Source organism: Struthio camelus, chromosome 3, assembly GCF_040807025.1.
Source record: "Struthio camelus isolate bStrCam1 chromosome 3, bStrCam1.hap1, whole genome shotgun sequence".
NCBI lineage: Eukaryota > Metazoa > Chordata > Aves > Struthioniformes > Struthionidae > Struthio > Struthio camelus.
The window spans coordinates 7,035,670-7,177,012 of NC_090944.1; the positions used below are offsets into that span (position 1 = coordinate 7,035,670).

The following is a 141,343-nucleotide window of genomic DNA, read 5'->3' on the forward strand; positions in this document are numbered from 1 at the left end:
GGGCCTGGGCATACAAGTCTCAAACTCCCATCTCTCCATCATATGTCTAGCAAGCCAAGAATCTTCCACAAGACTTGAACTGGAGGAATGCGTGGGATCAAAACTGTCATGTCACCTGGGGGAGTGAACCAGACACCGTCCGTAGGGCCTACGAAATAGATGGCTCAGCGTTACAGTGGGGACAACAAACAATTGTACTCGGGACCTGAGAGGACCACTCCCTGAGAGAGACCTGCCCAATCAAAGCTATTTCCAAGCAGGTGGTCATGAAGGGAGCACTGCCCTTCAGGAAAAAGCCTTTGCGCAGCTGCGCTATTACCAGAACGGAGCAGCTTCACGACCGCATCGCACAGCTCATCAGCCTCCCCATTGACACAAAGGAACAGGAGCCAATGCATGACAACCAAAGTTGCATTCATGACAGACTGCATGAAATACGAAAACAGGTGGACTCAGCAGCCAGGAACTCCACATATGTCTTCACTCATGGATACAGAATACATTCAGCAGTGTCTCTAGGCAAAGTGGCAGCAGAAAGGTTGGCAAAGATGCAGAAGGCTTTCACAAGAGCAAACGACCCCACTTTCTACCTGCAGGGCCAGAGAGAAGACTTCTTCACAAGTTTCCACATGTCCTGCCAAGCAGTGCCCTCTCTCACAGCAGTTGCTGATTTTTTTATGTGACGAGCTTTCAGGAGCTCTTTGACAGGCAGTGTCTGTGAAGACTGCTCTTGATATAGCCTGGGAAAGGAGCTCTAACTCTCCAGCTTTCAATGGCCATCGATCTCAACTAGAAACGGCTATTCTCCTCTCTCTCTTGTCGTGGTGCTTAGGGGATCTAGGCCTTGTGTTGGGTGTCCTGAGAGTATCGGGGCCTTTTTCTGGGGGTGCTGGGTCTTGTTTTAGGGGTGCTGGTCTTGTCGTTGGGGTGCTGAGGGGATCTGGGCTGTGGTTTTGGGGTGCTGGGCATTGCTTTTGGGGGTGCTGGGCATTGTGTTGGAGGTGCGGGGCTTTTTTTGGGGGTGCGGAGGGGATCTGGGCCTGGTTTTAGGAGCGCTGAGGGTATCTGGGGCTTTTATTGGAAATGCTGGTCTTGTCATGGGGACGTTGAGGGGATTTGGGCCTTGTATTGGGAGTGCTGGGCTTCGTGTTGGGGGTTCTGATGGGATCTGTGTCTTTTTTTGGGGGTGGTGAGGGGATCTGGGCCTTGTGTTAGTAGAGCTGAGGGGATCTTGGCCTTGTTTTGTGAGTGGTGGGTCTTGTTTTGCACGTGCTGAGGCGATCTGGGCATTGTTTTGGGGGTGCTGGGCCTTGCTGTGGGGGTGCTGAGGGGATATGTTGGGGGTGCGGGGCTTGTGTTGTGGGTGCTGAGGAGATCTGGGCATTTTGTAGGGGGGCTGGGCTTATGGTGGTGCTGAGGGGATCTGGGCCTTATGTTGGGGGTGCTGGGCTTGTTTTGGGAGTGCTGAGGGGATCTGGGCCTTGTATTGGGGAGAGCTGGGCTTGTCGTGGGTGTGCTGAGAGCTAGGTGTTGTTTTAGGGGTGCTGGGGCTTGTTTTGGGAGTCCTGAGGGGATCTGGGCCTTGTATTGGTGGTGCGCGGCTTGTCATGGGGGTGCTGAACGGGATCTGGGCCTTATGTTTGGGAGTGCTGGGCCTTGTTTTTCGAGTTCTGGGCTTTGTTTTAGGGTGCTGAGGGGATCTGGGCCTTGTGTTGGGCGTTCCTGAGGGGATCTGGGCGTTGTATTGGGGGTCAGGGCGCATACAAGGTGTGAAAAGCAGCAGAGCGGCTGCAACGCTAGTCAGGCTCTCTCCTGGTGCTGGAGACAGTGGGGTGGGGGGACAAGCGGCAGGTCCTCGTCCCAGGAGCTGCCCAAGACGTGGGCACTCGTCGTGGCGCCAAGGGGAGAAGCCATCTGGCAAGCAGCGCCCAGGAGGCCGTACCGGGGCGGTCCGGCTGGATTTCCTGCCACAGACAGCTCTCGCCACGCCAGCCAGAAACGCAGCAGCCTCCACCGCAGCCTTCTCCATCGCCAATTGTTATTGGAGCGGCTCTTGGAGGGGCAAGGGGGAAAGGATTCCCCACATTTTCACTTTTTTTTTGGGGGGGGGGTGGCACATTTCCTTTCTGATTTGCAACTATTTCTTTTTTTTTTCTCCCTGTCTTTTGGCAGATGGAGGGTGGTGGTTGCCCATATTTGAGCAGCTTGTGTGCAGGTTTTTAAAATGTATTTCCTGAGGAAGTTTTTTACAGCCTTGAAACTCTCCAGGTTTTTTTCCAGCAGTTTTTTTTTTTGTCTTTTTCTTCTTCCTCCCCCACAAGCAATCACCCATAGGGGTCATTTATTTACTTACACACTGTGGGTTTTATTTATTTACCCATGGGAAGGAGGCTGGGTTGGGGTTTGGCTGTTCTTTGTTTTTCAGCAGCTCCCCCTTTCCCCTCACCCCCCCCCCCGGCATTTCCTTGGGGCGTTCCTGATTAATTTTCACTCGGGGGTTATGGAGTCAGGCGCAGGGGCAGGGGGTGGGATGCCCTCTCCCCCCGAGCAGCTGGTTGTGGCTCCATTACTCCTTTTCTCCGGAGCCCGTTTTCTCTGGGCATTTCCTCACTCCCTGCTGGCCCGGGGAAGCTTCTAGAAGGTGCCGGAGCAACAGCTGCGGTAGGAGCCTCCTGATTGGCGGGTGTGGGAGTGTTAGCTGTGTCCTGATTGGCGGGTTGTGGATGGCAGCGTGGGGCGGGGAGTGAAGCCTTGTCTGTCCCTGCTGAGGGGATCTGGGGGTTGTGGGGGGTGCGGGGGGGATCTGGGGGTTGGGGGCGCTGGGGGTGTTTTGGGGGCAGAGAGGCGGGAGGCAGGGCAAGGGGAGGCCTTGGCTGCAGAGGTCTGCCCCTGCGGCAGGTGCTGGAATGGGGAGGGCACTAGTGTGTGCCTGTGGCCTGGGCAGGTGCCGCAGGAGCGGGGGGAGGCGCAGGCCGGGGCAGAGCAGGATGCAGCCCAGAGGCAGAGAGGTGGGCATGGCCGTGCTGAGCTGCCGAGGCCAAGAGAGGATTGTGGTGGTGGTGGGGGGGTGCTGAGAAGAGGGCAACAGCAACATCTGCACTGCACAGGCAGAGCCGGCTCCGTTGTGCTGACAACCAGGCGGTGCTGGTGAGCGATGAAGGCCATGAGCTGCTGGACTGCCTCCCAAAAGTTGCACACAAAGAGTGGCCGGCGCACGTGAGACATCGCCAGCGCATCGTGCAGAAGCCTCCAGAGGCCCAGAGCGCAAACTGGGCATGAGGTGCAAGCTGCCTCGGCCCTCAGATGCCCAACGGGACAGGGCCTGCGAGATTGCTGGTGGGGCGCTGCTGGCGCATCGGAGGCTCGAAGGCATCATCTTGGGCTGCTGCAGAAGGGCAGGTGAGAGGCAAGTGGGGGACGGAGCAGGCGCAGAGGCGGCAAGAGGCGGAGAGCAAGGGCTGGCCTGAGAAGAAGCAAGGGGCTGCTGCTCATGCAAAAGAGCCAGCAGCACACTTGTGCTGCACTAGTGCGAGAGCTCTGCCGAGGACAATGAGGCAGAGAGAGAGGAAGGAGGAGGCTGGAGGTGAGCAACCACATGCAAGAGTGAGTGCGGCACTGTGCAGCTGGTCGCAGCAAGAAATCGCCGCTGCTGCCGGCGCCCACGTGCCTCTGGCGCAGGCAAGGCTTGGCAGAGGAGCTGCCCTCGCTCACTCTGTGTGTGCCTCTTCTTGCAGCAGCCTCTGTGGTGCACAAGGAAGCGGAGGAGGAGTATGGAGCAAGGCAGGAGGCAGGGTAGGCAGAGGCCTTGGCTGCAGGGCATCAGGCTGTGCGAGAGACCGTGATGCGGGGGGCTCCCTGAATGTGTGCCTGTGGGCCTTGCAGCTGCGGCGTGGCCCTGGGGAGACTGAGGGCAGGATGGAGCCCAGAGGCAGAGAGGTGCTCATGGCGTGGCTGAGGTGCAGAGGCCAAGGAGGGGATGGGTGTTGGGAGTGCTGAAGAGCAGGCAATGGCTTAGGGAGGGCCAGGGTAAATGGAAAGGCTGCCGCAGAGCTGCCTGAAAGGCTGCCTGGTGCTGAGACACAGCCCAGGCGCCCGGTGCAGGTGTGTCTGCAGGGCCCCTCTGTGCGGCAAGGCTGAGTGCCTTTGGGGCCTGCCTGGTGCAGGGGTGCCTGCTCAGGGGCAAAAGGGAGCCCTGAGGGAGGGTTGTCACCTGCTTTCTGCCTCCCAGGTGGAGCAAAGAAACATTGGGCAGCATGCGAGTGGCCCCATGCTGCCTATGGAAGATGCCCAGGTAGTGCTGGCTCTTGCCTGGCCAACAGCAGCCCCTGGCAGTGGCTCTGGTGGCTCTCAGCTAGGCAGGAGTGCTGAGGCAGAGGTGTGGTGGCATGCCACTCAGAGGGGAAGGCAGAGCTGTGACTGTGTCGCTGCGTGTGCTGCCAAGGGGCTGTGGGCAAGAGGAGCGGCCACAAGCCTTGTGCCTTGTTGTGACCCAGGTGAGCTGCAGCTCCAAGCATCTGCGGAGGCCTCCAGAGGTGGAGACAGGAACAATCGGGAAGCTGCATGAGCCGTGGCATACGCAGTGGTGGAGGGCGTGCGGGCTGCCTGCCGGGTGGTGAGTAGCCCCATGCAAGAGGCTGCAGCTGAGGCTTTCAAGGAGCCAGCGACACAGTCTCTGCACTCCCAACACAACGCCCAGATCCCCTCAGGACGCCAATAAACCCAGCACCCCGAACACAACGCCCAGAACCCCTCAGCACCCCCAAAACACCGCCCAGATCTCCCCGGAAAAAGGCCCAGATCCCCTCTACAAACACCAGGTCATACCCAGCACCCCAAATACAAGGCCCAGATCCCCCCACGACCCCCACAAAAAGCCCAGCACCCCCAACACAACGCCCAGATCCGCTCGGAAACCCCAAAACAAAGCCGAACACCCCCACAACAACGCCCAGATCCCCTCAGCACCCCAGTAAGCACACCACCCCCAACACAACGCCCACATTTTCCAAGACAAGGCCCAGATCCCCTCTACAAACCCCAGGTCATACCCAGCACCCCAAATACAAGGCCCAGATCCCCCCAGCACCCCCACGACAAGCCCAGCACCCCCAACACAACGCCCAGATCGGCTCGGAAACCCCAAAACAAAGCCCAACACCCCCACAACAATGCCCAGATCCCCTCAGCACCCCAGTAAGCCCAGCACCCCCAACACACTGCCCAGATTTTCCAAGACAAGGCCCAGATCCCCTCTACAACCCCCAGGTCAAGCCCAGCATCTCCAATACAAGCCCCAGATCCACTCAGTACTCCCACAAGCCCAACACAACAAACACACAGCCCAGATCCACACAGCAACCCCACAACAAGCCCAGCACCCGCAATACAAGGCCCTGACCACTCAGTACACCCAGGACAAGCCCAAGACCTCCAAAACAATGCCCAGATCCCCTCAGCACCCCCACTAAAAAAAGACTCAGCACCCGAAATACAAGCCCAGATCCCCTCTCCACCCCCATGACAGCTCCAGATCGCTGCTGCAAGCAGAACACAAGGCCCACCACCCCCAACACGATGCCCAGATCTCCTCTGCGCCACGGAAAAAAGGCCCAGCACGTCGAAAACAAGGCCAGATCCCCTCAGCACCCCCACTACAAGCCTAGCACCTCGAAAACAACGTCCCGATCCCCTCAGCAACCCCACCACAAGCCCTGCACCCCCAACGCAATGCCCAGATCCCCTCAGCACCCCTACTACAAGCCCAGCACCCCCAACACAATGCCCCGATCCCCTCAGCAACCCCAAAACAAGGCCCAGATCCCCTCAGCACCCCCAAAACAAGGCCCAGCAGCTCCAACACAACGCCCAGCTCCCCTCTGCACTTCTACAAAAAGCCCAGCAGCCTGCATGACAAGCCCAGCACCTCGAAAACAAACCCCAGATCCCCTCAGCAGCCCCACCACAACGCCCACATCCCATGAGCAACCCCCAACACACAGCCCAGATCCCCTCAGCACCCCCACCACAAGTCCAGCACCCCAAACACAATGCCCAGATCCCGTTCAGTACCCTCATGACAAGAATAGCACCCCCAACACAACAGTCAGCTCCACTGAGCAGCCCGAAAACAAGCCTAGCACCCCCAACACAACACCCAGATCCCCCAAAACAAGGCCCAGCACCTCCAACACAATGCCCAGCTCCCCTCTGCACCCCCCAAAAAAAGCCCAGCCCCCGCAACACAAGCCCATCACCTCGAAAACAAGCTCAGATCCCCTCAACACTCCCACAAGCTCAACACAACAAACACACAGCCCAGATCCCCTCTGCACCCCCAACGCAATGCCCAGATCCCCTCAGCACCACTATGACAAGTCCAGCACCCCCAACACAAGGCCCAGATCCCCTAAGCACCCCCACAACAAAGCCCTGCACCCCAAACACAACGCCCAGATCCCCTCAGCACCCCCACCACAAGCCCAGCACCCCCAACACAATGCCCCGATCCCGTTCAGTACCCTCATGAAAGACCAGCACCCCCAACACAACACTCAGCTCCAGTGAGCAGCCCGAAAACAAGCCTAGCACCCCCAACACAACACCCAGATCCCCCGACACAAGGCCCAGCACCTCCAACACAATGCCCAGCTCCCCTCTGCACCCCCAAAACAAGGCTAGCACCCTGCATGACAAGCCCAGCACCTCCAAAACAAGCCCCAGATCCCCTCAGCACCCCCACCACAAGCCCAGCACTCCCAACACAAGCCCCAGACCCCCTCGGCACTCCCCCAAGCCCAACACAACAAACACACCACCCAGATCCCCTCCGCACCCCCAAAACAAGGCCCTGATCCCATCTGCACTCCCAAAACAAGGCCCAGCACTCCCACAACAAGCCCAGCACCCCCAGTGCAAGACCTAGCTCTCCTCAGCACCCCCACCACAAGCCCAGCACCCCCAACACAACGCCCAAATCCCCTCAGCACCCCCACCACAAGGCCCTGATCCCCTCTGCACTCCCAAAACACATCCAGCACCTCAAAAACAAACCCCTGATCCACTCAGTACCCCCAATACAAGGCCCCGATCTCCTGAGCACCCCCACCACAACGCCCAGATCCCCTCAGCACAAGACAAGAATAGCACCCCCAACACAACACTCAGCTCCACTGAGCAGCCCGAAAACAAGCCCAGCACCCCCAACACAACGCCCAGATCTCCTCTACACCACGGAAAAAAAGGCCCAGCACCTCGAAAACATGGCCAGATCCCCTCAGCACCCCCACTAGAAGCCCCGCACCTCCAAAACAATGCCCCAGATCACCTCAGCAGCCCCACCACAACGCCCAGATCCCCTCTGCACCCCCAACGCAATGCCCAGATCCCCTCAGCACCACTATGACAAGTCCAGCACCCCCAACACAAGGCCCAGATCCCCTAAGCACCCCCACAACAAAGCCCAGCACCCCAAACACAACGCCCAGATCCCCTCAGCACCCCCACCACAAGCCCAGCACCCCCAACACAACGCCCAGATCCCGTTCAGTACCCTCATGACAAGACTAGCACCCCCAACACAACACCCAGCTCCACTGAGCAGCCCGAAAACAAGCCTAGCACCCCCAACACAACACCCAGATCCCCCGACACAAGGCCCAGCAGCTCCAACACAACGCCCAGCTCCCCTCTGCACCCCCACAAAAATCCCAGCCCCCGCAACACAAGCCCAACACCTCCAAAACAAGCCCAGATCCCCTCAACACTCCCACAAGCTCAACACAACAAACACACAGCCCAGATCCCCTCTGCACACCCATAACAGGCCCAACACCTCCAATACAAGCCCCAGATCCCCTCCGCACTCGCACAACACGCCCAGCACCCCTAACACAAGGCCCCGATCCCGTTCAGTACCCTCATGAAAGACCAGCACCCCCAACACAACACTCAGCTCCAGTGAGCAGCCCGAAAACAAGCCTAGCACCCCCAACACAACACCCAGATCCCCCAAAACTAGGCCCAGCACCTCCAACACAATGCCCAGCTTCCCTCTGCACCCCCAAAACAAGGCTAGCACCCTGCATGACCTAGCTCTCCTCAGCACCCCCACCACAAGCCCAGCACCCCCAACACAATGCCCAGATCCCCTCAGCACCCCCACCACAAGGCCCTGATCCCCTCTGCACTCCCAAAACACATCCAGCACCTCAAAAACAAGCCCCTAATCCCCTCAGTACCCCCAATACAAGGCCCCGATCTCCTCAGCACCCCCAACACAATGCCCAGATTTCCTCTGCACCACGGAAAAAAGGCCCAGCACCTCGAAAACATGGCCAGATCCCCTCAGCACCCCCACTACAAGCCCCGCACCTCCAAAACAATGCCCCGATCACCTCAGCACCCCCACCACAAGCCCTGCACCCCCAACGCAATGCCCAGACCCGCTCAGCACCCCTACCACAAGTCCAGCACCCCCAACACAATGCCCCGATCCCCTCAGCAACCCCAAACCAGGGCCCAGATCCCCTCAGCAAACCCATTACAAGACCAGCTCCCCCGACACAAGGCCCACATCCCCTCAGCACCCCCAAAACTAGGCCCAGCACCTCCAACACAATGCCCAGCTCCCCTCTGCACCCCCACAAAAATCCCAGCCCCCGCAACACAAGCCCAACACCTCCAAAACAAGCCCAGATCCTCTCAACACTCCCACAAGCTCAACACAACAAACACACAGCCCAGATCCCCTCTGCACACCCATAACAGGCCCAACACCTCCAATACAAGCCCCAGATCCCCTCCGCACTCGCACAACACGCCCAGCACTCCCAACACAAAGCCCCGATCCCGTTCAGTACCCTCATGACAAGACCAGCACCCCCAACACAACACTCAGCTCCAGTGAGCAGCCCGAAAACAAGCCTAGCACCCCCAACACAACACCCAGATCCCCCAAAACAAGGCCCAGCACCTCCAACACAATGCCCAGCTCCCCTCTGCACCCCCAAAACAAGGCTAGCACCCTGCATGACAAGCCCAGCACCTCGAAAACAAGCCCATGATCCCCTAAGCACTCCCACAAGCCCAACACAACAAACACACGGCCCAGATCTCCTCTGCACCCCCAACAAAAAGGCCCAGCACTCCCAAGACAAAGCCCAGATCCCCTCAGCAACCCCAAAACAAGGCCCACATCCCCTCAGCAAACCCCTTACAAGACCAGCTCCCCCGACACAAGGCCCACATCCCCTCAGCACCCCCAAAACAAGGCCCAGCACTCCCAAGACAAGGCCCAGACCCCTCAGTACCCCTATGACAAGCCCAACACCTCCGACACCATGCCCTGATCCCCTCAGCACCCCCACAACAAGCCCCAGATCCCCTCAGCACTCCCACAAGCTCAACACAACAAACACAACGCCCAGATCCCCTGAGCACCCCCGACACACAGCCCAGATCCCCTAGGCACTCCCACACGCCCAACACAAGAAAAACACGGTCTAAATCACCTCAGCACCCCCACCACAAGCCCTGCACCCCCAACGCAATGCGCAGATCCCCTCAGCACCCCTACCACAAGTCCAGCACCCCCAACACAATGCCCCGATCCCGTCAGCAACCCCAAAACAGGGCCCAGATCCCCTCAGCAAACCCATTACAAGACCAGCTCCCCCGACACAAGGCCCACATCCCCTCAGCACCCCCAAAACTAGGCCCAGCACCTCCAACACAATGCCCAGCTCCCCTCTGCACCCCCACAAAAATCCCAGCCCCCGCAACACAAGCCCAACACCTCCAAAACAAGCCCAGATCCTCTCAACACTCCCACAAGCTCAACACAACAAACACACAGCCCAGATCCCCTCTGCACACCCATAACAGGCCCAACACCTCCAATACAAGCCCCAGATCCCCTCCGCACTCGCACAACACGCCCAGCACTCCCAACACAAAGCCCCGATCCCGTTCAGTACCCTCATGACAAGACCAGCACCCCCAACACAACACTCAGCTCCAATGAGCAGCCCGAAAACAAGCCTAGCACCCCCAACACAACACCCAGATCCCCAAAAACAAGGCCCAGCACCTCCAACACAATGCCCAGCTCCCCTCTGCACCCCCAAAACAAGGCTAGCACCCTGCATGACAAGCCCAGCACCTCGAAAACAAGCCCATGATCCCCTAAGCACTCCCACAAGCCCAACACAACAAACACACGGCCCAGATCTCCTCTGCACCCCCAACACAAGGCCCAGCACTCCCAAGACAAGGCCCAGACCCCTCAGTACCCCTACGACAAGCCCAGCATCTCCACCACAATGCCCAGATCCCGTCAGCACGTCCACGACAAGCCCAGCGCACCCAACACAAGCCCCAGATCCCCTCCGCACTCGCACAACACGCCCAGCACCCCAAACACAAGGCCTAGATCCCCTCAGCACCCTGCATCACAAGCCCAGCACGCCAAAAACAAGCCCCAGTTCCCCTCAGCACTCCCACACGCCCCACACAACAAACACACGGCCCAGATCCCCTCCGCACCCCCAAAACAAGGCCCTGATCCCATCTGCACTCCCAAAACAAGGCCCAGCACTCCCACAACAAGCCCAGCACCCCCAGTGCAAGACCTAGCTCTCCTCAGCACCCCCACCACAAGCCCAGCACCCCCAACACAACGCCCAGATCTCCTCTACACCACGGAAAAAAAGGCCCAGCACCTCGAAAACATGGCCAGATCCCCTCAGCACCCCCACTAGAAGCCCCGCACCTCCAAAACAATGCCCCAGATCACCTCAGCAGCCCCACCACAACGCCCAGATCCCCTCTGCACCCCCAACGCAATGCCCAGATCCCCTCAGCACCACTATGACAAGTCCAGCACCCCCAACACAAGGCCCAGATCCCCTAAGCACCCCCACAACAAAGCCCAGCACCCCAAACACAACGCCCAGATCCCCTCAGCACCCCCACCACAAGCCCAGCACCCCCAACACAACGCCCAGATCCCGTTCAGTACCCTCATGACAAGACTAGCACCCCCAACACAACACCCAGCTCCACTGAGCAGCCCGAAAACAAGCCTAGCACCCCCAACACAACACCCAGATCCCCCGACACAAGGCCCAGCAGCTCCAACACAACGCCCAGCTCCCCTCTGCACCCCCACAAAAATCCCAGCCCCCGCAACACAAGCCCAACACCTCCAAAACAAGCCCAGATCCCCTCAACACTCCCACAAGCTCAACACAACAAACACACAGCCCAGATCCCCTCTGCACACCCATAACAGGCCCAACACCTCCAATACAAGCCCCAGATCCCCTCCGCACTCGCACAACACGCCCAGCACCCCTAACACAAGGCCCCGATCCCGTTCAGTACCCTCATGAAAGACCAGCACCCCCAACACAACACTCAGCTCCAGTGAGCAGCCCGAAAACAAGCCTAGCACCCCCAACACAACACCCAGATCCCCCAAAACTAGGCCCAGCACCTCCAACACAATGCCCAGCTTCCCTCTGCACCCCCAAAACAAGGCTAGCACCCTGCATGACCTAGCTCTCCTCAGCACCCCCACCACAAGCCCAGCACCCCCAACACAATGCCCAGATCCCCTCAGCAACCCCACCACAAGGCCCTGATCCCCTCTGCACTCCCAAAACACATCCAGCACCTCAAAAACAAGCCCCTAATCCCCTCAGTACCCCCAATACAAGGCCCCGATCTCCTCAGCACCCCCAACACAATGCCCAGATTTCCTCTGCACCACGGAAAAAAGGCCCAGCACCTCGAAAACATGGCCAGATCCCCTCAGCACCCCCACTACAAGCCCCGCACCTCCAAAACAATGCCCCGATCACCTCAGCACCCCCACCACAAGCCCTGCACCCCCAACGCAATGCCCAGACCCGCTCAGCACCCCTACCACAAGTCCAGCACCCCCAACACAATGCCCCGATCCCCTCAGCAACCCCAAAACAGGGCCCAGATCCCCTCAGCAAACCCATTACAAGACCAGCTCCCCCGACACAAGGCCCACATCCCCTCAGCACCCCCAAAACTAGGCCCAGCACCTCCAACACAATGCCCAGCTCCCCTCTGCACCCCCACAAAAATCCCAGCCCCCGCAACACAAGCCCAACACCTCCAAAACAAGCCCAGATCCTCTCAACACTCCCACAAGCTCAACACAACAAACACACAGCCCAGATCCCCTCTGCACACCCATAACAGGCCCAACACCTCCAATACAAGCCCCAGATCCCCTCCGCACTCGCACAACACGCCCAGCACTCCCAACACAAAGCCCCGATCCCGTTCAGTACCCTCATGACAAGACCAGCACCCCCAACACAACACTCAGCTCCAGTGAGCAGCCCGAAAACAAGCCTAGCACCCCCAACACAACACCCAGATCCCCCAAAACAAGGCCCAGCACCTCCAACACAATGCCCAGCTCCCCTCTGCACCCCCAAAACAAGGCTAGCACCCTGCATGACAAGCCCAGCACCTCGAAAACAAGCCCATGATCCCCTAAGCACTCCCACAAGCCCAACACAACAAACACACGGCCCAGATCTCCTCTGCACCCCCAACAAAAAGGCCCAGCACTCCCAAGACAAAGCCCAGATCCCCTCAGCAACCCCAAAACAAGGCCCACATCCCCTCAGCAAACCCCTTACAAGACCAGCTCCCCCGACACAAGGCCCACATCCCCTCAGCACCCCCAAAACAAGGCCCAGCACTCCCAAGACAAGGCCCAGACCCCTCAGTACCCCTATGACAAGCCCAACACCTCCGACACCATGCCCTGATCCCCTCAGCACCCCCACAACAAGCCCCAGATCCCCTCAGCACTCCCACAAGCTCAACACAACAAACACAACGCCCAGATCCCCTGAGCACCCCCGACACACAGCCCAGATCCCCTAGGCACTCCCACACGCCCAACACAAGAAAAACACGGTCTAAATCACCTCAGCACCCCCACCACAAGCCCTGCACCCCCAACGCAATGCGCAGATCCCCTCAGCACCCCTACCACAAGTCCAGCACCCCCAACACAATGCCCCGATCCCGTCAGCAACCCCAAAACAGGGCCCAGATCCCCTCAGCAAACCCATTACAAGACCAGCTCCCCCGACACAAGGCCCACATCCCCTCAGCACCCCCAAAACTAGGCCCAGCACCTCCAACACAATGCCCAGCTCCCCTCTGCACCCCCACAAAAATCCCAGCCCCCGCAACACAAGCCCAACACCTCCAAAACAAGCCCAGATCCTCTCAACACTCCCACAAGCTCAACACAACAAACACACAGCCCAGATCCCCTCTGCACACCCATAACAGGCCCAACACCTCCAATACAAGCCCCAGATCCCCTCCGCACTCGCACAACACGCCCAGCACTCCCAACACAAAGCCCCGATCCCGTTCAGTACCCTCATGACAAGACCAGCACCCCCAACACAACACTCAGCTCCAGTGAGCAGCCCGAAAACAAGCCTAGCACCCCCAACACAACACCCAGATCCCCAAAAACAAGGCCCAGCACCTCCAACACAATGCCCAGCTCCCCTCTGCACCCCCAAAACAAGGCTAGCACCCTGCATGACAAGCCCAGCACCTCGAAAACAAGCCCATGATCCCCTAAGCACTCCCACAAGCCCAACACAACAAACACACGGCCCAGATCTCCTCTGCACCCCCAACACAAGGCCCAGCACTCCCAAGACAAGGCCCAGACCCCTCAGTACCCCTACGACAAGCCCAGCATCTCCACCACAATGCCCAGATCCCGTCAGCACGTCCACGACAAGCCCAGCGCACCCAACACAAGCCCCAGATCCCCTCCGCACTCGCACAACACGCCCAGCACCCCAAACACAAGGCCTAGATCCCCTCAGCACCCTGCATCACAAGCCCAGCACGCCAAAAACAAGCCCCAGTTCCCCTCAGCACTCCCACACGCCCCACACAACAAACACACGGCCCAGATCCCCTCCGCACCCCCAAAACAAGGCCCTGATCCCATCTGCACTCCCAAAACAAGGCCCAGCACTCCCACAACAAGCCCAGCACCCCCAGTGCAAGACCTAGCTCTCCTCAGCACCCCCACCACAAGCCCAGCACCCCCAACACAACGCCCAGATCTCCTCTACACCACGGAAAAAAAGGCCCAGCACCTCGAAAACATGGCCAGATCCCCTCAGCACCCCCACTAGAAGCCCCGCACCTCCAAAACAATGCCCCAGATCACCTCAGCAGCCCCACCACAACGCCCAGATCCCCTCTGCACCCCCAACGCAATGCCCAGATCCCCTCAGCACCACTATGACAAGTCCAGCACCCCCAACACAAGGCCCAGATCCCCTAAGCACCCCCACAACAAAGCCCAGCACCCCAAACACAACGCCCAGATCCCCTCAGCACCCCCACCACAAGCCCAGCACCCCCAACACAACGCCCAGATCCCGTTCAGTACCCTCATGACAAGACTAGCACCCCCAACACAACACCCAGCTCCACTGAGCAGCCCGAAAACAAGCCTAGCACCCCCAACACAACACCCAGATCCCCCGACACAAGGCCCAGCAGCTCCAACACAACGCCCAGCTCCCCTCTGCACCCCCACAAAAATCCCAGCCCCCGCAACACAAGCCCAACACCTCCAAAACAAGCCCAGATCCCCTCAACACTCCCACAAGCTCAACACAACAAACACACAGCCCAGATCCCCTCTGCACACCCATAACAGGCCCAACACCTCCAATACAAGCCCCAGATCCCCTCCGCACTCGCACAACACGCCCAGCACCCCTAACACAAGGCCCCGATCCCGTTCAGTACCCTCATGAAAGACCAGCACCCCCAACACAACACTCAGCTCCAGTGAGCAGCCCGAAAACAAGCCTAGCACCCCCAACACAACACCCAGATCCCCCAAAACTAGGCCCAGCACCTCCAACACAATGCCCAGCTTCCCTCTGCACCCCCAAAACAAGGCTAGCACCCTGCATGACCTAGCTCTCCTCAGCACCCCCACCACAAGCCCAGCACCCCCAACACAATGCCCAGATCCCCTCAGCAACCCCACCACAAGGCCCTGATCCCCTCTGCACTCCCAAAACACATCCAGCACCTCAAAAACAAGCCCCTAATCCCCTCAGTACCCCCAATACAAGGCCCCGATCTCCTCAGCACCCCCAACACAATGCCCAGATTTCCTCTGCACCACGGAAAAAAGGCCCAGCACCTCGAAAACATGGCCAGATCCCCTCAGCACCCCCACTACAAGCCCCGCACCTCCAAAACAATGCCCCGATCACCTCAGCACCCCCACAACAAGCCCTGCACCCCCAACGCAATGCGCAGATCCCCTCAGCACCCCTACCACAAGTCCAGCACCCCCAACACAATGCCCCGATCCCCTCAGCAACCCCAAAACAGGGCCCAGATCCCCTCAGCAAACCCATTACAAGACCAGCTCCCCCGACACAAGGCCCACATCCCCTCAGCACCCCCAAAACTAGGCCCAGCACCTCCAACACAATGCCCAGCTCCCCTCTGCACCCCCACAAAAATCCCAGCCCCCGCAACACAAGCCCAACACCTCCAAAACAAGCCCAGATCCTCTCAACACTCCCACAAGCTCAACACAACAAACACACAGCCCAGATCCCCTCTGCACACCCATAACAGGCCCAACACCTCCAATACAAGCCCCAGATCCCCTCCGCACTCGCACAACACGCCCAGCACTCCCAACACAAAGCCCCGATCCCGTTCAGTACCCTCATGACAAGACCAGCACCCCCAACACAACACTCAGCTCCAGTGAGCAGCCCGAAAACAAGCCTAGCACCCCCAACACAACACCCAGATCCCCAAAAACAAGGCCCAGCACCTCCAACACAATGCCCAGCTCCCCTCTGCACCCCCAAAACAAGGCTAGCACCCTGCATGACAAGCCCAGCACCTCGAAAACAAGCCCATGATCCCCTAAGCACTCCCACAAGCCCAACACAACAAACACACGGCCCAGATCTCCTCTGCACCCCCAACAAAAAGGCCCAGCACTCCCAAGACAAAGCCCAGATCCCCTCAGCAACCCCAAAACAAGGCCCACATCCCCTCAGCAAACCCCTTACAAGACCAGCTCCCCCGACACAAGGCCCACATCCCCTCAGCACCCCCAAAACAAGGCCCAGCACTCCCAAGACAAGGCCCAGACCCCTCAGTACCCCTATGACAAGCCCAACACCTCCGACACCATGCCCTGATCCCCTCAGCACCCCCACAACAAGCCCCAGATCCCCTCAGCACTCCCACAAGCTCAACACAACAAACACAACGCCCAGATCCCCTGAGCACCCCCGACACACAGCCCAGATCCCCTAGGCACTCCCACACGCCCAACACAAGAAAAACACGGTCTAAATCACCTCAGCACCCCCACCACAAGCCCTGCACCCCCAACGCAATGCGCAGATCCCCTCAGCACCCCTACCACAAGTCCAGCACCCCCAACACAATGCCCCGATCCCGTCAGCAACCCCAAAACAGGGCCCAGATCCCCTCAGCAAACCCATTACAAGACCAGCTCCCCCGACACAAGGCCCACATCCCCTCAGCACCCCCAAAACAAGGCCCAGCAGCTCCAACACAATGCCCAGCTCCCCTCTGCACCCCCACAAAAATCCCAGCCCCCGCAACACAAGCCCAACACCTCCAAAACAAGCCCAGATCCCCTCAACACTCCCACAAGCTCAACACAACAAACACACAGCCCAGATCCCCTCTGCACACCCATAACAGGCCCAACACCTCCAATACAAGCCCCAGATCCCCTCCGCACTCGCACAACACGCCCAGCACTCCCAACACAAAGCCCCGATCCCGTTCAGTACCCTCATGACAAGACCAGCACCCCCAACACAACACTCAGCTCCAGTGAGCAGCCCGAAAACAAGCCTAGCACCCCCAACACAACACCCAGATCCCCAAAAACAAGGCCCAGCACCTCCAACACAATGCCCAGCTCCCCTCTGCACCCCCAAAACAAGGCTAGCACCCTGCATGACAAGCCCAGCACCTCGAAAACAAGCCCATGATCCCCTAAGCACTCCCACAAGCCCAACACAACAAACACACGGCCCAGATCTCCTCTGCACCCCCAACACAAGGCCCAGCACTCCCAAGACAAGGCCCAGACCCCTCAGTACCCCTACGACAAGCCCAGCATCTCCACCACAATGCCCAGATCCCGTCAGCACGTCCACGACAAGCCCAGCGCACCCAACACAAGCCCCAGATCCCCTCCGCACTCGCACAACACGCCCAGCACCCCAAACACAAGGCCTAGATCCCCTCAGCACCCTGCATCACAAGCCCAGCACGCCAAAAACAAGCCCCAGATCCCCTCAGCACTCCCACACGCCCCACACAACAAACACACGGCCCAGATCCCCTCCGCACCCCCAAAACAAGGCCCTGATCCCATCTGCACTCCCAAAACAAGGCCCAGCACTCCCACAACAAGCCCAGCACCCCCAGTGCAAGACCTAGCTCTCCTCAGCACCCCCACCACAAGCCCAGCACCCCCAACACAACGCCCAGATCTCCTCTACACCACGGAAAAAAAGGCCCAGCACCTCGAAAACATGGCCAGATCCCCTCAGCACCCCCACTAGAAGCCCCGCACCTCCAAAACAATGCCCCAGATCACCTCAGCAGCCCCACCACAACGCCCAGATCCCCTCTGCACCCCCAACGCAATGCCCAGATCCCCTCAGCACCACTATGACAAGTCCAGCACCCCCAACACAAGGCCCAGATCCCCTAAGCACCCCCACAACAAAGCCCAGCACCCCAAACACAACGCCCAGATCCCCTCAGCACCCCCACCACAAGCCCAGCACCCCCAACACAACGCCCAGATCCCGTTCAGTACCCTCATGACAAGACTAGCACCCCCAACACAACACCCAGCTCCACTGAGCAGCCCGAAAACAAGCCTAGCACCCCCAACACAACACCCAGATCCCCCAAAACAAGGCCCAGCACCTCCAACACAACGCCCAGCACACCTCTGCACCCCCCAAAAAAGGCCAGCTCCCCCACCACAATCCCAACACCCCCAAAACAAGCCCATGATCCCCTAAGCACTCCCACAAGCTCAACTCAACAAACACATGGCCCAGACCCCCTCAGCACCCCCAACACAAGGCCCAGCACTCCCAAGACAAGGCCCAGACCCCTCAGTACCCCTATGACAGGCCCAACACCTCCAACACCATGCCCAGATCCCCTCAGCACCCACAGAACAAAGCCCAGCACCTCGAAAACAAAGCCCAGATCTCCTCAGCACCCGCACGACAAGCCCAGCACTCCCAACACAAGGCCCAGCAACCCCAACACAAAGCCCAGACCCCTCAGCATCCCCACCAGAAGCCCGGCATCTCCAATACAAGCTCCAGATCCCCTCAGCACTCCCACAAGCCCAACACAACAAACACACCACCCAGATCCCCTCCGCACACCCCAAAACAAGGCCCTGATCCCCTCTGCATTCCCAAAACAAGCCCCAGCACCCCTAAAACAACACCTAGCTTTCCTCAGCACCCCCACGACACGCCCAGCTCTCCCCAACACAAGGCCCAGATCCCCTCAGCACCCTGCATGACAGGACCAGCACCCCCAACACAACGCCCAGATCCCCTCAGCACCCCCACAACAAGACCCAGATCCCCTAGGCACTCCCACACGCCCAACACAACAAAAACATGGCCTGAATCACCTCAGCATCCCCACCACAAGCCCAGCACTCCAAAAACAACGCCCAGCACCCCCAACACAACGCCCCGATCCCCTCAGCAACCCCAAAACAAGGCCCACATCCCCTCAGCAAACCCATTACAAGACCAGCTCCCCCGACACAAGGCCCACATCCCATCAGCAGCCCGACCACAAGCCCAGCACCCGTAACACAACACCCAGATCCCCTCTGCACACCCACCACTAGCCCAGCACTCCCACAACAAGCCCAGCACCCCCAGTGCAAGACCTAGCTCTCCTCAGCACCCCCACCACAATGCCCAGATCCCCTCAGCACCCCCACCACAAGGCCCTGATCCCCTCTGCACTCCCAAAACACATCCAGCACCTTGAAAACAAGCCCCTGATCCCCTCAGTACCCCCAATACAAGGCCCCGATCTCCTGAGCACCCCCACCACAACGCCCAGATCCCCTCTGCACCCCGACCACAAGCCCAGCACCCCCACCACAATGCCCAGATCTCCTCTGCACCACGGAAAAAAGGCCCAGCACCTCGAAAACATGGCCAGATCCCCTCAGCACCCCCACCACAAGCCCAGCACTCCCACCACAACGCCCAGATCCCCTCAGCACCCCCACCACAAGCCCAGCACTCCAAACAGAAGGCCCAGATCCCCTCAGCAACCCCACCACAAGCCCAGCATCTCCAATACAAGCTCGAGATCCCCTCAGCACTCCCACAAGCCCAAAACAACAAACACAGAGCCCAGATCTACTCAGCACCCCCAAAAGAGTGCCCTGATCCCCTCTGCACTCCCAAAACAAGGCCCAGCACCCCTAAAACAGCACCTAGCTTTCCTCAGCACACCCACGACAAGCTCAGCACCCCCAACACAATGTCCCGATCCCCTCAGCACCCCCACAACAAGCCCCAGATCCTCTCCGCACTCCCACAAGCTCAACACAACAAAAACACAGCCCAGATCCCCTCAGCACCCCCAACACAAGGCCCAGCACTCCCAAGACAAGGACCAGATCCCCTCAGTACCCCTATGACAAGCCCAACACCTCTAACACAATGCCCAGCTCCCCTCTGCACCCCACAAAAAGCCCAGCACCCCCAACACAAGCCCATGATCCCCTCAGCACTCCCACAAGCTCAACACAACAAACACACAGCCCAAATCCACTCAGCACCCCCAACAGAAGGGCCAGATCCCCTCTGCACTCCCAAAACAAGGCCCAGCACCCCCAACACAAGGCCCCGATCCCCTCAGCAGCCCCATAACAAACCGAACACCTCCAATACAATCCCCAGATCCCCTCCGCACTCGCACAACACGCCCAGCACCCCCAACACAAGCCCAGATCCCCTCAGCACCAGTATGACAAGTCCAGCACCCCCACCACAAGGCCCAGATCCCCTCAGCACCCCTAACGCAATGGCCAGATCCCCTCTGTAACCCCACCACAAGCGCAGCATCTCCAAAACAAGTACCTGATAAACCTCTGCACCACCAAAAAAAGGCCCAGCACCTTGAAAACAAGCCCCACATCCCTTCAGCACCTCCACTACAAGCCCAGCACGCCCAACACAATGCCCAGACCCCCTCAGCACCCCGACCACAAGCCCAGCATCTCGAAAACAAGCCCCAGATCTCCTCTGCACCACGGAAAAAAGGCCCAGCACCCCTAAAACCAGCCCCAGATCCCCTCAGCACCACTATGACAAGCCCAGCACCCCCAACACAAGGCCCAGATCCCCTCTGCACCCCCAAAACAAAGCCCAGCACCTCGAAAATAAAGCCCAGACCCCCTAAGCACAGCCACAACAAGCCCAGCACCCCCAACACTATGCCGAGATCCCGTTCAGTACCCTCATGATAAGACCAGCACCCCCAACACAACACCCAGATCCCCCGACACAAGGCCCAGCACCTCCAACACAACGCCCAGCTCCCCTCTGCACCCCCAAAACAAGGCCAGCACCTGCAACACAAGCCCAGCACCTCGAAAACAAGCCCAGATACCCTCAGCACCCCCAACACAAGGCTCAGCACCCCCAACGCAACAGCCCAGATCTCCTCTGCACCCCCAACACAAGGCCCAGCACTCCCAACACAAGGCCCAACAACCCCAACACAAAGCTCAGACCCCTCAGCACCCCCACCAGAAGCCCAGCATCTCCAATACAAGCTCGAGATGCCCTCAGCACTCCCACAAGCCCAACACAACAAACACACCGCCCAGATCTACTTACTACCCCCAAAAGAGGGCCCTGATCCCCTCTGCACTCCCAAAACAAGGCCCAGCACCCCTAAAACAACACCTAGCTTTCCTCAGCACCCCGACCACAAGCCCTGCTCTCCCCAACACAAGGCCCTGATCCCCTCAGCACCCTGCATGACAAGCCCAGCAGTCCCAACACAATGTCCAGATCCCCTCAGCAGACCCACAAGCCCAGCGCCCCCAACACAAGGCCCAGATCCCCCAAAACAAGCCCAGCAGCCCCATAAGAAAGGTCCAGATCCCCTCTGCACCCCCACGACAAGCCTAGCACTCGCAACAAAAGGCTCAGCACCTCCTGCACAACGCCCAGATCCCCTAAGCACCACCATGACAACCCCAGCACCCGCAACACAAGGCTCAGCTCCACTGAGCAGCCCGAAAACAAACCTAGCACCCCCAACACAACAAGCAGATCCACTCAGCACTCCCAACACAAAGTTCAGTGACCCTCAGCACCCCCACAACAAGCCCAGAACCCCCAACACAAGGCCCAGATCCCCTGAGCAAACCTATGACAAGACCAGCTCCCCCAAAGGGCACGGAGGAGCTGCCCTCCCTCACTCTCTGTGTGGCTCTTGTTGCCGCAGCCTCCTTGCTTCCCCCCGGCAGACGGGGAGCTTTGGGCAGAGAGGAGGGAGGCAGGGTTAAGGGGAGGCCTTGGCTGCAGAGGTCTGCCCCTGTGGCAGGTGCTGGAATGGGGAGGGCACTAGTGTGTGCCTGTGGCCTGTGCAGATGCCCCAGGAGCAGGGGGAGGTACAGGCCGGGGCAGAGCAGGATGCAGCCCAGAGGCAGAGAGGTGGGCATGGCCAGCTCTGTTTTGGTGAAAACGCACCTGTTCTTGTCATGGTGCAGTGATGAGCTGCAGAGCACAGCAAACAGAGGCAGCAAACAGACGCAGCAGTTTGCGCAGCAGCGTCTGGGCTCTGCCTGGGCCTTTTGTGGGCCTTGTTGGAAGTTGGGGAGGCTTTCTGGGGACCCCCGAGGAACTAGACAGTGCTTGCTGCTAGCAGGAAGGGAGAGCTAGGCAAGGACTACTGCAGGGGGCCTTGACTTAACTTCTCCTGGGAAGTCCTAGCTAGGTGGGGCTGCTGCTAACGAGCTCTCTGGGCTGGCCTGGTCAGAGGGAGTTGGGGCTTTTGTTTCAGGTGGCTCCTGATTGGGTGGGTCAAGCACCCTTGTGAGTCACTGCTGGGCAGAGGCCTATATAAGAGCCAGGCCTAGAGCCCCAGCTCCCAGAGTGGGGCTGGCAGAGGCAGCAGTTTGGGCAGCAGGCAAAGAAGGTGCCTCTCCCTTTTCTGCAGTGGTGTGTCCTTCCTTGGGGCATGGTCATGACATGCTGCAGAGCACATTCCCCAGTGGCTGTTGGAGGTGCTGCCTCAGCTGTGTGTGAGGCTTCAACCCAGACAGACCCTCAGACAGCAGATGCAGCTCTGCAGGTGTCAGGCTGCAGGCAGTGCCTGGGGCCTTTCTGTGAGGCCTGGGCTGACAGTCAGCTCTCCTGTGCAAGGTGTGCTGTGGTTGACCCTTTGTATTGCCAGATAAAGGAGCTGGGGGAGGAAGTGAGCAGGAAGTTAGCAGTCCCTCTTCTAACCTCAACCATTCTGTGATTCTGTGAAACCTCCTGTTGTCCCCTGTGTCACAGAGAACACCACTAAAAGTACAGGATACAATGAGTTCTTTCAGAAGAAAGAACGTCTTCTCCCAGAGCTGGGAAAGGAGTTTTTTCAGCCATGAAGCTTGGCAAGACGCGTCCACCAAAGGATGATCATTGGAAGCAAGGTAGGTGCTGGGAGGAGGTTGTTCCCTGATCCAGTACTGCTGTTCCAGGAAAGCCCCTGCTCCCATCCACTTAACGGATGAGACCCCCCCCCGGCTGCGCCCTGTAAGTGGCACACATCAACGCTGTTGGTAACTCAGGGATTAGACAGGGAGCATTTGGTGGACAGGGTGAAGGCTGGAGAGAGGGTCTGCATGGGGGAATCTGGGAAGCAGGGATAGATGGAGAGCGCCTTACACTGAAGGCTTTGCCAGATCTCACCCGCTTTGTGAGATCATGGTGAAACCTGGAAGTCAGGTGGGCAGTTTCTGGCTTATTTTAAGGATTACTTGCAAGTGTAAGAGCAAAAAGCGTGATTTAGCCCTTTCACTGCTTCTCTGTGATGCATGGAGACCCGCATGAATAGCGTTGCAGCAGCACAGTGAGAGGTAGGGCTCTGTTGCCTCAAGGTTGTCTGTTCCAAGGTCTCGATACCTGCTACAGTGCTGAAATGGGACACCTTTCTGGAAAGGCAGAAGGTGGTTAGCGATCGGAAATTTGTTGTTGTTTCCATTCGGCTCAAACTATGATGTTTCAGTGACAAAGAAATTGGGGAATGCCTTTTTGTGGAGGAAGACCAAATGTTGCTTTAGATATTCTTCATGGGCAAATCTTTGTTGTTGTTCAGCCAGCTTTTAAGAGAAGAAAGGAGGGATTTGGCCTGAGACACTATAGAGGTAGAGGCCTTGGCAGACTGTAGAGGCATAATACTGAAACCTTGGTGATCTTCCTGCTCTCCCCAGTGAAAGGGTGTTCTTCTTGTGGTGAAGACTTCACCTAAGGTGATGAGTAAAGCAGCTGGGATGCAAAGGCATGAAAAGGCTGTACTTCCAGATTGTGGAGTACATTCACATGTAGATTTACCAGTGGTGGGGGAACAGTTGCAACAACTGTTCATGTGGTCGTTGCCTCACAGCTGTGTGTATCCTTCCTCCCCCTTTGCCCTCCACAGGGCGTAGTCCTCCCAGCATCCCTCCTGAGTGGTGGTCTGCTGCTTTCTGCCATCCCAGGCAGATTGCCAGTTCTGCTCGGGTCAAACAAACCCACTGAATCACTGCAAGCAGAGCTGGGAAGGTGCTGGTCTGTCCCTCCACCCACACGTGGCAGGATGGAATCTGCTTAGGTCCCTCAGTGGAAATGAGGACACTCTTTTCACACACAACTTGCTGTAGTGCCTCTCTCCACCTAGGAAAGCTTTTCCTAACATCCAGCCTAGATCCCCCTCACTTCAGCTGAAGCCCAAGGTTATTTCTGTATTATCTCACAGAACCGGGCCAGACTATGGTGAAGCAACTGATCCAAGTCTTGGATTAGCCACGAGGTAGGAAACCTGTTTCCCAAAAGCGATGTCTGTGCTCTATGCGTGGTTTTGGTAGTATTTCCCCCTGTGCCAACGAAACAAACCAGTGACCCTAAAGCAGCTCCCCACCTCCCTTCATCCTCAGCAGTGCATCACCTTATGGCAGTTAGAGCTGCAGCACATGTTCACATGCTCTTTTACCTCGTGAAGTCTGCATTGCTCATTTGTCGGATTTCAGTTTTCCAAAGCTTATTGCCTTCATGAAACTGTGCTGGCACACAGCACAGGTGGAATAATGTGTCACGCTACGCAAACCTCTTTTAAAATCCATTTTAAACCAGGCTGTCTGTGACCTGACCAGGTGACCACTGTTCTTTGTATTACCAGGAGAGGTTGATAGGATGTGTTGGTTACCTTTCTCGGAGTCTTTAATTATCCACCGAGTGGAAACAACAAGAGACGTTCTTTTGTCTGTGTGCCTTTATGCAGAGGAACCTGCTGTTTTGGAAGCAGAAGACCTGGGCCGAAAAGCCATGAGACTAGGAGGTGGACTGGACCCAGACACAGTCTCCTTGGCTTCCGTCACGGCTGTAACCACCAGTGTCTCCAACAAGAGGTGAAGGCCAGATGTGAGCTTGTGCAAGCCAGGAGGTGATGGCAAACTCTCAGACGTGCCTGCTCCCCAGAGCCATGTGTCCCCTGAGCTGAGCTATGCTGGAAATCACGTTGCCCCATGCAACCGTTTTCAGAAACGCTTGAACAAAGAATGTTCAGTGGCATTTCACAGCCCCTGGAGTTTATATTCCTCTCATGCCAAGAGAGCTGGCACTGCGAGGAGTAACGCTGGGAAATGCTCTGTCACAGTCTGCAGTGAGTTCCTCTGTTGTTTGACGGAGGTCTTTTTTCCTGCCCTTTGGAAGGTCCAAGCCTGATATCAAAATGGAGCCGAGTGCTGGGAGGCCGATGGATTATCAGGTAGGTGACAACGCTGTGCCCCCAACTTCAGCTCGGGGGGTTCAGAGCCCAGGGAGAGACCATTTCACAGGGAGTGTTTAAGGGGAGGAAGAGGCGAGTTGAGAACTTTTCTTTCACGCTTTCTTGGACCACAACTATCAGCAGAGTAGTTACTTGAGGAGCTGAATCTCTTAGTTGAAGCCTTTGTCCCCGATGGCCTGTGGGACAGCTCTGGGACCAGGAGGAAGGACTGACAGTCACTTGAGCAGGCCTAGGCTTGCTGGAGTCCCACCGAGGCTGTGCCTCCTCCCCACGCAGCAGGTTATGGACCTTGGCATGGCGTTGTTGGGAGTGAGTCCAGCGCAGGTTTCAATGTACTGCGCTCACAAAAGCAACTGACAATTTGTTTGTTAAGTCTGAAGGCTGGCTCACGTGTGAATGACTGTTTCAGGTATTGTTCCTGTGGGAGGATGACTTTCAAAAAGCTGCTGTTTAAATGCTAGAGTGATAAGCTATATCTCAAGTAGTTAACTGGATTTGCTGTCCATTGTGACAAGCCCAGAAAGCCCAGCTTAATCAGGGTTTGAAGCAGGCAATCTCCAACACAGTTCTCTTAATTTCCAAAGGCTTTCAGTACCTGTTTTAGCATTCCCAATTGACGAGGCCTGGCTGGCAGTACTCGTTGGATTTCCTCTGGTAGGTTGGTGCTTGGTTGCTGTTATCTTGTTCCTCTTCTCGTTTTCACCGAGTCATGCTGATTCGGCAGCCGTTTACTTTTCTGTCCTTGCGTGTTAGCGCAGTAGCACGTTCCTAGGGATGTCTGGGAACAATGCAAATAATGATTTGTTGTTAAAGGTTTATTGTAGACCATATACGGCGTCCACTTCTAAATCCCACGAGAGACCAGTTGACATCAGAAGATGCAGTAGAGCAGTATGTGGAAGAGGTTTAATTATACGCATAAAACACCTAAAACAAGTTGCGAGGACAACGAGGACTGAGTGTCCCTGGTTCGGGAATAGTATAATCAGAATGTAAGGAGGAGGAAGGTGCAAGACGAATTATGTGCAAGACAGAGCAAGAGGTTCAGTTAATTGGCCAGTGCAAACAGGAGTATCACAAGGCTGGTTTTCATTGGGAATGGTGAGGGAACAGAGCGGTGACCTTAGCTGCTTACCTCCTCAGAAGGAGTCTGAGAGTATTCGCACCTACCTTGCTGCCCTTGAAATGAGGAAGGGACTTGAGCTGGGTTTGTTAAGCTGGTGCAGCTTTGGGTGAGGGGTAGGAGGTTGCATTTGCAGCTCAGCTCCTCTGCAGTAAGTCAGTTTGTGCAGCAATCAATGCCAGGCAGTCTTGTCCTCTTCTTTAGAGAGCTCAGCTGTCTTTTATCAGCTTCCTTTTATGAGCGGTTTACCCCTTGTATTTTTTAGCAGAAGCAAGTTAAGCCAGTTAGGGCATCAGTAGCAGAGTGTCTGCTCCCGCAGCTTAGCTAAATCCGTTCAACTTTGTGCCTTACGTGCTCTTGGAGCAGAAGAGCCATCTGAACGGACAGGGCTGCTCTGATGCTCCTACCTGCCATGCCATGCCTCAGCTCTCTCAGGCTTGTAGGAGCAGCCCTGTCCCTTTTGTGTGATGAAGAGAGACTACCCAGCTGCCACCCCGGCACTGAAAGCACCTTGGAGAGGAGAGCCAGGTGGAGACACGGTTTAGGGCAGCCGAGGTGGAGGTCCATGAATCTCTCTCCCCAGGTCAGCATCACAGTCATTGAGGCACGGCAGCTGGTTGGGCTCAACATGGACCCCGTGGCCTGTGTGGAGGTTGGAGATGAAAAGAAATGCACGTCCATGAAGGACTTGACTAATTGCCCTTACTACAATGAGGTGAGCTGGATTTTTCCTGAGGTGCTGCTCCAGGCTCGTTGCTCCTCAAGGCCTAGACTGCAGTTTGACAGCAAATGACATTTATTTGACTTTGTTTTTTTTTTCTTTTTCTTCTGTTAGTAAGTAAGATGGAGTAAGATGAAATCGCAAACCATGCAGAAGGAGGGATGAAACCTTGGCCCTCTGGTATTTTACAAAATGGTGACAAAGAACCAAAGCAAGACAAAACCCCTTACTTGATCAGTTTCAAATTAAATGATCCTGTGCCCACTTTCTCAGTTTTTCCAAGAAGTTAATGCTTTATTTTAGTTTCTGAGATCACTGATGCTGTCAGTTGTTGGGCTGACGTGGGTCCCTCTGCAGCTGTGACGTGAACTGCAGGCTGTTCCTCTGCCCAGACACGTCTCTGTTGGTGGGATATGGACCATAATATTGTCCTTCAATTCAGAAGGAGCCCATGCCTGCTTCCCTGCTTTCACGCATGCTCCTTCTCTTTCAGTGCTTTGTCTTTGATTTCCATGTTCCCCCAGATGTCGTGTTCGATAAGATCATCAAGCTGTCCGTAAGTGAGCATGGTTGTGTTGCCCTTTTCAGTGGGCTTTGGTGGAAACCAACCCATTTTACTTACTTGTTGGGATGGATTTAGACCCTTGATGCGAGACCTGTGGCAGGAGCGGAGGTGCTCAGTCCCTCTCTCTGAGCCCTCATGTCCTACGAGCCTCACCTCCTTTGCAGACCCCCCCCAATCCCTCTGTCAGTGTCCTTATTGCTGCAGCCACACACCCCTCCACTCGTGTTCCCTCTGTTGCTCTGTGGCTGACCTCTGGTATTGCCTAGCTAGGCAAAACTAAGCCTGTCTCAGGATGTCTCTTTAGGCTTGGGGAGAAGCAAGAGCTTCCTGAGGCTGCCAGTGGATTCCCTGAAGCATGAGGGTGGGTACAGCTCTTGAGGAAATTCAGAGTTGTAAATAATGAGAGCAAAACAGAGGCTCCAGCTCTCCCCAGAGCCGCAAAGGAAGACTAGGAAGGAGATTCATAGATTCACAGATCAAAGCAGGCTGGCTAGGAGCATCCACATCTATCCCATGCATAGTCTGGCTGTGTAATTTCTCCCAGGAAGGGAATTAAAGCATAGATTTCAAGCATCTTTGAGACACTTCCTTGAGCAGAATGTCTCAGTGTTTGGTGCCATAGTAGCTGGAACACTGCATCTTGTTTCAAAGATGGTTTTTTTTTTACTTTTTTCCTATTGAATCCAAGTGTACACTTGCTTGCAAGACTGCTAAACAAGAGCTGCCAACCACACTGTGCTTCACACAGCACAGTGAGTGATTATATCTCCTGCCCAAACTAAGCAAGATGCATCAAATCCTTTAATGTTTGACACTGAACCGTTCTAGAAACAGCCCTACCCCTCCCAGCATGGCTGGGCAGAAAAAAAGCTCTGACTTGTTGTTCTCCCTCGCTTTTCAGGTGATCCACTCAAAAAATCTCTTGCGCAGTGGGACTTTGGTAGGCTCCTTCAAGGTGGATGTTGGAACTGTTTACACCCAGCCTGGTATGTCACCACAATTTGCAAGGGGTCATATAGATGCCTACCTTCACCATCAAACAAATGTCTTGGCAAGGTAGCCAGGCAGTCACTAGTTTCCTTTGGCAACACTTAGTCAACTTAATTTTAGTATCCCGGGTGCAAGCATGTCATCTAGGCTCCTTCTGCAGTCAGAAAAGAGCCCTCAGCCTCTCCAGAAGATGGTATATCCCATTCTAGGATAAGGCATAATGCACGCAGGTAGAATTGTCCTCAGATGTGCCATTCTCTCTCCACTGACCTCCTAAGAAGCTTAGATTAGCTTGCTTAGGCAAGATGTTGACCTTTCCGAGAGCTGAAGGTCTAGCCCTGTGTGGCTGGCCTTTAGACCAAGACAGGAAGATGCCCAGTGTGCAAAGAAAGAGAGGTTAATTAGAGCTTCTGTGAGAATGTCATGTTGCTCACTGATGCTACAGCCTGCCTTGACTTAGCACAGAGGGGCCCAATGAGTGCTACTAAAATCCACTGTGCTATCGTGGGCTTTGTTTAGAGGACCTCTGTTTCAGGGAAGCCTGTTTTATAGAACCATAAAAGAAATGTGGAAGCTTTCAGCATCCTGCACTCGCTGTGCGCAGCGAAAGCAGGCATGGTTGGGATTAGTATAAAGGAGGTCCAGAAGGGTCCCTGGAGAGGTCATTCAGTCCATACCCTTGCTCTTGGGAAGGATCAGCCCTACTCCGTGACAGGCTCCCCGCTGAGCTTCTGCCTGAAAAGTCACTGAATCAGTGAATCGTCTTGAACGTGTCTGGCAGACTGATGAAGCAAACCCATCTGCAGGAGAGGAGACTAAGAAATGCCTGCTCTGTACAGAAGAGCATGGCTCCTTGGAGGGCCCAGGGCTTGCAGCATGCCAGCGTAAGGAAGACCTGAAACTTCCCTTTAGAGAAGAGACATCCAGAATCACTGGGATTTTATCTTAGCTTATGCATCAGGCCTTTTTGTAGCACTCTGCCCCTCTGAAGAGTCCTGAGAGCTAAGTTTCCATTTCAGGGGTGCTCAGCAAACGATGCTGGAAGGGATCTGAAGAGAGCGTCTCTTCTGATCTACTCCACAGAAGGATGAGATCTTTCTCGCCCATCTAAGAGGCACCAGGCCTTAAAAATGTCCAGTGATGGAAACTCCACACCTCTGCAAGCAGTTTATCCCATTGCTTCTCTGTCTCCAACATTGGGCAGATCCTCCCAATGGATTTTCAGGGGGTTCTGTCTGGAATTCCTCACACCTGGAGAGGTCTCTTTATGCATGCATGCAGGCTTCTGCAGTCAAGTGGACAGACATGCCCAGTGCTCGCAGTAATTCCTGTAATTGTGATAAATGTCTGTCTTGTTCCATGGCTTTCAGAGCACCAGTTCTATCGCAAACGGGCCATCCTTTCTGACCCTGAGGGTCGGTCTCACTGCTGGACTTAAAGGTTATCTGGAGGGTGCCGTTGCTGTGGTAGGGAAAGGGGACAACATCAAGACACCACACAAAGCCAATGAGACAGATGAGGATGATATTGAGGGGTAAGGATTCGTGGAGCCAGTTTCCTGTATCCTTCCTTGGGAATGAGCTATGAGCTTTTCGTGTCACTTTATTTTGGATTATTCAGTAAGGACAGCACCCCTTCCCAATTAGGCTGACAGCCCCTCTAGTAGTCGTGCACTGCAATCAGAAGTGCCAACTAGATTGTTTCTCGGAAAGAGGAGAGTTGCTAGATTACTGATGCAAATCCTGGTCACATCACTACAGACCAGTCCTTTATATCAGTTCAGACCCTCTGCTGCTGGTTGTTCACTTGTGCATACCAGCACCAGCCTGATGTGAACCAACATGATGTCCGTACTTTTTAGCTGTTGCTCCAGTTGGCCGTTGAATGGGAGCCACAGAAGTGAGGTTGAAGGGAAGATGGGAAATGATGGCTGAGGTCTCCCTACCCGCTGTAAGGACAGAGAGGGCACCAAGGGGCTTAAAGCAGCATGTGAACTCTTTTGGACTATTGTTCCATGCTGTAGTCATGCTCTTATCCCACTTTATTGTGGACAAAGTTCCTTTAGAACTGTTGTTCACGGCGTCCTCTGTAGCTCTCGGGGAAGAGAGAAGAGGCAAGACCTGCCACGAGAAGCCATTTCATGGAGCTCAAGTTTCCTTCCAGTATAACCACCCCAGTTCTCCTTATACCCTGGCAGGGTATGAGGGCCTTTTCCAAAGGTAAAGGCCCTTCTAACATCCCATTCATCTGGGCTGCTGCAGATGTCTAAACTAGGTAGAGATTAGTCTTCCCCTCGGCTCCACTGCTGATAATGACTATATCCCTTTAGAAAGATGCAGGTTGTCTCTGAGGCACCTCAATGTGTTGCCATAAGGTTTCCCTTATGAAACCGCCCTTCCCCGTCCTGAATCGGGAGGGTGGGCAGGAACAGGACTATGATAAAATATAGGGCTGCAGAAATGGCTACCTTTCCACCTCCTCACAGCCTGTGCTCCACAAGTGGGGCAGCTTCTCCCTCTTCTGCAAGTCTCTCCTGACAAACCTGCCAGGCCCAGGAGCTGTTTTGAGTCCTGTTTTCTGATGCTGCAGGAACCTCCTCCTTCCAGATGGGGTCCCTCCGGAGCGGCAATGGGCTCGTTTCTACCTAAAGATCTATTGAGCTGAGGGGCTGCCCCGTATGAACACCAGCCTCATGGCCAATGTGAAGAAGGCTCTCATTGGGGAGAGCAAGGACTTGGTGGACCCCGATGTGGAGGTGTTCTTTGCAGGGCAGAAGGTGGGTGAGCTGCTTGCTATACCGTTGTGACATGATAACGTGAGCAGGGCTAGCCATTGTGCAGGTTTGGGACTACGTGGCCAAGGATGATCTCAGCTGTCCTGGCATGTAGATGTTGAACTGTGTGACAAAGCTGCTTGTTTGTCCTGTGCCACGTTCCCTTCTCTTGCCCAGACTACGAGGGGGTTGCAGCAGTCTGCAGTCTCCAGCAGTCTCTATTTGGGAGAAGAAAGTCCCGAGCAGAACACATGTTGCTATCATGGTCATTAGCAGGGGAGGAGTTGAGGTCTGAAAGAAGGTGGGTGGCTTGTGGGCTCAGACCCTTGTGAAACATGTGCTTTCTCCTCCCACTTGGCAGGGGAAGACATCTGTGCGGAAGAGCAGCTACGAGCCCCTCTGGAATGAGCAAATAGTCTTCACAGGAATGTTCCCCCCATTGTGCAAGAGGATAAAGATCCAGGTCCGAGACTCTGACAAAGTCCATGATGTGGCCATTGGGACCCATTTCATTGATTGGCGGGAGGTCTCTAACGAAGGAGACAAAGGTAAAGCTAATATGAGGGGAGGACTGAGACACCCTCTTCATGGTAGAGAGAGAGGCTTCCCTTTGGCAGAGAGTTAGCAAAATAGCCCAGGCTCCTTCCCCAGCCCTGGAGACAGCTGCTCCTTGGTGGCCAGTAGGAGAGACCTTTATTCCCTGCAGTGGTTTTCTGAGATCACTGGGCACCCATTCCCTGAAAACCAAGTCCCATAACATGCCTCCAGTCAGAAACTTGAAAGAAAAGACACCCAAGAACAACTGGCCCTTCCAGAAAATTCATGGCCGTGAATGGATGAATATGTGACAGGCTCTCATGTTCACACAGACACACATGCACACACGAATGCACACACATGCACAAATGCACTAGTGCACATGTGGACAGGACCAATGTAAAAGCAGAGAGGGCTCTACGAAGGTGGCTAATGAGGGTTTCTCCTCTCTGTTGCCTCATGCTGGGTGGCTTGCCCAACGGAGTAGTTGTGTGTGTCTTTGGCGTGGTGAGCTGCACAATCCCCCTCACTGCTGTCACCACAAAATCATCTCCATGTATTGTTGCAAGTGTGTATTTTCCATGTGCACGCGCACACACACACACATACGCATGCTCAATCCTGTAGTACAATACCCAGAGCAGGGAAGTGATGCCATTCCATGAGCCAGCTTGAGCCCTGAGACAAAGCCATGCCCTCCTTCTTGCACATCCCCTTCACTACGTGTGTGTCTGGTCTCCTGCAGGCTTCCTGCCCACCTTTGGCCGTGCCTGGGTGAACATGTATGGCTCCACTCGGAACTACACCCTGATGGATGAGCACCAAGATCTGAATGAGGGTCTGGGTGAAGGCGTCTCTTTCCGGGCCAGGCTTTTGATAAGCCTTGCTGTGGAGATCTTGGAGATGAGTTGCTGATGTGAGTCTTCCCTGACCCTTTGGTTGCCAGTGACAAGTGCTGGGTGTTAGTGATAGTTTGCTCAGTCCCCTTGGTAGTTATGTCTGGTCTCATAGACTGAGGATTTTATTTGGTGTTGCACTAAAAGCACTGGATCCCCCAGCATGACAACAAATCTTGCAAAGATTTTTCAGGTTTTATGGTCATTCAAAAGGAACATGCAGTGAGCCTAGACACCGAGTTCAGCCAGACACCTATCTCTTAGAAGGCTTGAGCAGAGGGAGAGAAAACCCTCATAGTCTCCATGAAAACCTAGACAGTGGCACGTCCCCTTCATAGAGCCCGTGTAGGTGTTCAAGGTGCTGAATGTGGCCTTCTGGGACCCCCTGCCCTGTGGCTTGTTCTCCTAAGGGTCCATCCAGCTGACCTTAACCTTGTATCCTACTTGCCTGTTTTTTTTCCTGCAGAACTGTCCTGGGAAAATGGAGGAGTTCTTCCTCTTTGGAGCCTTCCTGGAAGCTACCGTGATGGACAGGAAGATTGGTGACAAACCCATCAACTCTGAGGTCACAATAGGTTGGTGGTTTTCTGAGGAGGTTGGTTTTGAAACATGCCCGGCAGAGACTGCAGGAGCCAAGGCCAAAAGCAGGCTGTTTACCCCCTCTTTCCATGCTAACATTTGACAGAGCATCCGAGGCTCTCAGTTTAGGAAGAAGGTGATGGCTACTTCATTGGCACAAGCCATGCGTGTCCCCAGATGAGCTCTTTGCTGCGTGATCTCCTGTCAGCAGTGGATCTGCTCCATCTCTCAGTTGAGAGCACCTGGCTTTGCGTTTCCAGAGGTTAACCACCAAAGGAAGGATGTATGTTTCTAGTGGCTTGGAAGGGGGCATGAGTAGAGGACAGATTTCTGTTGTTAGTTTGTAATCCCTGGTCAGGGTTTCAGAAAGCTGAACTCCACTGTCCCCCATGGTTCCTGCAGAGGAAGTTGCTCCCCAGCCTGAATTAAAGGCAGGTGACTGAGCCCGTTTAACCCCAGTGTGAGTTATAGCCCTGTGACTTCTTTCCTGAGGTAACAATCTGGTTCCCGTAGATGGCATGGCCAAGCCTACCTTGCGGAGGAAGAAAGATGGAGGGGATGGGGACGAAGCAGAGTCTGAGCTGCTGCAGAACTCAAGTGAGGAAGACGGTGATGAGGATGGAGAGCTGGTCTCCCTTTGCTCATCTCAACCCATGAAACCCCTGGTCACAGACAGGTAAGTGTGCCCTCCTGGCCACCAGAGGGCGGCCTTGCTGAACATGGCAAGGGGAAAGTGAGGGAAGGGACATTGCAGTGTTGTAGTGAGGTAGGAGAGGTCTGTCTCCTGCCAGCAGCTGGGAAACAGAGAGGCAGTGTGCTCCCTTGCCTTGCAGGAGAGGGAATTAGCATCTGGTTTCTGAACGGTCTGTAGGCTGATGGGAGCAGCAGACCTAAAAGCTCGTGGGGAGAGATGTGACTTAGTTCCTTGCCCGAAGGTGTTGGCCTGTGTGCCAGGTATCTGAGCCTAGGACCCTTTGATGCCACAGCAAATGTGTGAATGCACAAACGCACTTCTGCCCATCAGGGAGGAAAGAGGGAGGGAGGTGCCTGGGCTTTGTGTCTTTGATTTCTCTAGCTGCCTGACATGTGAAAGCATCCTGGAGACCGTTTAGAGATTGGCAAAAAGTCTACCTTGAAATAAGGTATAGATTTCAGTAATTAAGGTAATTTGTGCTGGGGCAAGGTGCATTTGGAATCGCTTGGGATCTGAAAAGCTAGCCGAGGTCACAAACACAGAGAGGAGAGGATGCAGAAACTACTGGAGGAAGTTCATGAGGATGGGTTAGCAGGAGTTTGGGGTAAAAGTCTTAATCCTTTCAGTGTCTAGATTTGTAGCTTCTCTCTCTCTTTTGGTCAGTCTGTCTATTCCCATTCCCTCTAACTATTGGCATGCCTCGTTCTCGTGTGTCAGTGTCAGAGAATCAGGATATGGGGAAAGTAGATCCTATTCCTGGGACTGCCAAAACTGGTGAGTTTCACTGGGCAGATGAGTTCTGTTCTCTCTGCTTCAGGTTCTCCCTCTGTAGAATTGAGGCAATTCTTTGCGATGTGCAGGTAGAAATTACCCTAACAGACAGGTGATCCAGACAGCTGCAAATGTGAGTCTACTCGATGCTTTCGACCTGTGACGTGCCACTAGTGGGGCGTCCGGGATTCTTTTGTATTCTGGGGTTAGTTGCACTGAACTGGAGAGATGGTTCTTTGTCAGATGTAAGAATGTATTAGATCTAAGCGGTTCTGCACGTATGACGGACACTGGACAACACTAAACCATGACCAGCAGACAATCTACAAGTATAACAAGGCTAAGAAGTATAGTAAGGAATCCAAAACCCCCACGTATCAGAGCTCTATGGTTAAGCCACGGAAGCCCAGTACAATGACTGCTCTCGGATGCACGGTATAATGACCGCTCTCGCCCTTTCCTTGTCCTTATGGGCCAGCCCTGCGGTATAGTTTTCCCCGGCTTGTTCTCACCACGCTCGAGCTGCGCCAAGAGGATTCAGGTTCTCTCTGGCAGTTGGCATCAGGGGCGTCCCCGCTGATGGGTGGGTTGTGGGGTCCGCAGGCCAGCTGACGGTGAGTCCGAGTCCACACAGAGGTATGTGGCTTGCTGTCTTTTATCCTTCCCGGGCTTAGTTCATTGATCAGTGCCAGACCATAGCTGGACAATGGAACGGATGGTCTTAGGTGATAACAGTAGGGATGCCAACAGGATGGTCAACAGGATGCTTATCAGTACATTCAGCAGCTATCAGTGTGCATGTTTAACAGTTGCACGTTTAACAGCTATCAGTGTGCACAGTCAGCAGCTATCAGTGCGCAATTCCAAGGTATCCAGATGCTTACAATGTGAGTCTGCGGTGTCCCTTCTCCTTTGCTGACTAGGTTTGCTCTGCACTCATGCTGTGCACTCATGAGGCTACGGCACCCCCACAGTGTGGTGGCTCTGGCCGTGGTGCGCCCGGGGTTCCTAAACTCTTGGGGAGCACCCTAGAGCAAACCCCTCTTCTAGGGGCTGCACCATCCTGAGTCCCACGCTTGCCTGTGTGGCGCCTATCACTACCGCAAGCACCTGGAGCTTCAGAAGGCTTTTCCTACTGCCTTATCAGAGCACAGGGAGTTTCCCCATCAACTGTGGGACTCTGCTGACATCATCTGGCTAAAAATAACCCAGATAGCTTCACAAGATGAAGTGAAGCTGTTTTGTAACCTAAGGGTGATTCCAGTTGCAGCAGGATCTGCAGTGGCTTTATCCAGGGTGAATCCTGGCTCACAGCGGATGCTCAGGCTGCCTTGGGCAAACCAGAAGCATGAACCTGTTCTGCAGGGCATGCCTGCGATCCTGGCTCTCCCCCCCCGCCTTTTCTGTGCCATGACTATTGTCTCTCCATGCCACGTCCATCCCACAGACGAATGGAAATCTGGCAGCTCTGCAAACAGCAGAGACCTCTGTCTGTTGTGAAGGCCAGGGGGGTCTATAAGAAATGCTCGCTGGCTTTCAGAATAGGGTGTTAGTGCTTTGGTTTCACTTGTGCTCGCTCATGGTGTCTGCCTGCACGCGCTGTCACACTGGAGCACCTGGCCAATGCAGGCAGCCCCAACCCTCCCTGGGCAGAGGCAGGGGTTAACCCAGGCAGGGCATGCCTGGGGGCAGTTTGGGTGGGCCTTGGCTGGGAGGGGAAAGTTTCCCCCAGGCATGGCTGGCCTAGCTGTGGACTTGGGTGGGGACCGGTCTGGTGCTAGGAATCACAGAATGGTTGTGGTTGGAAGGGACCTCTGGGGATCATCTAGTCCAACCCCCACCTCCGCTCAACCAGGGTCACCTACAACATTTTTCCCAGGACTGTGTCCAGATGCTTTTGAATATCTCCAAGGAAGGAGACTCTGCAGTCTGTCTGGGCAACCTGGTCCCGTGCTCTGTCACCCTCACAGTCAACAAGTTTTTCTTCCTATTCATATGGAAGTTCCTGTGCTCCAGTTTGTGCCCGTTGCCTCTCGTCCTGTCGCTGGGCACCACGCAGAAGAGTCTGGCCTCCTCCTCTCGACGCCCTCCCTTCAGATACTTGTCCACATTGATGAGATTCCCCCTCAATTTTTTCTTCTGCAGGCTGAAGAGTCCCAGCTCCCTCAGCCTTTCCTCCTAGGGGAGATGCTCCAGTCCCTTCATCATCGTAGTGGCCCTTTGCTGGACTCACTCCAGGAGCTCCATGTCTCTCTTGTATTGGGGAGCCCAGACGTGGACACAGTACTCCAGATGCGGAAGGGTGCTAGGAGAGATGGAGTCTCTGTCCTTGAACGTGCAATTCATATATGCTACTCCCAGCGCCTTTCCTCTTGGCCTGACTTCATGTATATCCATTTCCCCATCCCAGCACTCTGACATGCTGGGGGAGGTGGGGGGCAATGGCCATTCCTGTCTGGGAGTGGCCCTACCACAGAACATCCTTCTGCTTCCTGTTGCAGGAACTGCTTCCACGTGCCATACTTTGAGAAGAAGGCCTGCAGGTACATCAAGAGCTGGTGGCCAGACCAGCGCCGGAGACTGTATAATGCCACCATCATGGACAAGATTGCAGACAAGGTGGCCAGTATGTGCTGGGGATGGAGCTGGCTCAGGGGATGGGGTAGGCCATTCCTGGCACATCCCGGCTCCCTGCATGTCTCTGCAGCTTGTTACAAAGCAGGGCCAGACCGTTGCAGAGAGCCTTTATCAAACTCATGCCAGGAAAGAGGAAGCTCCGCAATACTAAACACTCCACAGAATGAATGGCCAAACCCTGGGGGTTGAATGAATTTTGGTGTGGGTCAGACCCAGAGTGTCCCCCGGAAGGCTGAAGGAAGGTGGGAGACTTTACCTGCCTGGACTCCTGGAGTGAGCCACTCTTGTGGCAGAGCCTCCTTTGTAGCCTGAACTGATTGCTGAGGAGCCTTTGTGATGCCTGCAGGTGGAGAGAGGTGAAATTCACATCAACTGAAGCCAACCTCCCCCAGCCAAACATGTGCCAGAGCTGAGCTCTGTGGCAGGAAAGCCTGGGGAAGAAGCAGGTGTGTGCTATTGGCAGTGCCAGGGCTGCTCTTCATGGAGTGGCTGTGGTGCTAAACCTCAGCCTGCTGTGGGGCTCTGCTCCACTGCCCCCTTCACTGCTTCCCCCCCATTGCCATTCCAGGAGGAAGGCCTCAGTGATGTGCAGGAAATGATCAAGACGGAGAAGCCACAGCTGGAGCGCTGGCTCTGAGGGGTCCTGGAGGAGCTGAGCAGTGGGTGCTTGTGAGTAAAAGACTAGCAAAAGCTGCCCACCACAGACCTGTGCTCTCAGCTGGGATATGGGCAAGATCATGGGACTGAGAGCATGAGCTCCCCTTGCGTTATGCTCCGAGATGATAGGCAATCATTTTCTTGGCTTAGCACACCACCATATTGATTGCCTTCTGCCTTGGAGCATGGGCGAGGTGGTACTCACCTCTGAATTCCAAAGACCCCCAGCCAGTGATGAAAGCCACACAGACTCAGTCTTGTGGCCTCCACAGACTAGTGCCTGAGTGGTACCTTCTCCTCATGCACGTCACTGAGTGCTGGGTGTAAATAGGCCACTTGGCTGCGATTGCAGCGCACACTGAAAGAACAAGGGTGCTTCTGTGTAGGCAAGTGCCCTACTGCTAGCAGAGATCCAGCCTGGCAAGGCTGCTTGCAGAGAGCCAGCAGGCTCTCGCAGGATTCATGCTGACGAGCTTTTCCATCAGGCGCTTTGTGACCTTAGCTGACAAGGACCGGCACCACTCTTCCCGCACGAGGCTGGATCGAGAAAGACTCGAGTCCTGCATGAGGGAGCTGGTAAGTGTGATTCAGCTGGGGAGGAAGATTTGGGAATGGGGCTGGTCCCCATCAATGCGGTGGGGATCCTTGGTCCTTAGGGGTCTTGACTTCCAGTCTCTGTGGATTGGTGGTTTGAGGTTTATTGCTAAAGAGGGGGACCCAAGAGCACTTCCTGTCTTGCACAGGTCCCACATGACCCTTGGGTCCACACCACTACGTCCCCTCCATCACGCTCTGCTTTTCATTGGGAAGAAATCCCGGAGTGCAGAAAAGGAGTCGCTTTATTGTCAAAGAGTTCAGGAGAGGGGAAAGCAGGAATGTGGGGGACTCTGCCGAGTATAGATGCTGCAGGGCTAGCTCTAGCCTGGGTATTTGGAGCTGGTAGGCCAACGTATTGGAAAGGAGCTGTACAAAGACCAAGTGGTTTATCCAGCTGACGCAATGAAGCTTCCTTAGCCAGCTGCATACAACAGAGTGATGAATGTGACCTGTGGAAGCCTCTATGTCCCCTCTTCTGAACTGCCAGATGCTGATTTGTAGTGGAGTCAGGGAAAGGGGAGAGGCTATGCTTAAGACAAGGCTTGAAGCCACTGTAAAATGCCATAAGCACAACTGACACCTCTCTGTCCCATGGCAGGTCCTGCTGGGGCAGAAACCTCTGTGCTGTGGGACCCTTCCTATATCCTGCTGAGGTTAACAAAGGGGTGCCAGAAGTACCATTATCTGGATGCACATGGCAGGACTAAGGCATTTGTGTCCTCACCACGCCTTCCTAAACGCAGGGAGACCTGTCTTCTGCTTTTGCCTTCTCTGTGCTCCATTGTGCTCTCATTCACGATGTGTCCTGGGCTCCCTTTTAATCACAGGAAAACATGGGTCAGCAAGCCACGACTCTGCGCTCGCAGGTGAAGAACACCACCATGAAAGACAAGGTGAAGCTGGTGCAAAACTTCCTCCAGAAACTCTGGTTGTTAGCTGATGAGGTGAGTTGGCCCTCCACAGGGAGAGTGCCTGTTAGCTGGGTCAGCTTATGGACACAGCTCCTTGGATGGCTGCAGCAGCCAGGATGGATGGAGGCCTCTGCAAATCCTGTGTGCAGGAGAGTTCCCTGGTGAGACAGGTCTTCTGCAAGGAGCCAGTCCAAAAAGAAAAGACCTTTGTTGGGCTCTGCTCCTTTTCTAAAGGACCTGTATGTTCCTCCTGTGTCAAGACAGGTGCTTAGACCTCTCTTCAGACCACCCAATAGAAGTGCTCAGCCAAGGCAACGTGACCACTTCCCTCCACTGACTACAACCGTTATATCTCGTGTGCTAATTAACCAGTCTGTGGTGGGAACTGAGCCCTGGCTGTCCATCCTGGTGCACCGTGAGCCCAAGCCAAAATGCCCAGCCCTAACCCATCCGCAGGTGAGGCCAGGCTTAGCCCTGGACAGGGCATCCCTGGAGCTGGTTGGAGGGACCCCTTGAGGTGGGGGAGTTTCCCAGCCTGGCCCAGGGCCTGAGGCAGGGCCCTGGCCTGAAATAGGTCACCAGTATACTTTTCACCATCTGGCAACTTTGCATAGTCTGTCTATAACCTGCCCCATGCCTCCCAGGTTTGCCTATACGCTCCTGGATTGGGAAGGATGAGCATTAATATAAGTTGAAGAGCCCTTCCCAGACAGTAACAGAACTGGGTCCTCTTGCAGTTGAGCTAGAGGATGGTTTTGCCTGCCTTGAGCCGTGACAAGGCCGTGCAATTCCCCAGGGGAGCAGCCCCCAGAAGGTGGCAAATGTCCACCCAATATTCAAGTGAGCAGCCTGCAGCCATCTCTGATTTTTGCTAAGTAGAGGAAATTGTTAAGTAGGTAGCTCTTTGGAGAGCTTTCAGATGAAGCCATCTAATTATTATCACTGCGGTGTACTCTTGCTTCACTCCACCTCATGGGTGACAGTTAATAGCCGAATATGTTAGAGCTGCTCACAAAATTTCCAAAAAGATTCTGTTTCTGCAAAATCTTTTGTTCCTTCCTGCAGAAAATTGCAGTTCCTCTGAAATTCGTGCAGTTTCTACCTGGGTCTGTATGGCTGCAGCCATTTGGGGTTATTGGTCCACGTGGAAGTTGTAGTTTTGGCACTTGCTGTTCTCATTTCCCAATATGGGCGAGGCTCCTAGGCTTGGTGAAATAGCCCATTACAAAATAACTTATTTCCTCTGCTCTAAGGCATGATAGGAGATGTCCAGACAGGGAGCTGCTTCCATTGTAGGGAATGGAAGTGCAGGGCACCTGCCCTACAGTCCTCGTGGGCACTGAACTAAGAGAAAGGGAAAATCTTCAGCCTTCCAATCTGGAGTTAATATCTTTTTTTTTTAATTTTATCAGAACAAATGTAAATCCCAGTTTCTTTCCTGCTAGGCTTCACCTTGCCGGTGTGTCAGGGGTCAGAAAGGGCTAAGATGCTGACAGGGCTCTTTGTTGGTGTTCACAGCCCCAGCACACCATTGCTGACCTCTTCATCTGGATGATGAGCAACAACAAACGCATTGCTTACAGCCGTCTCCCTTGCAAGGATATTCTCTGCTGCATTGTGGATGAGGAGAAGTGAGGGGATGAGGAGAAGTGAGTGCCTGTGTCTGTAGGAAGATGCCCCGAAGTTGAGCAACACAGAAGATGCAGTAGAGCAGTATGTGGAAGAGGTTTAATTATACGCGTAAAAAGCCTAAAGCAAGTTGCGAGGACAACGAGGACTGAGTGTCCCTGGTTCGGGAATAGTATAATCAGAATGTAAGGAGAAGGAGGAAGGTGCAAGATGAATTATGTGCAAGACAGAGCAAGAGGTTCAGTTAATTGGCCAGTGCAAACAGGAGTATCACAAGGCTGGTTTTCATTGGGAATGGTGAGGGAACAGAGCGGTGACCTTAGCTGCTTACCTCCTCAGAAGGAGTCTGAGAGTATTTGCACCTACCTTGCTGCACTTTAAACGAGGAAGGGACTTGAGCTGGGTTTGTTAAGCTGGTGTAGCTTTGGGTGAGGGGTAGGAGGTTGCATTTGCAGCTCAGCTCCTCTGCAGTAAGTCAGTTTGTGCAGCAATCAATGCCAGGCAGTCTTGTCCTCTTCTTTAGAGAGCTCAGCTGTCTTTTATCAGCTTCCTTTTATGAGCGGTTTACCCCTTGTATTTTTTAGCAGAAGCAAGTTAAGCCAGTTAGGGCATCAGTAGCAGAGTATCTGCTCCCGCAGCTTAGCTAAATCCGTTCAACTTTGTGCCTTACGTGCTCTTGGAGCAGAAGAGCCATCTGAACGGACAGGGCTGCTCTGATGCTCCTACCTCCCATGCCATGCCTCAGCGCTCTCAGGCTTGTAGGAGCAGCCCTGTCCCTTTTGTGTGATGAAGAGAGACTACCCAGCTGCCACCCCGGCACTGAAAGCACCTTGGAGAGGAGAGCCAGGTGGAGACACAGTTTAGGGCAGCCGAGGTGGAGGTCCATGAATCTCTCTCCCCAGGTCAGCATCACAGTCATTGAGGCACGGCAGCTGGTTGGGCTCAACATGGACCCCGTGGCCTGTGTGGAGGTTGGAGATGAAAAGAAATGCACGTCCATGAAGGACTCGACTAACTGCCCTTACTACAATGAGGTGAGCTGGATTTTTCCTGAGGTGCTGCTCCAGGCTCGTTGCTCCTCAAGGCCTACACTGCAGTTTGACAGCAAATGACATTTATTTGACTTTGGTTTTTTTCTTTTTCTTCTGTTACCTTTTGCTGGAGTAAGATGAAATCAGAAACCATGCAGAAGGAGGGATGAAACCTTGGCCCTCTGGTATTTTACAAAATGGTGACAAAAAAACAAAGCAAAACAAAACCCCTCACTTGATCAGTTTCAAATTAAATGAGCCTGTGCCCACTTTCTCAGTTTTTCCAAGAAGTTAATGCTTTATTTTAGTTTCTCAGATCACTGATGCTGTCAGTTGTTGGGCTGACGTGGGTCCCTCTGCAGCTGTGACGTGAACTGCAGGCTGTTCCTCTGCCCAGACACGTCTCTGTTGGTGGGATATGGACCATAATGTTGTCCTTCAATTCAGAAGGAGCCCATGCCTGCTTCCCTGCTTTCACGCATGCTCCTTCTCTTTCAGTGCTTTGTCTTTGATTTCCATGTTCCCCCAGATGTCGTGTTCGATAAGATCATCAAGCTGTCCATAAGTGAGCATGGTTGTGTTGCCCTTTTCAGTGGGCTTTGGTGGAAACCAACCCATTTTACTTACTTGTTGGGATGGATTTAGACCCTTGATGCGAGACCTGTGGCAGGAGCGGAGGTGCTCAGTCCCTCTCTCTGAGCCCTCATGTCCTACGAGCCTCACCTCCTTTGCAGACCCCCCCAATCCCTCTGTCAGTGTCCTTATTGCTGCAGCCACACACCCCTCCACTCGTGTTCCCTCTGTTGCTCTGTGGCTGACCTCTGGTATTGCCTAGCTAGGCAAAACTAAGCCTGTCTCAGGATGTCTCTTTAGGCTTGGGGAGAAGCAAGAGCTTCCTGAGGCTGCCAGTGGATTCCCTGAAGCATGAGGGTGGGTACAGCTCTTGAGGAAATTCAGAGTTGTAAATAATGAGAGCAAAACAGAGGCTCCAGCTCTCCCCAGAGCCGCAAAGGAAGACTAGGAAGGAGATTCATAGATTCACAGATCAAAGCAGGCTGGCTAGGAGCATCCACATCTATCCCATGCATAGTCTGGCTGTGTAATTTCTCCCAGGAAGGGAATTAAAGCATAGATTTCAAGCATCTTTGGGACACTTCCTTGAGGAGAATGTCTCAGTGTTTGGTGCCATAGTGGCTGGAACACTGCATCTTGTTTCAAAGATGGGGTTTTTTTTACTTTTTTTTCTATTGAATCCAAGTGTACACTTGCTTGCAAGACTGCTAAACAAGAGCTGCCAACCACACTGTGCTTCACAAAGTGATTATATCTCCTACCCGGACTAAGCAAGATGCATCAAATCCTTTAGAAGGGTTCAGTGTCAAACATTAGAAACAGCCCTACCCCTCCCAGCATGGCTGGGCACAGAAAAAGCTCTGACTTGTTGTTCTCCCTCGCTTTTCAGGTGATCCACTCAAAAAATCTCTTGCGCAGTGGGACTTTGGTAGGCTCCTTCAAGGTGGATGTTGGAACTGTTTACACCCAGCCTGGTATGTCACCACAATTTGCAAGGGGTCATATAGATGCCTACCTTCACCATCAAACAAATGTCTTTGCAAGGTAGCCAGGCAGTCACTAGTTTCCTTTGGCAACACTTAGTCAACTTAATTTTAGTATCCTGGGTGCAAGCATGTCATCTAGGCTCCTTCTGCAGTCCGAAAAGAGCCCTCAGCCTCTCCAGAAGATGGTATATCCCATTCTAGGATAAGGCATAATGCACGCAGGTAGAATTGTCCTCAGATGTGCCATTCTCTCTCCACTGACCTCCTAAGAAGCTTAGATTAGCTTGCTTAGGCAAGATGTTGACCTTTCCGAGAGCTGAAGGTCTAGCCCTGTGTGGCTGGCCTTTAGACCAAGACAGGAAGATGCCCAGTGTGCAAAGAAAGAGAGGTTAATTAGAGCTTCTGTGAGAATGTCATGTTGCTCACTGATGCTACAGCCTGCCTTGACTTAGCACAGAGGGGCCCAATGAGTGCTACTAAAATCCACTGTGCTATCGTGGGCTTTGTTTAGAGGACCTCTGTTTCAGGGAAGCCTGTTTTATAGAACCATAAAAGAAATGTGGAAGCTTTCAGCATCCTGCACTCGCTGTGCGCAGCGAAAGCAGGCATGGTTGGGATTAGTATAAAGGAGGTCCAGAAGGGTCCCTGGAGAGGTCATTCAGTCCATACCCTTGCTCTTGGGAAGGATCAGCCCTACTCCGTGACAGGCTCCCCACTGAGCTTCTGCCTGAAAAGTCACTGAATCAGTGAATCGTCTTGAACGTGTCTGGCAGACTGATGAAGCAAACCCATCTGCAGGAGAGGAGACTAAGAAATGCCTGCTCTGTACAGAAGAGCATGGCTCCTTGGAGGGCCCAGGGCTTGCAGCATGCCAGCGTAAGGAAGACCTGAAACTTCCCTTTAGAGAAGAGACATCCAGAATCACTGGGATTTTATCTTAGCTTATGCATCAGGCCTTTTTGTAGCACTCTGCCCCTCTGAAGAGTCCTGAGAGCTAAGTTTCCATTTCAGGGGGGCTCAGCAAACGATGCTGGAAGGGATCTGAAGAGAGCGTCTCTTCTGATCTACTCCACAGAAGGATGAGATCTTTCTCGCCCATCTAAGAGGCACCAGGCCTTAAAAATGTCCAGTGATGGAAACTCCACACCTCTACAGGCAGTTTATCCCATTGCTTCTCTGTCTCCAACATTGGGCAGATCCTCCCAATGGATTTTCAGGGGGTTCTGTCTGGAATTCCTCACACCTGGAGAGGTCTCTTTATGCATGCATGCAGGCTTCTGCAGTCAAGTGGACAGACATGCCCAGTGCTCGCAGTAATTCCTGTAATTGTGATAAATGTCTGTCTTGTTCCATGGCTTTCAGAGCACCAGTTCTATCGCAAACGGGCCATCCTTTCTGACCCTGAGGGTCGGTCTCACTGCTGGACTTAAAGGTTATCTGGAGGGTGCCGTTGCCGTGGTAGGGAAAGGGGACAACATCAAGACACCACATAAAGCCAATGAGACAGATGAGGATGATATTGAGGATTCGTGGAGCCAGTTTCCTGTATCCTTCCTTGGGAATGAGCTATGAGCTTTTCGTGTCACTTTATTTTGGATTATTCAGTAAGGACAGCATCCCTTCCCAATTAGGCTGACAGCCCCTCTAGTAGTCGTGCACTGCAATCAGAAGTGCCAACTAGATTGTTTCTCGGAAAGAGGAGAGTTGCTAGATTACTGATGCAAATCCTGGTCACATCACTACAGACCAGTCCTTTATATCAGTTCAGACCCTCTGCTGCTGGTTGTTCACTTGTGCATACCAGCACCAGCCTGATGTGAACCAACATGATGTCCGTACTTTTTAGCTGTTGCTCCAGTTGGCTGTTGAATGGGAGCCACAGAAGTGAGGTTGAAGGGAAGATGGGAAATGATGGCTGAGGTCTCCCTACCCACTGTAAGGACAGAGAGGAGCAGTTTGTGTGTTTGCCAGGTGATGTGAGTGGGCAGAGCTCTTCAACTCCCCAGAGCATCTGAAAGGCCATGCAAGAAGAGTCAAGCGAGTTTAAAACGTAGTTGTAGCCCTGAGTGTTTCAAGTCAATTAAATATCTCCAAGTGCGATCACAGACTTGCAAGTCCATCTCTCAGCCTCTGCCCAAGTAGTCAGCAACTAAGCTTATCACGCTAGTATGAAAATGCTAGTACAGCCTTCTTGACTTGCTGGGCACCAAGGGGCTTAAAGCAGCATGTGAACTCTTTTGGACTGTTGTTCCATGCTGCAGTCATGCTATTATCCCACTTTATTGTGGACAAAGTTCCTTTAGAACTGTTGTTCACGGCGTCCTCTGTAGCTCTCGGGGAAGAGAGAAGAGGCAAGACCTGCCACGAGAAGCCATTTCATGGAGCTCAAGTTTCCTTCCAGTATAACCACCCCAGTTCTCCTTATACCCTGGCAGGGTATGAGGGCCTTTTCCAAAGGTAAAGGCCCTTCTAACATCCCATTCATCTGGGCTGCTGCAGATGTCTAAACTAGGTAGAGATTAGTCTTCCCCTCGGCTCCACTGCTGATAATGACTATATCCCTTTAGAAAGATGCAGGTTGTCTCTGAGGCACCTCAATGTGTTGCCATAAGGTTTCCCTTATGAAACCGCCCTTCCCCGTCCTGAATCGGGAGGGTGGGCAGGAACAGGACTATGATAAAATATAGGGCTGCAGAAATGGCTACCTTTCCACCTCCTCACAGCCTGTGCTCCACAAGTGGGGCAGCTTCTCCCTCTTCTGCAAGTCTCTCCTGACAAACCTGCCAGGCCCAGGAGCTGTTTTGAGTCCTGTTTTCTGATGCTGCAGGAACCTCCTCCTTCCAGATGGGGTCCCTCCGGAGCGGCAATGGGCTCGTTTCTACCTAAAGATCTATTGAGCTGAGGGGCTGCCCCGTATGAACACCAGCCTCATGGCCAATGTGAAGAAGGCTCTCATTGGGGAGAGCAAGGACTTGGTGGACCCCGATGTGGAGGTGTTCTTTGCAGGGCAGAAGGTGGGTGAGCTGCTTGCTATACCTTTGTGACATGATAACGTGAGCAGGGCTAGCCATTATGCAGGTTTGGGACTACGTGGCCAAGGATGATCTCAGCTGTCCTGGCATGTAGATGTTGAACTGTGTGACAAAGCTGCTTGTTTGTCCTGTGCCACGTTCCCTTCTCTTGCCCAGACTACGAGGGGGTTGCAGCAGTCTGCAGTCTCCAGCAGTCTCTATTTGGGAGAAGAAAGTCCCGAGCAGAACACATGTTGCTATCATGGTCATTAGCAGGGGAGGAGTTGAGGTCTGAAAGAAGGTGGGTGGCTTGTGGGCTCAGACCCTTGTGAAACATGTGCTTTCTCCTCCCACTTGGCAGGGGAAGACATCTGTGCGGAAGAGCAGCTACGAGCCCCTCTGGAATGAGCAAATAGTCTTCACAGGAATGTTCCCCCCATTGTGCAAGAGGATAAAGATCCAGGTCCGAGACTCTGACAAAGTCCATGATGTGGCCATTGGGACCCATTTCATTGATTGGCGGGAGGTCTCTAACGAAGGAGACAAAGGCAAAGCTAATATGAGGGGAGGACTGAGACACCTTCCTCATGGTAGAGAGAGAGAGGCTTCCCTTTGGCAGAGAGTTAGCAAAATAGCCCAGGCTCCTTCCCCAGCCCTGGAGACAGCTGCTCCTTGGTGGCCAGTAGGAGAGACCTTTATTCCCTGCAGTGGTTTTCTGAGATCACTGGGCACCCATTCCCTGAAAACCAAGTCCCATAACATGCCTCCAGTCAGAAACTTGAAAGAAAAGACACCCAAGAACAACTGGCCCTTCCAGAAAATTCATGGCCGTGAATGGATGAATATGTGACAGGCTCTCATGTTCACACAGACACACATGCACACACGAATGCACACACATGCACAAATGCACTAGCGCACATGTGGACAGGACCAATGTAAAAGCAGAGAGGGCTCTACGAAGGTGGCTAATGAGGGTTTCTCCTCTCTGTTGCCTCATGCTGGGTGGCTTGCCCAACGGAGTAGTTGTGTGTGTCTTTGGCGTGGTGAGCTGCACAATCCCCCTCACTGCTGTCACCACAAAATCATCTCCATGTATTGTTGCAAGTGTGTATTTTCCATGTGCACGCGCACACACACACACATACGCATGCTCAATCCTGTAGTACAATACCCAGAGCAGGGAAGTGATGCCATTCCATGAGCCAGCTTGAGCCCTGAGACAAAGCCATGCCCTCCTTCTTGCACATCCCCTTCACTACGTGTGTGTCTGGTCTCCTGCAGGCTTCCTGCCCACCTTTGGCCGTGCCTGGGTGAACATGTACGGCTCCACTCGGAACTACACCCTGATGGATGAGCACCAAGATCTGAATGAGGGTCTGGGTGAAGGCATCTCTTTCCGGGCCAGGCTTTTGATAAGCCTTGCTGTGGAGATCTTGGAGATGAGTTGCTGATGTGAGTCTTCCCTGACCCTTCGGTTGCCAGTGACAAGTGCTGGGTGTTAGTGATAGTTTGCTCAGTCCCCTTGGTAGTTATGTGTGGTCTCATAGACTGAGGATTTTATTTGGTGTTGCACTACAAGCACTGGATCCCCCAGCATGACAACAAATCTTGCAAAGATTTTTCAGGTTTTATGGTCATTCAAAAAGAACGTGCAGTGAGCCTAGACACCGAGTTCAGCCAGACACCTATCTCTTAGAAGGCTTGAGCAGAGGGAGAGAAAACCCTCATAGTCTCCATGAAAACCTAGACAGTGGCACGTCCCCTTCATAGAGCCCGTGTAGGTGTTCAAGGTGCTGAATGTGGCCTTCTGGGACCCCCTGCCCTGTGGCTTGTTCTCCTAAGGGTCCATCCAGCTGACCTTAACCTTGTATCCTACTTGCCTGTTTTTTTTCCTGCAGAACTGTCCTGGGAAAATGGAGGAATTCTTCCTCTTTGGAGCCTTCCTGGAAGCTACCGTGATGGACAGGAAGATTGGTGACAAACCCATCAACTCTGAGGTCACAATAGGTTGGTGGTTTTCTGAGGAGGTTGGTTTTGAAACATGCCTGGCAGAGACTGCAGGAGCCAAGGCCAAAAGCAGGCTGTTTACCCCCTCTTTCCATGCTAACGTTTGACAGAGCATCCGAGGCTCTCAGTTTAGGAAGAAGGTGATGGCTACTTCATTGGCACAAGCCATGCGTGTCCCCAGATGAGCTCTTTGCTGCGTGATCTCCTGTCAGCAGTGGATCTGCTCCATCTCTCAGTTGAGAGCACCTGGCTTTGCGTTTCCAGAGGTTAACCACCAAAGGAAGGATGTATGTTTCTAGTGGCTTGGAAGGGGGCATGAGTAGAGGACAGATTTCTGTTGTTAGTTTGTAATCCCTGGTCAGGGTTTCAGAAAGCTGAACTCCACTGTCCCCCATGGTTCCTGCAGAGGAAGTTGCTCCCCAGCCTGAATTAAAGGCAGGTGACTGAGGCCGTTTAACCCCAGTGTGAGTTATAGCCCTGTGACTTCTTTCCTGAGGTAACTACGGGAACCAGATTGATGGCATGGCCAAGCCTACCTTGCGGAGGAAGAAAGATGGAGAGGATGGGGACGAAGCAGAGTCTGAGCTGCTGCAGAACTCAAGTGAGGAAGACGGTGATGAGGATGGAGAGCTGGTCTCCCTTTGCTCATCTCAACCCATGAAACCCCTGGTCACAGACAGGTAAGTGTGCCCTCCTGGCCACCAGAGGGCTGCCTTGCTGGGCATGGCAAGGGGAAAGTGAGGGAAGGGACATTGCACTGTCCTAGTGAGGTAGGAGGGGTCTGTCTCCTGCCAGCAGCTGGGAAACAGAGAGGCAGTGTGCTCCCTTGCCTTGCAGGAGAGGGAATTAGCATCTGGTTTCTGAACGGTCTGTAGGCTGATGGGAGCAGCAGACCTAAAAGCTCGTGGGGAGAGATGTGACTTAGTTCCTTGCCCGAAGGTGTTGGCATGTGTGCCAGGTATCTGAGCTCCCCCGAGAGTCAGCAGAGATGGAGTCAGTGCAGTCCCTGGAACCTGGAGAGTCATTCAGCCAGCCAGCCCTCGGAGCAGCAGCAGCCGCTAGCTCTCTGTGCCCTGTGAAGGGAGCTTAGCTAAGTGCTTGTAGAGACCCCATCTTGGGTATTGCAGCTAAGAAGAGCTGAACACCCACCGCCATTGCCTACAGTGCTGAGCACTCTTGTCGATTGCCTGTTGTCTCATAAAGGTTGAGTTGACCTCTCAGCCTACCCTACAGAGGGCCTCTCTCATCTACGCAGCCAGTTGTGTGTGCAGCGCTCCTAGCTATCCACACCTTTAACGCTCTACCTCTGTGGCAAGTTAGGGGAAAGTTAACCAGTGGATTCAAAAATCATTGGTTGGCATTAAAAAAAGCAGATGGACTGCTGCACATGCAAGTTTCAGACATTCAGAAAACCAGCCTAAAAGAAAGGTCCCTGCCTAGGACCCTTTGATGCCACAGCAAATGTGTGAATGCACAAACGCACTTCTGCCCATCAGGGAGGAAAGAGGGAGGGAGGTGCCTGGGCTTTGCGTCTTTGATTTCTCTAGCTGCCTGACATGTGAAAGCATCCTGGAGACCGTTTAGAGATTGGCAAAAAGTCTACCTTGAAATAAGGCATAGATTTCAGTAATTAAGGTAATTTGTGCTGGGGCAAGGTGCATTTGGAATCGCTTGGGATCTGAAAAGCTAGCCGAGGTCACAAACACAGAGGGGCGGATGCAGGAACTGCTGGAGGAAGTTCATGAGGATAGGTTAGCAGGAGTTTGGGGTAAAAGTCTTAAAATCCTTTCAGTGTCTAGATTTGTAGCTTCTCTCTCTCTTTTGGTCAGTCTGTCTATTCCCATTCCCTCTAACTATTGGCATGCCTCGTTCTCGTGTGTCAGTGTCAGAGAATCAGGATATGGGGAAAGTAGATCCTATTCCTGGGACTGCCAAAACTGGTGAGTTTCACTGGGCAGACGAGTTCTGTTCTCTCTGCTTCAGGTTCTCCCTCTGTAGAATTGAGGCAATTCTTTGCGATGTGCAGGTAGAAATTACCCTAACAGACAGATGATCCAGACAGCTGCAAATGTGAGTCTACTCGATGCTTTCTACCTGTGACGTGCCACTAGTGGGGCGTCCGGGATTCTTTTATATTCTGGGATTAGTTGCATTGAACTGGAGAGATGGTTCTTTGTCAGATGTAAGAATGTATTAGATCTAAGCGGTTCTGCACGTATGACGGACACTGGACAACACTAAACCATGACCAGCAGACAATCTACAAGTATAACAAGGCTAAGAAGTATAGTAAGGAATCCAAAACCCCCACGTATCAGAGCTCTATGGTTAAGCCACGGAAGCCCAGTACAATGACTGCTCTCGGATGCACGGTATAATGACCGCTCTCGCCCTTTCCTTGTCCTTATGGGCCACCCCTGCAATATAGTTTTCCCCAGCTTGTTCTCACCACGCTCGAGCTGCGCCAAGAGGATTCAGGTTCTCTCTGGCAGTTGGCATCAGGGGCGTCCCCGCTGATGGGTGGGTTGTGGGGTCCGCAGGCCAGCTGACGGTGAGTCCGAGTCCACACAGAGGTATGTGGCTTGCTGTCTTTTATCCTTCCCGGGCTTAGTTCATTGATCAGTGCCAGACCATAGCTGGACAATGGAACGGATGGTCTTAGGTGATAACAGTAGGGATGCCAACAGGATGGTCAACAGGATGCTTATCAGTACATTCAGCAGCTATCAGTGTGCATGTTTAACAGTTGCACGTTTAGCAGCTATCAGTGCGCACAGTCAGCAGCTATCAGTGCGCACAGTCAGCAGCTATCAGTGCGCAATTCCAAGGTATCCAGATGCTTAGAGTGTGAGTCTGCGGTGTCCCTTCTCCTTTGCTGACTAGGTTTGCTCTGCACTCATGCTGTGCACTCATGAGGCTACGGCACCCCCACAGTGTGGTGGCTCTGGCCGTGGTGCACCCGGGGTTCCTAAACTCTTGGGGATCACCCTAGAGCAAACCCCTCTTCTAGGGGCTGCACCATCCTGAGTCCCACACTTGCCTGTGTGGCGCCTATCACTACCGCAAGCACCTGGAGCTTCAGAAGGCTTTTCAGAAAGCCCAGAAGCAAATGGGATCAGGACCCGGGTCTTGGTGTGTCTAGGCTGCACGCCATCCCTGGCCAAGATTTGAATACAAAGGACTTGTACTCAGGAAGGCTAATCGGATTTAACCTGAGGAGATGTATTGGAAGTGGATTATTGTAACTATTATACCAGCAGATAGATGTTGCTAATCAAAATTAACTGACTGACTTAATTCAACTGGGAAATGGAAGAGACTAACCTGAATCAAGGCTGTTTGCATTCTAGATAGAACTGTCTGCCTGGGGTTGCTGCACTTGTTAAGCAGCCCATTGGGAAGGTGAATGCAGAAGGGAGATGGAAAGCACAGATGTTTTACAGAGCGTATTCCCCTGGGCTTTGCTTTTCCTACTGCCTTATCAGAGCACAGGGAGTTTCCCCATCAACTGTGGGACTCTGCTGACATCATCTGGCTAAAAATAACCCAGATAGCTTCACAAGATGAAGTGAAGCTGTTTTGTAACCTAAGGGTGATTCCAGTTGCAGCAGGATCTGCAGTGGCTTTATCCAGGGTGAATCCTGGCTCACAGCGGATGCTCAGGCTGCCTTGGGCAAACCAGAAGCATGAACCTGTTCTGCAGGGCATGCCTGTGATCCTGGCTCTTCCCCCCCCTTTCTGTGCCATGACTATTGTCTCTCCATGCCACGTCCATCCCACAGACGAATGGAAATCTGGCAGCTCTGCAAACAGCAGAGACCTCTGCCTGTTGTGAAGGCCAGGGGGGTCTATAAGAAATGCTCGCTGGCTTTCAGAATAGGGTGTTAGTGCTTTGGTTTCACTTGTGCTCGCTCATGGTGTCTGCCTGCATGCGCTGTCACACTGGAGCACCTGGCCAATGCATGCAGCCCCAACCCTCCCTGGGCAGAGGCAGGGGTTAACCCAGGCAGGGCATGCCTGGGGGCAGTTTGGGTGGGCCTTGGCTGGGAGGGGAAAGTTTCTCCCAGGCATGGCTGGCCCAGCTGTGGGCTTGGGTGGGGACCGGTCTGGTGCTAGGAATCACAGAATGGTTGTGGTTGGAAGGGACCTCTGGGGATCATCTAGTCCAACCCCCACCTCCGCTCAACCAGGGTCACCTACAACATTTTTCCCAGGACTGTGTCCAGATGCTTTTGAATATCTCCAAGGAAGGAGACTCTGCAGTCTGTCTGGGCAACCTGGTTCCGTGCTCTGTCACCCTCACAGTCAACAAGTTTTTCTTCCTATTCATATGGAAGTTCCTGTGCTTCAGTTTGTGCCCGTTGCCTCTCGCCCTGTCGCTGGGCACCACGCAGAAGAGTCTGGCCTCCTCCTCTTGACGCCCTCCCTTCAGATACTTGTCCACATTGATGAGATTCCCCCTCAATTTTTTCTTCTGCAGGCTGAAGAGTCCCAGCTCCCTCAGCCTTTCCTCCTAGGGGAGATGCTCCAGTCCCTTCATCATCGTAGTGGCCCTTTGCTGGACTCACTCCAGGAGCTCCATGTCTCTCTTGTATTGGGGAGCCCAGATGTGGACACAGTACTCCAGATGCGGAAGGGTGCTAGGAGAGATGGAGTCTCTGTCCTTGAACGTGCAATTCATATATGCTACTCCCAGCGCCTTTCCTCTTGGCCTGACTTCATGTATATCCATTTCCCCATCCCAGCACTCTGACATGCTGGGGGAGGTGGGGGGCAATGGCCATTCCTGTCTGGGAGTGGTCCTACCACAGAACATCCTTCTGCTTCCTGTTGCAGGAACTGCTTCCACCTGCCATACTTTGAGAAGAAGGCCTGCAGGTACATCAAGAGCTGGTGGCCAGACCAGCGCCGGAGACTGTATAATGCCACCATCATGGACAAGATTGCAGACAAGGTGGCCAGTAGGTGCTGGGGATGGAGCTGGCTCAGGGGATGGGGTAGGCCATTCCTGGCACATCCAGGCTCCCTGCATGTCTCTGCAGCTTGTTACAAAGCAGGGCCAGACCGTTGCAGAGAGCCTTTATCAAACTCATGCCAGGAAAGAGGAAGCTCCGCAATACTAAACACTCCACAGAATGAATGGCCAAACCCTGGGGGTTGAATGAATTTTGGTGTGGGTCAGACCCAGAGTGTCCCCCGGAAGGCTGAAGGAAGGTGGGAGACTTTACCTGCCTGGACTCCTGGAGTGAGCCCCTTTTGTGGCAGAGCCTCCTTTGTAGCCTGAACTGATTGCTGAGGAGCCTTTGTGATGCCTGCAGGTGGAGAGAGGTGAAATTCACATCAACTGAAGCCAGCCTCCCCCAGCCAAACATGTGCCAGAGCTGAGCTCTGAGGCAGGAAAGCCTGGGGAAGAAGCAGGTGTGTGCTATTGGCAGTGCCAGGGCTGCTCTTCATGGAGTGGCTGTGGTGCTAAACCTCAGCCTGCTGTGGGGCTCTGCTCCACTGCCCCCTTCACTGCTTCCCCCCCATTGCCATTCCAGGAGGAAGGCCTCAGTGATGTGCAGGAAACGATCAAGAGTGAGAAGCCACAGCTGGAGCGCTGGCTCTGAGGGGTCCTGGAGGATCTGAGCAGTGGGTGCTTGTGAGTAAAAGACTAGCAAAAGCTGCCCACCACAGACCTGTGCTCTCAGCCGGGATATGGGCAAGATCATGGGACTGAGAGCATGAGCTCCCCTTGCGTTATGCTCCGAGATGATAGGCAATCATTTTCTTGGCTTAGCACACCACCATATTGATTGCCTTCTGCCTTGGAGCATGGGCGAGGTGGTACTCGCCTCTGAATTCCAAAGACCCCCAGCCAGTGATGAAAGCCACACAGACTCAGTCTTGTGGCCTCCACAGGCTAGTGCCTGAGCGGCACCTTCTCCTCATGCACGTCATTGAGTGCTGGGTGTAAATAGGCCACTTGGCTGCGATTGCAGCGCACACTGAAAGAACAAGGGCGCTTCCGTGTAGGCAAGTGCCCTACTGCTAGCAGAGATCCAGCCTGGCAAGGCTGCTTGCAGAGAGCCAGCAGGCTCTCGCAGGATTCATGCTGACGAGCTTTTCCATCAGGCGCTTTGTGACCTTAGCTGACAAGGACCGGCACCACTCTTCCCGCACGAGGCTGGATCGAGAAAGACTCGAGTCCTGCATGAGGGAGCTGGTAAGTGTGATTCAGCTGGGGAGGAAGATTCGGGAATGGGGATGGACCCCATCAATGCGGTGGGGAACCTTGGTCCTTAGGGGTCTTGACTTCCAGTCTCTGCGGATTGGTGGTTTGAGGTTTATTGCTAAAGAGGGGGACCCAAGAGCACTTCCTGTCTTGCACAGGTCCCACATGACCCTTGGGTCCACACCACTACGTCCCCTCCATCACGCTCTGCTTTTCATTGGGAAGAAATCTTGGAGTGCAGAAAAGGAGTCGCTTTATTGTCAAAGAGTTCAGGAGAGGGGAAAGCAGGAATGTAGGGGACTCTGCCGAGTATAGATGCTGCAGGGCTAGCTCTAGCCTGGGTATTTGGAGCTGGTAGGCCAACGTATTGGAAAGGAGCTGTGCAAAGACCAAGTGGTTTATCCAGCTGACGCAATGAAGCTTCATTAGCCAGCTGCATACAACAGAGTGATGAATGTGACATGTGAAAGCCTCTATGTCCCCTCTTCTGAACTGCCAGATGCTGATTTGTAGTGGAGTCAGGGAAAGGGGAGAGACTATGCTTAAGACAAGGCTTGAAGCCACTGCAAAATGCCATAAGCACAACTGACACCTCTCTGTCCCATGGCAGGCCCTGCTGGGGCAGAAACCTCTGTGCTGTGGGACCCTTCCTATATCCTGCTGAGGTTAACAAAGGGGCGCCAGAAGTACCATTATCTGGATGCACATGGCAGGACTAAGGCATTTGTGTCCTCACCACGCCTTCCTGAACGCAGGGAGACCTGTCTGCTGCTTTTGCCTTCTCTGTGCTCCATTGTGCTCTCATTCACAATGTGTCCTGGGCTCCCTTTTAATCACAGGAAAACATGGGTCAGCAAGCCATGACTCTGCGCTCGCAGGTGAAGAACACCACCATGAAAGACAAGGTGAAGCTGGTGCAAAACTTCCTCCAGAAACTCTGGTTGTTAGCTGATGAGGTGAGTTGCCCTCCACAGGGAGAGTGCCTGTTAGCTGGGTCAGCTTATGGGCAAATCCTGCGTGCAGGAGAGTTCCCTGGTGAGACAGGTCTTCTGCAAGGAGCCAGTCCAAGAAGACAAGACCTTTGTTAGACTCTGCTCCTTTTCTAAAGGACCTGTATGCTCCTCCTGTGTCAAGACAGGTGCTTAAACCTCTCTTCAGACCACCTAATAGAAGTGCTCAGCCAAGGCAGCATGACCACTTCCCTCCACTGACTACACCAGCTATATCTCGTGTGCTAATTAACCAGTCTGTGGTGGGAACTGAGCCCTGTCTGTCCATCCTGGTGCACTGTGAGCCCAAGCCAAAATGCCCAGCCCTAACCCGTCCGCAGGTGAGGCCAGGCTTAGCCCTGGACAGGGCATCCCTGGAGCTGGTTGGAGGGACCCCTTGAGGTGGGGGCGTTTCCCAGCCTGGCCCAGGGCCTGAGGCAGGGCCCTGGCCTGAAATAGGTCACCAGTATACTTTTCACCATCTGGCAACTTTGCATAGTCAGTCTATAAACTGCCCCGTGCCTCCCAGGTTTGCCTATACGCTCCTGGATTGGGAAGGATGAGCATTAATATAAGTTGAAGAGCCCTTCCCAGACAGTAACAGAACTGGGTCCTCTTGCAGTTGAGCTAGAGGATGGTTTTGCCTGCCTTGAGCCGTGACAAGGCCGTGCAATTCCCCAGGGGAGCAGCCCCCAGAAGGTGGCAAATGTCCACCCAATATTGAAGTGAGCAGCCTGCAGCCATCTCTGATTTTTGCTAAGTAGAGAAAAATGTTAAGTAAGTAGCTCTTTGGAGAGCTTTCAGATGAAGCCATCTAATTATTATCACTGCGGTGTACTCTTGCTTCACTCCACCTCATGGGTGACAGTTAATAGCCGAATATGTTAGAGCTGCTCACAAAATTTCCAAAAAGATGTTATTTCTGCAAAATCTCTTGTTCCTTCCTGCAGAAAATTGCAGTTCCTCTGAAATTCGTGCAGTTTCTACCTGGGTCTGAATGGCTGCAGCCATTTGGGGTTATTGGTCCACGTGGAAGTTGTAGTTTGGCACTTGCTGTTCTCATTTGCCAATATGGGCGAGGCTCCTAGGCTTGGTGAAATAGCCCTTTATAAAGTAACTCTTTCCTCTGCTTTGGTTTGCCACAGCAGAAAATAAAGCAGGCTCTAAGGCATGATAGGAGATGTCCAGAGAGGGAACTGCTTCCATTGTAGGGAATGGAAGTGCAGGGCACCTGCCCTACAGTCCTTGTGGGCACTGAACTAAGAGAAAGGGAAAATCTTCAGCCTTCCAATCTGGAGTTCTCCATGGCTAAGCTCCAGGGATGCATCCCAAGCTGTCTCACTTCCCCCTCTCTCTGTCACAGAGAAGCAGGTGTTTGAGCTGCGAGCCCACATGTACCAGGCCAGGAGTTTGTTTGCTGCTGACAGTAGTGGCCTTTTGGCTCCCTTTGCCCGAGTCGTCTTCCTCCCCCAGAGCCAATGCACCGAGGTGAACACTATTTCCTGACCTGGAGGAGTGGGCAATCCCTGGGGTTGAATGTGGTACTTGTCCTATCATCTGTCCATCCTGCTGCCCTGCCATGGGGCTGGGTCTCCTGACTCCTGCTGAATCATGGATCAGGTTGACCGTGGGGTCCTGGGGTGCGAAAGCAGCCATAGCACTGGGGCCTGACTATCTATCTCGAGCAACCTTGCACTCAAAGGAAGCCTGCTGGAAGTCTCTTCCCCAGCTGCAGGCAAGTCCAACAGCCCTTTCACTGCATGTCCCTGGGCACAAGCACACAGCCACCCCGTTTCTGTGTGACTGAGCTTTCAGCTGCCTGGTGAAGAGAAACTGGACCCTACAGGAAGCAGGAGGTGTTTCTGTGCCATCTCTTCCTGTGCTGAAGGCTGCCGAGCTTTAGCAAACCTCGTGGAAGCTGGGAATAATTTGTGCCTGCCTGCTGTTTTTTCCTGGGAGAGTCCATGGGAGATGCGCTATGGCTCGCTTGCCTGCAGAGCAAGCGCCAGCCTACGGGTGCTGCCAGCACTGAAGTTGCAGCCTGTGGCCTGGCTCAGACAGGCCAGGCCTGGGGTCATTCACGGAAATGGGGTCATCCCTGTGGCTGCCCCTTTGCAGGGTACTGTTTTGTCCTGATTTGACAGAAGGAAGCAGATGCTCAGGCAGAGAAAATTAGACCATCAGAGCAAGGGGTGAACTCTGGGAGCTGCAAGTATCTTGGGTCAAGATCTGCCAAGCGAGTTAGACCTGTAATTCCCCTTCCTTTGGATCAGGCTTCAGATCCTAATGTGGCTCTTTCCTGTCTCTTGCCCCATAAGCCATCAACCCTCTAATGGGTTTAGCCCCAGGTGCCTTCACAGTATGATCCAGTAAATATCTGTGATCCAAAGCACTGCTTGGCAATAGCATTAATACCCAATAGATGGCAGACTGCCACAGTGTCCGCATCTGCATCAGAGCTGCCTCAATTCTCTGAATAAGCAGTGGGGAGAAAAGGACCTTTACAAGACAAAATACATCTCATCTATTTTAGCCATACACCTTAGGAAGAGACAAGCGGTGCCATAAAGAGATAGCTTTCTCTCCCCCTCCCTAGACAGGGATCCTGGGGTGCCTACCATGAAGTAAGGGAGCCTTTATGTTGTGGACATGCAATGTGACCCAAGATAAATCCCCTCATATTTTCAAAGTAACCTCCCCCCTGCTCGCAGCACTGCAAAAGTCCTGGTGCAGGAAAACGGAGATCAATATCCTCTCTGCTCCCGTTGTTCAGGGCCTTAGGCCCTGGCTGCTACTCCTAGCTGTAGTGGTAAATGCTGTTTCTGTTCCTCCAGGTTCTCAATGAAAGCCTTTGCCCAAGCTGGGACCAGCTGCTGGTCTTTGACAATGTGGAGCTATATGGAGAAGCTCACGAAATGCGGGACGACCCTCCCATAGTTGTCACTGAGATCTATGAGCAGGACCCAGTGGTAAGATGAATCTCAGCAGAGGAAAGCATTTCTGATTCAGGTACTGAGATCACTCCTGGCAAGGCAGCTGGTGCAGCAGATGTGAGAAGAAGCGTTTTTCCTGACCTGTGGAAGATGTTTCCTCCCTGTTTCCCAGGGCACAGAAGAAACTAGGAGCCTCTGCTGCTAATTGATCTCTTGCACTCCTTGGTGTCTTATGTTTGGAGCCAGAAGCAAGAGTTCATGTAAGGCTGGAGGCAAGGATATATTACTGTAGTCTCTCCCTGTAGAGCAGTGCTCAGTCCTGGCCTCATTGCTGCCCCAACCCTAGGCCACCTCCTTCACCTTCCTTAAAGAAGTTGGTGCATTAGGAAAGGCCTTGTGGATGGAAAGGCACCAGTGAAAGGTGGCACTGAGCTTTGGTCACGTACGTGCAGCAGACTGATCCTGTTCTGCCCATACTGGGGAGTGCTGTGGGGCTAACTGTGGAGACCTTTGGTTGGTCTCTCAAGGCAGACAAGAAGCCCGATGCTAAAAACCCGAGTGCTGTCTTTGCCTGGCCAGGGCAAAGCTGACTTGATGGGCCGCACCTTTGCCCAACCTGGGGTGAAGATGTCAGATGAACAGTACTGCCCTCCACGGTTCCCTCCGCAGCTGGAGTGCTACCAGATATACCGGGGCAACTCCACAGCAGGCGACCTGCTGGCTGCCTTTGAGCTACTGCAGGTAGCAGCTGGACAGAGCCATCCCAGACCGAGGGAGGGAAGAGAGCGGGAGGGGGTGTGGGGGAGAACCGCGTTTAATCCACGCTTCTGTTTCTGAGGTGCTGCAAAGAGTGGTTAGTTCATGCATCCTAGAAAAGCTAGCAGGGTGTAGTATAGCTACTCGCAGCTCAGTGTGAGGGCAGCTCCTGCAGAGTTATGCTGGTGTGCAATGAATGCCAGCTTCTTTCTGGCAGGGAACCCTACTAAAGCGTTGCAGCAGCACAAACTCTCTGCAACATCCCTGGGCTATGGAAGTTGTCAATGGGAGTCTTGGTTCTCTCAAGAGATGTCAATGGGAAGGTCCCAGGTAAAAGGGGTGTGAGTTCTCATAGAGGAAGATGGTGTATGCTAAGCATCTTTGACAAGGAGCTCAGGGTGGGGGCTAATCTCTCTCTGTAGGTATCCCTCTCTTTCCATTGACTAGACAGAGCAGGAGATGCCTGGAGTGGTTGAAGGTGGTGGAGTAGAGACCTGCTGGCTTTGCTCAGGCTTTGAGCTGGCCAAAGCCTGTCCGTATCAGCCTGTCAGCTGCACTAGTGGGTGGGCTTGGAAGTTTGCTTTGCTGCTGAATGTGCCCTGTGTGGAAGCATAGCACCACCTCTTCTGCTCCTATGAACACCTTTTCCCAAAGTGCCTGTACTGTACAGTCAGTGGATTGCTGAATCATCTAAGACTCTACAGACCCAGTGCAGGAGAGCAGGGTGTGCCGGTTCCCCCAGTTCAAAAAAGCAGACCTTAATCCGTGATGCATCTCTTCCAGATTGGAGCTGGGGGCAAGTCAGACCTGCCTCGTGTCGATGGACCCACAGGCATTGACAGGGGTCCCATCCTGCCAGTGCCACTGGGGATTCGTCTGGTGCTGAGTAAATACAGAGTGGAGGCAAATGCGTTGACAGCAGAGGGGTTCGTCTTGGGGCGCCAGACTTGAATGCTGCGCAGCCAGATGGCTACACAGCAGAAGGTACTGTGTTGTCATGGCCTCGACCAGATCCCATTATGAGGGCTCCATCTGTTAGGCGAGGGTGATGTAAGGCAGAAGACTCTGTCAGTGGGTGTTTGAAGGCCAGGAGGGATCTTAGAGGTTCTGATGACAAGTTAAGCACCTACAGCCAGATGTTTGGATTGCAAGGACCTGCCTGTACTAGCTGCACAGGGAGTTAAGCTGCAGCAGCCCTAAAAAAAAAAGCAGGATGACTGGATTAGTACTTGCTTTCTTTCTTAACTGTGGGCACCATAGCAAGCCTAGGAGCTGCAGTAGAGGGCACTTGGTCTGAAATTCAGAGGAATGCACATTAGGGGTGTACACCTACACCTGAAGTAGTCACGCTGACTCTCCCTTAGTATCGGTGGGAGGGGAAAAACCCAAGATTGGTAGCCTGAAGCTCATTTGACCTATCTTGGACATCAAGGGCAGGATGCCTGCTGCTTCTCTCTAGTGAGATATGGTGACACATCCATCAGGGCTCCTCACCCTAGGCTGACTTGGTAGACAATGGTGATGTGGGCAATAAAGACAGTGAGGTTTGGTGCATGACTCACCCGGCTGTTGTAGGTGTTTCTGCTAGGAGGAGATGCTGCTGATCGGATCCCCAGGGGCTCTAAAGAGATCCTACGTCCACGTTTTGCAGACTTTTTCATCTGGTCAAAGAAATACTATTCCTCTGGTGCGCAGTGTGAATATGGCCATGGGGGGACAGGAGGTGGAAAAAGCTTGTTTCAGGGGGACTTTTAATCATGGTGTTGGTCTCTTATCCCAAGAAAGGAAAGGGGAGGAGGCAGTCATTTCCCTGTTTCTGACAAAATGCTGCCAGTGCTGAATGAAGAGCCACTGCAGATGGGCTAAACTAAACTGATGTGGTCCTGCTCTATGGAGTCTGAGGGCAGAAGAGGGCTAGGAGAGGAGTGCTGAGGGCATCGGAAAGGAGATGTTAGGCTGTTGCAGGTGAGTCATGGGGTGGTTTGTGTGGGGTCAGTGAGAGAGCATGCTGCATGCCAGAGCCGCATGGAGAAGGAAAAGAAGCTTGAGGGCTCCATTGCTGCCCAGGTGATTTTGTGTGCCGTGAGGGATCCTTGCTCCCAGGGGATGAGGAAAGCCAACTGCTTTGGCTCCAGCAAAGAGGTCTGGCAGCAGTTGGGGGCAGTTCTTCTCACCTGTATGCCTTTCCTCCTCCTGCTGCCCTAGATGTTGTTCTGGGGACTCAGAGACCTGAAGAGAGTGAACGTGGCTCAGGTGGAGCGGCCCCGCGTGGACATTGAGTGTACTGGAAAGGGGGTCCAGTCAGCTCTCATCCAGAACTACAAGAAAAGCGCCAACTTCAGCCCTTTAGTCAAGCGGTTGGGAGTGGTGAGTGTTGCCTCTTTCCTCTGAGCCCTTGGCCAAAATCCAGGCTTGGCTGGAGCTCAAATTGTGGCTGCTGGCCCCTTGCTTCCGTTTGCCCACGATAGTAAAGGAAGTGATCTCCAGCCTAGTTGGGGATCCCCTTTCTGTGATGGCTCCCAGGCCCAGCTCTGCCAGAGTTACATGAGACCTCTTCCTCCAACATGATCTCTCTTTGAGTCCCTACTGGCAACCACCACAATAGACATGCTGTAGCCTACATGCAGCCCTTGATAACCAGGACCCCTTTGCTTCCAGGACCTCCCAGAGAATGAACTGCTTCACCTGCCCCTCCACATCCGAGTGGTGGAGTGCCGGGCTTTTGGGCGTTATACCCTAGTGGGGTCCCGTGCTGTCAGCTCCGTCTGAAAGTTCATCTGTCGCCCACCAGAGAAGGCAGCCCACCATTGGAATATGACAGGTACCAGGCTTGGGCCAAGAGGGACAGGCTGGTGTGGGTCATTGGTGGGGCACTGCACACGAGTGAGCGATATAGAAAAGAAGGGAGATGGGTAGTGGGTTGTAAGGACTATGGGGCATTGTCTGCTTGGTTGTTAAATGAATTAGGATTCAAGGTTCACATCGAGGGGTTGGGAAGCCGTGGGGGCATGAGGTCATCGTTGCCTTTTGATTGGTTTGATCTATGGGTCTCACTGTGATAACTGCCTACTCTTCCTGACACCTGTCAGACAAGAAAGCCTGGTTCACCACTAACACAGCTGTGTTTCCATGGCTCTACAATCTCCAACTGTTCCTCAGGACTGGGAGATGAATTTGCTCAGGACAGACAGCTCAGGCTCCCGTGGAAGAGATATAGTCAATACACTTAATGCAGCCTGGAGGGCTGGACTCATTGTTGTGTCATTGCAAGTAGCTTTTCTGTCCAGGGCACGGGCCTTGTGCTCTAGACTAGACTGAATTACTTAGATCTCTGGCGATTATAACGAGAGCCTGGGATGGCTTGCTTAGGTGGAGATGCCTTCCCTGTACATTTGTAGCAAGGAGACCTGAAAAGTCATGGGGACAGCAGCAAGACCAGCAGTGTTCCTGGCACTGAGGTGGCCAGTGTTTGAATCCCAACCAGTATACTAATTTCCGTGCTTTGGTCCCTCTCTGAACAAGAGGGTCACACGCCACTCCTGTCTGAATCCTGTAGGATCGCACTTGAGCTCTCAGTTTCCACTCTGCACTATCCTTTCTCTCTTGTTGTCTGTCTTTCTCTGTCCTCTGTCCAGTTGAACTGCTCAATGGCTCTCTGGCAATGGCCATCAGAGGTCCTCCCTCTTGCCCCACGGGGGAGCTTGTTGTCAAGGTGGAACCTGAGGTTCCCGTCAAGAAGATGGAGACCATGGTGAAGCTGGAAGCTGTGAGTATCCGTGTGTCAGCACTACTTTAGCATGTCTGTCTTCACTGCATTGTCAATAACTGGGTGATCCCCCCGCAAGCAGAGGCCACCTTGTGCTGTTGGGCATGTAGTTGGACTGATGCCTGGAATTAAAGGCCTTGGGGTCATAGTTAGTTGCACTAATCAGTCACGTCCTGTCCTGGCTGAACTCAGCTGGTGCTTGCTGCCCCAAGACAGCCTGTCCTGGGCTAAGAAAATGAGGTATTGGTACGTTTTCCTGTGAAGACAGTTAAATAGGAATGAGCCCCCATGAGCATAACCCTGCCCCTGTGTTGCTCTGTCTGAACCATCGTTCTGTGAATGGTGCAGACTCGAGATGCATGCACCTCAGATGCATGTGGCAAGGGACTGATCCAGGCACACAGAGTCATCCTGATGCAGGCAGAGCCCTTTAGACCTACTGGGTCTGCCCTGAAAAATCAGCAGTCTGCACATGGGACAAGCAACGTGTCCCCGAGGAGTCAGACTTTGCTCACGTGTTGAATAAGCCTGTCACCGTTTTCTTGCCCAGAATGGAAATTGGAGCACCCTCCTGTAGCTGTCTACTCCAGAGCGCTCTCTACCAAAAGAAATGCCTGTCTCTCTACAGGAAGCCCTTTGTAGGGACATGTCCTCCTCTGCAGGCAAGCAGCATGTGTGCATGCATGTGCCTATGGGCACATTGTGGGCTCCAAATGTGCATGCATATCCATGGCCCCTCCTGGGCACATTTACAGAAAGACCACAGCACATACAAAGCCACTTCTGCACAGATGCACATGTGCATAAACACACACACACCTGTACAACCCACAAGTCCTTGGTGGATTTAGAAATGCACCTCTACCTAGAGTTCCTAGCAGGTGCACAAAAAACTCTTGTCACTTGCATTTGCATTCACAAGGAGTCTGTTGGCCCAGCTGTGTTCAAGAGGACCTCCAGAGCATGTGTGCATGTGTGAAAAGCCCTGGCATGCGCATGCTTCTTGGCTTCGGGAAATGTACCACAAAAACTTGCAAGCCTCCTTAGCTAGACAAAAAGAAGCTCCAAGGGAGCAAAGCAGTCTTTATCCATACTGAAGGCCCAGGTATCTTTCCAGGCCCGTGCTCTCATTGTTTGGGATTGGGGTTCTTCATTAGCAGAGCTCTCCCAAGAGGAGATGGGTTTGATGTGTCCCAGCAGACGTCTCCCTTGTATGCAGAGCTTCCCAGCCAGGGCTGTTCCTTCAAGGCCTTTGCTTCCTGCAACCGTGGGGAGCTGTTTGTGACTTCTCGCAGCTCACTGTGCACGTGTGTGTCTGTGTGCATTTGTACTCTGCTGCCTTTTGGCGGTGCAGTTGCCCACTAGCCTGCTGTTCCCTCTCCCTGTTCCCTTTTAGCCCTGGCGGCAGAACTCGGATGCAGTGGTGAAGGTGGAGGTGGTAAGTGACGGATCTGCTTCCGAGCATAGTTGGGCTGGGAGGAGCAGGAGAGACAGCACCCTGCGAGTGTGCATGATGATTATTCCCACCACAACTATGTGGTTGTGGTACCACCTCCCAAAGGCTTAATGGTGACACACTGAGCGGGCTCAGGATACCTTGCTGGGACAGGGGGGCCTGGTACCATGTAAGCTTCAGGTGCTTCAGCCTGGAAAATGCATGAGTGAAAGGGATGGTGGAGAAGTCAGGACATCTCTGGTTTAGGACTCTGACACTGTCTCTCTGGAGCCTTGGGCAGCTCCCTTTGCTACTCAGAGCCTGTTGTGAAAGGTGGCAGGTGCTAATGATACAGGGTTCTGCCTTCTCAAGGGATTTACCTATCACCTTGGCCCTTTGAGAGACATCTCGCTTCCATCTGATCCCTCTTCTTCTCTGCACAGGGAGTTAAGCTGCAGCAGCCCTAAAAAAAAAAAAAAAAAAAACAGGATGACTGGATTAGTACTTTGCTTCCTTTGTTCCTGCAGTCTGAGGAAGAGAAGGAGAAAAAGAAGAAGAAAGGAGGAGGAGGAGGAGCAGGAGGAGGAGAGGAAGGAGAAGAGGAGGAGCCGGATGAGAGCATGCTGGACTGGTGGTCCAAGTATTTTGCTTCAATTGAGAGCAGTGGAGGGGTGCATGTAGGGGGGTGCAGGAAGATGTTCCCTGCCTGCAAGGTCTCGGCTATTTCCAGCAGAACAGCCCAGCATCACAGTCCCAACATCTGTTGGGACAGCACAGCAGTGGACTGCTTTTGAAATGCAAACAGTGCCCATTCCCAGCACTAAGGCTGGGACCACTGGCCTAAGGAAGGAGGGGAAGTATGTGTATTGAAGTCCCCATCCCCAGTGTGAAAAATGGGGTGGTAGAAAAGCAGCGATCAGCTGCTGTTTCTGTCTGTTGCCTCCCTGATCATTGCCGAGCTGGTAAGGGGCACATGGGCTTGCGCCAGCCAGATGCTCGTTCTGTTTCCCTTTCTGGTACCAGCCCAGTCGTCTTCCCAGTGTCTCAGCTGCGAACTGCCCAAGTGCACAAGGATGCCATGCAAACATAGACACGTCCTCCTGCCCCATCCCCTGCGAGAGACTCTTCCCTCGCACACAGTCCTGCTCATGGCTGAGCCCTGCCTTTGTGAGAATTCCTGCTCGCGTACCAGTGCTGAAAAATTGTACAGTGAGGGAGAGGGTGTTTCTTTTCTCTTGTGGGGCCTGATCCTCCACTGTTACACAGAACCACCTTTAAAACTAAAGGCTCTTTGCACTGGCAACATCCCTGGCCTTGGGAACTGCTCCTTGGATACCCTAGAGCCATCCCCACTTGCCTGGGCTCTGTCCAGCTTCCTGGATGGACACACAATTTAAACAAGTGCAAGAGAGACACAAAAGTGCTTTAGCTGTCTAATAGGCTGTTCTTGCAGAGACCGGGGCAGCCTTGTGGCCAAAGGCTCGGGGCCATGCTGCTTTTCTCGCCAGCCTTGCCTGACTGTCAACCAGGCTTTCACCTGAGCAGGATTTCTTTTCCTTGAGTGTACTTATTTTGTGTCTCGTTTGTATTCAGAGCACAGTTATTTAGCAGCGTCACTGTTGAAGACAGTGTTGAACAACTTTGATTTCTCCAGTTTGGCTAGATCCTAGCTCCCTGCTCAAAGGAGAAAGGGAGAGCTGCGACCCCTAAGCTAGGCACTTTCAATGAGCACAGAGAGCTCAGTGCAACTGGCCACTCGTTGTTCATTTTGTTTCTCCCCCAGCAACTTTGGCAGCAGGAAGCAGCCGCAGCAGAAGCAGAGGAGGAGGAGGGAATGGAGACTGCTGAGGGTGAGCTGTTTGCAAGCAAGGGAGGAAACGGGGCAGGGAAGGGTAGGACCAGAGTTCCTTTTGGTGCTTGGGCACCCAATTCCGAGCATGCAATTGCTCTTCTGCTCAGTCAGATACTCGTGCTGTGTTGCATATCTCCAGGCGGGATCAATTTTTGTGAATGCAGACCTGGTATGGATTGTGTTGGGCTGACGTATCAGGCTGCAAATGCCAGGGGACTCCCAGTCCGAGTGTGGCATTGTGGCAGCCTCCAGCTCATCCCTGCTGGAAGGAAGGCTGTGTGGAAGTAATGAGATTAGTGACTAGGATCTGTGTTATTGACTGAAGGCATTTTTGTGCCTTCAGAAGTTAGTAGTCGCATCCCCTTGCCCATGCGTTTATAGAGCTGCAAGGCTGTGTGCTCAAAGTCTATTGAGAACACCAAGGCACAGATACGTTAATATCGCATTTGCAGGGTTTTCCCTCGTCACCATGAGGGAGGCTTTATGGAGGCCTTCTTTTGCCCCAGTTTTGCCAGGGAAGAGTCCACTAGGCAAGATGTTTGGGATCCATCTAACCTGACTGCTTTTATCTTCAGTGTAAAGCTGAAGAGTGATCTGTTTAAAAAAAAAAAGTGTAATCTGAAAGTGTAGTCTGTGTTCTGGTTTTCTAGAATGGGCAGTAGAGAAAACTATGCCTTTCAGGGCCGGTTCTCTGACCTATTTTAGATACTGTCCTGAGATGAAGTGTGCCCTAAGAGCGTTTTTCTCTCAAGGAGTCTGGGGGACAGTAGCTCAGATGGGGCATTGCAGATGCCTCAAGCTGGGTGAGGCCAATTTCATACCAAGAGTACTATGGGCTGTGAACATGAGTGAGCTGGGACCTGCTGTCCAAGGGTGACCTTGTCCACCCTGCAGGCTCTTTGGCAGTCCCTGGTAAGCAGGGCTGGTGAGTGTTTCCCTGAGGAGCCATGATTGGCCAGCTCAGTCATGAAGACTGAGATGGGAATGGGCAGAGGGAGAAGGTTAGGAGCCTCTGCGTAGGGGCTCAGCAAAGGGCCACCCTATGGACTAAATGGGCAGTGGAGTAAAGAAGGGTAGCAGCAAATAGCACTGAGTTCCCAGCGCTGCCTGCTTCCCCTGCTCTCCATAGATCGTGAATTCAGAGGAGAGGGGGTGGTTGTCCTGTTCGTGCAGACTCCATTAGGTGGGAAAAATAGAGAGTCTGGCTTCTGTTGGAAGACTAGCCTTTGTATCATGAGAAAGATGAGGCCAGGTGCTGCTGAGCTTGGCGATGACTCTGAGCAGCTTCTGCCTGGGCTTGCTGTAGTAGCAGAGCTGTTGGGGGGGTGTCCTTGTATGCCTCCTCGTTCTGTCAGTCATTCTGAGCAGGGTTCATTTCCCCTTTTACACTGCCCTTCCTTCCTGCTTTCCTCTTCCACATTAAAGGTTTATCTGTTGTCATCTGTCTGTTCTCATCTGCCTTGCGCAGCAGCCATGAAAGCTGGCGGGATAGAGGCAGTGAGGGCTGGGGATTGCACATGAGTGGGAGAAGCGTGCAGTGTTGTGCAGCCTCCTTTGAACATGCCTTTCTAGGTAGACTGTACTGTGTCCTTGGCTGGTGACTGCTCTGAAGAGAGAGATCGTAAGAGCCTGTTGTTGCAGCTGGTCATTGGTGTCACCCTTGAAGAGCAGCAGTCTGTGCTTTGGCACTGAGCTTCAAGCATTGTCACCTCAGCCACACCTAGGCAGGGGTTTTGCTCTGCAAGCTGCGCACATGTCAGGGGTCTGGGCACAGGAAGCATTCTCTTCCATGGGCGCACCTAGCAGGGCCCAGCCAGGTGCCCTTGATGTTTTTCACTCCTTCTCTTTTCTCCAACGCCATTGCTGTCAGCTTCAAAGGACGTAGCGGAGACCAGAGTGAGATGGGGAAATGAGCCCTTCAGGGAAGACTGGGAAGGGTGTTGTACTAGCAGCCCAGCAGGACAAGTGGAAAGAAGACAAGAAGGTGCTATGGGCAGGATCAGATATTTTCAGTGCTGTTGAAACTAGGCAGAGCCTAGGCTCTCAGTCCATGTTTCGTAGTCCTCCAAATGACTCCTGCTCGGGTCAACTGTGGGAGTTCCCTACACGGAGATCTGTGGGCTCCTGGAAATGCTGTGAGCTGGGTAGCAATGGCCAGAGCTGAGGAAAGAGAGGAGAGAGGTTGAAGGGTTTCTGTGGGACTGAGATGGGAATTGCAGGCAGTAGCAGCTGTCAGCTTTCATGTTCCTCTTGTTTGAGTGCCTGTGATCATGTTCCCCCTTCTCTGTCTTCCTCCGCTCCACCTCACCCTCGTTTCCATCTCCTCCATCCCCATTGCTTCCCCTTGGACTCAGAAATCAAACCGGATGACTCTCCCATGAAAGGCTCCAAGGGTCAGGCGAAGAGCAAGGAGAAGTCCAAGGCACCCAAAGATGATAAGAAGCAGCAGCAGCAGTGAGCCACTGAGCTTCCTGAGAAGCAGAACAAGCAGAAGATTGATGAACTGAAGGTATGTGTGTTGGCAGGGGGAGGAGGAGGCTCTGCCTGCTCAGCAGCAGGATGGAAGTCAGATCCTAGCCATGTGGAAAACACAGTAGGATGGATCAGCCCTGCTGGATGCATCTCACCTGTGTGAGGGGTATCTAGCACTGGGTGAGATGTGCCTTGGGACTGTCAAATTCTCTGCATAGACGGAGAGTTCAGGGTAACTAGCTTTGCAGGAAAGGACCTGAGGTCCTTGGGGACAGGAAAAGTCAGCAGTGAACCCTTCTAGCAGTGAAGGGCAAGTGCATGCTGGGCTGTGTTAGCAAGAGTTGGCCAGCGAGTTGAGGGGAGGGATTCTTCCCCTCTTTCTGGCACTTGTCAGATCCCTTCTGGCTTCTCTGTCCTGACTGGTGCTCCCCAGCACAAGGAAGACACTGACCTACTGCAGTGAGTCCAGTGGTGGAAGCCACCGGTGTGGTCACAGGTCTGGAGCTGGTCACAGGTCTGGAGGACGTGGCATACAAGAAGAGGAAGAGGCTGAGAGCTTGGAGAGGAGAAGGTGAATGGGGGATTGAATTGTCATCTTCAGGTACCTGATGGTACATGGCAGGGGGATATGGCAGAGGACAAAGGAGAGTGCAGAAGGAAATGGACGCAAGATGCAGCAAAGGAAATTCCTGTTGGACATAAAGCATCATTTGTTTCCTACAATGAACTTATTCATCATGAGTGTGCTGCAACTTTGCAGAGCTCTCCGTCCTTGGAGACATGGGAGCTTGACCCTGGGCAAGCTTCTCTAACTTTGAATGCCAGTGGTCCCTTCCCACCTCGGTTCCCATATGACTGTATGATTTGTCCATCCAGAGATGCCCCCATTTGATCAGGCAGCTCCCATGTTCAGCCAGTGGATGTCTAAAGCTCCTGAGGTGACTGGCATCCTGAGTGCCCAAACAGCTGCTGTATGTGGGGCTGAAACCCAACATGCCTCATGGCAGCAGGAATCACAGCCATCACTGTATGTAGTTCTTGGAGGGGTTTGTCCCACACAATGCAGCTGGAACCAGAAGTACTTGCAGGAATTACAGGGGAGAAAAAACCAAAGGTGGTGGGAGCTATGATTTGCTCTCTGTAACTGCACTGAAGGATCAGGCAATCGTGTAGCTTAATGAGTAGTATGAGAAAGGCATCAACTTGGTCTTGAGAGTGGAGGAAGAAGTTCTAAGTTGGTGAGAACACCCTCCCCACGGTGGAATCAGAGTCTACAGCTATAGTAGGAGATGGATCAGGGCCAGGCATTGCCCATCAGCAACCCAAACCAGGACCCTGGCGCCAGGGCTCCAGGCCAATGTGCCCAGCCCCATCCCACTGCTGGGCAGGGGCAGGGAATAGCCTGGGGCAAGGCTATCCCATGGGCAGTTTGGATGGGCCCTGGGTGGGGGAGAGCTTCCTGTGGGCCATAGCTAGCCTGGCCAAGACTCAGTGCAGGAAAGGGCCCTGGTTCAGGTTAGTGGTCCATGGACTTTACTATAGAATCTGTGACTCTGGGCCTGAGAAGGAATTTGAACCCGGATTATACACGTAAGGGGAATAGCTACACAGCCCATTCAGCTGAGGTTCCCTCCTATACATGATCAGTTTGGGAAGGTGCTTATGTCATCAAGGTCTAACCCAATGACCTGGAGATCCCTTTGCATCCTAGAGAATTAGTCACTGGGAATGGTGATGTCCATGATCTCTTTGATTGTCCTTGGGTGACCACTGGATCTTTTCTTTTTTTTTTTTTTTTTTAAAACTGCTCTCCTCTAATTTTGTGTCATCACAGGTCTTCAACAAAGAGCTGGAAAGAGAGTTTGATAACTTTGAGGACTGGCTGCACACCTTCAACCTGCTCCGTGGAAAGATCGGGGACAATGATGACGACGCAACAGAAGAGGAGCGGCTAGTGGGGAGGTTCAGAGTGAGTGTGGCTGCTGAGTTGGGTCAGGGCAGGGACAGCTTGGGAAAGCCTTGCCTATAGGGTTCTCTCCTTGAAGGTGCATTAGCTGAAAGGAGGTTGGATGTAAGAGACCAATTTGCATTGACCCAACCACATCTCCTTGCAGGGAGGGTAAGCCTCCAAGGATAGCCCCAGGAGTCAGATGGCTTCACAGAGTGCATTGCAGAGGGCAGTCCTTTGCAGCAACCAGATCTTTTGTGATTCCTACAGAAGGCCAAGGGCAAAGCAGATCCTCTTTATCACCCGCTGTGGATATAAGTCATGCCTGGAGTTATCGTTGCAGACTATTTTTCACCAGTAGCACGGGGCTGCCTGCCATGTTGCACCAATGCATGCAAGTTAAACTCTTGCTGGAGGGAGTGATCAGACGGTCAGGGAGCATGGAAATGAACTGTGTTTCACGTGGTAGTTCCTGGATTTCCCAGCCCCTGCCTTGACAGCACCTTTTATTTCCATTGCTCTTGGTTTTCTGCCAGTTGTATTCCTGGAATTCCCTGCCTGTGAGCACCTTGCTAGTCTGATTCCTCTGCAGGTGTCCTTCACGTTGTCCAGTTGCTCTGCTCAGGGTTGTATCCTCTGCAGGGGGTGCTTGTGAGGCAGAGGAAGCTTCCAGACCTCGCCTGTCTACTACAGCGCAGGGCTAGAAACAAGGAGAGAAAGTGGGCTCTCAGGAAGGGTGGTTTGGGATTGGTCTGCTCGCTCCGAGCCTCGGGAGCAGCAGGACTACTGAGGCTGTGCACTCCCTTGTGCTAGGGCTCCATCTGTGTCTACAAAGTGCCGCTCCGTGATGATATGGGCAAGGAGGCAGGATACGACTCCGACTTGGGCATGTTCCAGGGGATCGCCAGCAATGACCCCATCAATGTGCTGGTCTGAGTCTCTGTTGTTCGGGTGAGTATAACCATGTTGTATGCCAAGGCGTGATGCTGTGTTCCCTTACAGTGCTCGCACCCAGAGCTGGTGCTGAAGCTGCAGAGAAGTTGACTTTTAGTTCTTGGTGCTGTTGGTGCCAGCATCCACCTGATAGCAGATGGCACCAAGGTCAAGGATGCAGCATGAGGACTAAAGCTCACTGATGGGCCCTTGAAAGGGGCGTCTTCCTAGCTTTGTGCTCTCCCCATTGGGATACTAAGCCTGTGTGAGGTCCAGACACCTGGCCTACAGGATGGATGGAGGTGTCCGTTGTAGTGCTCAACTTCAGAGAAGAATTTGGATCAGCCCAGACTACGAGATTCTGGTTCTTTACATAATCCCCTTTTTAGATAATCAATGAGGCATATGCTGAGCAAACCAGGAGGAGGCAGGGATTAGTAGATCTGGCTGAAGGGCCTGTCACCTCCTGGGACACATGCCGAGTGATAATCAATGTGGTCCAGCTAATGCCTGTCTCTTTATATGGAGTGCACTCTGGAAAAAGTCCTTCTTGACCTCCATTCTTATGTCAAGATAAGATATCTTGAGATATCTCCGCCCTGCTGGAAGCACCTGGGTGGCTCTTTGCCAACCCCTTGTCCCTGTTGTTTTATAAATGCAACCTACTTTCACCTACGTTTCCCACTAACCTGGTTTCCCATCCAGTGCTACATCTCATTGCCCTGAGAAGGGGATAGCAGGTGAGATTGCAATCCCAGAATCCCAAAATCACCGAATGGTTGAAGTTGGAAGGGACCTCTGGAGATCATCTAGTCCAACTCCCCCCGCTCAACCAGGGTCACCTACAGCATGTTGCGTAGAATTGTGTCCAGATGGCTTTTGAATATCTTCGAGGAAGGAGACTCCACGGCCTCTCTGGGCAACCTGCTCCAGTGCTCAGTTACCCTCCCAGGAAAGAAGTATTTCCTCATGTTCAGACAGAACTTCCTATGTTTCAGGTTGTGCCCGTTGCCTCTTGTCCTGTTGCTGGGCACCATGGAGAAGAGTCTGGCCCCGTCTTCCTGTCACCCTCCCTTCACATGCTTAGACTCATTGATGAGACTCCCCTCTCAGTCTTCTCTTCTGCAGGCTGAAGAGTAGCAGCGCTCTCAGCCTTTCGTCCTAGGAGAGATGCTCCAGGCCCTTCCTCATCTTAGTGGCCCTTTGCTGGACTCACTCCAGGAGCTCCATGTCTGTCTTGTACTGGGGAGCCCAGCACTAGACACACCACCCGAGGTGTGGTCTCAGCAGGGCTGAGGAGAGGGGGAGGCCCTCACCTCCCTCCACCTGCTAGCAACACTCTTCCTAAGGCTGCCCAGGGTACCATTGACCTTGTTGGCCACAAGGGCACATTGCTGGCTTATAGTCAACTTGTTGTCCACCAGGACTCCCAGGTCCTTCTCTGCAGAGCTGCTTTCCAGGAGGTCAACCCCGAGCCTGTCCTGGTGCCCATGCACCATGCACCAGGTTATTCCTCCCCAGGTGCAGGACCCTGCACTGGCCTTTGTTGAATGTCATGAGGCTCCTCTCTGCCCAACTCTCCAGCCTGTCCAGGTCCCTCGCAATGGCAGCACAGCCTTCTGGTGTGTCAGCCGCTCCTCCTAGTTTAGCATCCTCAGCAAACTTGCTGAGGAGGCACTCTGTCCTTTCATCCAGGTCATTGAGGAATAAGTTGAACAAGACTGGACCCAGTATTGACCCCTGGGGCACACTGCTAGCTAGAGGCCTCCAACTAGACTCCGCACCACTGACCCCAACGCTAAATGGTAGCTGCCAGCCTGGTTAGCACCACCAACAGCCAGGACTGGCTTCATCATTGGACATATCCTGGCATGGGTGTCTGCTGTTGTGTGCCAAGATGGGGAAGAGGTTGAATTGGCGAGATTGAGGATACTTACCCCTGCTTACAGGGGCTACTTACAGAAGCCCGTGGCCCTAATAAATCCAAGGATAAGGCCAGCTGGTCTCAGGGATGGAGAATAGGGACTGTCCCTGAATTGTTCCCTAGCATTGACTGGGCTGACCTATCTTATCTTTTCCCTACAGGCCACAGAGCTGCCCCCAGCTGACATCAATGGAAAAGCTGATCCTTATATTGCCATCAAGCTGGGGAAGACAGACATCAAAGATGAGGAGAACTACATCTCCCAACAGTTGAATCCTGTCTTTGGCGAGTGAGTTGCCCCAGCCCTGTTACCTGTCTTCACCCTGAAGAGTGAGCTAGGCTCACCAGCCCTTGGGCCTGCACCCTACCCATCCCATAGCCACAGCTTGGGGTCGAAAGATGGGACTGATCGCCCTGAACTTTCCTTGGGTGCAGTGTAGCTGTCCCCATTGAAGTCATCTGTCCTGCTTTGTCAGCAGTCTCGTCAACGCTGTCAAGAGTGTTGAAGAGCTATCCGTATCTGGTCAAGATAGGTGCCTACTTTAGGAAGCGCTAGGCCTGGACCCAAGTAACAGCATCGCCGGCTCTCCAGTGACACACACATTTAGTTTCAGGGCTATTGGGACATCCACGTCAAGCGATCCTCATGATCGCTCTCCCTTCTAGGGCTGCTAGTTCAGAAGCAGTCCGCGCAGAGAATTAGTGACAACACGTAAGCTGAATGTACTGCAGTGGGAGGTGCAATTAAACACTGTCCAGAGACTGGAGCAGACCCACCTCACCCATGCATGTGTCTTGAGCGCCATCCAAACCCTTGGATGGCTACAGCCTGTTCTCCCTCTCCACCCTTTCTCCCGCCATAGGTCCTTTGACATTGAGGCCACCTTTCCCATGGAGTCCATGGTGAGGGTGGCGGTGTACGACTGGGACTTGGTGGGGACCGACGACCTCGTTGGAGAGACCAAGATTGACCTGGAGAACCACTACTACAGCAAGCACCGAGCTACTTGTGGGGTGTCACAGCCTTATGCCATGTATGAGCCAAGCTTTCCCTGTGCAACCTGGTGTCTGGACCCATGTCAGTTTCATCTTCCGCACTAGGCCTAGATCTCCTGTAGGGATCTCCCTCTTTCATTGCCTGATGATGAGGGAATCTGTGCTGTGCCCTCAGTCTTAACGTGGGCTTTGGGACCAGCACAGTGGGGTAGCAGGAGAGCAGGTTGTAAGCAGGAGCACAGGGCGGTGAGGAAGGGACTGAGGGGCATTGGTAGGTCTGGATATAGAAATGAAGAGGTTGCTGAAATAGCAGCTGGGCCGGAGCAGCAGAACTGAGCATCAGTGGCAAAGTGGAGGGCGCTGGGGATTGCAGGTCTGGGTCAGCACAGAGTGAGGGGCCTGGGGTGGAAAGGTATCGGCAAAGCGTAGAGTTTGGGCACGGATGGCCCTACCTTGCTCTGCAGTTTCACATGTGGAGCCTCAGATCCTTCCCCGATGAATCCTGGCTCCTGAGGGGCAGTAACATTTGCGTTTCTGGCAGATGGAAACAAAAATTCCTTCTTCCTCCAAGTCTTGCTACTACTTCTCTGACCTTGTGCTCTTGTTCACAGACATGGGTATAACATGTGGCGTGACCCCATGAAGCCTTCCCAAATGCTGTGCAAGCTGTGCAAAGAGGGCCAAGTGGATGGGCCGCCCTTTGGTCCAGGAGGAAGAGTGAAAGTGGCCACGAGGGTCTTCAGTGGCGCCACGGAGATGGAGGATGAAAATGGTACGCACCCCATGGCGTGAAGGTGGGGAGGGGAGCAGGGGCATGGGGTGTCCCCTCATCATCCAGAACTGAATCCCATCACCCCCTGCAGCATTGCAATGTCTCTCCAGCCACCCCCTTGTGTGGGGCCTGCGTTATGTCACCAGCTAGACAGTGTCTTATAGACGACCCAGGTTGCTGTCAGAGTTACTGGTGAGCATCCACGGCATGGCATGACCAAAGCTGCCTTTGAAACCTTCCTGCTGGCAGTTTATGGCAAAGGACCAATGCAGATAGCCCATCCTGGCCCTTGCAGGGCTTAGGAAGCCACTGTCCATATAGCTGCATCCCCAAACAATGGTTGTGTCCAAATCACTCGTATATGTGCAACAAAGTTGAATGCAGACCAGGAGGGGTGCAGAGGAGGGGGGCAGCAGTGTCGGTGGATATAGAGCTTGTTGAGCGTGGGAAAATACAGCCTGGTAGGGGATCTGGACCTTCTCTGTGAGTGCCTAGGAGTAGAAAGGGGAGAAAGAGGAGTTAGGGAGTGTTGGTGCAAGAACAAAGTGGGCCCAAGGAAACGGAGAGGAGCAACTACTAGGCAGTTCTGCTGCCTTGAAGTTGGTAGGAGCTGGAAGAGGTAGCCAGCAGGAGCAGTGTGTGTGGCCTTGGGGAAGAGGATGTCAGCAGAAGTTTGCAAAGCCAGACTGGAGGTCCTGCTGTCAGTAGGAGGTTGGGTCCTGCTTGGGATTGTTTGCTGTCCCTGGTGTCTCTTCTGCCCAGTTCTCCACACTCAGTCCTCCCTTTACCCACACGGGACAGAAGAAGCAGGCAGGGGAGCGCCTAGCACTGACCGTGCTGCACCACTGGGAAGACGTTCCACGCGCAGGCTGCAGGCTGGTCCCTGAGCACGTGGAGCCGCGTCCATTGCTGAACCCTGACAAGCCGGGCATTGAACAGGTCCCCGCAGCCCAAGATCCGGGGGAAGGGCAGGGCCTGCTTAGCCTCCAAGCAGGGAGGAGAGACCTCAGCTGGGCAGACAAGCTGCAACCCCCCTTGTCATGGGGAGCAGTGGGGAGGGAGGCAGCCTACGAAAAGTGGCACTTGGACATAGCAGTCCTTAACGCTCGGCCTGTTGAGCCCAGCTGACTAAATCTTCAATGCCTCTTCATCTTCAGCTGGCACCTATTTCATACCCCAAAGTCTCTGGGTCCCCTGCTTCCCCCCTGCCTGACGTGTTCCCCATGGATATGCTGGCACCAGGCCCTGCCATTGATATTTCCCCCAGGAAACCAAAGAAGTAAGGAATCTGCCAGCCAACAAACCCCAGGGAAAACCTGTGGCTGGGGCTGGAGCCCTGCTTCCCCACTCTTCTACTGGTTCTCCATGGCCCAGCTCAGCACAGCCATGTGCCTGGGACCCCCAACCAGACTGGCATGGCCAGAGATCCCAAGACTGGAGGCATCAAATGCTGTCTTCCGCTTCCCCACAGGTTGTGGAGCTGCCCTTGCAGGGTGCTTCAGTTCCCATCTGTTCAGTTCCCTGCAGCTCCTCACCTCTCTGTGTCAGTCTAGACGAGGAGTTCAAGTTGCTAGCTAGTGCCTGGTATGGGGAAGGGGGCAGACCAATGCAGCCAGCCCGAACGCAGCCCCAGGGGCAGGGGTTAGCCTAGGTCAGGGCGTCCACAGGCCCTTGGCTGGAGGGGAGAGTTTCCCAGTCTGGCTGGGGCTCTGGGCAAGGAAGGGCCCTGGCACCAGGCAGATCACTGGGAGAGACTTGGTAAAGGCAGGTAGGACAGAGCAGGCAGCAGACAGTGAACTAGAGAGCTCTCCTTCCCATTCCTGTCCTCTCCGCCTCTGCCCTCCGATGCTCAGCCCCTCTAGGAGTCCTTTAGACAGAAGGAAGACATTGCGTTCCTCAGCATCCATGCTAGGCCAATTTTATCCAGCTAGACTGTGTCCTTGGGCCCCTTTTGCCCGTCCCCGGGGGCTGGGATGCAGAGGCCGTATTTGCATCCTCGTGGGAATCTCTTGCACTCCTGTGCTCAGTCGACTGGTGTTTGGCTCCAAAGCACAATGAAAGTGGAGACAATTTCCTCTGATCTCCGAGGGCCGTAGCTTGGATGTGAAGAGCAGGGCAGGCAGCTGCAGGAAAGCTGAAGCCAGAGAAAGCTCTAGTTGCTGAAGCAGCCTGGAAAAAACAGAGGTTTATCTGCAATGCAGCCAGGGGCAGCCATGCTCAGTAGTGCCCCGTGTGCTGGAGTTGAGACATTCCTCCGGAGGGGCTGAAGGGAGGATTTCAATAGCCTTGAAAACACCAATGCACCCTTCCCTGTGGGGAAAATGGAGCAGGAAGGGCTATGGCTCTGGTCGCTCTGTTTTGGCAGGGATAAACGTGAGCTCCAGTCAAGTTACACATGGACACATCAGCCCATGTATGTCTTCACACGTGCACTGGAGAGCACCTGCGTGAGTGCCTGTGTCTGTAGGAAGATGCTGTATTTCAGCAAGGTTCTGCTGATGTATCATCCTCGGGATTTAACGCAGCTCCCCTCCCTTTGCCAGGAGTTTCAGCATGTAACACGAGCTGACGGTGTGGCCTGTTAGCTCTGAAGAGCATCCCTGTGTTGCTTGGACAAGTGCTAGGTGCTATAGAGGAACAGCACAGAGAAAGCCCCCCCCTGCCCTCCCCCGTAACAGGAGCAGACCGGAGGGTGCTGGTACTGAAGATGGCAGGAATCTCACAGTTCCACAGGAGTCCCTGGCACTTGCAGCCATGTGATGTGATTGTGGCCACGTGGCTGCCTTTCTCTGCCACTGTCTTCCAGTCCTCTTCTAGCCCATCCACACTGCAGCTGCTTCCAGTTCAAGGAAACTGGCTTCTGCTTTTCCTCTGGCAACTCCCACGGGAGCTGGTTTATCCATCAGCACAATTCCCAAGTGAACCGAGTGTGGCTGGGAAACCCCAGTTGCCTGCACACCAAAGGCAATGCTGGGAATATCTTACAGGCTCCAAACTTGCTGGAGTCCTAGGAAAGGCAGTGATGCCCGATGAAGTGACTGGGACACAAGAGCAGGTAGAGCCTTTGGAGCTGACTTCTGAAGGCAGGGGAAAATTGTCCTGTGTTTCCAGGAGGGTGGCCCGGTTGGGTAAGGTGGGGAAATGAGGAAAAGAGCTGGCTTCAGACTGTTTTGCAGGGCCAACAGACCCGCATTGTAACCACAAATGTACCTGAGACTAAGGCTGTGCTGTCTCCTAGAGCCTTTGGCTTGGGCCATGCAGCAGTTCAGAGTAGATGAAGGTAAAAGTCCCTTTGTTGCTCCTCTGACCCTGCCTAGGCTGCCTCCAAGCTGAGGCACCATTTCCCTCTGTGTTCCTGCCCTGTTGGTCAAGACGGCTGCGAGAGAGCCCTGCAGTTGGCGTTCCTGGCCCGTTTCCTGCAGCATCATCCCATTCCCTTCTGCCCACCCCATCTCCTCCTGCCCCTTCCCTCTGTTCCCCCCTCTGTGCCTCACCTCCTGGTCTCCCTTCCTGCTGCCAGATATGAGCTTAGAGCGATAGTGTGGAGCACAGACGAGGTCATCCTGGAGGACGATGACTACTTGACTGGCGAGAAATCCAGGGACGTTTTTGTCAGCGGGGTGTGTACGATGTGGCTGGCCAGTGCCACCACTTCCACTTCTCCTCGAGGTGGGGTCCTGGTGCTCACTTAGGCCCCAGGGCTGGTTTTGGAGAGGGGGGGTTCTGTGATGCAGCTAGGAAGGGTTTCCCCATGGGGAGGGCCAGGTGGTGCCAGTGCTGCTGTTATGTGCTGTGCTCTGTCTCTGCCTCTGTGTCTCTCTTGCTGGCTGCTTGACCTACTGTGTGTGTCTGTCTGTGCTGCCTGGCCTGGTTGCCCAGCTTTGAGCTGCAGGTCATTATCTGGAACACGGATGAGGTGGTTTTGGAAGATGATGCTTTCCTGGTGGGAGAGAAGATGTCTGTCGGGGGTAATGGCCGAGGTCTTGCTGCTTGGTCCCTTCAGGTTATCTGATCTCAGACCGCACTGACCCTCCCCATATTCAGCATGGGGCAGATGGTACCTGTGGACCATCTCTGAGTGAGCCCTGGCCCACGACTTACCTTAACGTGCTTGTGAGTCCCTTTTCTCCTGTCCTCATATAGCAGGGCTCTGAGACTGGCCCTCAGCATGGGCTCCGCCAAATTTGGCCCCCAGATTTCCCTTTCCCGTCCCTGCGGAGCTGCCTGAACTGTCCTGCTTCAGCAAGAGTCGATTTGGATTTCCCAGATCCTTTCATTCATTTTGAATTGACACGCACAGGTTAAGATGCAACTAGATCATAGCGCAATGTGCAGCAGGCAAGAAAACAAGCTTTCTCCAAAGGCTTAAACCCTATGTCATGGCAAAGAGGCATGAGGAGGAAGGTCAGATTAGTGTAGCAGAATCTAAGGCTGATGGCTGACATCACAGCATGCAGTGACTTCCCACAGCTCTGCTAAACTGCTCACTGCTTCCCAAAAGCTACCCTGAGCTTTTGGGCCAGGTCTCCTTGTCTTGCACCTCATGCTGCTCTTGGAGAACTCGTTCCATTTTCTATGTCTGGTCCGGAGAACTCGTTCCATTTTCTATGTCTGGTCCTGTTTGCAGAGTGCAGTGGAGGGTTGTTTAGGGCAGTGCATGCAGTGCCTGCCTCGGCATTCCCAGTGCCATGCTGCACAGAGGGCAGGTGCCCTTGGAGCGATGAACTTTAACATGCTGGCAGGACCCATGCTCTCTCCATCCTTCATGCCGTTGCTGCATACTGGCAGGCGTGTGAAATTTGTGTCTGTGTACATGTGCGTGAGGGGGACAAGGTCTTGTCACTGTCTGTTTCAAGGCCGGTAAGTAGGTGGTTTATGCATGGGTGGCTTTTCTGCGATGACTCTGAATCTGAAACGTGAGAGGCCTTCCCTTTGTGCTTGGGGTGGGATTGCTTGCCCTGTGTGTTTTGCAGGGCAGAGCGGGAGTGTCAGCATGCTCAGAGGCCAGGGGAACAACCCTGTACTAAGTGTCTAAGCACGGACCCATGTCCCTGCTGGCTGCAGCCCCTCAGGACCAAGAGACTCACACAAATCTGAGAGTTCCCTGAGGAACAGAGGTGTCCTGTCATGTCGAAGAAGCTGAGGAACATTCATAATGCTCCTTCCAGCAAGCTCTGCTCCAGACTTCCCAGCAGTGCTGCCTGCTCCTTTCCATCTCTTGAACATCCCCCTGCCCAGAGAAGGACCCTGATAACCAGCTTGCATGTTGCTCCCTCAATCAGCCTGTTCCCTCTAGGGCCCTCATGCCCATGTTGTCTCTTGGCGAGGCTGACATGGTGATTTGAGCAACCCTAGCCCATTGCTCGTTACTCTTGAGTCCTTCCAGTGTGTCCATGCCTTGCTGGCCTGGAGACATGCCAGCTGTATGCGCAGGATGGCCCTGTGCCCTCTCCTCCCTCCTGCTAATATGTGCCACCCCTCTCATCCCTCTGGGCCCTGCAGGTGGCTGAAGGGCCAGCAGGAGGACAAGCAAGACACAGATGTCCCTTACCCCTCACTCACTGGCGAGGGCAACTTCAGCTGGCGCTCCACCTTTCCCTTTGACTACCTGATGGCAGAGAAGAAGATGGTCAACTCCAAGAAGGAGTCTATGTTCTCCTGGGATGAGACTGAAGACAAGCTCCCTGCTCGCCTCACCCTGCAGGTCTGGGATGCCGACCACTTCTCGGCCGACGATTTCCTCGGTAAGAGGGGAGGGCCAGCTGAGCTGGGGTGACAGGGAAGCTGGAGGGATAGGGGGAGGTTACATGGCTGATGGAGCAGGAAGGCATGTGGGATGAGGCAAGGTTTATGTAGGAACAGACCCTGGAAGGACAGCCCTGGTCTTTAAGCCAATTGTGTCCTACAAACGCCTTTGGATGCTGCAGGTAAGAGCAGTTAGGCTAAGAGGCCTTGTCTTCATGCTGCTGTTCAAAGGCTGCTCCTGTAGCAAAGGCATTAGCTTTTTCCGTTAGGTGCCTGTCTGGGAGCTCTATGCCCAAGCTAGTTTTGGAGTGCAGGGTGGCTGGAAGCCATGGGCAGATGTTTGAGAGGGTGAGAGGAGGTGGGGACGTGACCCAAAAAGCAGGCTATAGTGGAGAGATCGGAGGATGCATGGCCATAGATGTGTGGGAGGATGCCAGGACACACAGCTCAGAAATGCTCGCCAGGGCAGGAAATGTTGGCCCAGCCCGCCTCCAGCCAAAGACTCACAGTTGAGGGGTGCCACCATGTATCCTTCGCCCTCTCCTACCAGGGGCAATCGAGCTGGACCTGAAGCGCTTTCCCCAGGGAGCGAAGACTGCAAAGCAGTGCAGCATGGAGATGGGGACAAATGAGGCAGAGCTGGCCATGGTTTCCCTCTTCAAGCAGAAGCGAGTGAAAGGCTGGTGGCCGTTTGTGGCCAGGGATGAAAACGATGAGCTGGAGATGACGGCAAGGATGGGGAGAAGCGGGGGGATTTTCTGTCCTGGGGACTGCATCCTCTGTGTACACGGAGGCCCCTTTGCAGAGCTCCTTCATGCCTGCCTCTGCTACGTGGGGCCCCCTCTGCTCACCATGTCGCTGGCTGGCACCGTCTCTGGGGCCTGCGGTGGAGAGCGTTGCCCATGTCTCAGCAGGCCTCTCTCTGCTCCCTGCAGGGAAAAGTTGAAGCTGAACTACAGCTCCTGAGAGCAGAGGAGGCAGAGAAATCGCCTGCTGGGCTGGCTCGCAATGAGCCTGACCCACTGGAGAAACCCAAGTAAGTAGGAGACCCCTCTCCCCCAGCAGATGCCTGGATTTGTGGGAGATGCTGCGTCGGGTGGTTCCCGGGGAGGTAGCCAGGCAGGGGAAGGTTAGAAAGGGGTCACTTATCTGGGGATGTAGGAATGAGGGCTGCGGGCAGGGTAAAAGGGGCAGAGTCACCTCTCCTGGTTCATTCCAGTGCCCTCTATTTACTTCCCTGCCTTTCCTTAGTCTCTTCCTTCTCTCCCTCCCTTCCTAGCTCCATCCCCCTTTCCCAGCCTCCCACCTCTTCTTCCTCCCCTCTGGTACCCGTTGCCAGGACATCAGCTTCATCAGGACCCCCCCCCCCACACACTCAAGTCCCTGCACTCCTTCTGGCACAAATTCTGCTGGCTCCTCTTGGAAACCCTCCTGATCCTCAAGGTCAGGCTCTTTCACTGCGTGAAGGGTTATCCAAGGAAGGAGATTGTGAGCTCTCTCACAGTGCCCCTCTCCATTGCCAGCTGGGCTTGTAAAAGGAAAGTCAAGGCTGTGCCAGGGTGCGAGCAGACTGCGGTGAGCCGGGGAGGATCATGCACTTGGGCAGCCACAGGAAAGCCACATCTGGGTGGGGATGATTGCTGTGGCCCCAACCCCGAGAGAGCCTGCTGCACCCTGGAGTGGCTGGATGGGACACAATGCTGCCGCCACATTGGCTCACATGTTGGTTGTATTGCTTGTTGTGCCTGCCCTCCCTTTCTGTGTCCATGGCATTCATGACAGATGCTTGCTTCCCCAACAGCCGCCCAGACACATCCTTCATGAGGTTCCTCAACCCCCTCAAGTCCATCAAATACCTCACCTGCACCCGCTACAAGTGGCTCATCATCAAAATAGTGTTGGCCCTGCTGCTCCTCATCCTGCTGGCCCTCTTCCTTTACAGCATGCCAGGCTACATGGTCAAGAAGCTCGTGGGAGCGTGAAGCAAAGGGGCCACCCCCACACGCCTAGCCCAGCTCCACCGCCTGCCCCAGCCCCATGCCCTTCTCCTCGCCTCTGCCTTGCAGCAACCTTGAGGGACATCTCCTCCCTGCTGCTGTGCCTCCTATTTTGCGTTTCTGCTTTGTGGATCCCTTTCTTGGCTTTACTCTCAGAGCAGTGGGGTTGGAGAAGGCCTCTGGTCCCCAGGCTGTCCTGTGTCCCTCACCTGGGCTGGCAGAGATGCGTGGCTGGCTACTCTGGGTCACCCGTGCTGTGGGTCCCAGATGCCTTGACCCACTGGGGGCAGAGGTCGGTGCCCCGTCTGGGCAGCTCAGCTCCTCTGCCCCAGCAGAAAGCAGAGGGAGCACTAGGGTTGCGTTGCTGGAGCTGTGGGAATGCTGCCTAAATGCTTGTTCACAGGACACGTTAAAAGCAGTCATGAACCAGTGACGTGGGGCAGAGCAGCCAGGGCTTGCTGGGAGCACGCCAGCCCCTCGGGCTTGGGGACAAGGCACAGAGCAGCCCCAAAGCCTGGCCTCCATGCCAGCACTGCCGCTGCCCCCCTCCTAGCCCTGAAGGTCACTGCCCCTGACTGCAGGGGCTGATGCCACCACAGGGCACGCCAGCCACCCTGCCCCAACAGCAGTTGAGACTTGGCAGAGCCCTTGGGCTCTGCAAGGGGCAGACTGGGCTGCCCCATCCCCAGGAAGGCAGATTTCCAGCAGCTCAAGCATCTTTCTAAGGCCACTGAAAGCAGCAGTGGTGGTGGGACTTGCCTGAAGGCTCCCATGGAGCCACGTTCTCTGGTGCAGTGTGAGCTCAGCGTGGTCTGCTGGTTTACCTATTTATTTTGTACTGACCACTACTTCTTGGGGCTGGGGCTTTTCTTGCTGTGTATATTGGGGGAGGGAGGGAAGGTCTCTTTCTTCAGCCCACTGCAATATTAAGCTGTTGAAGATCCACCTTTCTCAGCTTCAAGTGTGCAAGACCCTTACTCACTACCTGGGGAGCTCTTGGGGTTGTTTTTAGGATGATGTTGTTGTGGTTTGTCAATAAAAGTTGGTTTAAGCTCTTCCAGAAGAGCTGCTGTCTGCCACTGCCCTCTGTTACCCAGCCACACGTGCCCTGGGGGTTCACTTCCAGCCCCGAGCACAGATTGGACCCCCCAGGGCCGAGACCCGTTGTCCACTAGGCTGTGGACATATATACCAAATGCCACCATAGACTCGAGAATAGTTTATGTGGTCAGGGACCTGTGCAGATCTTCTAGTGCAACCGTGCTGCTTGAAGCTTGGCCAGCTGGAGCAGCTTGCTCATGGTCATGTCCAGTCAAGTTTGTATTCTCTACAAGAATGGAGACGCCACGGACTCTCTGGGGAACTCATTGCAGTGTTTAACCACCCTCACAGTAGAGAAGTATTTTCTGATCTTTAAGTGCAATTTCCTGTATTTCAGTTTGTGCCCCTTGTCCCTTGTCCTGTCGTTCAGCATCACTGAGAGGAGTCTTGCTCTCTCTTCTTTACTCCCCCTCCCCAATCACATACTAAGATGATCCCCCAGAGGCTTCTCCTCTCCAGGCTAAACAGTCCCAGCTCTCTCAGGCTCTCCTTGTCTGACAGATGCTCCAGTGCCTTAATCATCTTTGTTGCCCTTTGCTGGATTCACTACAGGAGCTCCGTGTGTCTCTTGTACTGGGGAGTGCAGAACTGGACACAGTACTCCAGGTGTGTCCTCAGCAGTGCTGTGTGGAGGGGAAGGACCACCTCCGTCGACCTGCTGGTAAAGCTCTCCCTAATGCAGCTCATGATGCTGTTGGCCTTTGCAGCTTTGGAGTCGATTGGCCCCAGCCTGTATTGGTGCATGGAGTTGTTCCTGCCTGGCTGCAGAACTTGGCATTTCCTTCTGCCCCACCCTGGGCTTGGAGTATGTGCAAAGCTGAGGGTGCTGCTCTAGTGGTGGCTGCAAGGCCTGGATCACCCTCCAGCAAAGCAGATCAGGGATGCTGCTCCTCGGTGCCCTCCAGTGCTTGGCCTTGCAGCCAGGGTTTGGGTGAGAGCAGTGTCAGGTGGGGCCTGGGGGTGCCCTGGCAGACCAGGTGTGTGGAAGTGATGTCGCCATGGCATCACAATGCCGGGGTCTTTCTGGAGGTGGGGCTGGGGGAAGTGCCGCTGTCACTTTGCCTGCGAGCGAGCGAGCGAGTGTGCGAGCGAGTGCGCGAGCAGGTGGAGAGTGTGGCGTTGAGCTGGGGCGAAGGAGCAAGGCAGCGGGGTAAGAGCTGGCTCCTTCCGTCTCTCTGCAGTCTCTCCTCCCCTCGGGGCGCTCTCCGTGGCTTTGTCGCCCCCCCAGCGCCCACCACCCGCTGCACGCTCCCTCGGTGGGCACAAGTGCCACAATCAGGCAAACGTCCCCGCCGCAAAGCCCAGCCACGCTCGGGCACCATTCTGCGCCCTTGCTGCTCACGACCCGGTGTCCCCGCGTCACACGTGGGAAAGCAGCGGCGGGAGCGGGCAGCCAGGCAAGGCCGATGGAGTGAGCGCACCGTGCCCTGCTTTTTGCAGAGTTGCTCTCGGCGGCCTTTGGCTCTTCTCCTGGTGTCAGATTGACGCTGTCGATCTTGGGGTGCGGAGGAGCGTGCACAGGGTGAGCCGCAGAGCAGAGTGGAGCAGTCAGGGTCGGGGGAGGTTGGTGGAGGGGCGTTGGAGGGGCGGTGGGGAGCAGGGCTTTGGGGGCTGCTGGTCTGCCTTGGTCGGGGAGGGGGAGGGTGGCTGCAAGGGGCGGCGTGCTCAGAGGTGGGTGCTGTGTTTTGGGTGGCACTCTTGGAGCAGGACGTGGAGGCGGAGCGCTGAGCAGGCTGCACGCTCGCGGCGTGCTTCCGGTGGCGACATGGAGCCTCGGAGGCTGAGCGTCGTGGGCGAGTTTGTGGTGCTGAGCCTCTTTGTGGTGTGCCTGGCCCACATGCCCTCGGTCGTCAACGTCCTCATGATCCTGTGCATAGCGGTGGTGTTGGTGCTGGCGGGGAAAAGGCTCTGGCCCAAGGTAGGAGTCAGCCTGGGCATGGCCCCGAGCTGGCGCGGGCAGCGAGAGGGCTGAGGCCGCGGCAGCACCTGCAGCAAGGGCAGCCTGACGGTGCTGCGCGCAAGCCTGCCTCCAGCCTCAGCTCTGCGTGCCCCGCGCAGCCCTTCCGCGAGCAGGGGGCCTCTTGGCGCAGCTTGGATGCTCGCCACTAAGGCAGCGCTCTCTTGGGCTGTGCAGGGGCCTCGCGGCAGTGCTGGCAGCCTGGGCAACGGCAGCGTGGACGAGCCCGGAGGTGAGCAGCACCGGCCCAGAGCACAGGCGCGCTCGGCAGCGCCTCCCGGCCAAGACAGCCCAGCGCCGCCAGCGCCCACCGCCCTCGGCCCCAGCTGGGGCTCCGCCCACGGGCTGCCCTCGCTCACTGCCTCTCTGCCTCCTCTTCCAGCAGCCTCCTTCCTGCCCACGGTGGAGACGCAGGACTGTGCAGCCAGCCGGCAGGCAGGGTAAGCGGAGGCCTGGCCTGCAGGGGGGCTGCCCCACAGCCCTGGCCAGGCCCACCGCAGGCAAGAGCCCGATGCAGCCCAGAGCCACGGACCTGCGCCTGGCCTGGGCCCCCCAAAGAGCAGGGCATGGCATGGCTAGGGCTGGGGTTGATGCGCGGGATGCCCAGGACATGCCGCATGCCTGCTGCTCACCAACTGGGAAGCCCCTTTGCTCCTTGCCCACTGCTGCAGCCCTGGCCCCAGCGCCCCCTCCGCCCGCACCCTGGCACCCTTTGGCGTCTGCCGCCGCAACCAGGGCTTCCCCCTGGGGCACCCAAGGCAGCCTCCTCACCACCTTTCTCCCTCCCAGGCTCACAAGCGAGGACACCTTGCCCCCTCGCCACCTCCTGCCGACCTCCGAGCCGGACACGGATGGATGGAAGTTGGATGGCCCTCTCCCACTGCCACCACCCTCCATCCTGCTGGACGCTCCCCCAACACCTGCAGGAGTGCTGGGTGAGCTGCTTGTGCCCACAGCCCTCCCGCCATCCCCACCACGCAGGCGGGTCCGCTTTGGGCGCAACCAGACCGTGTTGCTCAGCGAGGAAGGACACGAGCTGCTGGACTGCCTCCCCAAAGCCCCACACCTCGACTGGCCAGCCCACATCCCGCGCCGGTCCATCCTGCACTGTGCCTGGGCACCCGTCCCGCTGGCAGGGGAAGGCACAGTGCGGCCACTTTCACCCCCCGGGCAGTCCGAGGACGAAGAGGACGAGGAGCCAGCGTGTGCCACCTCCCTGCAGCGCTGGCCCACCATGCAGCTCTGGAGCCCACCACCGGAGGCGCCCTCCCCTCCCGCTGCAGCCACCGGCTGCACAGCGGCCCTGGCCTGCCTGCTGTGCCCAGCCTGCCCAGCCTGCCCTGCAGGCGCCTTCAGAGGGCTGCGCAAGGGCCTCTGCAGATGCGCCTCCTTCCTGCGAAGGCCACAGCGAGTGCTGAGGAGGCGCCAGGCAAGGGCCAGCTGATTGGGGCCAGCAGCAGGCTCCGCGCCTGGGCAGACGTGCCAGTAACCAGCGCCCGCGGAGCTAGACGCCTTTGCCACCTCCGGGCCAGCGTCAATAAACCTCTGAGCAAGACTCTGCGGGAGGCGAGAGTGAAACACCATGTGAAGTGAAAAGAAGGCGGCGCAGGAATGCTCCCTGAGTCTTAGGAAGTCAGCCGTTCCCCGAACTCAGGCTTTCCTGCTCCTGACAGGTCTGAGTAGAGCAGCAACATGCAAAAACATGTCTCCAGAACAGAAGTTTAAATGCTTAGCTCAGATGAACCATCACATAGGAAACTGGCTGTCAGAAGAAGTCCGTGAGATCCTTAGAAAGTGCGGTGGATGTGATCCTGGGGGCGCTCTGGAGCAAGATCTGAATTCCCCTGTGAATGGAGACTATGTAGCCTCCAACAGTGATCTGCAGAAAGAAGTTATAAAACGGGGGAGAATTGATATTGGTCAGGGGGCTGAGCAGAAAGATTCATCCAAGCCATCACCCTCAGCAGAACAGTGGGAGGATCCTAAAAGGAATGAGCGTTCCAGAGGCCAAGAGGTCTTCCACTTGATCAAACAACCGGGACTAGAAAATTGCTACGCAAGGAAAAGGGGGAGGGCAGATCTTCAGGTTATCGACAAGACTGCCCTGTGTGACAGCCAGCCCAGGATTGGCAGTGAATACCCCTTCCCTTTTCGGCACAAGCTGCTGATGCTGGACTACCGTGGAAGGTATCTGGTTTGCCAGGAGCATGGCAAAGCAAAAGAAGGCGTTCTGAGCACTCCGAATGCAACAAGCCTTGGCGCTGAGTGCTCAGATAGTGCCTCAGATATTGACAGTGAGTTTTTCAATGCTGAGCGTGAAGAAGGGGATGCCTCTGTTACAGCAGGTCTGACACACACACATGCCATGGACCTCCAGGTGGCGATGTTTCATGGTGCCCATGATTTCACGAGCCAGTACATTTCAACAAACCTCGCTTTGTGCCACTTGGTGCTCCCCCTCCTGCTACCAAATCCATGCACCGCACCAAGAGAGTTCCCTCAGCCAAGTTAAAAAGAGCTGGAAAGCCACGGAACAATTGGGAAAGCAGACCACAATTCAGAGGAGCAGACCACAATTCAGAGGCACAAAAACAAACCGATTGATCAGGCAGACACACCCATCGTGTCCTTCATACGGATCGGGAGTTCTCCTTTCTCTTCCAAGGCTCAGCTCCTGAATGCTCTGCCGACTAAACACAAACACGACACTTTCTTCCACCGACATTGCAAAGGCAGCACCAAAGGCTGTCTTCTAATGACAGGTGTTGTGGAGATCTCTTGGTCCTGTGCCAGTGGCAGTGCTGACGACACTTTTGACGGCTGTGTTGCTTTTTGTAACCTGCATGGAGATGCTAGAGGTCATGAACAACAATTGCCGTTTTTACAGCAGATCTCTTCTGTGAAGGAGGCTCTCAGTTAGCTGAGTCTGACCAGAGTGACAAGAAAGGCATGAACATTGTACGTGACCCGTGGCAGTCTCAAAAGCCTTTGATTTGTCTTTTCACTGAAGAAGAGAATGTTGCATGTGGCCGATCTAGCCAGAATGTAAAAAGAGGTATCCAGAACAGAAACAAAGCAGAATTAGTAGAGGAGCTGGTAAAAACAATCAGAGATCTGCTAGCAAGGTGAAACAACCTCTTAAGGCTTGATGCTTGTCAGGACACAGCTCGCCAACGTGGATTTATTGTGGCTAAAGAGGCAGAAGAGTGTGTGAGAGCCAAAGCAAAGGCAAGAACCTTGGTGGGATTCTTGACAAAGGAGAAATTGTGTTTGAGATCAAATCACAGCTACTGCCTCTTCAAGGACAACTATGGTACCCATGGTGTAAAAAGGAGAAAGAGCTCCCCCGCTTGCAGGAAAAGAGGAACAAGAACATAGAACATCATGGGAGCCAAAGTGAGCCAGAGAAGTGTGCAGGACGAAGAAAGCAACTCGACAGAGCGTTCCCCCTCAAGCAGCTGATGAAATCAGTCCTCGCTTTTCTCCAGGCACAGGCAAGAGACACCAAGAAATACTTGCTGCAGTGGAGGAAGGTCTTTAGGGATGACCTGTCCTCTGAGCACTTGGAGGAACTTCAGAAAGAATATCATCAGTGAAGGTATCAAATCCTGGAAATAAAGAAAAGCAATAAAAAAACCAGTCTGAAAACAGCATTGATGAATAAGTTAGAAGCCCTCTCCAATGCAGTCAATGATTCATCCATTGGTCTCAAGTGTCTTTTGAGAGAAGTAGGGCAGATTCGTGAAGCTCTAGAATCCTTGAACTCAAAAGATGAATGTTTTTGCAAACTACCTGAAGTGGCAGTCGATCTGATGGTTTCAGGGTATGCCCTTGAAGTGGTGGATGGTGATGCTTCGTCTGTACGGTGACGATGGCTTGGGGCAATCTTTGACAAGTTAATTGAGAAGCTAGGGGAGAGAAGAGCGTTTGTTCTCTCAGTGCTTGGCATCCAGAGCCCGGGGAAGTCAAGCCTGCTGAATGCCATGTTTGGTCTGCAGTGGAACGTCAGTGCGGGGAGAGGCACGCGGGGAGCGTTTATGCAGCTGCTTCAGGTGGACGAGAAACGCCAAGAGGCCGTGGACTTTGATTACAGGCTGATTGTTGACACAGCAGGACTTTGTGCCATGGAGGTGGCCAATAAGCAGTCACTTAATGATGACAATGAGCTAGCCACCTTTGGCATTGGCATTGGCAACATGACTCTGATCAATATCTTGGGAGAAAATCCTGGAGACATGCAAGATGTCCTTCAGCTAGCTGGGCAGGCTTTTCTCCGCATGAAGCAAGTCAATCTTTCGCCAAGCTGCTGCTTTGTGCACCACAATGTTGGAGAAATAACTGCCCAGGAACAAAACATGCAAGCACAAAGACGCCTGCAGGAAAAGCTGGAGGAAATGGCAGGGACAGCCGCCCAGCCGCCCAGCAGGCGTTCTGCCATGTCACCCACCGTCACTACTTTGCTCACCTCTGGGTGGCAAGGAAACCCACCCAGGGCCCCACCCAACCCCACACACAGCCAGCACGTGCAGCAGTTAAAGAGCACAATTCTCCAAGCTGCCAAGAAGGGATCGCAGGGCACTATTTCAAGGCTCTCGAGCTTGAAAGTTCGTATGAGTGTCTTGTGGAAGGCTCTGCTGAATGAAAAGTTTGTTTTCCCTTTCCAAAACACTCGGGAAGTTGCCGCAGACAACAGCTTAGGAACAACCGACAGCCAGTGGACCTGGCAGCTGGGGAGCCACATCCTAGACTTGCAAATGAAACGGAACAATCGGATTAGAAAGGGAGACGTTCCGCATGTGACCCGAAGAAGCCTTATGGAGGAAGTGCAAGATAAATAGGAGACCCTCTGGAAAGACTTGGAACCGTATTTCAGGGAAGATGACGCCAGTGGGCTTTTGATTCAGCGGAAAGCAAGCATTGAAAATCAACCGCAAGATCTGAGAGAAGCACTTGTGGAAGAGACACAGAGAAAGTCTGCCGAGTTCATTGAACGGGAGAAGAATCCGAGCAAAGGGCATCAGAAGAAGCCAGAATGTGAACACGAGCTTGTCAAGAGAAGGCAACTGGTGGCTTTGTCGCTAAAGAAGGAAGAGCTGCATGAAGAAAAGCTGAGGCAACACTTGGCTAGCCTCTGGAAACAATGGCTCTACAAAGTATCTTCCAGTGCACCTCCTCCTGCAGAACCAAACATAAACCTCCCTAGTGAGACCACTCTGCTGGAACATTTCAAGCAAGAGCCAAACAGAGAGGAAGAAATAAAATGCTTCTTGGCAAAGGATGCATTTCCCATGGCATCCCTTGCAGGCAGTGCAAGAGATCATTGCTGCTGGAAGCTGCATTTCATTTCATCCCTTTGTATTTCAGATGCTAGTCGTACTTCCCAACACATGTATACAATAAACTCGCGGGCTAGCCTTCTGGTCAGGGTGTCTGCTGGTGCTGGGCTTGTGGCGGGGGTGCAGGGGGGAGTGGGGCGTTGTGTTGGGGGTGCTGGTCTTGTCGTGGGGGGTGCAGAGGGGATCTGGACCTTGTGTTGGGGGTGCATAGGGGATCTGGGTGTTGTTGTGGGGGTGCTTAGAGGAGGTGGGCCTTGTGTTGGGGGTGCTGGGCTTGTCATGGGGGTGCAGAAGGGATCAGGGCCTTGTTTTTGGAGTGCTGGTCTTTGTTCTGGGGTGCAGAGGGGATCTGGGCATTGTGTTGGGGGTGCTGAGGGGATTTGGGTGTTGTTGTGGGGGTGCTTAGAGGAGATGGGCCTTGTGTTGGGGCTGCTGGGTTTTTTGTGGGGGTGGAGAGGGGATCAGGGCCTTGTTTTTGGGGTGCTGGGCCTTGTTTTGGGAGTGCTGGGTTGTCGTGGGGGTGCTGAGGGGATCAGGGCATTGTGTTGGGGGTGCTGGGCATTGTGTAGGGTTTGCTGGGCTTGTTATGGGGGTGGAGAGGGGATCTGGGTCTTGTTTTGGGGGTGCTTAGGGGACGTGGGCCTTGTGTTGGGGGTGCTGGGCTTGTCGTGGGGGTCCTGAGTGGTCATGGTGTTGTGTTGGGGGTGGTGGGCGTTGTTTTGGGAGAACTAGGCTTGTTTTCGGGGTGCTTAGGGCATCTGGGCCTTGTTTTCAGGGTGTGGGCCTTGTGTTGGGGGTGAGGGCTTGTCGTAAGGGTGCTGAGGGGATCTGAGCCTTGTTTTCGGGGTACTGAGGGGATCTGGGCGTTGTTTTGGCGGTGCTGGGCCTTGTCGTGGGGGTGTTGAGGGGATCTACGCCTTTTTTTGGGGGTGCGGAGAGGGTTCCGGAGCACTCGACCAGGTCGCCCAGAGAGGTTGTGGAGTCTCCTTCCCTGGAGATATTCAAAAGCCGCCTGGCCCAATCCTGGGCAATATGCTCCAGAGGACCCTGGCTGAGCAGGGGCGTTGGACTCCAGGATCTCCGGAGGTCCCTTCCAACCTCCACCATTCTCTGAGCCTGTGATTCTGTGAAATGTTAAGGCTAAAATTTTAACACTCACATCCCAGAAGTTTTCTTTTCCTTTCTTCTCAGAATTGGTTCCCGTCGATGGTCGAGCCCATCACACACCTTCCACAATCGCCTGTAACGTGCTCATGTAGTGTTCCAATGCTATAGGTCATATGGATTGGCATGGGGTTGGTTCACCTAGTTGATTTAAACCAGTTGAGGGAATGGTTAGAACGTACAGCTAGCAATCTGGTTTTGGAGCTAAGGAAAGGTTTTGCACATTGAGTGACTACTCCCCAAATTACAGCTTGGTTGCCACTGCCCACGCACACAGGGAGCCCCATTCCCCTTGGGATCATTCCAGTTAATATGAAAGAGAGAACAACCGTATCTGGAATAATACCAACGGTGCGTCTATATGATTGGGGCCTGGGCATACAAGTCTCGAACTCCCATCTCTCCATCATATGTCTAGCAAGCCATGAATCTTCCACAAGACTTGAACTGGAGGAAAGTGTGGGATCAAAACTGTCATGTCACCTGGGGGAGTGAACCAGACACCGTGCATAGGGCCTACGAAATAGATGGCTCAGCGTTACAGTGGGGACAACAAACAATTGTACTCGGGACCTGAGAGGACCACTCCCTGAGAGAGACCTGCCCAATCGAAGCTATTTCCAAGCAGGTGGTCATGAAGGGAGCACTGCCCTTCAGGAAAAAGCCTTTGCGCAGCTGTGCTATTACCAGAACGGAGCAGCTTCACGACCGCATCACACAGCTCATCAGCCTCCCCATCGACACAAAGGAACAGGAGCCAATGCATGACAACCAAAGTTGCATTCATGACAGACTGCATGAAATAAGAGAACAGGTGGACTCTGCAGCCAGGAACTCTACATTTGTCTTCACTCATGGATACAGAATACATTCAGCAGTGTCTCTAGGCAAAGTGGCAGCAGAAAGGTTGGCAAAGATGCAGAAGGCTTTCACAAGAGCAAACGACCCCACTTTCTACCTGCAGGGCCAGAGAGAAGACTTCTTCACAAGTTTCCACATGTCCTGCCAAGCAGTGCCCTCTATCACAGCAGTTGCTGATTTTATTATGTGACGAGCTTTCAGGAGCTCTTTGACAGGCAGTGTCTGTGAAGACTGCTCTTGATATAGCCTGGGAAAGGAGCTCTAACTCTCCAGCTTTCAATGGCCATCGATCTCAACTAGAAACGGCTATTCTCCTCTCTCTTGCGGAGGAAGAGAATGGTGAGAAGTTCAGGCAGCACATTCATTTCCCCCAACATGTTTTAGAAGGTTTCGTTGAAAAGTGTGTTAACAACTATTGCTTAGACAAGAACAATTCAAGGCTGAAGAACTTGTTCCATGTTTCCCTGAATTCATTCCAGACTCTTGCTGCTGCTGCTAGCTTTGCGCCTACAACTCCAGTTGTCCAAGAGAACTGTGGCAATGTCTCCCTGTGGCTAGAGGAATTTGGGAGGAGACTTGGAGCTAATTCTGAACTTCCCAGAAGTCATCTGAAAAGCACTGAGCATCAAGAAAGAAAGGAGCTAGAGCTCCTGGAGGAGGCAATGAGTAAAGCTCTGGCCCCTGTGCTAGCAAACCTGAAACAGGCATTTTCCATGCCTCATCTGAAAGCTTGGAACTGGAAACCTCATACAATCGGAGTTGAACGGCTGCACGGCTGCTGGAAGCAATGCCCGTTCTGCAGCGCTCTTTGCACAGACACAATATGTGCTCCTGATGGGGACCACAGTGTTCACTTCCATCGCCCTCAAGTCCTCAATGGTAGCCAGTGGGTTAGAAGAAATCAGTTGGTCCCTGCCCTTTGCTCCAGTCTTGTAGCAAGTCACTGTTGCCTTGTGCTTGAGGATAACAAGGAAGCTGCCTATACAAAGTCTAGAGAAGCAGGAGCAGCTTCTGCCAATTGGGGCCTCACGCCAGAAAGCTCCCCGCAGGCATGCTGCAAATGGCTTGTGTGCCGTTTCCGCTCACAATTGCAACAAGATTGCTGTGCACAATTGGAGGGCACAGCAGCAACCCGTCCAGAAGGGGAAAAGTGCCCAAAGAAAGAATGAGCCACGGGCTCGGCATGGGCTTGTCAGGGACGACTCTGGGCTTTGGTTGGGCTTTGTGCTGGCGGGAGCTGTGTTGGGGCTGGCCTTGGTGGGCTGCGCCTTGTTGGGGTTTGGGTGAGAGCAGCGTCAGGTGGGGCCTGGGGGTGCCCTGGCAGACAAGGTGTGTGGAAGTGATGTCACCATGGCATCACAATGCCGGGGTCTTTCTGGAGGTGGGGCTGGGGGAAGTGCCGCTGTCACTTTGCCTGTGAGCGAGCGAGCGAGCGAGTGTGCGAGCGAGTGCGCGAGCAGGTGGAGAGCGTGGTGTTGAGCTGGGGCGAAGGAGCAAGGCAGCGGGGTAAGAGCTGACTCCTTCCATCTCTCTGCAGTCTCTCCTCCCCTCGGGGCGCTCTCCCTGGCTTTGTCGCCCCCCCAGCGCCCACCACGCGCTGCACGCTCCCTCGGTGGGCACAAGTGCCACAATCAGGCAAACGTCCCCGCCGCGAAGCCCAGCCACGCTCGGGCACCATTCTGCGCCCTTGCTGCTCACCACCCGGTGTCCCCGCGTCACACGTGGGAAAGCAGCCGCGGGAGCGGGCAGCCAGGCAAGGCCAACGGAGTGAGCGCACCGTGCCCTGCTTTTTGCAGAGTTGCTCTCGGCGGCCTTTGGCTCTTCTCCTGGTGTCAGATTGACGCTGTCGATCTTGGGGTGCGGAGGAGCGTGCACAGGGTGAGCCGCAGAGCAGAGCGGAGCGGTCAGGGCCGGGGAGGTTGGTGGAGGGGCGTTGGAGGGGCGGTGGGGAGCAGGGCTTTGGGGGCTGCTGGTCTGCCTTGGTCGGGGAGGGGGAGGGTGGCTGCAAGGGGCGGCGTGCTCAGAGGTGGGTGCTGTGTTTTGGGTGGCACTCTTGGAGCAGGACGTGGAGGCGGAGCGCTGAGCAGGCTGCACACTCGCGGCGCGCTTCCGGTGGCGGCATGGAGCCTCGGAGGCTGAGCGTCGTGGGCGAGTTTGTGGTGCTGAGCCTTTTTGTGGTGTGCCTGGCCCACATGCCCTCGGTCGTCAACGTCTTCACGATCCTGTGCATAGCGGTGGTGTTGGTGCCGGCGGGGAAAAGGCCCTGGCCCAAGGTAGGAGTCAGCCTGGGCATGGCCCCGAGCTGGCGCGGGCAGCGAGAGGGCTGAGGCCGCGGCAGCACCTGCAGCAAGGGCAGCCTGACGGTGCTGCGCGCAAGCCTGCCTCCAGCCTCAGCTCTGCGTGCCCCGCGCAGCCCTTCCGCGAGCAGGGCGCCTCTGGGCGCAGCGTGGATGCTCGCCACTAAGGCAGCGCTCTCTTGGGCTGTGCAGGGGCCTCGCGGCAGTGCTGGCAGCCTGGGCAACGGCAGCGTGGACGAGCCCGGAGGTGAGCAGCACCGGCCCAGAGCACAGGCGCGCTCGGCAGCGCCTCCCGGCCAAGACAGCCCAGCGCCGCCAGCGCCCACCGCCCTCGGCCCCAGCTGGGGCTCCGCCCACGGGCTGCCCTCGCTCACTGCCTCTCTGCCTCCTCTTCCAGCAGCCTCCTTCCTGCCCACGGTGGAGACGCAGGACTGTGCAGCCAGCCGGCAGGCAGGGTAAGCGGAGGCCTGGCCTGCAGGGGGGCTGCCCCACAGCCCTGGCCAGGCCCACCGCAGGCAAGAGCCCGATGCAGCCCAGAGCCACGGACCTGCGCCTGGCCTGGGCCCCCCAAAGAGCAGGGCATGGCATGGCTAGGGCTGGGGTTGATGCGCGGGATGCCCAGGACATGCCGCATGCCTGCTGCTCACCAACTGGGAAGCCCCTTTGCTCCTTGCCCACTGCTGCAGCCCTGGCCCCAGCGCCCCCTCCGCCCGCACCCTGGCACCCTTTGGCGTCTGCTGCCACCAGGGCTTCCCCCTGGGGCACCCAAGGCAGCCTCCTCACCTCCTTTCTCCCTCCCAGGCTCACAAGCGAGGACATCTTGCCCCCTCGCCACCTCCTGCCAACCTCCGAGCCGGACACGGATGGATGGAAGTTGGATGGCCCTCTCCCACTGCCACCACCCTCCATCCTGCTGGACGCTCCCCCAACACCTGCAGGAGTGCTGGGTGAGCTGCTTGTGCCCACAGCCCTCCCGCCATCCCCACCACGCAGGCGGGTCCGCTTTGGGCGCAACCAGACCGTGTTGCTCAGCGAGGAAGGACACGAGCTGCTGGACTGCCTCCCCAAAGCCCCACACCTCGACTGGCCAGCCCACATCCCGCGCCGGTCCATCCTGCACTGTGCCTGGGCACCCGTCCCGCTGGCAGGGGAAGGCACAGTGCGGCCACTTTCACCCCCCGGGCAGTCCGAGGACGAAGAGGACGAGGAGCCAGCGTGTGCCACCTCCCTGCAGCGCTGGCCCACCATGCAGCTCTGGAGCCCACCACCGGAGGCGCCCTCCCCTCCCGCTGCAGCCACCGGCTGCACAGCGGCCCTGGCCTGCCTGCTGTGCCCAGCCTGCCCAGCCTGCCCTGCAGGCGCCTTCAGAGGGCTGCGCAAGGGCCTCCGCAGATGCGCCTCCTTCCTGCGAAGGCCACGGCGAGTGCTGAGGAGGCGCCAGGCAAGGGCCAGCTGATTGGGGCCAGCAGCAGGCTCCGCGCCTGGGCAGACGTGCCAGTAACCAGCGCCCGCGGAGCTAGACGCCTTTGCCACCTCCGGGCCAGCGTCAATAAACCTCTGAGCAAGACTCTGCGGGAGGCGAGAGTGAAACACCATGTGAAGTGAAAAGAAGGCGGCGCAGGAATGCTCCCTGAGTCTTAGGAAGTCAGCCGTTCCCCGAACTCAGGCTTTCCTGCTCCTGACAGGTCTGAGTAGAGCAGCAACATGCAAAAACATGTCTCCAGAACAGAAGTTTAAATGCTTAGCTCAGATGAACCATCACATAGGAAACTGGCTGTCAGAAGAAGTCCGTGAGATCCTTAGAAAGTGCGGTGGATGTGATCCTGGGGGCGCTCTGGAGCAAGATCTGAATTCCCCTGTGAATGGAGACTATGTAGCCTCCAACAGTGATCTGCAGAAAGAATTTATAAAACGGGGGAGAATTGATATTGGTCAGGGGGCTGAGCAGAAAGATTCATCCAAGCCATCACCCTCAGCAGAACAGTGGGAGGATCCTAAAAGGAATGAGCGTTCCAGAGGCCAAGAGGTCTTCCACTTGATCAAACACCCGGGACTAGAAAATTGCTACGCAAGGAAAAGGGGGAGGGCAGATCTTCAGGTTATCGACAAGACTGCCCTGTGTGACAGCCAGCCCAGGATTGGCAGTGAATACCCCTTCCATTTTCGGCACAAGCTGCTGATGCTGGACTACCGTGGAAGGTATCTGGTTTGCCAGGAGCATGGCAAAGCAAAAGAAGGCGTTCTGAGCACTCCAAATGCAACAAGCCTTGGTGCTGAGTGCTCAGATAGTGCCTCAGATATTGACAGTGAGTTTTTCAATGCTGAGCGTGAAGAAGGGGATGCCTCTGTTACAGCAGGTCTGACACACACACATGCCATGGACCTCCAGGTGGCGATGTTTCATGGTGCCCATGATTTCACGAGCCAGTACATTTCAACAAACCTTGCTTTGTGCCACTTGGTGCTCCCCCTCCTGCTACCAAATCCATGCACCGCACCAAGAGAGTTCCCTCAGCCAAGTTAAAAAGAGCTGGAAAGGGATGGAACAATTGGGAAAGCAGACCACAATTCAGAGGAGCAGACCACAATTCAGAGGCACAAAAACAAACCGATTGATCAGGCAGACACACCCATCGTGTCCTTCATACGGATCGGGAGTTCTCCTTTCTCTTCCAAGGCTCAGCTCCTGAATGCTCTGCCGACTAAACACAAACACGACACTTTCTTCCACCGACATTGCAAAGGCAGCACCAAAGACTGTCTTCTAACGACAGGTGTTGTGCAGATCTCTTGGTCCTGTGCCAGTGGCAGTGCTGATGACACTTTTGACGGCTGTGTTGCTTTTTGTAACCTGCATGGAGATGCTAGAGGTCATGAACAACAATTGCCGTTTTTACAGCAGATCTCTTCTGTGAAGGAGGCTCTCAGTTAGCTGAGTCTGACCAGAGTGACAAGAAAGGCATGAACATTGTACGTGACCCGTGGCAGTCTCAAAAGCCTTTGATTTGTCTTTTCACTGAAGAAGAGAATGTTGCATGTGGCCAATCTAGCCAGAATGTAAAAAGAGGTATCCAGAACAGAAACAAAGCAGAATTAGTAGAGGAGCTGATAAAAACAATCAGAGATCTGCTAGCAAGGTGAAACAACCTTTTAAGGCTTGATGCTTGTCAGGACACAGCTCGCCAACGTGGATTTATTGTGGCTAAAGAGGCAGAAGAGTGTGTGAGAGCCAAAGCAAAGGCAAGAACCTTGGTGGGATTCTTGACAAAGGAGAAATTGTGTTTGAGATCAAATCACAGCTACTGCCTCTTCAAGGACAACTATGGTACCCATGGTGTAAAAAGGAGAAAGAGCTCCCCCGCTTGCAGGAAAAGAGGAACAAGAACATAGAACATCATGGGAGCCAAACTGAGCCAGAGAAGTGTGCAGGACGAAGAAAGCAACTCGACAGAGCGTTCCCCCTCAAGCAGCTGATGAAATCAGTCCTCGCTTTTCTCCAGGCACAGGCAAGAGACACCAAGAAATACTTGCTGCAGTGGAGGAAGGTCTTTAGGGAAGACCTGTCCTCTGAGCACTTGGAGGAACTTCAGAAAGAATATCATCAGTGAAGGTATCAAATCCTGGAAATAAAGAAAAGCAAGGAAAAAACCAGTCTGAAAACAGCATTGATGAATAAGTTAGAAGCCCTCTCCAATGCAGTCAATGATTCATCCATTGGTCTCAAGTGTCTTTTGAGAGAAGTAGGGCAGATTCGTGAAGCTCTAGAATCCTTGAACTCAAAAGATGAATGTTTTTGCAAACTACCTGAAGTGGCAGTCGATCTGATGGTTTCAGGGTATGCCCTTGAAGTGGTGGATGGTGATGCTTCGTCTGTACGGTGACGATGGCTTGGGGCAATCTTTGACAAGTTAATTGAGAAGCTAGGGGAGAGAAGAGCGTTTGTTCTCTCAGTGCTTGGCATCCAGAGCCCGGGGAAGTCAAGCCTGCTGAATGCCATGTTTGGTCTGCAGTGGAACGTCAGTGCGGGGAGAGGCACGCGGGGAGCGTTTATGCAGCTGCTTCAGGTGGACGAGAAACGCCAAGAGGCCGTGGACTTTGATTACAGGCTGATTGTTGACACAGGAGGACTTTGTGCCATGGAGGTGGCCAATAAGCAGTCACTTAATGATGACAATGAGCTAGCCACCTTTGGCATTGGCATTGGCAACATGACTCTGATCAATATCTTGGGAGAAAATCCTGGAGACATGCAAGATGTCCTTCAGCTAGCTGGGCAGGCTTTTCTCCGCATGAAGCAAGTCAATCTTTCGCCAAGCTGCTGCTTTGTGCACCACAATGTTGGAGAAATAAGTGCCCAGGAACAAAACATGCAAGGACAAAGACGCCTGCAGGAAAAGCTGGAGGAAATGGCAGGGACAGCCACCCAGCCGCCCAGCAGGCGTTCTGCCATGTCACCCACAGTCACTACTTTGCTCACCTCTGGGTGGCAAGGAAACCCACCCATGGCCCCACCCAACCCCACACACAGCCAGCACGTGCAGCAGTTAAAGAGCACAATTCTCCAAGCTGCCAAGAAGGGATCGCAGGGCACTATTTCAAGGCTCTCGAGCTTGAAAGTTCGTATGAGTGTCTTGTGGAAGGCTCTGCTGAATGAAAAGTTTGTTTTCCCTTTCCAAAACACTCGGGAAGTTGCCGCAGACAACAGCTTAGGAACAACCGACAGCCAGTGGACCTGGCAGCTGGGGAGCCACATCCTAGACTTGCAAATGAAACGGAACAATCGGATTAGAAAGGGAGACGTTCCGCATGTGACCCGAAGAAGCCTTATGGAGGAAGTGCAAGATAAATAGGAGACCCTCTGGAAAGACTTGGAACCGTATTTCAGGGAAGATGACGCCAGTGGGCTTTTGATTCAGCGGAAAGCAAGCATTGAAAATCAACCGCAAGATCTGAGAGAAGCACTTGTGGAAGAGACACAGAGAAAGTCTGCCGAGTTCATTGAACGGGAGAAGAATCCGAGCAAAGGGCATCAGAAGAAGCCAGAATGTGAACACGAGCTTGTCAAGAGAAGGCAACTGGTGGCTTTGTCGCTAAAGAAGGAAGAGCTGCATGAAGAAAAGCTGAGGCAACACTTGGCTAGCCTCTGGAAACAATGGCTCTACAAAGTATCTTCCAGTGCACCTCCTCCTGCAGAACGAAACATAAACCTCCCTAGTGAGACCACTCTGCTGGAACATTTCAAGCAAGAGCCAAACAGAGAGGAAGAAATAAAATGCTTCTTGGCAAAGGATGCATTTCCCATGGCATCCCTTGCAGGCAGTGCAAGAGATCATTGCTGCTGGAAGCTGCATTTCATTTCATCCCTTTGTATTTCAGATGCTAGTCGTACTTCCCAACACATGTATACAATAAACTCGCGGGCTAGCCTTCTGGTCAGGGTGTCTGCTGGTGCTGGGCTTGTGGCGGGGGTGCAGGGGGGAGTGGGGCGTTGTGTTGGGGGTGCTGGTCTTGTCGTGGGGGGTGCAGAGGGGATCTGGACCTTGTGTTGGGGGTGCATAGGGGATCTGGGTGTTGTTGTGGGGGTGCTTAGAGGAGGTGGGCCTTGTGTTGGGGGTGCTGGGCTTGTCATGGGGGTGCAGAAGGGATCAGGGCCTTGTTTTTGGAGTGCTGGTCTTTGTTCTGGGGTGCAGAGGGGATCTGGGCATTGTGTTGGGGGTGCTGAGGGGATTTGGGTGTTGTTGTGGGGGTGCTTAGAGGAGATGGGCCTTGTGTTGGGGCTGCTGGGTTTTTTGTGGGGGTGGAGAGGGGATCAGGGCCTTGTTTTTGGGGTGCTGGGCCTTGTTTTGGGAGTGCTGGGTTGTCGTGGGGGTGCTGAGGGGATCAGGGCATTGTGTTGGGGGTGCTGGGCATTGTGTAGGGTTTGCTGGGCTTGTTATGGGGGTGGAGAGGGGATCTGGGTCTTGTTTTGGGGGTGCTTAGGGGACGTGGGCCTTGTGTTGGGGGTGCTGGGCTTGTCGTGGGGGTCCTGAGTGGTCATGGTGTTGTGTTGGGGGTGGTGGGCGTTGTTTTGGGAGAACTAGGCTTGTTTTCGGGGTGCTTAGGGCATCTGGGCCTTGTTTTCAGGGTGTGGGCCTTGTGTTGGGGGTGAGGGCTTGTCGTAAGGGTGCTGAGGGGATCTGAGCCTTGTTTTCGGGGTACTGAGGGGATCTGGGCGTTGTTTTGGCGGTGCTGGGCCTTGTCATGGGGGTGTTGAGGGGATCTACGCCTTTTTTTGGGGGTGCGGAGAGGGTTCCGGAGCACTCGACCAGGTCGCCCAGAGAGGTTGTGGAGTCTCCTTCCCTGGAGATATTCAAAAGCCGCCTGGCCCAATCCTGGGCAATATGCTCCAGAGGACCCTGGCTGAGCAGGGGCGTTGGACTCCAGGATCTCCGGAGGTCCCTTCCAACCTCCACCATTCTCTGAGCCTGTGATTCTGTGAAATGTTAAGGCTAAAATTTTAACACTCACATCCCAGAAGTTTTCTTTTCCTTTCTTCTCAGAATTGGTTCCCGTCGATGGTCGAGCCCATCACACACCTTCCACAATCGCCTGTAACGTGCTCATGTAGTGTTCCAATGCTATAGGTCATATGGATTGGCATGGGGTTGGTTCACCTAGTTGATTTAAACCAGTTGAGGGAATGGTTAGAACGTACAGCTAGCAATCTGGTTTTGGAGCTAAGGAAAGGTTTTGCACATTGAGTGACTACTCCCCAAATTACAGCTTGGTTGCCACTGCCCACGCACACAGGGAGCCCCATTCCCCTTGGGATCATTCCAGTTAATATGAAAGAGAGAACAACCGTATCTGGAATAATACCAACGGTGCGTCTATATGATTGGGGCCTGGGCATACAAGTCTCGAACTCCCATCTCTCCATCATATGTCTAGCAAGCCATGAATCTTCCACAAGACTTGAACTGGAGGAATGCGTGGGATCAAAACTGTCATGTCATCTGGGGGAGTGAACCAGACACCGTGCGTAGGGCCTACGAAATAGATGGCTCAGCGTTACAGTGGGGACAACAAACAATTGTACTCGGGACCTGAGAGGACCACTCCCTGAGAGAGACCTGCCCAATCGAAGCTATTTCCAAGCAGGTGGTCATGAAGGGAGCACTGCCCTTCAGGAAAAAGCCTTTGCGCAGCTGCGCTATTACCAGAACGGAGCAGCTTCACGACCGCATCACACAGCTCATCAGCCTCCCCATCGACACAAAGGAACAGGAGCCAATGCATGACAACCAAAGTTGCATTCATGACAGACTGCATGAAATAGGAAAACAGGTGGACTCGGCAGCCAGGAACTCCACATATGTCTTCACTCATGGATACAGAAGACATTCAGCAGTGTCTCTAGGCAAAGTGGCAGCAGAAAGGTTGGCAAAGATGCAGAAGGCTTTCACAAGAGCAAACGACCCCACTTTCTACCTGCAGGGCCAGAGAGAAGACTTCTTCACAAGTTTCCACATGTCCTGCCAAGCAGTGCCCTCTATCACAGCAGTTGCTGATTTTATTATGTGACGAGCTTTCAGGAGCTCTTTGACAGGCAGTGTCTGTGAAGACTGCTCTTGATATAGCCTGGGAAAGGAGCTCTAACTCTCCAGCTTTCAATGGCCATCGATCTCAACTAGAAACGGCTATTCTCCTCTCTCTTGCGGAGGAAGAGAATGGTGAGAAGTTCAGGCAGCACATTCATTTCCCCCAACATGTTTTAGAAGGTTTCGTTGAGAAGTGTGTTAACAACTATTGCTTAGACAAGAACAATTCAAGGCTGAAGAACTTGTTCCATGTTTCCCTGAATTCATTCCAGACTCTTGCTGCTGCTGCTAGCTTTGCGCCTACAACTCCAGTTGTCCAAGAGAACTGTGGCAATGTCTCCCTGTGGCTAGAGGAATTTGGGAGGAGACTTGGAGCTAATTCTGAACTTCCCAGAAGTCATCTGAAAAGCACTGAGCATCAAGAAAGAAAGGAGCTAGAGCTCCTGGAGGAGGCAATGAGTAAAGCTCTGGCCCCTGTGCTAGCAAACCTGAAACAGGCATTTTCCATGCCTCATCTGAAAGCTTGGAACTGGAAACCTCATACAATCGGAGTTGAAGGGCTGCACGGCTGCTGGAAGCAATGCCCGTTCTGCAGCGCTCTTTGCACAGACACAATATGTGCTCCTGATGGGGACCACAGTGTTCACTTCCATCGCCCTCAAGTCCTCAATGGTAGCCAGTGGGTTAGAAGAAATCAGTTGGTCCCTGCCCTTTGCTCCAGTCTTGTAGCAAGTCACTGTTGCCTTGTGCTTGAGGATAACAAGGAAGCTGCCTATACAAAGTCTAGAGAAGCAGGAGCAGCTTCTGCCAATTGGGGCCTCACGCCAGAAAGCTCCCCGCAGGCGTGCTGCAAATGGCTTGTGTGCCGTTTCCGCTCACAATTGCAACAAGATTGCTGTGCACAATTGGAGGGCACAGCAGCAACCCGTCCAGAAGGGGAAAAGTGCCCAAAGAAAGAATGAGCCACGGGCTCGGCATGGGCTTGTCAGGGACGACTCTGGGCTTTGGTTGGGCTTTGTGCTGGCGGGAGCTGTGTTGGGGCTGGCCTTGGTGGGCTGCGCCTTGTTGGGGTTTGGGTGAGAGCAGCGTCAGGTGGGGCCTGGGGGTGCCCTGGCAGACAAGGTGTGTGGAAGTGATGTCACCATGGCATCACAATGCCGGGGTCTTTCTGGAGGTGGGGCTGGGGGAAGTGCCGCTGTCACTTTGCCTGTGAGCGAGCGAGCGAGCGAGTGTGCGAGCGAGTGCGCGAGCAGGTGGAGAGCGTGGTGTTGAGCTGGGGCGAAGGAGCAAGGCAGCGGGGTAAGAGCTGGCTCCTTCCATCTCTCTGCAGTCTCTCCTCCCCTCGGGGCGCTCTCCCTGGCTTTGTCGCCCCCCCAGCGCCCACCACCCGCTGCACGCTCCCTCGGTGGGCACAAGTGCCACAATCAGGCAAACGTCCCCGCCGCGAAGCCCAGCCACGCTCGGGCACCATTCTGCGCCCTTGCTGCTCACCACCCGGTGTCCCCGCGTCACACGTGGGAAAGCAGCCGCGGGAGCGGGCAGCCAGGCAAGGCCAACGGAGTGAGCGCACCGTGCCCTGCTTTTTGCAGAGTTGCTCTCGGCGGCCTTTGGCTCTTCTCCTGGTGTCAGATTGACACTGTCGATCTTGGGGTGCGGAGGAGCGTGCACAGGGTGAGCCGCAGAGCAGAGCGGAGCGGTCAGGGCCGGGGAGGTTGGTGGAGGGGCGTTGGAGGGGCGGTGGGGAGCAGGGCTTTGGGGGCTGCTGGTCTGCCTTGGTCGGGGAGGGGGAGGGTGGCTGCAAGGGGCGGCGTGCTCAGAGGTGGGTGCTGTGTTTTGGGTGGCACTCTTGGAGCAGGACGTGGAGGCGGAGCGCTGAGCAGGCTGCACACTCGCGGCGCGCTTCCGGTGGCGGCATGGAGCCTCGGAGGCTGAGCGTCGTGGGCGAGTTTGTGGTGCTGAGCCTTTTTGTGGTGTGCCTGGCCCACATGCCCTCGGTCGTCAACGTCTTCACGATCCTGTGCATAGCGGTGGTGTTGGTGCCGGCGGGGAAAAGGCCCTGGCCCAAGGTAGGAGTCAGCCTGGGCATGGCCCCGAGCTGGCGCGGGCAGCGAGAGGGCTGAGGCCGCGGCAGCACCTGCAGCAAGGGCAGCCTGACGGTGCTGCGCGCAAGCCTGCCTCCAGCCTCAGCTCTGCGTGCCCCGCGCAGCCCTTCCGCGAGCAGGGCGCCTCTTGGCGCAGCGTGGATGCTCGCCACTAAGGCAGCGCTCTCTTGGGCTGTGCAGGGGCCTCGCGGCAGTGCTGGCAGCCTGGGCAACGGCAGCGTGGACGAGCCCGGAGGTGAGCAGCACCGGCCCAGAGCACAGGCGCGCTCGGCAGCGCCTCCCGGCCAAGACAGCCCAGCGCCGCCAGCGCCCACCGCCCTCGGCCCCAGCTGGGGCTCCGCCCACGGGCTGCCCTCGCTCACTGCCTCTCTGCCTCCTCTTCCAGCAGCCTCCTTGCTGCCCACGGTGGAGACGCAGGACTGTGCAGCCAGCCGGCAGGCAGGGTAAGCGGAGGCCTGGCCTGCAGGGGGGCTGCCCCACAGCCCTGGCCAGGCCCACCGCAGGCAAGAGCCCGATGCAGCCCAGAGCCACGGACCTGCGCCTGGCCTGGGCCCCCCAAAGAGCAGGGCATGGCATGGCTAGGGCTGGGGTTGATGCGCGGGATGCCCAGGACATGCCGCATGCCTGCTGCTCACCAACTGGGAAGCCCCTTTGCTCCTTGCCCACTGCTGCAGCCCTGGCCCCAGCGCCCCCTCCGCCCGCACCCTGGCACCCTTTGGCGTCTGCTGCCACCAGAGCTTCCCCCTGGGGCACCCAAGGCAGCCTCCTCACCACCTTTCTCCCTCCCAGGCTCACAAGCGAGGACACCTTGCCCCCTCGCCACCTCCTGCCGACCTCCGAGCCGGACACGGATGGATGGAAGTTGGATGGCCCTCTCCCACTGCCACCACCCTCCATCCTGCTGGACGCTCCCCCAACACCTGCAGGAGTGCTGGGTGAGCTGCTTGTGCCCACAGCCCTCCCGCCATCCCCACCACGCAGGCGGGTCCGCTTTGGGCGCAACCAGACCGTGTTGCTCAGCGAGGAAGGACACGAGCTGCTGGACTGCCTCCCCAAAGCCCCACACCTCGACTGGCCAGCCCACATCCCGCGCCGGTCCATCCTGCACTGTGCCTGGGCACCCGTCCCGCTGGCAGGGGAAGGCACAGTGCGGCCACTTTCACCCCCCGGGCAGTCCGAGGACGAAGAGGACGAGGAGCCAGCGTGTGCCACCTCCCTGCAGCGCTGGCCCACCATGCAGCTCTGGAGCCCACCACCGGAGGCGCCCTCCCCTCCCGCTGCAGCCACCGGCTGCACAGCGGCCCTGGCCTGCCTGCTGTGCCCAGCCTGCCCAGCCTGCCCTGCAGGCGCCTTCAGAGGGCTGCGCAAGGGCCTCCGCAGATGCGCCTCCTTCCTGCGAAGGCCACAGCGAGTGCTGAGGAGGCGCCAGGCAAGGGCCAGCTGATTGGGGCCAGCAGCAGGCTCCGCGCCTGGGCAGACGTGCCAGTAACCAGCGCCCGCGGAGCTAGACGCCTTTGCCACCTCCGGGCCAGCGTCAATAAACCTCTGAGCAAGACTCTGCGGGAGGCGAGAGTGAAACACCATGTGAAGTGAAAAGAAGGCGGCGCAGGAATGCTCCCTGAGTCTTAGGAAGTCAGCCGTTCCCCGAACTCAGGCTTTCCTGCTCCTGACAGGTCTGAGTAGAGCAGCAACATGCAAAAACATGTCTCCAGAACAGAAGTTTAAATGCTTAGCTCAGATGAACCATCACATAGGAAACTGGCTGTCAGAAGAAGTCCGTGAGATCCTTAGAAAGTGCGGTGGATGTGATCCTGGGGGCGCTCTGGAGCAAGATCTGAATTCCCCTGTGAATGGAGACTATGTAGCCTCCAACAGTGATCTGCAGAAAGAAGTTATAAAACGGGGGAGAATTGATATTGGTCAGGGGGCTGAGCAGAAAGATTCATCCAAGCCATCACCCTCAGCAGAACAGTGGGAGGATCCTAAAAGGAATGAGCGTTCCAGAGGCCAAGAGGTCCTCCACTTGATCAAACAACCGGGACTAGAAAATTGCTACGCAAGGAAAAGGGGGAGGGCAGATCTTCAGGTTATCGACAAGACTGCCCTGTGTGACAGCCAGCCCAGGATTGGCAGTGAATACCCCTTCCATTTTCGGCACAAGCTGCTGATGCTGGACTACCGTGGAAGGTATCTGGTTTGCCAGGAGCATGGCAAAGCAAAAGAAGGCGTTCTGAGCACTCCGAATGCAACAAGCCTTGGCGCTGAGTGCTCAGATAGTGCCTCAGATATTGACAGTGAGTTTTTCAATGCTGAGCGTGAAGAAGGGGATGCCTCTGTTACAGCAGGTCTGACACACACACATGCCATGGACCTCCAGGTGGCGATGTTTCATGGTGCCCATGATTTCACGAGCCAGTACATTTCAACAAACCTTGCTTTGTGCCACTTGGTGCTCCCCCTCCTGCTACCAAATCCATGCACCGCACCAAGAGAGTTCCCTCAGCCAAGTTAAAAAGAGCTGGAAAGCCACGGAACAATTGGGAAAGCAGACCACAATTCAGAGGAGCAGACCACAATTCAGAGGCACAAAAACAAACCGATTGATCAGGCAGACACACCCATCGTGTCCTTCATACGGATCGGGAGTTCTCCTTTCTCTTCCAAGGCTCAGCTCCTGAATGCTCTGCCGACTAAACACAAACACGACACTTTCTTCCACCGACATTGCAAAGGCAGCACCAAAGGCTGTCTTCTAATGACAGGTGTTGTGGAGATCTCTTGGTCCTGTGCCAGTGGCAGTGCTGACGACACTTTTGACGGCTGTGTTGCTTTTTGTAACCTGCATGGAGATGCTAGAGGTCATGAACAACAATTGCCGTTTTTACAGCAGATCTCTTCTGTGAAGGAGGCTCTCAGTTAGCTGAGTCTGACCAGAGTGACAAGAAAGGCATGAACATTGTACGTGACCCGTGGCAGTCTCAAAAGCCTTTGATTTGTCTTTTCACTGAAGAAGAGAATGTTGCATGTGGCCGATCTAGCCAGAATGTAAAAAGAGGTATCCAGAACAGAAACACAGCAGAATTAGTAGAGGAGCTGGTAAAAACAATCAGAGATCTGCTAGCAAGGTGAAACAACCTCTTAAGGCTTGATGCTTGTCAGGACACAGCTCGCCAACGTGGATTTATTGTGGCTAAAGAGGCAGAAGAGTGTGTGAGAGCCAAAGCAAAGGCAAGAACCTTGGTGGGATTCTTGACAAAGGAGAAATTGTGTTTGAGATCAAATCACAGCTACTGCCTCTTCAAGGACAACTATGGTACCCATGGTGTAAAAAGGAGAAAGAGCTCCCCCGCTTGCAGGAAAAGAGGAACAAGAACATAGAACATCATGGGAGCCAAACTGAGCCAGAGAAGTGTGCAGGACGAAGAAAGCAACTCGACAGAGCGTTCCCCCTCAAGCAGCTGATGAAATCAGTCCTCGCTTTTCTCCAGGCACAGGCAAGAGACACCAAGAAATACTTGCTGCAGTGGAGGAAGGTCTTTAGGGATGACCTGTCCTCTGAGCACTTGGAGGAACTTCAGAAAGAATATCATCAGTGAAGGTATCAAATCCTGGAAATAAAGAAAAGCAATAAAAAAACCAGTCTGAAAACAGCATTGATGAATAAGTTAGAAGCCCTCTCCAATGCAGTCAATGATTCATCCATTGGTCTCAAGTGTCTTTTGAGAGAAGTAGGGCAGATTCGTGAAGCTCTAGAATCCTTGAACTCAAAAGATGAATGTTTTTGCAAACTACCTGAAGTGGCAGTCGATCTGATGGTTTCAGGGTATGCCCTTGAAGTGGTGGATGGTGATGCTTCGTCTGTACGGTGACGATGGCTTGGGGCAATCTTTGACAAGTTAATTGAGAAGCTAGGGGAGAGAAGAGCGTTTGTTCTCTCAGTGCTTGGCATCCAGAGCCCGGGGAAGTCAAGCCTGCTGAATGCCATGTTTGGTCTGCAGTGGAACGTCAGTGCGGGGAGAGGCACGCGGGGAGCGTTTATGCAGCTGCTTCAGGTGGACGAGAAACGCCAAGAGGCCGTGGACTTTGATTACAGGCTGATTGTTGACACAGGAGGACTTTGTGCCATGGAGGTGGCCAATAAGCAGTCACTTAATGATGACAATGAGCTAGCCACCTTTGGCATTGGCATTGGCAACATGACTCTGATCAATATCTTGGGAGAAAATCCTGGAGACATGCAAGATGTCCTTCAGCTAGCTGGGCAGGCTTTTCTCCGCATGAAGCAAGTCAATCTTTCGCCAAGCTGCTGCTTTGTGCACCACAATGTTGGAGAAATAAGTGCCCAGGAACAAAACATGCAAGGACAAAGACGCCTGCAGGAAAAGCTGGAGGAAATGGCAGGGACAGCCGCCCAGCCGCCCAGCAGGCGTTCTGCCATGTCACCCACCGTCACTACTTTGCTCACCTCTGGGTGGCAAGGAAACCCACCCAGGGCCCCACCCAACCCCACACACAGCCAGCACGTGCAGCAGTTAAAGAGCACAATTCTCCAAGCTGCCAAGAAGGGATCGCAGGGCACTATTTCAAGGCTCTCGAGCTTGAAAGTTCGTATGAGTGTCTTGTGGAAGGCTCTGCTGAATGAAAAGTTTGTTTTCCCTTTCCAAAACACTCGGGAAGTTGCCGCAGACAACAGCTTAGGAACAACCGACAGCCAGTGGACCTGGCAGCTGGGGAGCCACATCCTAGACTTGCAAATGAAACGGAACAATCGGATTAGAAAGGGAGACGTTCCGCATGTGACCCGAAGAAGCCTTATGGAGGAAGTGCAAGATAAATAGGAGACCCTCTGGAAAGACTTGGAACCGTATTTCAGGGAAGATGACGCCAGTGGGCTTTTGATTCAGCGGAAAGCAAGCATTGAAAATCAACCGCAAGATCTGAGAGAAGCACTTGTGGAAGAGACACAGAGAAAGTCTGCCGAGTTCATTGAACGGGAGAAGAATCCGAGCAAAGGGCATCAGAAGAAGCCAGAATGTGAACACGAGCTTGTCAAGAGAAGGCAACTGGTGGCTTTGTCGCTAAAGAAGGAAGAGCTGCATGAAGAAAAGCTGAGGCAACACTTGGCTAGCCTCTGGAAACAATGGCTCTACAAAGTATCTTCCAGTGCACCTCCTCCTGCAGAACGAAACATAAACCTCCCTAGTGAGACCACTCTGCTGGAACATTTCAAGCAAGAGCCAAACAGAGAGGAAGAAATAAAATGCTTCTTGGCAAAGGATGCATTTCCCATGGCATCCCTTGCAGGCAGTGCAAGAGATCATTGCTGCTGGAAGCTGCATTTCATTTCATCCCTTTGTATTTCAGATGCTAGTCGTACTTCCCAACACATGTATACAATAAACTCGCGGGCTAGCCTTCTGGTCAGGGTGTCTGCTGGTGCTGGGCTTGTGGCGGGGGTGCAGGGGGGAGTGGGGCGTTGTGTTGGGGGTGCTGGTCTTGTCGTGGGGGGTGCAGAGGGGATCTGGACCTTGTGTTGGGGGTGCATAGGGGATCTGGGTGTTGTTGTGGGGGTGCTTAGAGGAGGTGGGCCTTGTGTTGGGGGTGCTGGGCTTGTCATGGGGGTGCAGAAGGGATCAGGGCCTTGTTTTTGGAGTGCTGGTCTTTGTTCTGGGGTGCAGAGGGGATCTGGGCATTGTGTTGGGGGTGCTGAGGGGATTTGGGTGTTGTTGTGGGGGTGCTTAGAGGAGATGGGCCTTGTGTTGGGGCTGCTGGGTTTTTTGTGGGGGTGGAGAGGGGATCAGGGCCTTGTTTTTGGGGTGCTGGGCCTTGTTTTGGGAGTGCTGGGTTGTCGTGGGGGTGCTGAGGGGATCAGGGCATTGTGTTGGGGGTGCTGGGCATTGTGTAGGGTTTGCTGGGCTTGTTATGGGGGTGGAGAGGGGATCTGGGTCTTGTTTTGGGGGTGCTTAGGGGACGTGGGCCTTGTGTTGGGGGTGCTGGGCTTGTCGTGGGGGTCCTGAGTGGTCATGGTGTTGTGTTGGGGGTGGTGGGCGTTGTTTTGGGAGAACTAGGCTTGTTTTCGGGGTGCTTAGGGCATCTGGGCCTTGTTTTCAGGGTGTGGGCCTTGTGTTGGGGGTGAGGGCTTGTCGTAAGGGTGCTGAGGGGATCTGAGCCTTGTTTTCGGGGTACTGAGGGGATCTGGGCGTTGTTTTGGCGGTGCTGGGCCTTGTCATGGGGGTGTTGAGGGGATCTACGCCTTTTTTTGGGGGTGCGGAGAGGGTTCCGGAGCACTCGACCAGGTCGCCCAGAGAGGTTGTGGAGTCTCCTTCCCTGGAGATATTCAAAAGCCGCCTGGCCCAATCCTGGGCAATATGCTCCAGAGGACCCTGGCTGAGCAGGGGCGTTGGACTCCAGGATCTCCGGAGGTCCCTTCCAACCTCCACCATTCTCTGAGCCTGTGATTCTGTGAAATGTTAAGGCTAAAATTTTAACACTCACATCCCAGAAGTTTTCTTTTCCTTTCTTCTCAGAATTGGTTCCCGTCGATGGTCGAGCCCATCACACACCTTCCACAATCGCCTGTAACGTGCTCATGTAGTGTTCCAATGCTATAGGTCATATGGATTGGCATGGGGTTGGTTCACCTAGTTGATTTAAACCAGTTGAGGGAATGGTTAGAACGTACAGCTAGCAATCTGGTTTTGGAGCTAAGGAAAGGTTTTGCACATTGAGTGACTACTCCCCAAATTACAGCTTGGTTGCCACTGGCCACGCACACAGGGAGCCCCATTCCCCTTGGGATCATTCCAGTTAATATGAAAGAGAGAACAACCGTATCGGGAATAATACCAACGGTGCGTCTATATGATTGGGGCCTGGGCATACAAGTCTCGAACTCCCATCTCTCCATCATATGTCTAGCAAGCCATGAATCTTCCACAAGACTTGAACTGGAGGAATGTGTGGGATCAAAACTGTCATGTCACCTGGGGGAGTGAACCAGACACCGTGCATAGGGCCTACGAAATAGATGGCTCAGCGTTACAGTGGGGACAACAAACAATTGTACTCGGGACCTGAGAGGACCACTCCCTGAGAGAGACCTGCCCAATCGAAGCTATTTCCAAGCAGGTGGTCATGAAGGGAGCACTGCCCTTCAGGAAAAAGCCTTTGCGCAGCTGTGCTATTACCAGAACGGAGCAGCTTCACGACCGCATCACACAGCTCATCAGCCTCCCCATCGACACAAAGGAACAGGAGCCAATGCATGACAACCAAAGTTGCATTCATGACAGACTGCATGAAATAAGAGAACAGGTGGACTCTGCAGCCAGGAACTCCACATATGTCTTCACTCATGGATACAGAATACATTCAGCAGTGTCTCTAGGCAAAGTGGCAGCAGAAAGGTTGGCAAAGATGCAGAAGGCTTTCACAAGAGCAAACGACCCCACTTTCTACCTGCAGGGCCAGAGAGAAGACTTCTTCACAAGTTTCCACATGTCCTGCCAAGCAGTGCCCTCTATCACAGCAGTTGCTGATTTTATTATGTGACGAGCTTTCAGGAGCTCTTTGACAGGCAGTGTCTGTGAAGACTGCTCTTGATATAGCCTGGGAAAGGAGCTCTAACTCTCCAGCTTTCAATGGCCATCGATCTCAACTAGAAACGGCTATTCTCCTCTCTCTTGCGGAGGAAGAGAATGGTGAGAAGTTCAGGCAGCACATTCATTTCCCCCAACATGTTTTAGAAGGTTTCGTTGAGAAGTGTGTTAACAACTATTGCTTAGACAAGAACAATTCAAGGCTGAAGAACTTGTTCCATGTTTCCCTGAATTCATTCCAGACTCTTGCTGCTGCTGCTAGCTTTGCGCCTACAACTCCAGTTGTCCAAGAGAACTGTGGCAATGTCTCCCTGTGGCTAGAGGAATTTGGGAGCAGACTTGGAGCTAATTCTGAACTTCCCAGAAGTCATCTGAAAAGCACTGAGCATCAAGAAAGAAAGGAGCTAGAGCTCCTGGAGGAGGCAATGAGTAAAGCTCTGGCCCCTGTGCTAGCAAAGCTGAAACAGGCATTTTCCATGCCTCATCTGAAAGCTTGGAACTGGAAACCTCATACAATCGGAGTTGAAGGGCTGCACGGCTGCTGGAAGCAATGCCCGTTCTGCAGCGCTCTTTGCACAGACACAATATGTGCTCCTGATGGGGACCACAGTGTTCACTTCCATCGCCCTCAAGTCCTCAATGGTAGCCAGTGGGTTAGAAGAAATCAGTTGGTCCCTGCCCTTTGCTCCAGTCTTGTAGCAAGTCACTGTTGCCTTGTGCTTGAGGATAACAAGGAAGCTGCCTATACAAAGTCTAGAGAAGCAGGAGCAGCTTCTGCCAATTGGGGCCTCACGCCAGAAAGCTCCCCGCAGGCGTGCTGCAAATGGCTTGTGTGCCGTTTCCGCTCACAATTGCAACAAGATTGCTGTGCACAATTGGAGGGCACAGCAGCAACCCGTCCAGAAGGGGAAAAGTGCCCAAAGAAAGAATGAGCCACGGGCTCGGCATGGGCTTGTCAGGGACGACTCTGGGCTTTGGTTGGGCTTTGTGCTGGCGGGAGCTGTGTTGGGGCTGGCCTTGGTGGGCTGCGCCTTGTTGGGGTTTGGGTGAGAGCAGCGTCAGGTGGGGCCTGGGGGTGCCCTGGCAGACAAGGTGTGTGGAAGTGATGTCACCATGGCATCACAATGCCGGGGTCTTTCTGGAGGTGGGGCTGGGGGAAGTGCCGCTGTCACTTTGCCTGTGAGCGAGCGAGCGAGCGAGTGTGCGAGCGAGTGCGCGAGCAGGTGGAGAGCGTGGTGTTGAGCTGGGGCGAAGGAGCAAGGCAGCGGGGTAAGAGCTGGCTCCTTCCATCTCTCTGCAGTCTCTCCTCCCCTCGGGGCGCTCTCCCTGGCTTTGTCGCCCCCCCAGCGCCCACCACCCGCTGCACGCTCCCTCGGTGGGCACAAGTGCCACAATCAGGCAAACGTCCCCGCCGCGAAGCCCAGCCACGCTCGGGCACCATTCTGCGCCCTTGCTGCTCACCACCCGGTGTCCCCGCGTCACACGTGGGAAAGCAGCCGCGGGAGCGGGCAGCCAGGCAAGGCCAACGGAGTGAGCGCACCGTGCCCTGCTTTTTGCAGAGTTGCTCTCGGCGGCCTTTGGCTCTTCTCCTGGTGTCAGATTGACACTGTCGATCTTGGGGTGCGGAGGAGCGTGCACAGGGTGAGCCGCAGAGCAGAGCGGAGCGGTCAGGGCCGGGGAGGTTGGTGGAGGGGCGTTGGAGGGGCGGTGGGGAGCAGGGCTTTGGGGGCTGCTGGTCTGCCTTGGTCGGGGAGGGGGAGGGTGGCTGCAAGGGGCGGCGTGCTCAGAGGTGGGTGCTGTGTTTTGGGTGGCACTCTTGGAGCAGGACGTGGAGGCGGAGCGCTGAGCAGGCTGCACACTCGCGGCGCGCTTCCGGTGGCGGCATGGAGCCTCGGAGGCTGAGCGTCGTGGGCGAGTTTGTGGTGCTGAGCCTTTTTGTGGTGTGCCTGGCCCACATGCCCTCGGTCGTCAACGTCTTCACGATCCTGTGCATAGCGGTGGTGTTGGTGCCGGCGGGGAAAAGGCCCTGGCCCAAGGTAGGAGTCAGCCTGGGCATGGCCCCGAGCTGGCGCGGGCAGCGAGAGGGCTGAGGCCGCGGCAGCACCTGCAGCAAGGGCAGCCTGACGGTGCTGCGCGCAAGCCTGCCTCCAGCCTCAGCTCTGCGTGCCCCGCGCAGCCCTTCCGCGAGCAGGGCGCCTCTTGGCGCAGCGTGGATGCTCGCCACTAAGGCAGCGCTCTCTTGGGCTGTGCAGGGGCCTCGCGGCAGTGCTGGCAGCCTGGGCAACGGCAGCGTGGACGAGCCCGGAGGTGAGCAGCACCGGCCCAGAGCACAGGCGCGCTCGGCAGCGCCTCCCGGCCAAGACAGCCCAGCGCCGCCAGCGCCCACCGCCCTCGGCCCCAGCTGGGGCTCCGCCCACGGGCTGCCCTCGCTCACTGCCTCTCTGCCTCCTCTTCCAGCAGCCTCCTTCCTGCCCACGGTGGAGACGCAGGACTGTGCAGCCAGCCGGCAGGCAGGGTAAGCGGAGGCCTGGCCTGCAGGGGGGCTGCCCCACAGCCCTGGCCAGGCCCACCGCAGGCAAGAGCCCGATGCAGCCCAGAGCCACGGACCTGCGCCTGGCCTGGGCCCCCCAAAGAGCAGGGCATGGCATGGCTAGGGCTGGGGTTGATGCGCGGGATGCCCAGGACATGCCGCATGCCTGCTGCTCACCAACTGGGAAGCCCCTTTGCTCCTTGCCCACTGCTGCAGCCCTGGCCCCAGCGCCCCCTCCGCCCGCACCCTGGCACCCTTTGGCGTCTGCTGCCACCAGAGCTTCCCCCTGGGGCACCCAAGGCAGCCTCCTCACCTCCTTTCTCCCTCCCAGGCTCACAAGCGAGGACATCTTGCCCCCTCGCCACCTCCTGCCGACCTCCGAGCCGGACACGGATGGATGGAAGTTGGATGGCCCTCTCCCACTGCCACCACCCTCCATCCTGCTGGACGCTCCCCCAACACCTGCAGGAGTGCTGGGTGAGCTGCTTGTGCCCACAGCCCTCCCGCCATCCCCACCACGCAGGCGGGTCCGCTTTGGGCGCAACCAGACCGTGTTGCTGAGCGAGGAAGGACACGAGCTGCTGGACTGCCTCCCCAAAGCCCCACACCTCGACTGGCCAGCCCACATCCCGCGCCGGTCCATCCTGCACTGTGCCTGGGCACCCGTCCCGCTGGCAGGGGAAGGCACAGTGCGGCCAGTTTCACCCGCCGGGCAGTCCGAGGAGGAAGAGGACGAGGAGCCAGCGTGTGCCACCTCCCTGCAGCGCTGGCCCACCATGCAGCTCTGGAGCCCACCACCGGAGGCGCCCTCCCCTCCCGCTGCAGCCACCGGCTGCACAGCGGCCCTGGCCTGCCTGCTGTGCCCAGCCTGCCCAGCCTGCCCTGCAGGCGCCTTCAGAGGGCTGCGCAAGGGCCTCCGCAGATGCGCCTCCTTCCTGCGAAGGCCACGGCGAGTGCTCAGGAGGCGCCAGGCAAGGGCCAGCTGATTGGGGCCAGCAGCAGGCTCCGCGCCTGGGCAGAGGTGCCAGTAACCAGCGCCCGCGGAGCTAGACGCCTTTGCCACCTCCGGGCCAGCGTCAATAAACCTCTGAGCAAGACTCTGCGGGAGGCGAGAGTGAAACACCATGTGAAGTGAAAAGAAGGCGGCGCAGGAATGCTCCCTGAGTCTTAGGAAGTCAGCCGTTCCCCGAACTCAGGCTTTCCTGCTCCTGACAGGGCTGAGTAGAGCAGCAACATGCAAAAACATGTCTCCAGAACAGAAGTTTAAATGCTTAGCTCAGATGAACCATCACATAGGAAACTGGCTGTCAGAAGAAGTCCGTGAGATCCTTAGAAAGTGCGGTGGATGTGATCCTGGGGGCGCTCTGGAGCAAGATCTGAATTCCCCTGTGAATGGAGACTATGTAGCCTCCAACAGTGATCTGCAGAAAGAAGTTATAAAACGGGGGAGAATTGATATTGGTCAGGGGGCTGAGCAGAAAGATTCATCCAAGCCATCACCCTCAGCAGAACAGTGGGAGGATCCTAAAAGGAATGAGCGTTCCAGAGGCCAAGAGGTCTTCCACTTGATCAAACACCCGGGACTAGAAAATTGCTACGCAAGGAAAAGGGGGAGGGCAGATCTTCAGGTTATCGACAAGACTGCCCTGTGTGACAGCCAGCCCAGGATTGGCAGTGAATACCCCTTCCATTTTCGGCACAAGCTGCTGATGCTGGACTACCGTGGAAGGTATCTGGTTTGCCCGGAGCATGGCAAAGCAAAAGAAGGCGTTCTGAGCACTCCGAATGCAACAAGCCTTGGCACTGAGTGCTCAGATAGTGCCTCAGATATTGACAGTGAGTTTTTCAATGCTGAGCGTGAAGAAGGGGATGCCTCTGTTAAAGCAGGTCTGACACACACACATGCCATGGACCTCCAGGTGGCGATGTTTCATGGTGCCCATGATTTCACGAGCCAGTACATTTCAACAAACCTTGCTTTGTGCCACTTGGTGCTCCCCCTCCTGCTACCAAATCCATGCACCGCACCAAGAGAGTTCCCTCAGCCAAGTTAAAAAGAGCTGGAAAGCCACGGAACAATTGGGAAAGCAGACCACAATTCAGAGGAGCAGACCACAATTCAGAGGCACAAAAACAAACCGATTGATCAGGCAGACACACCCATCGTGTCCTTCATACGGATCGGGAGTTCTCCTTTCTCTTCCAAGGCTCAGCTCCTGAATGCTCTGCCGACTAAACACAAACACGACACTTTCTTCCACCGACATTGCAAAGGCAGCACCAAAGGCTGTCTTCTAATGACAGGTGTTGTGGAGATCTCTTGGTCCTGTGCCAGTGGCAGTGCTGACGACACTTTTGACGGCTGTGTTGCTTTTTGTAACCTGCATGGAGATGCTAGAGGTCATGAACAACAATTGCCGTTTTTACAGCAGATCTCTTCCGTGAAGGAGGCTCTCAGTTAGCTGAGTCTGACCAGAGTGACAAGAAAGGCATGAACATTGTACGTGACCCGTGGCAGTCTCAAAAGCCTTTGATTTGTCTTTTCACTGAAGAAGAGAATGTTGCATGTGGCCGATCTAGCCAGAATGTAAAAAGAGGTATCCAGAACAGAAACACAGCAGAATTAGTAGAGGAGCTGGTAAAAACAATCAGAGATCTGCTAGCAAGGTGAAACAACCTCTTAAGGCTTGATGCTTGTCAGGACACAGCTCGCCAACGTGGATTTATTGTGGCTAAAGAGGCAGAAGAGTGTGTGAGAGCCAAAGCAAAGGCAAGAACCTTGGTGGGATTCTTGACAAAGGAGAAATTGTGTTTGAGATCAAATCACAGCTACTGCCTCTTCAAGGACAACTATGGTACCCATGGTGTAAAAAGGAGAAAGAGCTCCCCCGCTTGCAGGAAAAGAGGAACAAGAACATAGAACATCATGGGAGCCAAACTGAGCCAGAGAAGTGTGCAGGACGAAGAAAGCAACTCGACAGAGCGTTCCCCCTCAAGCAGCTGATGAAATCAGTCCTCGCTTTTCTCCAGGCACAGGCAAGAGACACCAAGAAATACTTGCTGCAGTGGAGGAAGGTCTTTAGGGATGACCTGTCCTCTGAGCACTTGGAGGAACTTCAGAAAGAATATCATCAGTGAAGGTATCAAATCCTGGAAATAAAGAAAAGCAATAAAAAAACCAGTCTGAAAACAGCATTGATGAATAAGTTAGAAGCCCTCTCCAATGCAGTCAATGATTCATCCATTGGTCTCAAGTGTCTTTTGAGAGAAGTAGGGCAGATTCGTGAAGCTCTAGAATCCTTGAACTCAAAAGATGAATGTTTTTGCAAACTACCTGAAGTGGCAGTCGATCTGATGGTTTCAGGGTATGCCCTTGAAGTGGTGGATGGTGATGCTTCGTCTGTACGGTGACGATGGCTTGGGGCAATCTTTGACAAGTTAATTGAGAAGCTAGGGGAGAGAAGAGCGTTTGTTCTCTCAGTGCTTGGCATCCAGAGCCCGGGGAAGTCAAGCCTGCTGAATGCCATGTTTGGTCTGCAGTGGAACGTCAGTGCGGGGAGAGGCACGCGGGGAGCGTTTATGCAGCTGCTTCAGGTGGACGAGAAACGCCAAGAGGCCGTGGACTTTGATTACAGGCTGATTGTTGACACAGGAGGACTTTGTGCCATGGAGGTGGCCAATAAGCAGTCACTTAATGATGACAATGAGCTAGCCACCTTTGGCATTGGCATTGGCAACATGACTCTGATCAATATCTTGGGAGAAAATCCTGGAGACATGCAAGATGTCCTTCAGCTAGCTGGGCAGGCTTTTCTCCGCATGAAGCAAGTCAATCTTTCGCCAAGCTGCTGCTTTGTGCACCACAATGTTGGAGAAATAAGTGCCCAGGAACAAAACATGCAAGCACAAAGACGCCTGCAGGAAAAGCTGGAGGAAATGGCAGGGACAGCCACCCAGCCGCCCAGCAGGCATTCTGCCATGTCACCCACAGTCACTACTTTGCTCACCTCTGGGTGGCAAGGAAACCCACCCATGGCCCCACCCAACCCCACACACAGCCAGCACGTGCAGCAGTTAAAGAGCACAATTCTCCAAGCTGCCAAGAAGGGATCGCAGGGCACTATTTCAAGGCTCTCGAGCTTGAAAGTTCATATGAGTGTCTTGTGGAAGGCTCTGCTGAATGAAAAGTTTGTTTTCCCTTTCCAAAACACTCGGGAAGTTGCCGCAGACAACAGCTTAGGAACAACCGACAGCCAGTGGACCTGGCAGCTGGGGAGCCACATCCTAGACTTGCAAATGAAACGGAACAATCGGATTAGAAAGGGAGACGTTCCGCATGTGACCCGAAGAAGCCTTATGGAGGAAGTGCAAGATAAATATGAGACCCTCTGGAAAGACTTGGAACCGTATTTCAGGGAAGATGACGCCAGTGGGCTTTTGATTCAGCGGAAAGCAAGCATTGAAAATCAACCGCAAGATCTGAGAGAAGCACTTGTGGAAGAGACACAGAGAAAGTCTGCCGAGTTCATTGAACGGGAGAAGAATCCGAGCAAAGGGCATCAGAAGAAGCCAGAATGTGAACACGAGCTTGTCAAGAGAAGGCAACTGGTGGCTTTGTCGCTAAAGAAGGAAGAGGTGCATGAAGAAAAGCTGAGGCAACACTTGGCTAGCCTCTGGAAACAATGGCTCTACAAAGTATCTTCCAGTGCACCTCCTCCTGCAGAACCAAACATAAACCTCCCTAGTGAGACCACTCTGCTGGAACATTTCAAGCAAGAGCCAAACAGAGAGGAAGAAATAAAATGCTTCTTGGCAAAGGATGCATTTCCCATGGCATCCCTTGCAGGCAGTGCAAGAGATCATTGCTGCTGGAAGCTGCATTTCATTTCATCCCTTTGTATTTCAGATGCTAGTCGTACTTCCCAACACATGTATACAATAAACTCGCGGGCTAGCCTTCTGGTCAGGGTGTCTGCTGGTGCTGGGCTTGTGGCGGGGGTGCAGGGGGGAGTGGGGCGTTGTGTTGGGGGTGCTGGTCTTGTCGTGGGGGGTGCAGAGGGGATCTGGACCTTGTGTTGGGGGTGCATAGGGGATCTGGGTGTTGTTGTGGGGGTGCTTAGAGGAGGTGGGCCTTGTGTTGGGGGTGCTGGGCTTGTCATGGGGGTGCAGAAGGGATCAGGGCCTTGTTTTTGGAGTGCTGGTCTTTGTTCTGGGGTGCAGAGGGGATCAGGGCATTGTGTTGGGGGTGCTGAGGGGATTTGGGTGTTGTTGTGGGGGTGCTTAGAGGAGATGGGCCTTGTGTTGGGGCTGCTGGGTTTTTTGTGGGGGTGGAGAGGGGATCAGGGCCTTGTTTTTGGGGTGCTGGGCCTTGTTTTGGGAGTGCTGGGTTGTCGTGGGGGTGCTGAGGGGATCAGGGCATTGTGTTGGGGGTGCTGGGCATTGTGTAGGGTTTGCTGGGCTTGTTATGGGGGTGGAGAGGGGATCTGGGTCTTGTTTTGGGGGTGCTTAGGGGACGTGGGCCTTGTGTTGGGGGTGCTGGGCTTGTCGTGGGGGTCCTGAGTGGTCATGGTGTTGTGTTGGGGGTGGTGGGCGTTGTTTTGGGAGAACTAGGCTTGTTTTCGGGGTGCTTAGGGCATCTGGGCCTTGTTTTCAGGGTGTGGGCCTTGTGTTGGGGGTGAGGGCTTGTCGTAAGGGTGCTGAGGGGATCTGAGCCTTGTTTTCGGGGTACTGAGGGGATCTGGGCGTTGTTTTGGTGGTGCTGGGCCTTGTCATGGGGGTGTTGAGGGGATCTACGCCTTTTTTTGGGGGTGCGGAGAGGGTTCCGGAGCACTCGACCAGGTCGCCCAGAGAGGTTGTGGAGTCTCCTTCCCTGGAGATATTCAAAAGCCGCCTGGCCCAATCCTGGGCAATATGCTCCAGAGGACCCTGGCTGAGCAGGGGCGTTGGACTCCAGGATCTCCGGAGGTCCCTTCCAACCTCCACCATTCTCTGAGCCTGTGATTCTGTGAAATGTTAAGGCTAAAATTTTAACACTCACATCCCAGAAGTTTTCTTTTCCTTTCTTCTCAGAATTGGTTCCCGTCGATGGTCGAGCCCATCACACACCTTCCACAATCGCCTGTAACGTGCTCATGTAGTGTTCCAATGCTATAGGTCATATGGATTGGCATGGGGTTGGTTCACCTAGTTGATTTAAACCAGTTGAGGGAATGGTTAGAACGTACAGCTAGCAATCTGGTTTTGGAGCTAAGGAAAGGTTTTGCACATTGAGTGACTACTCCCCAAATTACAGCTTGGTTGCCACTGCCCACGCACACAGGGAGCCCCATTCCCCTTGGGATCATTCCAGTTAATATGAAAGAGAGAACAACCGTATCTGGAATAATACCAACGGTGCGTCTATATGATTGGGGCCTGGGCATACAAGTCTCGAACTCCCATCTCTCCATCATATGTCTAGCAAGCCATGAATCTTCCACAAGACTTGAACTGGAGGAAAGTGTGGGATCAAAACTGTCATGTCACCTGGGGGAGTGAACCAGACACCGTGCATAGGGCCTACGAAATAGATGGCTCAGCGTTACAGTGGGGACAACAAACAATTGTACTCGGGACCTGAGAGGACCACTCCCTGAGAGAGACCTGCCCAATCGAAGCTATTTCCAAGCAGGTGGTCCTGAAGGGAGCACTGCCCTTCAGGAAAAAGCCTTTGCGCAGCTGTGCTATTACCAGAACGGAGCAGCTTCACGACCGCATCACACAGCTCATCAGCCTCCCCATCGACACAAAGGAACAGGAGCCAATGCATGACAACCAAAGTTGCATTCATGACAGACTGCATGAAATAAGAGAACAGGTGGACTCTGCAGCCAGGAACTCTACATTTGTCTTCACTCATGGATACAGAATACATTCAGCAGTGTCTCTAGGCAAAGTGGCAGCAGAAAGGTTGGCAAAGATGCAGAAGGCTTTCACAAGAGCAAACGACCCCACTTTCTACCTGCAGGGCCAGAGAGAAGACTTCTTCACAAGTTTCCACATGTCCTGCCAAGCAGTGCCCTCTATCACAGCAGTTGCTGATTTTATTATGTGACGAGCTTTCAGGAGCTCTTTGACAGGCAGTGTCTGTGAAGACTGCTCTTGATATAGCCTGGGAAAGGAGCTCTAACTCTCCAGCTTTCAATGGCCATCGATCTCAACTAGAAACGGCTATTCTCCTCTCTCTTGCGGAGGAAGAGAATGGTGAGAAGTTCAGGCAGCACATTCATTTCCCCCAACATGTTTTAGAAGGTTTCGTTGAGAAGTGTGTTAACAACTATTGCTTAGACAAGAACAATTCAAGGCTGAAGAACTTGTTCCATGTTTCCCTGAATTCATTCCAGACTCTTGTTGCTGCTGCTAGCTTTGCGCCTACAACTCCAGTTGTCCAAGAGAACTGTGGCAATGTCTCCCTGTGGCTAGAGGAATTTGGGAGCAGACTTGGAGCTAATTCTGAACTTCCCAGAAGTCACCTGAAAAGCACTGAGCATCAAGAAAGAAAGGAGCTAGAGCTCCTGGAGGAGGCAATGAGTAAAGCTCTGGCCCCTGTGCTAGCAAAGCTGAAACAGGCATTTTCCATGCCTCATCTGAAAGCTTGGAACTGGAAACCTCATACAATCGGAGTTGAAGGGCTGCACGGCTGCTGGAAGCAATGCCCGTTGTGCAGCGCTCTTTGCACAGACACAATACGTGCTCCTGATGGGGACCACAGTGTTCACTTCCATCGCCCTCAAGTCCTCAATGGTAGCCAGTGGGTTAGAAGAAATCAGTTGGTCCCTGCCCTTTGCTCCAGTCTTGTAGCAAGTCACTGTTGCCTTGTGCTTGAGGATAACAAGGAAGCTGCCTATACAAAGTCTAGAGAAGCAGGAGCAGCTTCTGCCAATTGGGGCCTCACGCCAGAAAGCTCCCCGCAGGCGTGCTGCAAATGGCTTGTGTGCCGTTTCCGCTCACAATTGCAACAAGATTGCTGTGCACAATTGGAGGGCACAGCAGCAACCCGTCCAGAAGGGGAAAAGTGCCCAAAGAAAGAATGAGCCACGGGCTCGGCATGGGCTTGTCAGGGACGACTCTGGTCTTTGGTTGGGCTTTGTGCTGGCGGGAGCTGTGTTGGGGCTGGCCTTGGTGGGCTGCGCCTTGTTGGGGTTTGGGTGAGAGCAGCGTCAGGTGGGGCCTGGGGGTGCCCTGGCAGACAAGGTGTGTGGAAGTGATGTCACCATGGCATCACAATGCCGGGGTCTTTCTGGAGGTGGGGCTGGGGGAAGTGCCGCTGTCACTTTGCCTGTGAGCGAGCGAGCGAGCGAGTGTGCGAGCGAGTGCGCGAGCAGGTGGAGAGCGTGGTGTTGAGCTGGGGCGAAGGAGCAAGGCAGCGGGGTAAGAGCTGGCTCCTTCCATCTCTCTGCAGTCTCTCCTCCCCTCGGGGCGCTCTCCCTGGCTTTGTCGCCCCCCCAGCGCCCACCACCCGCTGCACGCTCCCTCGGTGGGCACAAGTGCCACAATCAGGCAAACGTCCCCGCCGCGAAGCCCAGCCACGCTCGGGCACCATTCTGCGCCCTTGCTGCTCACCACCCGGTGTCCCCGCGTCACACGTGGGAAAGCAGCCGCGGGAGCGGGCAGCCAGGCAAGGCCAACGGAGTGAGCGCACCGTGCCCTGCTTTTTGCAGAGTTGCTCTCGGCGGCCTTTGGCTCTTCTCCTGGTGTCAGATTGACACTGTCGATCTTGGGGTGCGGAGGAGCGTGCACAGGGTGAGCCGCAGAGCAGAGCGGAGCGGTCAGGGCCGGGGAGGTTGGTGGAGGGGCGTTGGAGGGGCGGTGGGGAGCAGGGCTTTGGGGGCTGCTGGTCTGCCTTGGTCGGGGAGGGGGAGGGTGGCTGCAAGGGGCGGCGTGCTCAGAGGTGGGTGCTGTGTTTTGGGTGGCACTCTTGGAGCAGGACGTGGAGGCGGAGCGCTGAGCAGGCTGCACACTCGCGGCGCGCTTCCGGTGGCGGCATGGAGCCTCGGAGGCTGAGCGTCGTGGGCGAGTTTGTGGTGCTGAGCCTCTTTGTGGTGTGCCTGGCCCACATGCCCTCGGTCGTCAACGTCTTCACGATCCTGTGCATAGCGGTGGTGTTGGTGCCGGCGGGGAAAAGGCCCTGGCCCAAGGTAGGAGTCAGCCTGGGCATGGCCCCGAGCTGGCGCGGGCAGCGAGAGGGCTGAGGCCGCGGCAGCACCTGCAGCAAGGGCAGCCTGACGGTGCTGCGCGCAAGCCTGCCTCCAGCCTCAGCTCTGCGTGCCCCGTGCAGCCCTTCCGCGAGCAGGGAGCCTCTTGGCGCAGCGTGGATGCTCGCCACTAAGGCAGCGCTCTCTTGGGCTGTGCAGGGGCCTCGCGGCAGTGCTGGCAGCCTGGGCAACGGCAGCGTGGACGAGCCCGGAGGTGAGCAGCCCCGGCCCAGAGCACAGGCGCGCTCGGCAGCGCCTCCCGGCCAAGACAGCCCAGCGCTGCAAGCGCCCACCGCCCTCGGCCCCAGCTGGGGCTCCGCCCACGGGCTGCCCTCGCTCACTGCCTCTCTGCCTCCTCTTCCAGCAGCCTCCTTCCTGCCCACGGTGCAGACGCAGGACTGTGCAGCCAGCCGGCAGGCAGGGTAAGCGGAGGCCTGGCCTGCAGGGGGGCTGCCCCACAGCCCTGGCCAGGCCCACCGCAGGCAAGAGCCCGATGCAGCCCAGAGCCACGGACCTGTGCCTGGCCTGGGCCCCCCAAAGAGCAGGGCATGGCATGGCTAGGGCTGGGGTTGATGCGCGGGATGCCCAGGACATGCCGCATGCCTGCTGCTCACCAACTGGGAAGCCCTTTTGCTCCTTGCCCACTGCTGCAGCCCTGGCCCCAGCGCCCCCTCCGCCCGCACCCTGGCACCCTTTGGCGTCTGCTGCCACCAGGGCTTCCCCCTGGGGCACCCAAGGCAGCCTCCTCACCTCCTTTCTCCCTCCCAGGCTCACAAGCGAGGACACCTTGTCCCCTCGCCACCTCCTGCCGACCTCCGAGCCGGACACGGATGGATGGAAGTTGGATGGCCCTCTCCCACTGCCACCAACCTCCATCCTGCTGGACGCTCCCCCAACACCTGCAGGAGTGCTGGGTGAGCTGCTTGTGCCCACAGCCCTCCCGCCATCCCCACCATGCAGGCGGGTCCGCTTTGGGCGCAACCAGACCGTGTTGCTGAGCGAGGAAGGACACGAGCTGCTGGACTGCCTCCCCAAAGCCCCACACCTCGACTGGCCAGCCCACATCCCGCGCCGGTCCATCCTGCACTGTGCCTGGGCACCCGTCCCGCTGGCAGGGGAAGGCACAGTGCGGCCAGTTTCACCCCCCGGGCAGTCCGAGGACGAAGAGGACGAGGAGCCAGCGTGTGCCACCTCCCTGCAGCGCTGGCCCACCATGCAGCTCTGGAGCCCACCACCGGAGGCGCCCTCCCCTCCCGTTGCAGCCGCCGGCTGCACAGCGGCCCTGGCCTGCCTGCTCTGCCCAGCCTGCCCAGCCTGCCCTGCAGGCGCCTTCAGAGGGCTGCGCAAGGGCCTCCGCAGATGCGCCTCCTTCCTGCGAGGGCCACGGCGAGTGCTCAGGAGGCGCCAGGCAAGGGCCAGCTGATTGGGGCCAGCAGCAGGCTCCGCGCCTGGGCAGACGTGCCAGTAACCAGCGCCCGCGGAGCTAGACGCCTTCGCCACCTCCGGGCCAGCGTCAATAAACCTCTGAGCAAGACTCTGTGGGAGGCGAGAGTGAAACACCATGTGAAGTGAAAAGAAGGCGGCGCAGGAATGCTCCCTGAGTCTTAGGAAGCCAGCCGTTCCCCGAACTCAGGCTTTCCTGCTCCTGACAGGGCTGAGTAGAGCAGCAACATGCAAAAACATGTCTCCAGAACAGAAGTTTAAATGCTTAGCTCAGATGAACCATCACATAGGAAACTGGCTGTCAGAAGAAGTCCGTGAGATCCTTAGAAAGTGCGGTGGATGTGATCCTGGGGGCGCTCTGGAGCAAGATCTGAATTCCCCTGTGAATGGAGACTATGTAGCCTCCAACAGTGATCTGCAGAAAGAAGTTGTAAAACGGGGGAGAATTGATATTGGTCAGGGGGCTGAGCAGAAAGATTCATCCAAGCCATCACCCTCAGCAGAACAGTGGGAGGATCCTAAAAGGAATGAGCGTTCCAGAGGCCAAGAGGTCCTCCACTTGATCAAACACCCGGGACTAGAAAATTGCTACGCAAGGAAAAGGGGGAGGGCAGATCTTCAGGTTATCGACAAGACTGCCCTGTGTGACAGCCAGCCCAGGATTGGCAGTGAATACCCCTTCCATTTTCGGCACAAGCTGCTGATGCTGGACTACCGTGGAAGGTATCTGGTTTGCCAGGAGCATGGCAAAGCAAAAGAAGGCGTTCTGAGCACTCCGAATGCAACAAGCCTTGGCACTGAGTGCTCAGATAATGCCTCAGATATTGACAGTGAGTTTTTCAATGCTGAGCGTGAAGAAGGGGATGCCTCTGTTACAGCAGGTCTGACACACACACACATGCCATGGACCTCCAGGTGGCGATGTTTCATGGTGCCCCTGATTTCACGAGCCAGTACATTTCAACAAACCTCGCTTTGTGCCACTTGGCGCTCCCCCTCCTGCTACCAAATCCATGCACCGCACCAAGAGAGTTCCCTCAGCCAAGTTAAAAAGAGCTGGAAAGCCACGGAACAATTGGGAAAGCAGACCACAATTCAGAGGAGCAGACCACAATTCAGAGGCACAAAAACAAACCGATTGATCAGGCAGACACACTCATGGTGTCCTTCCTACGGATCGGGAGTTCTCCTTCCTCTTCCAAGGCTCAGCTCCTGAATGCTCTGCCGACTAAACACAAACACGACACTTTCTGCCACCGACATTGCAAAGGCAGCACCAAAGGCTGTCTTCTAACGACAGGTGTTGTGCAGATCTCTTGGTCCTGTGCCAGTGGCAGTGCTGATGACACTTTTGACGGCTGTGTTGCTTTTTGTAACCTGCATGGAGATGCTAGAGGTCATGAACAACAATTGCCGTTTTTTACAGCAGATCTCTTCTGTGAAGGAGGCTCTCAGTTAGCTGAGTCTGACCAGAGTGACAAGAAAGGCATGAACATTGTACGTGACCCGTGGCAGTCTCAAAAGCCTTTGATTTGTCTTTTCACTGAAGAAGAGAATGTTGCATGTGGCCGATCTAGCCAGAATGTAAAAAGAGGTATCCAGAACAGAAACACAGCAGAATTAGTAGAGGAGCTGATAAAAACAATCAGAGATCTGCTAGCAAGGTCAAACAACCTTTTAAGGCTTGATGCTTGTCAGGACACAGCTCGCCAACGTGGATTTATTGTGGCTAAAGAGGCAGAAGAGTGTGTGAGAGCCAAAGCAAAGGCAAGAACCTTGGTGGGATTCTTGACAAAGGAGAAATTGTGTTTGAGATCAAATCACAGCTACTGCCTCTTCAAGGACAACTATGGTACCCATGGTGTAAAAAGGAGAAAGAGCTCCCCCGCTTGCAGGAAAAGAGGAACAAGAACATAGAACATCATGGGAGCCAAACTGAGCCAGAGAAGTGTGCAGGACGAAGAAAGCAACTCGACAGAGCGTTCCCCCTCAAGCAGCTGATGAAATCAGTCCTCGCTTTTCTCCAGGCACAGTCAAGAGACACCAAGAAATACTTGCTGCAGTGGAGGAAGGTCTTTAGGGATGACCTGTCCTCTGAGCACTTGGAGGAACTTCAGAAAGTGTATCATCAGTGAAGGTATCAAATCCTGGAAATAAAGAAAAGCAATAAAAAAACCAGTCTGAAAACAGCATTGATGAATAAGTTAGAAGCCCTCTCCAATGCAGTCAATGATTCATCCATTGGTCTCAAGTGTCTTTTGAGAGAAGTAGGGCAGATTCGTGAAGCTCTAGAATCCTTGAACTCAAAAGATGAATGTTTTTGCAAACTACCTGAAGTGGCAGTCGATCTGATGGTTTCAGGGTATGCCCTTGAAGTGGTGGATGGTGATGCTTCGTCTGTACGGTGACGATGGCTTGGGGCAATCTTTGACAAATTGAGAAGCTAGGGGAGAGAAGAGCGTTTGTTCTCTCAGTGCTTGGCATCCAGAGCCCGGGGAAGTCAAGCCTGCTGAATGCCATGTTTGGTCTGCAGTGGAACGTCAGTGCGGGGAGAGGCACGCGGGGAGCGTTTATGCAGCTGCTTCAGGTGGACGAGAAACGCCAAGAGGCCGTGGACTTTGATTACAGGCTGATTGTTGACACAGGAGGACTTTGTGCCATGGAGGTGGCCAATAAGCAGTCACTTAATGATGACAATGAGCTAGCCACCTTTGGCATTGGCATTGGCAACATGACTCTGATCAATATCTTGGGAGAAAATCCTGGAGACATGCAAGATGTCCTTCAGCTAGCTGGGCAGGCTTTTCTCCGCATGAAGCAAGTCAATCTTTCGCCAAGCTGCTGCTTTGTGCACCACAATGTTGGAGAAATAAGTGCCCAGGAACAAAACATGCAAGCACAAAGACGCCTGCAGGAAAAGCTGGAGGAAATGGCAGGGACAGCCACCCAGCCGCCCAGCAGGCATTCTGCCATGTCACCCGCAGTCACTACTTTGCTCACCTCTGGGTGGCAAGGAAACCCACCCATGGCCCCACCCAACCCCACACACAGCCAGCACGTGCAGCAGTTAAAGAGCACAATTCTCCAAGCTGCCAAGAAGGGATCGCAGGGCACTATTTCAAGGCTCTCGAGCTTGAAAGTTCATATGAGTGTCTTGTGGAAGGCTCTGCTGAATGAAAAGTTTGTTTTCCCTTTCCAAAACACTCGGGAAGTTGCCGCAGACAACAGCTTAGGAACAACCGACAGCCAGTGGACCTGGCAGCTGGGGAGCCACATCCTAGACTTGCAAATGAAACGGAACAATCGGATTAGAAAGGGAGACGTTCCGCATGTGACCCGAAGAAGCCTTATGGAGGAAGTGCAAGATAAATAGGAGACCCTCTGGAAAGGCTTGGAACCGTATTTCAGGGAAGATGACGCCAGTGGGCTTTTGATTCAGCGGAAAGCAAGCATTGAAAATCAACCGCAAGATCTGAGAGAAGCACTTGTGGAAGAGACACAGAGAAAGTCTGCCGAGTTCATTGAACGGGAGAAGAATCCGAGCAAAGGGCATCAGAAGAAGCCAGAATGTGAACACGAGCTTGTCAAGAGAAGGCAACTGGTGGCTTTGTCGCTAAAGAAGGAAGAGCTGCATGAAGAAAAGCTGAGGCAACACTTGGCTAGCCTCTGGAAACAATGGCTCTACAAAGTATCTTCGAGTGCACCTCCTCCTGCAGAACGAAACATAAACCTCCCTAGTGAGACCACTCTGCTGGAACATTTCAAGCAAGAGCCAAACAGAGAGGAAGAAATAAAATGCTTCTTGCCAAAGGATGCATTTCCCATGGCATCCCTTGCAGGCAGTGCAAGAGATCATTGCTGCTGGAAGCTGCATTTCATTTCATCCCTTTGTATTTCAGATGCTAGTCGTACTTCCCAACACATGTATACAATAAACTCGCGGGCTAGCCTTCTGGTCAGGGTGTCTGCTGGTGCTGGGCTTGTGGCGGGGGTGCAGGGGGGAGTGGGGCGTTGTGTTGGGGGTGCTGGTCTTGTCGTGGGGGGTGCAGAGGGGATCTGGACCTTGTGTTGGGGGTGCATAGGGGATCTGGGTGTTGTTGTGGGGGTGCTTAGAGGAGGTGGGCCTTGTGTTGGGGGTGCTGGGCTTGTCATGGGGGTGCAGAAGGGATCAGGGCCTTGTTTTTGGAGTGCTGGTCTTTGTTCTGGGGTGCAGAGGGGATCTGGGCATTGTGTTGGGGGTGCTGAGGGGATTTGGGTGTTGTTGTGGGGGTGCTTAGAGGAGATGGGCCTTGTGTTGGGGGTGCTGGGTTTTTTGTGGGGGTGGAGAGGGGATCAGGGCCTTGTTTTTGGGGTGCTGGGCCTTGTTTTGGGAGTGCTGGGCTTGTCGTGGGGGTGCTGAGGGGATCAGGGCATTGTGTTGGGGGTGCTGGGCATTGTGTAGGGTTTGCTGGGCTTGTTATGGGGGTGGAGAGGGGATCTGGGTCTTGTTTTGGGGGTGCTTAGGGGACGTGGGCCTTGTGTTGGGGGTGCTGGGCTTGTCGTGGGGGTCCTGAGTGGTCATGGTGTTGTGTTGGGGGTGGTGGGCGTTGTTTTGGGAGAACTAGGCTTGTTTTCGGGGTGCTTAGGGCATCTGGGCCTTGTTTTCAGGGTGTGGGCCTTGTGTTGGGGGTGAGGGCTTGTCGTAAGGGTGCTGAGGGGATCTGAGCCTTGTTTTTGGGGTACTGAGGGGATCTGGGCGTTGTTTTGGCGGTGCTGGGCCTTGTTGTGGGGGTGTTGAGGGGATCTACGCCTTTTTTTGGGGGTGCGGAGAGGGTTCCGGAGCACTCGACCAGGTTGCCCTGAGAGGTTGTGGAGTCTCCTTCCCTGGAGATATTCAAAAGCCGCCTGGCCCAATCCTGGGCAATATGCTCCAGAGGACCCTGGCTGAGCAGGGGCGTTGGACTCCAGGATCTCCGGAGGTCCCTTCCAACCTCCACCATTCTCTGAGCCTGTGATTCTGTGAAATGTTAAGGCTAAAATTTTAACACTCACATCCCAGAAGTTTTCTTTTCCTTTCTTCTCAGAATTGGTTCCCGTCGATGGTCGAGCCCATCACACACCTTCCACAATCGCCTGTAACGTGCTCATGTAGTGTTCCAATGCTATAGGTCATATGGATTGGCATGGGGTTGGTTCACCTAGTTGATTTAAACCAGTTGAGGGAATGGTTAGAACGTACAGCTAGCAATCTGGTTTTGGAGCTAAGGAAAGGTTTTGCACATTGAGTGACTACTCCCCAAATTACAGCTTGGTTGCCACTGCCCACGCACACAGGGAGCCCCATTCCCCTTGGGATCATTCCAGTTAATATGAAAGAGAGAACAACCGTATCGGGAATAATACCAACGGTGCGTCTATATGATTGGGGCCTGGGCATACAAGTCTCGAACTCCCATCTCTCCATCATATGTCTAGCAAGCCATGAATCTTCCACAAGACTTGAACTGGAGGAATGTGTGGGATCAAAACTGTCATGTCACCTGGGGGAGTGAACCAGACACCGTGCATAGGGCCTACGAAATAGATGGCTCAGCGTTACAGTGGGGACAACAAACAATTGTACTCGGGACCTGAGAGGACCACTCCCTGAGAGAGACCTGCCCAATCGAAGCTATTTCCAAGCAGGTGGTCCTGAAGGGAGCACTGCCCTTCAGGAAAAAGCCTTTGCGCAGCTGTGCTATTACCAGAACGGAGCAGCTTCACGACCGCATCACACAGCTCATCAGCCTCCCCATCGACACAAAGGAACAGGAGCCAATGCATGACAACCAAAGTTGCATTCATGACAGACTGCATGAAATAAGAGAACAGGTGGACTCTGCAGCCAGGAACTCTACATTTGTCTTCACTCATGGATACAGAATACATTCAGCAGTGTCTCTAGGCAAAGTGGCAGCAGAAAGGTTGGCAAAGATGCAGAAGGCTTTCACAAGAGCAAACGACCCCACTTTCTACCTGCAGGGCCAGAGAGAAGACTTCTTCACAAGTTTCCACATGTCCTGCCAAGCAGTGCCCTCTATCACAGCAGTTGCTGATTTTATTATGTGACGAGCTTTCAGGAGCTCTTTGACAGGCAGTGTCTGTGAAGACTGCTCTTGATATAGCCTGGGAAAGGAGCTCTAACTCTCCAGCTTTCAATGGCCATCGATCTCAACTAGAAACGGCTATTCTCTCTCTTGCGGAGGAAGAGAATGGTGAGAAGTTCAGGCAGCACATTCATTTCCCCCAACATGTTTTAGAAGGTTTCGTTGAAAAGTGTGTTAACAACTATTGCTTAGACAAGAACAATTCAAGGCTGAAGAACTTGTTCCATGTTTCCCTGAATTCATTCCAGACTCTTGCTGCTGCTGCTAGCTTTGCGCCTACAACTCCAGTTGTCCAAGAGAACTGTGGCAATGTCTCCCTGTGGCTAGAGGAATTTGGGAGCAGACTTGGAGCTAATTCTGAACTTCCCAGAAGTCATCTGAAAAGCACTGAGCATCAAGAAAGAAAGGAGCTAGAGCTCCTGGAGGAGGCAATGAGTAAAGCTCTGGCCCCTGTGCTAGCAAAGCTGAAACAGGCATTTTCCATGCCTCATCTGAAAGCTTGGAACTGGAAACCTCATACAATCGGAGTTGAAGGGCTGCACGGCTGCTGGAAGCAATGCCCGTTCTGCAGCGCTCTTTGCACAGACACAATATGTGCTCCTGATGGGGACCACAGTGTTCACTTCCATCGCCCTCAAGTCCTCAATGGTAGCCAGTGGGTTAGAAGAAATCAGTTGGTCCCTGCCCTTTGCTCCAGTCTTGTAGCAAGTCACTGTTGCCTTGTGCTTGAGGATAACAAGGAAGCTGCCTATACAAAGTCTAGAGAAGCAGGAGCAGCTTCTGCCAATTGGGGCCTCACGCCAGAAAGCTCCCCGCAGGCGTGCTGCAAATGGCTTGTGTGCCGTTTCCGCTCACAATTGCAACAAGATTGCTGTGCACAATTGGAGGGCACAGCAGCAACCCGTCCAGAAGGGGAAAAGTGCCCAAAGAAAGAATGAGCCACGGGCTCGGCATGGGCTTGTCAGGGATGACTCTGGGCTTTGGTTGGGCTTTGTGCTGGCGGGAGCTGTGTTGGGGCTGGCCTTGGTGGGCTGCGCCTTGTTGGGGTTTGGGTGAGAGCAGCGTCAGGTGGGGCCTGGGGGTGCCCTGGCAGACAAGGTGTGTGGAAGTGATGTCACCATGGCATCACAATGCCGGGGTCTTTCTGGAGGTGGGGCTGGGGGAAGTGCCGCTGTCACTTTGCCTGTGAGCGAGCGAGCGAGCGAGTGTGCGAGCGAGTGCGCGAGCAGGTGGAGAGCGTGGTGTTGAGCTGGGGCGAAGGAGCAAGGCAGCGGGGTAAGAGCTGGCTCCTTCCATCTCTCTGCAGTCTCTCCTCCCCTCGGGGCGCTCTCCCTGGCTTTGTCGCCCCCCCAGCGCCCACCACCCGCTGCACGCTCCCTCGGTGGGCACAAGTGCCACAATCAGGCAAACGTCCCCGCCGCGAAGCCCAGCCACGCTCGGGCACCATTCTGCGCCCTTGCTGCTCACCACCCGGTGTCCCCGCATCACACGTGGGAAAGCAGCCGCGGGAGCAGGCAGCCAGGCAAGGCCAACGGAGTGAGCGCACCGTGCCCTGCTTTTTGCAGAGTTGCTCTCGGCGGCCTTTGGCTCTTCTCCTGGTGTCAGATTGACACTGTCGATCTTGGGGTGCGGAGGAGCGTGCACAGGGTGAGCCGCAGAGCAGAGCGGAGCGGTCAGGGCCGGGGAGGTTGGTGGAGGGGCGTTGGAGGGGCGGTGGGGAGCAGGGCTTTGGGGGCTGCTGGTCTGCCTTGGTCGGGGAGGGGGAGGGTGGCTGCAAGGGGCGGCGTGCTCAGAGGTGGGTGCTGTGTTTTGGGTGGCACTCTTGGAGCAGGACGTGGAGGCGGAGCGCTGAGCAGGCTGCACGCTCGCGGCGCGCTTCCGGTGGCGGCATGGAGCCTCGGAGGCTGAGCGTCGTGGGCGAGTTTGTGGTGCTGAGCCTTTTTGTGGTGTGCCTGGCCCACATGCCCTCGGTCGTCAACGTCTTCACGATCCTGTGCATAGCGGTGGTGTTGGTGCCGGCGGGGAAAAGGCCCTGGCCCAAGGTAGGAGTCAGCCTGGGCATGGCCCCGAGCTGGCGCGGGCAGCGAGAGGGCTGAGGCCGCGGCAGCACCTGCAGCAAGGGCAGCCTGACGGTGCTGCGCGCAAGCCTGCCTCCAGCCTCAGCTCTGCGTGCCCCGCGCAGCCCTTCCGCGAGCAGGGCGCCTCTTGGCGCAGCGTGGATGCTCGCCCCTAAGGCAGCGCTCTCTTGGGCTGTGCAGGGGCCTCGTGGCAGTGCTGGCAGCCTGGGCAACGGCAGCGTGGACGAGCCCGGAGGTGAGCAGCCCCGGCCCAGAGCACAGGCACGCTCGGCAGCGCCTCCCGGCCAAGACAGCCCAGCGCCGCCAGCGCCCACCGCCCTCGGCCCCAGCTGGGGCTCCGCCCACGGGCTGCCCTCACTCACTGCCTCTCTGCCTCCTCTTCCAGCAGCCTCCTTCCTGCCCACGGTGGACACGCAGGACTGTGCAGCCAGCCGGCAGGCAGGGTAAGCGGAGGCCTGGCCTGCAGGGGGGCTGCCCCACAGCCCTGGCCAGGCCCACCGCAGGCAAGAGCCCGATGCAGCCCAGAGCCACAGACCTGCGCCTGGCCTGGGCCCCCCAAAGAGCAGGGCATGGCATGGCTAGGGCTGGGGTCGACGCGCGGGATGCCCAGGACATGCCGCATGCCTGCTGCTCACCAACTGGGAAGCCCCTTTGCTCCTTGCCCACTGCTGCAGCCCTGGCCCCAGCGCCCCCTCCGCCCACACCCTGGCACCCTTTGGCGTCTGCTGCCACCAGGGCTTCCCCCTGGGGCCCCCAAGGCAGCCTCCTCACCACCTTTCTCCCTCCCAGGCTCACAAGCGAGGACACCTTGCCCCCTCGCCACCTCCTGCCCACCTCCGAGCCGGACACGGATGGATGGAAGTTGGATGGCCCTCTCCCACTGCCACCACCCTCCATCCTGCTGGACGCTCCCCCAACACCTGCAGGAGTGCTGGGTGAGCTGCTTGTGCCCACAGCCCTCCCGCCATCCCCACCACGCAGGCGGGTCCGCTTTGGGCGCAACCAGACCGTGTTGCTGAGCGAGGAAGGACACGAGCTGCTGGACTGCCTCCCCAAAGCCCCACACCTCGACTGGCCAGCCCACATCCCGCGCCGGTCCATCCTGCACTGTGCCTGGGCACCCGTCCCGCTGGCAGGGGAAGGCACAGTGCGGCCACTTTCACCCCCCGGGCAGTCCGAGGACGAAGAGGACGAGGAGCCAGCGTGTGCCACCTCCCTGCAGCGCTGGCCCACCATGCAGCTCTGGAGCCCACCACCGGAGGCGCCCTCCCCTCCCGCTGCAGCCGCCGGCTGCACAGCAGCCCTGGCCTGCCTGCTCTGCCCAGCCTGCCCAGCCTGCCCTGCAGGCGCCTTCAGAGGGCTGCGCAAGGGCCTCCGCAGATGCGCCTCCTTCCTGCGAAGGCCACGACGAGTGCTGAGGAGGCGCCAGGCAAGGGCCAGCTGATTGGGGCCAGCAGCAGGCTCCGCGCCTGGGCAGACGTGCCAGTAACCAGCGCCCGCGGAGCTAGACGCCTTTGCCACCTCCGGGCCAGCGTCAATAAACCTCTGTGCAAGACTCTGCGGGAGGCGAGAGTGAAACACCATGTGAAGTGATATGAAGGAGGCGCAGGAATGCTCCCTGAGTCTTAGGAAGCCAGCCGTTCCCCGAACTCAGGCTTTCCTGCTCCTGACAGGGCTGAGTAGAGCAGCAACATGCAAAAACATGTCTCCAGAAGAGAAGTTTAAATGCTTAGCTCAGATGAACCATCACATAGGAAACTGGCTGTCAGAAGAAGTCCGTGAGATCCTTACAAAGCGCGGTGGATGTGATCCTGGGGGCGCTCTGGAGCAAGATCTGAATTCCCCTGTGAATGGAGACTATGTAGCCTCCAACAGTGATCTGCAGAAAGAAGTTATAAAACGGGGGAGAATTGAAATCGGTCAGAGGGCTGAGCGGAAAGATTCATCCAAGCCATCACCCTCAGCAGAACAGTGGGAGGATCCTAAAAGGAATGAGCGTTCCAGAGGCCAAGAGGTCCTCCACTTGATCAAACACCCGGGACTAGAAAATTGCTACGCAAGGAAAAGGGGGAGGGCAGATCTTCAGGTTATCCACAAGACTGCCCTGTGTGACAGCCAGCCCAGGATTGGCAGTGAATACCCCTTCCATTTTCGGCACAAGCTGCTGATGCTGGACTACCGTGGAAGGTATCTGGTTTGCCAGGAGCATGGCAAAGCAAAAGAAGGCGTTCTGAGCACTCCGAATGCAACAAGCCTTGGCGCTGAGTGCTCAGATAGTGCCTCAGATATTGACAGTGAGTTTTTCAATGCTGAGCGTGAAGAAGGGGATGCCTCTGTTACAGCAGGTCTGACACACACACATGCCATGGACCTCCAGGTGGCGATGTTTCATGGTGCCCCTGATTTCACGAGCCAGTACATTTCAACAAACCTCGCTTTGTGCCACTTGGCGCTCCCCCTCCTGCTACCAAATCCATGCACCGCACCAAGAGAGTTCCCTCAGCCAAGTTAAAAAGAGCTGGAAAGGGACGGAACAATTGGGAAAGCAGACCACAATTCAGAGGAGCAGACCACAATTCAGAGGCACAAAAACAAACCGATTGATCAGGCAGACACACTCATCGTGTCCTTCCTACGGATCGGGAGTTCTCCTTCCTCTTCCAAGGCTCAGCTCCTGAATGCTCTGCCGACTAAACACAAACACGACACTTTCTGCCACCGACATTGCAAAGGCAGCACCAAAGGCTGTCTTCTAATGACAGGTGTTGTGCAGATCTCTTGGTCCTGTGCCAGTGGCAGTGCTGACGACACTTTTGACGGCTGTGTTGCTTTCTGTAACCTGCATGGAGATGCTAGAGGTCATGAACAACAATTGCCGTTTTTACAGCAGATCTCTTCTGTGAAGGAGGCTCTCAGTTAGCTGAGTCTGACCAGAGTGACAAGAAAGGCATGAACATTGTACGTGACCCGTGGCAGTCTCAAAAGCCTTTGATTTGTCTTTTCACTGAAGAAGAGAATGTTGCGTGTGGCCGATCTAGCCAGAATGTAAAAAGAGGTATCCAGAACAGAAACACAGCAGAATTAGTAGAGGAGCTGGTAAAAACAATCAGAGCTCTGCTAGCAAGGTCAAACAACCTTTTAAGGCTTGATGCTTGTCAGGACACAGCTCGCCAACGTGGATTTATTGTGGCTAAAGAGGCAGAAGAGTGTGTGAGAGCCAAAGCAAAGGCAAGAACCTTGGTGGGATTCTTGACAAAGGAGAAATTGTGTTTGAGATCAAATCACAGCTACTGCCTCTTCAAGGACAACTATGGTACCCATGGTGTAAAAAGGAGAAAGAGCTCCCCCGCTTGCAGGAAAAGAGGAACAAGAACATAGAACATCATGGGAGCCAAAGTGAGCCAGAGAAGTGTGCAGGACGAAGAAAGCAACTCGACAGAGCGTTCCCCCTCAAGCAGCTGATGAAATCAGTCCTCGCTTTTCTCCAGGCACAGGCAAGAGACACCAAGAAATACTTGCTGCAGTGGATGAAGGTCTTTAGGGATGACCTGTCCTCTGAGCACTTGGAGGAACTTCAGAAAGAGTATCATCAGTGAAGGTATCAAATCCTGGAAATAAAGAAAAGCAATGAAAAAAACCAGTCTGAAAACAGCATTGATGAATAAGTTAGAAGCCCTCTCCAATGCAGTCAATGATTCATCCATTGGTCTCAAGCGTCTTTTGAGAGAAGTAGGGCAGATTCGTGAAGCTCTAGAATCCTTGAACTCAAAAGATGAATGTTTTTGCAAACTACCTGAAGTGGCAGTCGATCTGACGGTTTCAGGGTATGCCCTTGAAGTGGTGGATGGTGATGCTTCGTCTGTACGGTGACGATGGCTTGGGGCAATCTTTGACAAGTTAATTGAGAAGCTAGGGGAGAGAAGAGCGTTTGTTCTCTCAGTGCTTGGCATCCAGAGCCCAGGGAAGTCAAGCCTGCTGAATGCCATGTTTGGTCTGCAGTGGAACGTCAGTGCGGGGAGAGGCACGCGGGGAGCGTTTATGCAGCTGCTTCAGGTGGACGAGAAACCCCAAGAGGTCGTGGACTTTGATTACAGGCTGATTGTTGACACGGGAGGACTTTGTGCCATGGAGGTGGCCAATAAGCAGTCACTTAATGATGACAATGAGCTAGCCACCTTTGGCATTGGCATTGGCAACATGACTCTGATCAATATCTTGGGAGAAAATCCTGGAGACATGCAAGATGTCCTTCAGCTAGCTGGGCAGGCTTTTCTCCAGATGAAGCAAGTCAATCTTTCACCAAGCTGCTGCTTTGTGCACCACAATATTGGAGAAATAACTGCCCAGGAACAAAACATGCAAGGACAAAGACGCCTGCAGGAAAAGCTGGAGGAAATGGCAGGGACAGCCACCCAGCCGCCCAGCAGGCATTCTGCCATGTCACCTGCTTCAGCGATGTCATCCGCTTTGATGTGAACACCCACCGTCACTACTTTGCTCACCTCTGGGTGGCAAGGAAACCCACCCAGGGCCCCACCCAACCCCACAGACAGCCAGCACGTGCAGCAGTTAAAGAGCACAATTCTCCAAGCTGCCAAGAAGGGATCGCAGGGCACTATTCCAAGGCTCTCGAGCTTGAAAGTTCGTATGAGTGACTTGTGGAAGGCTCTGCTGAATGAAAAGTTTGTTTTCCCTTTCCAAAACACTTGGGAAGTTGCCGCAGACAACAGCTTAGGAACAACCGACAGCCAGTGGACCTGGCAGCTGGGGAGCCACATCCTAGACTTGCAAATGAAACGGAACAATCGGATTAGAAAGGGAGACGTTCCGCATGTGACCCGAAGAAGCCTTATGGAGGAAGTGCAAGATAAATAGGAGACCCTCTGGAAAGGCTTGGAACCGTATTTCAGGGAAGATGACGCCAGTGGGCTTTTGATTCAGCGGAAAGCAAGCATTGAAAATCAACCGCAAGATCTGAGAGAAGCACTTGTGGAAGAGACACAGAGAAAGTCTGCCGAGTTCATTGAACGGGAGAAGAATCCGAGCAAAGGGCATCAGAAGAAGCCAGAATGTGAACACGAGCTTGTCAAGAGAAGGCAACTGGTGGCTTTGTCGCTAAAGAAGGAAGAGCTGCATGAAGAAAAGCTGAGGCAACACTTGGCTAGCCTCTGGAAACAATGGCTCTACAAAGTATCTTCCAGTGCACCTCCTCCTGCAGAACCAAACATAAACCTCCCTGGTGAGAACACTCTGCTGGAACATTTCAAGCAAGAGCCAAACAGAGAGGAAGAAATAAAATGCTTCTTGGCAAAGGATGCATTTCCCATGGCATCCCTTGCAGGCAGTGCAAGAGATCATTGCTGCTGGAAGCTGCATTTCATTTCATCCCTTTGTATTTCAGATGCTAGTCGTACTTCCCAACACATGTATACAATAAACTCGCGGGCTAGCCTTCTGGTCAGGGTGTCTGCTGGTGCTGGGCTTGTGGCGGGGGTGCAGGGGGGAGTGGGGTGTTGTGTTGGGGGTGCTGGTCTTGTCGTGGGGGGTGCAGAGGGGAGTTGGTCCTTGTGTTGGGGGTGCTGGTCTTTGTTTTGTGGTGCAGAGGGGATCTGGACCTTGTGTTGGGGGTGCAGAGGGGATCTGGGTGTTGTTGTGGGGGCGCTTAGAGGAGGTGGGCCTTGTGTTGGGGGAGCTGGGTTTGTTGTGGGGGTGCAGAGGGGATCAGGGCCTTGTTTTTGGGGTGCTGGGCCTTGTTTTGGGGTGCAGAGGGGATCTGGACCTTGTGTTGGGGGTGCAGAGGGGATCTGGGTGTTGTTGTGGGGGTGCTGGGCCTTGTCATGGGGGTGTTGAGGGAATCTAGGCCTTTTTTTGGGGGTGCGGAGAGGGTTCCGGAGCACTCGACCAGGTTGCCCAGAGAGGTTGTGGAGTCTCCTTCCCTGGAGATATTCAAAAGCCGCCTGGCCCAATCCTGGGCAATATGCTCCAGAGGACCCTGGCTGAGCAGGGGCGTTGGACTCCAGGATCTCCGGAGGTCCCTTCCAACCTCCACCATTCTCTGAGCCTGTGATTCTGTGAAATGTTAAGGCTAAAATTTTAACACTCACATCCCAGAAGTTTTCTTTTCCTTTCTTCTCAGAATTGGTTCCCGACGATGGTCGAGCCCATCACACACCTCCCACAATCGCCTGTAATGTGCTCATGTAGTGTTCCAATGTTATAGGTCCTATGGATTGGCATGGGGTTGGTTCACCTAGTTGATTTAAACCAGTTGAGGGAATGGTTAGAACGTACAGCTAGCAATCTGGTTTTGGAGCTAAGGAAAGGTTTTGCACATTG

The 141,343-nt window shown here is 54.6% G+C and overlaps 1 protein-coding gene across 1 annotated transcript; it reads left to right on the forward strand.

Annotated features, from left to right (window-relative positions):
- The first annotated feature begins 3,549 nt into the window (after positions 1-3,549).
- LOC138066522 (otoferlin-like) lies at positions 3,550-83,587 on the forward strand. Its single transcript, XM_068936388.1, is given in 54 exon segments — positions 3,550-3,583; positions 22,751-22,846; positions 24,673-24,799; positions 25,104-25,158; positions 26,886-27,017; positions 27,517-27,579; positions 28,490-28,574; positions 29,949-29,992; positions 29,994-30,112; positions 31,168-31,354; positions 31,713-31,899; positions 32,634-32,842; positions 33,251-33,359; positions 33,856-34,039; positions 37,330-37,450; positions 38,034-38,134; positions 38,608-38,698; positions 39,547-39,663; positions 41,149-41,261; positions 41,599-41,662; positions 42,162-42,293; positions 45,212-45,394; positions 45,696-45,733; positions 46,776-46,863; positions 47,222-47,408; positions 48,145-48,243; positions 48,706-48,870; positions 49,367-49,550; positions 53,707-53,831; positions 55,002-55,075; positions 55,924-56,040; positions 57,424-57,561; positions 58,908-59,042; positions 59,586-59,747; positions 60,546-60,665; positions 61,968-62,129; positions 62,421-62,583; positions 63,398-63,528; positions 64,937-64,966; positions 65,491-65,634; positions 66,747-66,813; positions 69,170-69,324; positions 71,122-71,256; positions 72,049-72,186; positions 74,254-74,381; positions 74,956-75,126; positions 75,700-75,859; positions 76,656-76,799; positions 77,018-77,139; positions 79,381-79,482; positions 81,363-81,604; positions 82,156-82,334; positions 82,541-82,641; positions 83,407-83,587. Coding segments are annotated over 54 exon segments (6,840 nt in total).
- The last annotated feature ends 57,756 nt before the right edge of the window (positions 83,588-141,343 follow it).